Genomic DNA, 144,179 nt, shown 5'->3' on the forward strand with positions numbered 1-144,179 from the left:
GACCTCTTCAGGTATCAAAACATTAGTTTTTAATTAGGTTTTGTGATAGTGAATATTAACTGACATCAGGGGTGAAAGCTGACTTTCAGTGTTTTTGGTACCAAAAATCTTGGGTAATTTTTTAATGATAATGGTATCTGGACACAGACAAAAGGAAATTGAAGAGGAAAATAAAGCTTTTTAGCTAGTATACTGAGACCCATTCAGTTATAATTGATGGACATAAGATCTGCTAATCTCTTGTATTTATAGGGCTTTCCCATTCTAAAAAGGCTTATGTATGATGTAGTCTATATATAAATATATATGTACTCATTCACTTTATATAAACAATATACGTATGGGTTGCTAAAAATACTGTATATGTCTTAAGACAGTCTCACAACTTCAATGACTTAGATCACCTATTTTTAACTTTTTTCATCTTATGGCACACATCAACGAATTACTAAAATTCTGTGGCACACCAAAATATATTTTTTGCTGATTTGACAAAGAAAAATTGGTATAGTTTTGATTCATTCACACCAGAAGGCTATTGTGTTGGCTGTAGTAATTTTTTTTTATTTGACAATCTAAGGGAAAAGAGGTCAGTGTCCCTGATAAATACTTAGGTATTGCATGTTTTAAAAATTCTTGCAGTACACAGGTTGAAAAATCGCTGACTTAGACGATAGTTCCTTTTATTTCCCCAATAGTTCTCGGTGAAAATCAGTTTAAAAGAAATTTAATCATTGAGGCATTTAACAAAAAATGATAAACAAACATAACCTCTTTGGTGGTGAGTTTTTTGTAAAAAGATGATGTAAAATTCTGACTCTTTTCCTAGCTCTCAACTGCTGTCAGAAATAGCTTGTATTTTTGGTAAAATTCTGCCTAAAAGGTTTCCTGCTTCATTTCATTCATACTTTTATTGTGAAGGCTTAGTTTCACAAAATACAGGAAATGTCACATTAAAAGACTTCATTCAGCCTTTGCCAGTTTGGCTCAGCAGTGAAGAGTGTCAGCCCGCAGATTGAAGTGTCCTAGGTTCAATCCCTGTCCCCAGTCGGAGACATCCAATCGATATGTCTCTCACATTGATGTTTCTTTCTCCCTCCCTTCCTCCCTATTTGAAAAATAAATGGGAAAGCATCCTCAGGTGAGGATTAACAACAACAAAAAAGACTTCATTCACCCTGTAATGTCTTACATATATGAACATGTCCTGGCACATTATTTTTGTGCTCTAGTTAACTTTTTGAGGGGGAGAGAGTAGGACAAATATTTTTCTTACAGTTAAGGAAACATTGGAGCCTGTATATTCTGAGGAAGAAAATTTTATCAAGCATTATTCAGCTTATTCCCAGACACCCTAAATTCTAAATTACTGTGTTAATATTGTACTAGATGAGAGGCAGCCTAAATAACAGAGATGCGATTAATATACGAGCAATAAGGTACTTTTGTAGTAGTAACTTTTTTTTTTTTTTTATTCACCCGAGGACACTTTTTCCATTTTTTGTTCAGATAGAGTGGGAGGGAGGGAGAGAAGCATCGACATGAAAGGGACAGACACATCAAGTGGCTGCCACCCACATGACCAACCAGGGCCGGGGATAAACTGCAACTAACGTACGTGCCCTTAGCGGGAATCGAACCCCGGTTTCTCTGGACTGCAGGCTGATGCTCTAACCACAGAGCTAAACCAGCCAGGGCAGTAACTTATTTTTTTACTCTTTATTTTTATTTATTTATTTTTTAATCCTCATCCGAGGACATTTTTCCATTTTTTGTACAGACAGAGTGGGAGGGAGAGAGGAAGAGAGAGAGGGAAACATCGATGTGAAAGGGACACATCGAGTGGCTGCCACCCGCACGACCAACCAGGGCCGGGGACAAACTGCAACCGAGGTACATGCCCTTAGCGGGAACCAAACCCGGGTCTCTCCGGACCGCAGGTGGACGCTCTAACCGCTGAGCCAAACTGGCCAGGGCTACTCTTTAGAGTTAGTATTTATATCAAGTCTCTTAGTTCTGAAATTCTAAGCAAAACTTTCATTTGGTGTAATGGTAATATACTAATAAACCTGATGAGGAAATAAAAGGTTAAATTGCTAAACCAACCTCCTAAATTTGCTTTATTGCTAATAACTGAAATATGTTCTAAAAATTATAGGGCCAGCGAATAATCCAAAATAGCATTAACTCTTCTAAGCACAGCAATCTCTTCCACACCACTCAGTAAACTCTTTAGGTTGGAACCCCACAAATTTCATTATTAGGATAAAACATCTTATTGCACCTTTTCCTAGGCAGCTTGGTGGTTTTGGAATGATTCCCTTTTTAAGTTGATTTTCTTCCCCCCTGTTTTCAAGTGCTGTTCATAGGAAGGATACCAGTAGCCTGATAAGAAAATTACATGTTTTCAAAAGCTTTAACTTCTCTAAGTTACACTGAATCACTCTACCTGAAGTTTTCTTGGTACTCTGCTGGTTCGCTGTTCTTTTCTGACTACCCTGTTCTTAATTCTCTCTATACTTGTCTCCTTGATCTCATTTATATTCATAGTTTCCAATCACCTCTATGTGGACTCCTGTTTAATGTTGGGGCTTGATCAATCCCTGTTTTATGTGCAGTCTGCATTTCAGCTGTTTGCTGTACATGTTAGAGTGCTCTGTGCCATCAGAGATTATTGTCGTGTTAATTTACCACATCCAGCTAGCTACATTTGATCATTTACTGTTACTGAATAGGCCTAAAATATCCTCTCTATCCAAGTTCCACCCTACCCTTTAGGAAGTTTAGGTCTGGCTGAACTTCATATTTACAAATCTATTAAATCAGTGGTTCTCAACCTTCCTAATGCCGCAACCCTTTAATATAGTTCCTCATGTTGTGGTGACCCCCCAACCATAAAATTATTTTTGTTGCTACTTCATAACTGTAATTTTGCTACTGTTATGTCTTAGGCAGCCCCTGTGAAAGGGTCATTCGACCCCCAAAGGGGTCGTGATCCACAGGTTGAGAACCGCTGTATTAAATGGTTCCTAAAGACCAAATTTCTAAGTGGCATGTTTAATTATAATGGCTCTCCATATCTGTAGAGTCTACAACAGCAACGTCCAATAGAAATAAAATGTGAGCCACATAACGTAATTAAAAATTTTATAATTTGGCACCAGCTTGCCTTTTCTAGCCTTACCTTCCATTGATAATTTTCATAATTACACTGCTTGCCTTGCCTTTCTTTGTTTTCGTGCCTGGGTGTGTTAGAGTTCTACCCCACCCAAGCCAACCACTCAAACAAAAGTCCTCTTCAGCCAAAACAGTAAAGTTTCCTTGCTGTAGGTATATTAAAACTATCAACAAAGTATCCCTGAGGAACATGTGCAGTTGGAAGACCATGAAGATAAAAGTTCTGACTTTGGCTCTCCGATTACCTGAGTTTTCTTCCTTTATTGCTTGTTCTATAGATTTGTAACAAAGTCAAAACCCAAAATTTATCAACCTGCTTAAGATAACTTTAGGAGTAAAACCATGGTTTTAAGACACGGCACCTTTTCAAATCTGATATTTCTTTGCATTGTAACTGCAGGAAAAATGTTTAGAATCATTTAAGAATAATACATAATGTATTACCAACATTTGAAAACCCAGTACATGAAAAGGACTATTATATATTTTGTTAATCCTCACCTGAGCATATTTTTCCCCCATTGATTTTTTTTTTTTTTTTTTTTTACATAGAGAAGGGAGGGAGAGGTGGGAGAGAGACAGAGAGAGAGACATGGATGTGAGAGAGAGACACGTTGGCTGGTTGCTCCTACACACCTCCAACAGGAGCCGGGGATCAAATCTGCAACCTAGGTACGTGTCCTTGACCAGGAATCTAACCTGTTGACCCTTTGGTCTGCAGGCTGACACTCTACTGAGCCAAACCATCCAGGGTTTACAAAGGGATAATTGTTTTCTTAACTCAAGCCCTACAAAAATTGCCCCAATCCTGCCATCAGTATTTCTGTGAGTATTCTGGGATAAGCTTTCTACTTAAGTCTCAAGAGTTGAAAATGAGCTAATCTTTTTAATTATATGTTTTAAAACAAAAAACCAGCCCTGACCAGTGTGGCTCTGTTGACCCTAGCCCCAGGTACTGTGCACTGAGAGGCTGCAGGTTGGATTCCCAGTCAGGGCACATGCCTGGGTTGTGGGCTTGATCCCAAGTAGGGGGTGTGCAGGAGGAAGTAGATTGATGTTTCTCTCCTCCTCCTTTCAATATATAGAGGAAATTAGCCAATAAATTATTTTTGATAAAATTTCCAAAATTTTCTTATTCAAGATTTCTACTTGGATATACTATATTGAGTTTATTATAGTTGGAATCAGCTTACCAAAATAAGGAAAGTTACTTTTTAGTGAAAATAAACATTGATTTTAATTATTTGGTAACAACCTTACTAGAATTGGAACTGAAGTGCCAACATTAGTGATTTTCATAATTCTGAACCAAGCCAGTTGCATGGTGATTTATATGTAATATGTCAAAATGCTTTTGTTTTTATATTTTAGAGTATAGCCTACCAAGAGGTAAGAGGAAGGATTGCAAAGCCTTTCCAAAATATTTTCAGAAGTTACTGAAGTTAGGTGAAAGCTATATTTAAGCATCTGTATATAGATAGAATTTTTCTTTTTATGAAAGCCATGGTCTCTGTAGCTGACAAGAAATAAAGTGGAATGTTTTACTTAAAGAATAACTTTTAAAAGTAGATATCCCTGGCTGGTTTGGCTCAGCAGTTAGAGTGTCGGCCCGCAGACCAAAGAGTCGTGGATTCGATTCCAGTCAAGGGCATGTACCTCAGTTGTGGTTCTGTCCCCAGCCCTGGTCAGGGTCTTGTGGGAGGCAACCAATAGATGTCTTTCTCATATCAATGTTTCCCCCACCCTATCTGAAGATAAATGGAAAAGTATCCTCCGGTGAGGATTAAAAAAAAAAGTTGGTAAGATAAACATTGGCCATCTTATACAAGATAAATAGTGGTGTTAGATTATAAACGCCTTTCCAATCAATCTTCAATATTTATCTATAGGCATGTGAGTATCAGTTACTAAATCATTTACATTTTCTGCAGTTATGTCCAACTACCTATTTCCATGAAAGTGGTTTGAGAGGATGGTTATTCCACCATATCTTAGAAACAAGATGACAAACATTAAATGGTTAACATTTGGTGCTAAGAGCACCCAGAATTTCATGGTCAAAACAGCTTTTACCTATGGAGTATCTATTTGAGCCCCTGGTTATGTAAAATTGTAGTTCTTGCCCTGACTGGTTTGGCTCAGCAGTTAAGAGTGTTGGCTGAGGACCAAAGGGCCTCAGGTTTGATTCCCAATCAAGGGCACTTACCTGGGTTTTGGGTTCAATCTCCTGGCCCCCGTCATAGTCCTGCTGGAGGCAACCAATCGATGTCTCTCTCACACTGGTATCTCTCTTCCTCCTTCCCTCCCTTCCACTTTATCTAAAAATCAATGGAAAAATATCCTCTGAGGATTAACAGCAACAACAACAAATTGTAGTTTTTCAAATCTTCCCATTTGTGGTTTTACTTCATTGCCACAAAAGGGGAACGTATTAAATATGACAGTAATAACTGCATTTTGAACATCTTAGACTCCTATTCATAAAAATCTGTTGATGCTCTTCCTTGAGGTACATTATTTTCCATTGTAATGACTTCCTATTTTGAAGACCTAGGAAAGAAAGATTTCTTGAAGTAAAGGCGGCAGTTCAGTGGTTCCTTTAACAGGTGCTGTTTCCAGAAGTTGATACAGAGGAATAGGTTGTTGGGAGAAGAGGGTGTAATGAAATATAAAATTAAGACTGTTAAAATAACTAACACAAAAGGTAAAATATAAACCTCGATGCTTTGAGACCTAGAGGAGAAAAACGGTTTGGGAGTGTCAATCCTGTGATAGGAGAGCATGCTCCTAAATTAATAGGAGGCATCCCTGAGAAGTAGGGACTGAAATGGCATCTAGGGGTAGTGTGGATGTATTCATTTATCCTCTTCTTAATGCTCAGCCCACACAAATAATGGCCCTCAACAAATTGGTGTATATTCAGGGTCATCAGAGTAAAGTAGGCCTAATTACTGGTATTCAGGTATTCAACACCATCTTTTCATATTTCTCTACCAATATAAAAAGCAACTTGTATAATTTGCTGGTGGGGTGGAGGAAATCAGGTTTAATTACTTGAGAGCATTTTAAATAGTTAACATTGCCTAGTGCTGCATGATTTCTGAAAATTAAGTGAAAACAAAGAGATGTCTTTGCTCAAATTACTGTCTTCCTAGAGGTCTTTCCAGATCATCAGTTGAAAGTTCCCCTTTGCCATCACTTGTCATTTAAAAAAAGTATTACAACTCCGCTGGTGTGACTCAGTGGATTGAGTATTGTCCCAAGGACTGAGAGGTCCTGTTTTGATTCCAGGTCAGGGCACATGCCAGGGTTGTGGGCTTGATCCCCCGGGGCGGGGGGGGGGGGGGGGGAGGCACGCAGGAGGCGGCCAATCGATATTTCTATCTCTCCCTCTTTCTCTAAAAAAATCAATAAAAACATTACAAGAAACTGTTACAGTCCTTATATATAAACACACCCTCTATTATACATTCTTCATGTGTGCTGTCTCCTTTGGAGGTCAAAAAAATGCATCTAAATAATTGTGTGTGCCACCACCTTTAATACAGTGCCTTACACTTATTTGCTAATTTAATAAATATTCAATAAATATCCAGTAATGGAGATAGTGGATTGTAGTTTGGTGTTTGTGAGCCCTTAAGGTGAAAGCATTATCAACTATTTTTTACAATTTGAAAATACCCTTAGCACACATAATTGTAGCATTTATGAAAAATTTACATATTTAATTGTAATGATTCTCCACAACTAACATTAGTCTAAACTAGCACTGTCTAGTAGATAAAACATAATTTAACATGTATTCAAGTTTTAAAAATTGAGATAGTTTATATTCTTGTTTTCAAGCCTTCAAAATCTGGTGTATATTTTAGTTATAGTACATGTCTATTTAAGCTAGCCACATTTTGTTGTTGTTGTTAATCCTCATGCAAGGTTTTCCATTGGTTTTTAGAGTGGGAGGGAGAGAGAAACATTGATGTGACTGGTTGCCTTGTGCCCTTGACCCAGAAATGAACCTGAGATCCTTCAGTTTGTGGGCCAACTGGCCAGGGCCAAACTAGCCACATTTCAAACCTTCCGTAGCCAGATAATGGCCATTAGCTACTGTCTTGGACAGTGCAGGTCTAGAACTTCAGGGCAGTCAATGAAGCTCTATTTCTAAGGTAATAATTTATTACCTTATAATAAATTATAAGGTAATTTATAGCTTCGATTTCACATCATTGTCATTTTAGATTATAATCCAAATAAAGCTAATTGGTCTGGCTGGATTTTGTCATGTTCATAAATCCATAAAGTAAGATCTTTTTGTGTTAAGCATTGTACAGACATTTATAAGCACTTCCATCCAATATAATCTCTAGAATTTTGAAGTGGTATTTCTGTTTTAGAGTTGAGGATGCAGAAGTTGAAATAGATCAAGTTAACCTTGCTCAGTTAAATATTCTAGTAGAAAGTGGAGCTGGTTTTAGAACCAGGATTGATTGTGAATATCTCATATCCCCACTGAAGTTAAAAACTTTTAATAAAAGGTTTGAAGAAATTTAAGATCTGTGTGTGTGTGTTAAAGTGGATACTACATTAAAAGGTTAAAGAGAAAACATTTAGAAGCTAATACAAAATAATAATAATGTATATTGTAACTGAAAAAAAATTTAATGAAAAACTTCCCAAATGCAATAGTTTTTTTTTCCTAAAATATTTTTTATTGATTTTTTTTTAGAGAGAGAAACATCCATGTGAAAGAGATACATAGATCACCTGCCTCCTGCAAGTTCCCTACTGGGGATGGAGCCCCCAACCTGGGCCTGTGCTCTGACCTGGAATGGAACGGACCTCTCAGTCCATGGGTTAACACTCAAGCCACTGAGCCACACCAGCTGGGCACAATAAACTTTTTATTTCATTAAGTGATGTCTGTAGCAACACAAAAATTTCTTTTTCTTGCTTTAGGTGTAGATTTTAAAGAATTTCCTTATGGCAGAAATTTGTTTTTATTTTCAACCTTCCTGACCATAAGAGTATTATGAAAATTTTAATTGCCTATTGTTTAGTAGTTAGCTTATTCTAATTGCCTCTGCTAAGAAAATCTTATGGGAAAAAAGTCTTAGTTGATTGTAGTAAAGATGTCTAATATGAACAGAACAGAAAACATTTACCTTTAAAACGTTCTTGCTCCCAGTGAAAAGTTTAACAGTGATTTTAGAATAAGCCTTTAAGGAAGCAAAATTTTAAAAAAAAATTGGCAATATAACTTCTTGGAGAAGTTTAATAAAGTAGCTTACCCAATTATAAAGTATTCAAGTCCACAGTAGGTACTCGATACATGTAGATTAATTCAATATACACCTTTTATTTGTAATTCAGTATAACCCTAGCATGTTCATATAAATGAGGGTTTATAAATGATTCAAAGATACTAACAAAAGCTGCAAAAGTAAGATTTATAAATGTTTACATATGTATCTCAGAATATTAAAAATAGCACTAAGCTTCCCAATGATATTACATAGTAGTCTTTTAAGTGGTTTATAAGAAATGGTACAACATGAGTATATCTGATGTTAATTAAACAATACCTAATGATGAGGTGAAATGGATACTTTTATGTACCACTTTGGAATTGGTGGACCACTCTAGGAAGAAATTTGACAGTATGAATCGTGTTCTTACCCTTTGATCCAGCAATTGTATTGTTGTTGATCCTAAAGAAATTATTAGAAATATGTATAGATTGTGATCAAGGGCGGTAAAGTTATACTATTAATGAAATGAAATAATTAGCATTAATAGGATAGTTAAAGGTACATTCTGACGGAAAATAATGCATCATTAAAGATGATCCATGTATTCGGAATAATAACATGGAGAAATAACTGATGAAACTACACATATACCATGTTTTGTTTTGTTGTTTTTTAAAAAATCATTTCTGAGCATTTCTGTCTCGCACTTCGGAGGGTAAGATCCTAGGGAGGAGAAATGACAGGGCAGCATGCGCGCACCAGCTCTGGGGTTAGAAAGGCTTCAGGTCCCGGTGTCGCTGATTCTAAGCAAGTTCTTCTCCGCCTCAGAAATCTAGCAGTAAAATGAGAGACACCAGGGTACCTACATCCTGAGATGAATGTATGAAGGTTAAATAAAAGTGCTTAGAGCGCCGCCCAAATTTTACTACGATAAGGTCTTCCTGGATCAGAGTAGTGCAGCAATTAAAATTTAGTAAAGCAATAGCCCCACAAGACTCTACAAGGGGGCTTTAACCTAACTTGTCAACCCGCCTCATCCAAACACTTGGGTTTTGGTAGGCCCGCGGGCTGTCAGGAAGTGGGCTTTACCTCGCCCGGGAGCGCGCGAAAGATGCTCCCTCACGGGTTGCGGCCCAGTGGGTTTGACTCTTCCGTAACCCAGGGTTGTGCTACTTACCGCGGCTCACGCAAAACTAAGACTCAGAGGCGTCCCTCCCTTCTCCCGCCTGGGCTCCGCGCAAAGCTCGCACTTGTCCCCACCCCCGCGCTGAGCCAACCGTGAGGAGGGAGACTGGGGAGTGGCGGAGGCGCGACACTGCCTCCATCCCTCCGCGGGTTCGCGTCACAAAAGACTACAGTCCCTAGTGGCCTCGCGAGCTCGGGGTGTCCCGCAGGCAGGGCCCGGCAGCTGCGCCCGGCAGGGCGGGTAGTTTCTCCAGTGCTCCGGCACAAATCTCTCTCTCCTCAATACAGGCGGTTGCTGGGTGCTGCAACGTTACCCCGATTTCCGAGAAAGGCGGGTCGCGGGAAGAGCAGAATCCTCTGGGAGGCCGGCCCGTGGCTCTGGCCAGGAGGGCGGAGCGGCGAGACGCGCAGGAGTTCGCGCGGGGTGATGACCTCCGGCACGTCGTGCGGCCGTCCCCTTGGCCGGAGGCCGCGCACGCGCGGCGGGGGCCTTGGGCGGGGTTTTGGAGTCTGCAGCCTGCGGGCCGTCCGCCGGTCGGCTGCTGTGTGAGTCGGCCGGCGGGCCGGCAGCCGGGTGGGGCGGAGGCGCGGGAGGTTAATGGGAGTCGCCTGGACCTCGACCTCAGTCTGTAGCTCATCCTCAGCCACGCGGGTGGAGATGGTGCCCTGGGTGCGGACGGTGGGGGAGAAGCTGAAGCAGCGGCTGCGGCTGGACGTGGGACGCGAGATCTGCCGCCAGTACCCGCTCTTCTGCTTCCTGCTGCTCTGCCTCAGCGCCGCCTCCCTGCTCTTCAACAGGTAACGCCGCAGTGCGGAGCCAGTCAGGCGACAGGCTCTTCTCTCCAATACCGGGGCTGCAGGCCCGTGTGGACGCCGCCGGGCTGCGTAGCCGAGGGACTTGGGGCAGGCTGCGAGGCCTCTGGGGTGAGCGTCCTCGGGGAGCTGGGCAGAGCGTCGGAGCCCGGAAGTGCGGGCGGGGTTGGGTTTAAATGCCCCTTTCCTGGGGCCTGGTCTCCTAAGCCAGCCGGCCCCGATCCTTACCTTTTCACCCGTTTCTTAAAACCCGGTCCTCCATCATCGATCATTTTCGGAGGGGTGAAATCTGGCCGGATTAGAGACCGCACCGGGGCGGTCCAGTCAGCTGACCGGGGAGGGTTCCAGGTCCTGTCGCAGCCGCAGTTTTCGGCGGACTCGCCTGGCTCTCACCGCGCGCGCACACGCACAGATACACGCACACGGCCCTCCAGCGGGAGCGGCCCTGCAGCGTTATTGGGTAAGCGGGCGGTCACAAAGATGTGTTGAACCGAAGTCAGAAATCAAATCAGTACTCGTCTTAACACCTCTGGAATGCTGCTAAAGGGAAGACCGAGAGTTAAAATTGGTAAATTCTTTTGACGTTTTGAAATCGGAAGGTTCTGCCCCTGAAATAAACGTGTAGATTTCCATCACTTTGCTATTTCTACAAATGGTAGCGATGAAATAGGCCGCAGAGGAGAACTTTTTCTTTTAAATTATTTCCAGATTTGCTTTTGGTGGAAAGAAGTCTGAGACAGTTGTCAGCGACAACATCTGTATGATGTTTACTCTGTTTTAAACGTGCAACCTTACTCTTTATGGTTAATAAAGTTATATAGGTTTCAGGTGTGTGCAATTCTACAACACATCATCTGTGTATTATAATGTGTATTTACCACCGAAGTCAAGTCTCCTCCCATCACCATTTATTCCCCCCTTTACTCTCTTCTATCCCTACCCCACTTCCCTTTTCCTCTAGTAATCACCATGCTGTTGTCTGTCTGAGGTGATGTTTTTTGGGGGGGGTGGATGATGCTTAATATTTACCTTTTTCACCTAGCTCCCAACACCCTTCCCTTCTGACAGCTGTAAGTCTGTGCTCTACTTATTCTCCACCTATGAGTCAGTTTCTGTTTTGTTTGCTAGTTTATTTTGTTCATTAGATTCCACATATGAGTGAGATCATATTGGATTTGTCTTTCTCTGACTGGCTTATTTCACTTAGCATAATACTCTCCAGGTCCATCCATGCTGTCACAAAATGTAAGTTTTTCTTCTTTTTTATGGCCACGTAGTATTCTGTGGTATAAATGTACCACCGCTTTTTTTTTATCCACTCATGTACTAATGTGCACTTGGGCCGCTTCCAGATCTTGGCTATTGTAAATAATGCTGCAATGAACATGGGTGCATACATTCTTTTGAATTAGTGTTTCAGGCTTGTTTGAGGTGGAATTACTGGGTCATAAGGCAGTTTCATTTTTAATTTTTTGAGTTAACTTCACACTGCTTTCCACAGTGGCTGCACCAATCTGTATTCCCACCAGCAATGCAAAAGGCAACCTTACCCTTTGTCTAGAGGTAGTTTGATCATCAAGGATAGGAATGGGAAAGCAGTCACAAGGAATTTGGTAACTTAATTTTACCCTTAATTTTTCTTGTGACTGTTGAAGTTGGGTTTCTTCCCTAGCTGGTTTGCTTTCTTATTAGTTGATTCTGAGTTTATATAATAGGCTTTAATATCCGATGTTTTACTGGAAAATGTGCTTTGATTGCGATGGTAAAGTTGTCTGCAGGAGTATGAAAGAAGTGGAATCCTTAAACAGAGTACAAACTAATTATTAAGTGCTTACTTGCGTTTTTGTCATCTGGAAGGTATTCCAAGCTAGACTAACAGGTTTAGTATGAAAGACATGTAACTTTATAGGATTATTAAGTTTTGCCCAGGAATTCTTACCTATATCCTTTGGGAGTCAGGTCATTTTAGGTCTTCAGGATAGGACAACCATGAAGGAGCAAGTTGAACTAGATTTCTGAGATGTGTACTTAAACATAGTGTCCTATGTGTTGTTAAGAAGTTCTAGGATACTATCTGATTTGCGTACCATGTGATCTGTACCCCGTATATTTGTATTATGCAAAGAAAGAAGGAAATAATACTTGACTGCTGTCTCTGAGTGGTTGGGTTTATGATGGAAATTGCTTTTGCATGCATTTGTTTTTTTGTTCATCCTCACTCCAGGATATATATGTTTTTCCATTATTATTATTATTTTTAGATATAGTGGGAAAGGAGGGAGGAAGAGAGAGAGAAACATCGATGTGAGAGAGAGACATCGATTGGTCACCTCCCAAATGACCCTTACCTGGGGCGGGGATGGAATAGTCAACTCAGGTATGTGACCTTGACCAGGAATTGAACCTGCCATCCTTTGATCTGCAGGCCGATGCTCCAACCTCTGAGCCAAACCGGCCAGGCTTTGCATGCATTTTTAAAATATTTTCCATTTGTTGCTGTTGTAATTAGCAAAAGTAATTTTAAACACTAGTCTTGACTAAAGGAATGATTAGGTATCCTTTTTCTAGGAAAAAGCTTTTGGAAGGTACACAACAGTGCACGTAGTGTACTTCTCAATGTATTGTGTGATTTTCTTTAAAATATGTGTGTAGCCCAGCCTGTGTGGCTCAGTGGTTGAGCATTGACCCAAGCACCAAGAGGTCACTGGTTCGATTCCCGGTCAGGGCACATGCCCATGTTGTGGGCCCAGTCCCCAGTTGGGGGCATGCAGGAGGCAGCCAATTGATGTTCTCTCTCATTGATGTTTCTGTCTCTCTCTCTCTCTCCCTTCCTCTCTCTAGGATCAATAAAGAAAAAAAAAAGTGTGTATTCACATGTGCATTTGCACAAATATGCTTAGACCATTATTATACAAGAAAATATGGCCTCTTCTGCGAGTGGAAAAGTTCTCAGCACATCTATTCAGAAATTAAAAATATATATATATGTGTGTGTGTGTGTGTGTGTGTGTAATACTAAATAAATATTGGGGGCAAAACAATGGAAATAGAAAAATAGGAAGATATGCTCAATACCTACTTTCAATAAATGATTTTTAAAAATACTGAAAGTCACTAAAAGCTTATTGAAAGAAGGACTGGCTTATATTCCCTGTCCTTGAGCCACATGCCAACGGAGGCACATTCATTTTGAGACAATCTGTAGGCAAAAGATCATAAATGTCTAATAATATACATGACAAATATACCACTTAGGCACATGGTCCTGTTTGTAGACAACCTGTATTAATCTTCCATTTCAACTGTTTCATCATCAATAAGTGATTTTTATACAGGCATTTCGCCAGTTAGTTTTCAGAAATAACTTTAAGAGAAATTTTCTGTTTAAAATCTCTACTTGTTAATATGAAGATTTGAAGCTTTCCCTCTATATGGTTAAACTTAGAATAATACCCTTTTTTGAAAAATTCTTTCTCAATAGTTTTGAAACTTTAACTCCTAAAGATCTTTCAAGGTGTTAGTTAGCATATAAATTTTTCTTTTAATATGAATTAAATTATGAATTTTATCTGTGGAAAGATAAATGGATATAACCTTTGGACCATTGTAAGTGATTTGTTGGAAGAGTGGAGTAAACATACTGTATATATTTCAATTTATTTATGATCTCACCTTTATGGTATTGTTAGAAGAAATAAGGAGCACAGAAACAATTAGATAGATTTGTTTATTTGCAAATCATAGTTTTGAGTATTTGAATGTTAGAATAAGGAATATTTTAAGTTAATCCTAATAATAATGGTAATAATAATAATAGCCAACAATTTGTGAGTTCTTTGTTTTGGCCCAGGTTTTGTATTCAGTTTTCATTTATTATTATGGCAATTTATTGTTGTGGTTGAAAGTTTTGAATCTGAAGCTTGACTGTAAGAATTTGATTCTGACTCCTCTACTTACCAGTTATGACTTTGGATAAGTAATCTAACTTTTATCTGTCATAGTCTCCCTCTATATATAATGGGATAATACTAGTACTTACATTATATGGTTATTTTGATGATTAAGTAGATTAATACATGGAAAGTGCTTAGAATGGTGCTCAATACATAGAATGTCCTCTTATGAAATATTAGCAGTTATTTTTGTCTCATATATCCTCACAATACTGTGAGATAGGTACTATTATTAGCCTCAGGTTTTTGTGGGGTGTTTTTTTTTTTGAGATATACAGAAAAGTACATAACACACAATTGATTAGTTCTGTGAATTTTTATTTATTTAAAAACATTTTTTTTTCTTTATTGATTTTTAGAGAGAGAGGGAAGGAGAGGAAGAGAGAGAGAAACATCGATGAGAGAGAACATTGTTTGGCTGCTTCTAGCATGTCCCCCACTGGGGATCAGGCCCACAACCTGGGCATGTGCCCTCACTGGGAATCAAACTGGTGACTTCTTGGTGCATGGGTCGACACTCTACCGCTGAGTCACAACGGCTGCGCCCCCATCCAATTATTTTGAAGCAAATCCCACATGACATATTTTATCTGTAAACATTTCACATTTCATATTTCAGGCCTTGGCCAGTTAGCTCAGTGGTTGGAGCATTGGCATTTGGACCAGAGTTAAGGATTAGATTTCCAGTCAAGGGCACGTACTTCTGTTGTGGGTTGATCCTCAGCCCTGGTTGGGGGCACGCAGGAGGCAACCAATCAATGTCCTTCTCTCATATCGATGTTTCTATCTATCTTTCTCCCTCCTTCTCTCCCACTCTATCTAAAAAAATAAAAATAAAAAAAAATCAGTGGAAAAATATCCTTGGGTGAGGATTTAAAAAACAAAACAAAAACATTTCAGTATGTATCTCTAATAGATATTTTTTCCTGACATAACCATAGTACTATTTTACGTTAAAAAAACCCACTAAATTTCTTAACATAATGAGATATCCATTAAATGTTCATATTTCCCTGAATTTGTTAGAATTTTCCCCCCAACATTTTAAACATACAGGGATGTTGAAATTTACAATAGATGACTAATTATGTACTGTCTAGATTTTACCATTAACATTTTACTGTATTAACGTGTTTTATTATGTGTCTGTCTATCCATTACTTTGCAATGAATCTTATTTTTAAACAGCTTTTAAAGTTAATCAAATTAAAATCAAAATTTGATTTCTTTTCATCTGAAAGTTGCCTCCCCTCCCCACCCACCCCCTTTTAAAATTTTTATTTATTTATTTATTGTTAATACTTGAAGTATATTTTTTCCATTGTTTTTTTTTAGAGAGTGGAAGGGAGGGTCGGGGAGAGACACACACACACACACACACACACACATTGATGTAAGAGAGAAGAAACATCAATGCCTTGCTTCCGTACATAACCCAACTGAAACCTAGGTACATGCTCTTGACCTGGAATTGAACTGGAGACCCTTTGGTAGGTGGCCGATGCTCTAACCACTGAGGCACACTGGCCAGGTCCACCCCCACCCAATTAAATTAATTAATTTTGTTACAGATGTTTCTCCTTTTTACACCCCCCTCCACCCTTTTTAAACCTTGCAATTTATTTGTTGAAGAAACTGAATCATTTGTTCTGTGGAGTTTTCTACGGTCTGCCTTTTACTGATGTATTCCTATAGTATTTTTGAAGATGTTTCTTTCCCTCTGGGTTCTCTGTAAACTAGTAGTTAGGTCACGAGGCATCATTGTTTTGATTTTTTTCCGCTTTAGTCCATGATAGTGTAGATTTAAAGATACTGAACTATTTAAAAAATATGCTTATGATGTGTTATTTTATGATTTACTGTTCTTACTTAACTAATATTTTACTTAGCCCTGGCTGGTTTGGTTCAGCGGTTAGAGCGTTGGCCTGAGGTCCAGAGAGACCCGGGTTCAGTTCTCACTAAGGGCACGTACCTTGGTTGCAGTTTGTCCCTGGTCCTGTTGGGTCGTGCGAGAGGCAGCCACTTGATGTGTCCCTTTCACATCAGTGTTTCTCTCTTTCTCCTTCTCTCTCTCCCACTCTACCTGAACGAAAAATGAAAAAATGTCCTCGGGTGAGGATAAAAAAATATATATATTTTACTTAGTACTTTATTATCTATACTTATAAGTAAAATAAACCTAATGATTTTCTTATATTGTCTTTATCTGATTTGGGTATTAAAATGATATTATTCCTGCCCAGCCAGAGTAGCTTAGTTAGTTGGAACATCATCCCATGCACTTGAAGGGTTGCAGGTTTGATTCCCGGTCAGGGCATATACTTGGGTTGCGGGTTTGATCCCCAGTTGAGACATGTACAGAAGGCGAATTCCATTGATGTTTCTCTCTCACATTGATGTCTCTCTCTCTCTCAGCATGTCCTCCAGTGAGGATTAAAAAACTAAAAATAAAAAATAAAATTATATTAGTCCTTTTACATTAGCAGTCTTTTCTAACTTTTCTTTCTCAAAGCAGTCTGTATAAGATAGGGATTATCTGTTTCATGAAAGTTTGGTAGAAGCATTTGGGCCAGGGCTTTTTTTGCAGCCATGCCTCTGATGACGGTTTTATTTATTTATTTAAATTTTATTTCCTTTATTGATTCTATAGAGAGACAATAGAGAGAGAGAGAGAGAGAGATGGAAACATTGATGAGAGAGAACATTGACTGGCTGCCTCCTACATGCCCCACACTGGGAATTTGGCCCACAACCTGGGCATGTGCCCTGACCCGGAATTGAACTGGCAACCTCTTGGTGCATGGGTCAGTGCTCAACCACTGAGCCACACCAGCCAGGCTGATGACTGTTTTAATTCCTTTAATGGTAATTGGTCTATTCAAGTTACCTAGTTCTTTACTTACTAATTTCCAGCATTTTTTGTTGTTGTTGTTTTTAGAGTGGGAGGGAGGGAGGGAGGAGGCAGGAAGAGAGAGAGAGAAACGTCAAAGTGAGAGAGACACATCGCATGGCTGCCACCCACAAGACCCCAACCGAGGCCGGGGACAAACCTCAACCGAGGCATGTGCACTTAGCAGGAGCCGAACCTGGGACTCTCTCGTCCACAGGCCAACCCACCAACCACTGAGCCAAACTGGCCAGGGCTAATTTTTAGCATTTTTGTCTTTAAAAAATTTATGTCGTATAGGTTATTTGATTTATGAACATATAGTTATCTATAGTCTTACTCTTCATTTCAGTTAATAGCTATGATTATTTTTTCATTCTGTATTTTATATATTTGTGTCCTCTCTTTTTCTTTTATTCTTTGATCTGTCTTGCTAAAACTTTTGTCTTTTTTATTAACTTGAAAATATACAAGCATACATAGCAAACGAGAGTACAGGGAACCTCCAGGCACCCATCACTCAGCTTCAACAACCATCAATATTTTGCATATTAAAAAAAATCTGCCCAGTTGGTATGGCTCAGTGGTTGATGTTGACCCATGCACCAGGAGGTCACTGGTTCGGTTCCCGTCAGGGTACATACCCAGGTTGTGGGCCCAATCCCCAGGGGGCGGCGTGCAGAAGGCAGCCAATCAGTGTTTCTCTCTCTCCCCCGCTTCCTCTGTCTATCTAAAAATCAATAAAGAAAAAAAAAATCTAACCTTCCTTCTTTTTAAAAATCACTTCTAGCCCTGGCCGGTTTGGCTCAGCAGTTAGAGCGTCAGCCTGCGGTCCACAGAGACCCGGGTTCGGTTCCCGCTAAGGGCATGTACCTTGGCTGCAGTTTGTCCCCGGCCCTGGTTGGGTCGTGTGGGTGGCGGCCCTTTCACATCGATGTTTCTCTCTCTTCCTCTCTCTCCTTCCCGCTGTATCTGAGTAAAAAATGAAAAAATGTCCTCGGGTGAGGATGAAAAAAAAAAAAAAAGAAAAATCACTTCTATACAAAACCATAACCTTGCAATATTAACAATAGTTTGTTAACATAATTTAATAACTAGGCCATAATCAAATTTTCCTAACTCTAATTGTGTAAAAATGTGTAGTGAATTTGTTCTAATCAGGATTTAAACTAGAGTCACTCACTGTACGTAGTTGCTATATCTCTTAAACTTTAGTAAGTCTCTTATAATTTAGAATAAGAGTTGGCAGATAGTAGATATTTTAGGCTTTGTGGCCTACATGAGGTCTGTGTTCCATATTCTTTTTTTAAAAAACCCTTTAAAAATGTAAAAACCTATTTTAGCTTGAGGGCTGTACCAAAACAGGTGGCATTTAGACCACAAGCCATAGTTTGTCAACTTGATCTAGAACATTCCTCCACATTCCCCCTCACCTGCTCTTTTTTTTACCCATTACCATTGACTTGTTGAAGAAACGGTCATTTGTTCACACTCTGGATTTTGCTGATGGTTTTCTCATGGTGTCTTTTTTTAATTCTCATCTTCCTATTTTTTGTAGATAGGGTGTTAGATTTATAGGCTCAATTAGATTTAGATATTTTTAGTGAGGTACAAGAATACTTCAATGATGCTGCTTACATTCTCTCATCACATCAGGGGATTACTCCACATAAGATGGAGTAGCCTCACTTTTCATGGATTGAAGTAGTGATAGCTGATACCTTGCAAGGTAAGGTAGCAAACAAACTTTCTTTAAAAAAAATTATTTTTATTTTTATTGATTTTAGAGAGGGAACCACAACCTAGGTATGCATCCTGACTGGGAATTGAACCAGTGACCTTCTGGTGCATGAGATGACACTCAAACCAGTTGAGCTACACCAGCCAGGGACAAACAGATTTTCAAAAACCAAAACAACCATTCTGTTTTGTTTTACTAGTTATTTATTCCCTGAGCCAGTTACTTCATTAGAGATTACAACATGATTTTCTTATTCTTTTATTCCTTCTATAGTTTTAAATTTGCATTTTTAAAAATAGAATTGCTGCCCTGGCCAGTTTGGCTCAGCGGTTAGAGCGTCAGCCCGCGGTCCGGAGAGACCCGGGTTCGGTTCCCGCTAAGGGCACGTACTTCGGTTGCAGTTTGTCCCTGGCCCTGGTTGGTCGTGCGGGTGGCAGCCACTCGATGTGTCCCTTTCACATCGATGTTTCTCTCTCTCCCTCCCTCCCACTCTATCTGTACAAAAAATGGAAAAAATATCCTTGGGTGAGGATAAAATAAAATATATATATAGAATTGCTTTACTCCATGCAGTAGGTCTGTTTAGTTACAATGAAGTGCAACTCAAATTGGAAAAGTAGGATAAATGCTTACTGTTTTATCAGTGTTTAGAGTAATTGGTGACCTAGTAACTACAGTAGTATCTAGTTAGAGGCTTGCTTATTTTATTAATTCTTCCAAAGAACCAACTTATATTTTATTATCTGTTGTCTACTTTATTGATTTGTTCCTTTCTTTACTGTTTGTTTTTATGTGTTTGAATTTGCTGTCTCCCCCCTCCCCACCCCAACTTTCTGAATACTTAGCTTGTTGGGTTTCAGCATTTTTTTTTGGTCTCTGATTAATGTAGGGTTTCTCAACCTCAACACTATTGAATTTGGGTCAGACACTTCTTTGTTGTGGAGGGCTGTCCTGTTTGTTGTAGGATATTTAGCTGCAGCCTTGGCCTCTAGCTACTTGATGTCAGTAGTCCACAGCCTCCTGCCCTGCCCCTCCCAATTCCACTCCCCACAGTTGTGACAATAAAAAATGTCTCCATTTGTCCCCGGGGGGTAAAGTGACCCTTGGTTGAGACCCTTGGTTAATGCATTTAAAGCTATATATTTCACCCTGGTCAGTTTTGCTCAGTGGTTAGAGCGTCGATCTGCGGTCCAGAGAGTCCCGGGTTTGGTTCCCGTTAAGGGCACGTACCTCGGTTGCAGTTTGTCCCTGGCCCCAGTTGGGGTTGTGCGGGGGGCAGCCACTCGATGTGTCCCTTTCATGTCGATGTTTCTCTCTCTCTCTCTTTCCCTCCTTCCCTCTCTATCTGAACAAAAATGGAAAAATGTCCTCTGGTGAGGATAAAAAAAATAGTAAAAAAATTTAAAAATTAAGCAAGCAATAACTAAGGCATTGTTTAAAAGAGAAATATATAGCTTTATTTTTTTTTATTTTATATCCTCACCTGAGGACATTTTTTCCATTTTTTGTTCAGCTAGAGTGGGAGGGAGAGAGAGAGAGAGAGAGAAACATCGACGTGAAGGGGACACATCGAGTGGCTGCCCCCTGTACAACCCCAACCGGGGCCAGGGACAAACTGCAACCGAGGTACGTGCCTTTAGCGGGAACTGAACCTGGGACTCTCTGGACTGCAGGCCGATGCTCTAACCGCTGAGCAAAATGGCCAGGGCTTGCTTGCTTTAATTATAGCCCACACATATTGCATGTAATGTTTATTGTCATTCAGTCTAAATACAGGTCTACAATTTCTAATCTGTAATTTTGAAATCAAAGAAGCTCTGAAGAAGTAACTTTTTCCCTAAGTTTGGCACCAATTAATTACATTTAATGACAAAACTTGACCTGAACAGATATGAGACTCCTTACAGTATTTATTTGTGATTTTTTTCTTATTGTTCATGTTTTACTGCAGAAATATTAATATCTGATTATAGAGTATTGAGTCAGAACTCATTGGGGGTGTTATATATGAAATATGTACTATAAAACTTTAAGAATCCTAAAAAGTAAGAATTCTTAGACACATTTGTCTGGCTCAAAATGATGTTTGATAAGCAGCTGTGAACATGAATTTCATTATTTTCTCTGTGAATACCTCTATAACTTGAGTTAGTTTCTAGATATAAATTTATTGAGGTGACATAAGACAAAAACTCATAGACACATACAACAGTATGGTGGTTACCATAGTTTTTTTTTTTAAAGCTTGATGTCAGGTATGCTGTTTTGGTTAGAGTAAAGCTTTGTATAAAGGAATGGGAAGAAATAAGGGTATAAAGGGTGATTTGTGACCAGATTGAAAAGGACCATAAAAGTTTAAGGGATTTGTATTTTATTCTGCAGGTAACATTCAGCCATGTCTGTTTTTTGAGTAGGTGGTAACCCTGTTTATGTTTCAAGTGCTGAGTGAGGGAGCATTTATTAAGAGGTATGCAGTGGATGTTTCTTCACCTCCCTTTTTCTTCTCTGTGTGGACTGGTTTTATTCTCTTCTCACTACCTAGTGATTTGTGGACTGAAGAGCTAGCACCAAAGTTTTTATTTTGTGCATTTACTTGCAGTTAAACATAATGTGGTAATTTGAATTTGAACTGTATTGTTGGCAGCTGGTGTTTCATAAAATCATGGTAACTGAAATTTGTGCACATCAGAACTGTGCAGTGTGAGGGCTGCCTGATTGAAACACCTTAATGTGACTTACTGTATGACACTATGTCATCTGGCTTCTGCTTGTTTTTTTTTTAAATTCATCTCAGAACAGCTTCTTTCTTATAACTGTGCTCAGATTTTAGCATCCTTATTTCATTTGAATTCCCCTACCTGCTGTTTAGGCCTTCATTTCTATAACCATTATGTTCTTCCGTTGTTTTTCTTCTACTCACTCTTAGTTTTTCCATACTTTCTCTGAAAAAATGTCCTGTCCTTTCAGTTTTGGGCTGTGTATTCTGCCTGAGGTGTTCCCATATCATGCATATTTCTCTCTCATAATATAGAACACATGATTACACTGTATTACACTTACTTATTACACCTGCTACACAGTGTTTTCCATGCAAATAGCAACCATGGCACTGCTGTTTCCTACTATATCCCCAGGGTCTAGTACTGTGTAGAATAAAATAGGCACTCAGTAAAAATTTTTTATTTAATGAAAAATATCAGAATTTTAGTGGGTTATGAAGAGTACAATATCATTACAAGGTATTCTGGAAGAATGTAGTTATAGGCTACTTAAACTTGACAACTTAGGTACTAAATTATGAAATATCGAGAATTTATACTTTCTTATACTTTTTTTTTTATCCTCACCGAGGACATTTTTTTTCACATTTATCTTCAGGAGGGAGACAGGGAGGAAGAGAAAGAGAGAGAGAGAAACATCAATGTGGGAGAGACACATCAACTGGTTGTCATCTGCACAATCTCAACTGGGGCAGGGGACAAATTGCAACCAAAGTATGTGCCCTTAGTGGGAACCAAAGCCCAGACTCTCTGGTCTGAGGACTGATGCTCTAACCGCTGAGCCAAACTGGCCAGGGCATACTTTTCTTTTCTTTCTTTTTTTCTTTTTAAATCTTTATTGTTGAATGTATTACAGATGTTCCTCATTTTCCCCCCATTGACCTCCTCTTCCCCATTTCCGCCCCCGTCCTGCCTTTTCCCACACTGTTGCCTGTGTCCATTGGTTATGCATATAAATTCTTTGGTTTATTTCTTCCCACCCCCCAACTCCCTTCTCTTTGAGGTTTGTCAGTCTAGCAACCAATTTGTTCTTCTTAATCCCTTCACCTTTTTCACCCATTCTCCCAGCCCCCCTCCCATCTGACAACCAAGAAAATGTTCTCTGTCTCTATGAGAATGTTTCTGTTCTGCCTGTTTATTTTGTTTGTAGATTCCATTGTCGATAGATATGTATTCATTGCTATTTTGTTTGTTCATATATTTTATCTTTTTCTTCAAGAAGACCCTTCAACATATCATATAATAATGGTTTGGTAGTGATGAACTTTAACTTTTTCTTGTCTGGGAAACTCTTTATATGGCCGATTCTAAATGACAGCTTTGCAGGATAGAGTAATCTTAGTCGTAGGTTCTTGCTTTGCATCACTCTGAATATTTCTTGCCACTCCCTTCTGGCCTGCAAAGTTTCTTTTGAGAAATTAGCTGACAGTCTAATGGGAACTCCCTTGTAGGTAACTAACTGCTTTTCTCTTGCTGCTTTTAAGATTCTCTCTTTGTCTTGAACCTTTTGCATTTTGATGATGATGTGTCTTGGTGTGGGCCTCTCTGTGCTTCCTGGACTTGTATGTCTGTTTCCTTCACCAAGTTAGGGAAGTTTTCTGCCATTATTGTTTCAAATAGATTTTCGATTTCTTGTTCTCTCTCTTCTCCTTCTGGCACCCCCAAGATGTGAATGTTGGCACGCTTGAGGTTGTCCCAGAGGCTCCATAGACTATCCTCATTTTTTTGGATTCTTTTTTCTTTTTGCTGTTCTGATTGGGTGTTTTTTGCTTCCTTATATTCCAAATCGATGGTTTGCTTTTTGCTACTCTACTATTGAATCTGTGTAAATTATTCTTCATTTCAATTATTGCCTCCTTCATTTCTGACTGTGCATCCATCATTTCTTACTGGTCCTTTTTTATGCTCTTGAGGCCCTAAGTTCACTGAGGTTCTCACTAAGTTCATTGAGCATCCTTATTAGCAGTATTTTGAACTCAGCATCTGTTAGGTTGTTTATCTCCATTTTGCTTAGTTCTTTTCCTGGAGATTTTTTCTGTTCTTTCATTTGGGACCTGTTTCTTTGTCTCCTCATTTTGGCTGCCTCCCCGTGTTTCTGTGTATTACTTAACGAGAGGTATGGGGTTAGCTGAGACCAGATGCTGCTGGTTTGAAAGAATTTAGGAAAACCTGAAGCAGGATCCAAGACAGGCCAATCCTATAGTTAAACAACTGGCAACAGCTTGGGTGGGCCTGAAAGTTGGGTGGGGCGGGGCCTCAGGGAATCACCAGGGCAGGGCTACCAGTGTGAGCAAGGTTGCTTGAGTCCCAGATATGGCGACTTTCTGCTGCCCCAGGGAAGGGCGCACCAAAGGAACAAAGGCCTCTGACAGCACGTCTTTCCTGGAGAAAGCCCCCTCTCCAGCCCTCCCTCCAGTGCCAAACAACTCAGTTCTTCCCTGTATATCTCTGGCGCCCCTCGAGCTGCCTCCCTCCAAGCTTAGAGGGAATTGAGTCCTACAAGTCTGTGCGCGGGCCCTTTAAGAGGAGTTGCCTGGGGCTCCAGCCGCCTCAGCCTCCCTGAGCCTCAGTTCCCACTGGTTTTTCCAGCCAGAGGTTATGGGGACTTCTCTTTCTGGCACTGAAACCCTGAGCGGGGCTTCTGGTGTGGGACAGGGACCCCTCAGTCCTCAGAGAGGACCTTCCCAGCCGAGGTATCCTCCTGATTTCTATCTGCCACACATGGGTGTGGGACCAGCCCCTCCGCCCCCACCCCTCCTACCAGTCTGGATGTGGCTGCAGCTTTAATTCCGTAGTTGTAGGACTTCCATTCAGCTTAATTTCAGGCGGTTTTGAATGATGGTTATTCTGTAGTTTAGTTGTAACTTTGATGTGGTTGTGGGAGGATGCAATACCACGTTTACCTATGCTGCCATCTTGACCGGAAGTCCCCCATACTTTACTTTTTAAGCTTTGCCTCCATTTTATTTATTATTTTAAAATTTATTTTTAAATTCCAGCCGACAATATATTAGTTTTAGTAGTACAACATAGTGATTAGACATTTATATACCTTCCAAAATATAATTCTTTATACTTCAAGTGAAATGTTCTTTCGAAAGCATACAGTTTGTTATTCTTATAGCAAATAAATACATAACAAAAACATGATTGGAGAAATTGCTTCAGTCTGATATAGTAGGTGCTTAATAAATACTTGTTAAATCAATAAAGGGACAACTTAGTGTTATACTTTTTTTGGGTTCTAATAATTATTTTCATTTATTTTTAAGGTATCTTCATATTTTAATGATCTTCTGGTCATTTGTTGCCGGAGTTGTCACATTCTACTGCTCATTAGGACCTGATTCTCTCTTACCAAATATATTCTTCACTATAAAATACAAACCCAAGGTAAAATTTGTGTTCTTATTTTTAAAAGTCAGAACGTATGATCCTGTGCTGTTTGATATTTTTATTGAAAGCATGTTAAAGCAGTAATTACTTTAAAAAATACATCTGCTAGCCCTGGTCAGTTTGGCTCAGCGGTTAGAGCGTCGGCCTGCGGTCCAGAGAGACCCGGGTTCGGTTCCCGCTAAGGGCATGTACCTCGGTTGCAGTTTGTCCCCGGCCCTGGTCGGTCGTGCGGGTGGCAGCCACTCGATGTGATCCTTTCACGTCGATGTTTCTCTCTCTCTCTCTGTTCCTCTCTCTCCCTCCCACTCTACCTGAACAAAAAATGGAAAAATGTCCTCGGGTGAGGAAAAAAAAAAAAATACATTTGCTACTTAATGGAAGACATCAGAACATTTTTCAAAGTGAAATTTACATGTATATATATAGTTTTTTGTTGAAAGTATTATAGATGTCTCCCTTTTTTCCCCATGGACCCCCTCCTTCCTGCTCCCACATATGTATATTTTTTTAAAGTCTACACTTCTAGGAGAAGCTATAAAAAGAAAATACAAAATTCTCAGTGAGTTGGGATCTACGATTTTATAGTGTCCTCTAACTGCATATTAACTATGAGGATAATAAATTAAAACAAACATTCTCAAAGTTGTTTGTACAGTATCATCACCTAGGGAATCTTTAAAAATAAAGATTTCTGGGCCCTGTATATTTTGATCAAATAGTTCTATAATAGTCTTGTAATCATTACTTGTTTAAAAAACTTTCCAGGTGATTCTGTTAATTTCCTAAATGTCTCTTTGTTCCATAGAAACAAACAGAAATAATTAGGCAGTTTGCTTAACCAAAATAATTTATATTTCTGAAATTTGGCAAAGGTCTTAGTGTATTGAATCTGTCTCTGATAGGCAAAATTCCTAGTGTGCAGATTAGGATTTATTGAGATATCTTGAAATCTTACTTGATGATTCTTCAAGTTGATGCAGTTCTTCATCTCACGTTTATTGCTATTTCTACTCAGAGGAAACATAGCTGAAAGTGGTGCTCTGTAACCTTACTAGTTATCACATATTCCTCATTGAATTTATAGAAAATAGGTTTTTCTTATACTTTTGAAGTAGAGTATTATTTTTAAATATAGATTTTTTTTTTAATAAGTGAACATAGCAATTGACTTGAATTTTAACTTTGGAAATTTGGCTTAGATATTATAAAGGTGTTTTTTCCATGTTGTCTGTTTAGCAAATAATATTTATTACGAAGAATGGTTTTAAGTGTTAAAGCAGACAATAATAATAATAATAAAAGGCCTCTGAATTCATACATTAACAAGCTTTGGAAAAATTGATTCTCTTTAATAAAGATGATATGTAAAGTAAAGACAAATTTCCATCTTCCTTTCCCCCAATTTCCCTTTTTTAGCAGTTTGGACTTCAAGAATTATTTCCTCAAGGTCGTAGCTGTGCTGTTTGTGGTAAAGTCAAGTGTAAACGACATAGGTAAGTTAAAATTTTTATTTGTTGGTCCTTCAAGTTACATTTTGGATTTCAAGTGATTTATTTGTATGATTTTCTTTAGGCCTTCCTTGCTACTTGAAAACTACCAGCCATGGCTAGACATGAAAATTTCTTCCAAGGTCGATGCATCTCTCTCAGAGGTAACTGATTTAATTAACATTGCCAAATGTACTCAAGAAGAAAATATTAAATACTTATGTAAAATTTAATTATGGAGCATCTTAATATATGCTACTTAATCAGTTCTTGGCTAGGTAGTTGATTATTATGAATTATGCGACTTGAATGGTAGCTAAAAATGTTTTGGGACCCCATGTCTAATTTAAATGGGCATTTTAGTCAAAGGAAGTACTGTTTTACTTAGTTATTGCTTCACTCCTATAAACACAGTCATTTTTATGATAGGGCAATAGACATAACCAATTGCAATTTCAAAAGGAAGGACCTAAGTTTGTACAAGGAACAAATCTATATCTTACTGAATTATAACTTCAGTTTTGACACTAACTTGCAAGGAGCAGAGAATGGGATACTTTTCACTTTTTCTGCATCATGTGGGAATAGAAAGCATGTTCTCTTATCTTTGTTCCACTCATTTTATATGTACCTTCTGGGTAACATTATATATTTTAGTTATTTCTTTTAAAGACTTCTCCATTGATCTGAGGAAGCAGTCAAGTCCTTAAAGGCAGGTAATGGGGTCTCATTTGTTCCCAGCACCAAGTGCAGGGCCAGATACATTGTTGGTAGCTGAATTAAATTGAATGGTAATTAGTTGAAGAATAGCATTAGACATCTGAATCCTGCCTAATTATCCTTTTTTCCAGTTTCTTTTTCTGTGGTTGAAAATCTGCTGCATAAATGCCAAACTCCTGGTGTGTGTGTGTGTGTGTGTGTGTGTTTTTTTTTCCTTCTGTAAGGTCTTTTAAAAAAAATTAAATTGATCAAGGTGACATTGGTTAATAAAATTGTACAGGTTTTCAGGAGTATAGTTATAGAATAATGTACATCATCTATATATTGCATTGTGTGTTCACTACTCAAAGTCAGATATATTTTCAAAATCATATATTTGACATTCTCTACCCTTTATTACCTTTCCCCATCCTCCTTTCCCTCTGGTAACCACCATACTGTTGTCTATGTCTATAAGGTTTTATTTGTTGGTTCATTTGTTGCTTTCAGTTTTATATCCCACATATGAGTGAAATCATATGATTCTGGACTTTTTCTACTATAAGGTCTTTTTCATCTTTAAAATTCCCTGATTTAAGGCTGTGCTGTCCAATATGGTAGCCATCAGCCACATATGGCTACCAATAAACACTTAAAATGTGTTGAGATGTACTGGATGTGTAAAATATATAAGGGATTTTGAGGACTTAGTAAGGAAATCGGAACATGAAATATGCTATTAAATATTGTATATTCCAAGACATTATGTTTAATTAATATTTGACTAAGGTGGCAAGAGCATACAGTGGAGTAAAGACAGCCTTTTTAATCAACGGTGCTAGGTAAATTGGACAGCTACATGCAAAAAAATGAAACTAAACCACCAACTTATACCATACACAGGAATAAACTCAAAATGGATAAAAGACTTAAATGTGACTCATGAAACCATGAAAATCCTAGAAGAAAATGTAGGTAACAACATTTCAGACATCACACGCAGTAGAATTTTCACTGATACAATGCCTATGGCAAGAGAAACAAGGGAAAAAAATTAATAAATGTGACTACATCAAACTAAAAAGCTTCTGCACACAAAAATAAAAATAGCATCAAAATAAAAAGGGAACCTACTATATGGAAGAGCATAATTACCAACGGTACATCAGATAAGGGGTTAATTTCCAAAATATATAGAGTACTCTTACAACTCAACAAAAGGAAGACAAAGAATTCAATTAAAAAATGGGCAGAGCCCTGGCTGTTTTTGCTCAGTGGTTAGAGAGTCGGCCTGTTGACCAGAGGGTCCCAGGTTCAGTTCTGGCCAAGGGCACGTACCTTGGTTGTGGTTAGTCCCCAGCCCCAGTTGGGGTCGTGCGGGTAGCAACCAGTCGATATGTCTCACATCAGTGTTTCTCTCTCTCTCCCACTCTCTCTCTCTCCCCCTCCCTCCCTCACTCCCCCTCCCACTCTGTCTGAAGATAAATGTAAAAGTATCCTCAGGTGAGGATTAAAAAGCAAAATGGGCAGAGCCTGGCTGGTATGGCTCAGTGGTTGAGCATCGACCCATACACCAAGAGGTCACCAGTTCGATTCCTGGTCAGGGCACATGCCCAGATGTGGGCCCGATCACCAGTGGGGACATGCAGGAGGCAGCCAATTGATGTTCTGTCTCATCGATGTTTCTATCTCTCCCTCTCCCTTCCTCTCTCTCTCAAATCAATAAAGAAAAAAAAAATGGGTAGGGGACCTAAATAGTCACCTCTCCAAGCAAGACATACAAATGGCCAAGAGACATACGAAAAAATACTCAATGTCACTAATCATGAGAGAGATGCAAATTAAAATGACTATGAGGTATCACCTCACACCTCTCAGAATGGCTGCCATCAACAAATCATCAAGCAACAAGTGCTTGTGAGGGTGTGGAGAAAAGTGGACCCTAGTACACTGATGGTGGGAATGTAGGCTGGTGGAAAACAATATGGTGTCTTTGCAAAAAATTAAAAATTAATCTGTCATTTGACCTAGTGATCCCACTTCTAGGAATATATCCTAAGAAGCCTGAAACACCAATCAGAAAGAATATTTGTGCCCCTATGTTTATAGCAGCACTATTTATAATTGCTAAGATCTGTAAACAGTCCAAGTGTCCAACAATGGATGAGTGGATAAAAAAGATGTGGTACATATACACAATGGAGTACTATGCAGCTGTAAGAAAGAACAATCTCTTATCCTTTGAGATGACATGGAGGGACCTGGATAGTATTATGCTAAGTGAAATAAGCGCCATTCAGAGAAAGACAAATATCACATCATCTCACTTATTTGAGGAATATAATGAACAAAATAAGCTGATGAACAAAATAGACCCAGAGACATAGAAGTAAGGGACAGACTGACAAACCTCGGAAGAGGGGGGTGGGGGGAGGGATGAGATAAACCAAAGAATTCAGTATGCATCTATGCATAACCAGTGGACATAGACAGCAATGCAGGGGAGTGGGGATGAGGAGGAGGGTGTCAGTGGGGGGAAAAGGAGAAATATTTGTCATAAAAATAAATAAATATTTTATATTACATGTTGATAAAATTTGGGTATATTGGGTAAAATAAAATATATCATTAAGTTAATTTTACCTGTTTCATTTTTAAAATGTAGGTACTAGAAGATTTAAAATTACATATGTGGCTCACATTATTAAATTTCTATTGGAGATTGCTGATTTGAAGTCTGTTGAAGACAAAACCTCTAGCAAGAGTATTTTTTGTGTCTTTGAGACTTCATTTATTTCTTTAATAATAATAATAATAAAAGAAACTTAGCAAAGCTCTTCACCTTGTGTCTGGTACTTACTGGTGTTCAAAAAATAACTAGCTCCAAATTTAAAAACATGTTTTGAGGTGTTGCTATATAGGCAGGTGCTGAACTAGGGCCCAGGAATGAAAAGAGAAATAAGGTATTGTTCCTTTCTTCTAGGAACTTCAATCTTGGGGAGGGGGGTACACGTATAAACAGGTAATTACAATATAATGTAATGCAAGGAATAATGGAACAAATGTATAAGGTATATTATTAGTACGGAGGAAGAAGTTTATAAACTGTTGAGAGGGGTGTCAGGAAGTATAAGTGGAAATTTGCCAGACTGATAGTGTGGGAAAGGGTATTTCAGGGTTTGGGGAAGAGCTTTTGAAAGGAAAGAGGGCCTTTGAAACAAGGTATAATAATGTTCAGTAAGCTGGAGGGTAGAATTTGAAGCAGGATATGGACAATGAGAGAGAATCTTCTAGTAGCTAATATTTATTGATCACTTCCTATATATTAGGCACTGTGCTAATCACTGGACTTGTATTTATGTAATCACACTACCTATGAAGTAGGTGCTGTTCATAGAAGATTTAACCCAAACTGAGGTTTAGCTAGTTTAAATAATTTTCTGAAGTTTCAGAGCATGTTGATAGCAGAACTAAGTTTAAAACTCAGGTCTGGCTTAGTTCTTTACCAGTATTTATAAAACCATTTAGAAATCAGATCATCAGAAAATTTAAAGGGCCATGCTGAAGAAGTTTAATTGATCATGGAAGCCAGTGACTTTCAACTGTGTAACTAGAATTTTCAGATGTGACTCACAGAATGCAGTGGGAGGTGAAAAGGAAATAAATGCTTACAATTGTTGGTATGCAGTTTTCTCCTGCCCCTTCAAAATCAGCACAGCTCCACTTTTCTTACTTTGATATATTGTGGTTTGATATATTGAGGGTTTCATGCAAGAGAGTGATGTGGTCAAATACATGCAGTTTTAGATCACTTTGGGAACTCTATGGAGGATGGGGATGGGAGCTAGCTTGTAAAGAGGGAGACTAGTTTAGAGGCTTTAGTTACAATATAGGTGTGAGATGATGAGGACCTGAAAAGTGGGGCTGTAGAAATAGGATGTAAAATCAGTTGGATTTGGTGTTTGGTCTTACTGGATATGGGGGATAAAGTAAGACCAAATGTTTAATGGTGAATTTCCTAATATCTGTGTCTTATCTCTGTTTATATCTCAGCTGAAATTACTAATGTTTAGTTTTTGTAATAAAAAATCCAAATCCTGTTGTCTTAATGTTTAGAGAATCCACAATCTTCATTGTCAAAGAAGGTATATAGTCAGATTAGATACCTTGTTTCATTCCTTTCCTGCTGCTTTTTAAAGTTACTGCCCACTGCTGCAAGTCCTTTTAAAAATTAAAACATACTGCTACACCAGGCTAAAAAAAATGGAATGTTTAATATACAGCATTTATTTTGTTACTTTTTCACATATAATTTAAACAGCTAAAATTTTCACAAAGTAAACTTATCTATATAACCAGCATCCAGATGAAGAAACAAAACACCGTCAGCAACTCAGAAGTTCCCTTACTTCTAGTGCAGTGGTTCTCAACTTTCCTAATGCCGCAGCCCTTTAATAGTTTCTCATGTTGTGGTGACCCCCAACTATAAAATTATTTTTGTTGCTGGCTTCATAACTGTAATTTTGCTACCATTATATTTTAGGTGACCCCCGTGAAAGTGTCATTCGACCCCCACAGGGGTCACGACCCACAGGTTGAGAACTACTGTCCTAGTCACTAATGTCCCTTCAAAACAAAACAAAACAAAAAAGGAATCATTGACACCCAGTTTTTGACTCCTTTAAAAGCTGGGTCAAACAAGTCTTTTTTTTTTTTTAATGTTTTTATTGATTTTAGAGAGAGAGGAAGGGAGAGGAGAGAGAAACATCAATTGACTGCCTCCTGCACACTCCATACTGGGGATCAAGCCCACAACCCAGGCATGTGCCCTGACCTCTTGGTGTGTGGTATGACACTCAGCTAATGGAGCCACACAGAGCCGGGCCAAACAAATCTTATCTACTTGTTTCTTCATTTTATTCTGGGAGTACTGACTTACAGAGAGAGTTAAGAATACAAAATAGTAGCTTATTATCTTCCTTTTTTCCAAAGAACTTTCTTGGTTCATTCAGTGAAACTTCAGATACAGGAACTATTTAAAGGATTTTTTATGTTGTTTGTTTGTCTTGTTTTTATTGGAATATTTAGAAATGTATATGCCATTCTAATAGTAATTTTTCTTTTTTATGGAGTTTTATGGTTTTCAAAATGTTTTCTCGTGTGTTCTCTTTGATTGTTACAACCACCATGTAAGGTAGATTATGTATTTTGTCATGTTAATAATTGGGCTAATAAATTTGGTTCTCAGTAATATTATATATTACTTAGTAGTAGTTTATTTTCCCAGAATTACTTAATTTTTTTTAAAACATCATTTTTATGCAGATTCTTATTTTTACTGCAGGTTCTTGAATTAGTGTTGGAAAACTTTGTTTATCCGTGGTACAGGTATGTTCTTTCTATAAAGCTTTTTCTCTTCAGTACAGTGAATACCATTAAGTGAAGTGTGCTAATGATGTGTTTTAGTGTAGGGGAAAGAGAGAGAAACATCTATGAGAGAAAGACATGTTGATTGGTTGCCTCCCGAATGCGCCCTGACTGAAGCGGGGAATCAAACCTGCAATCCAAGTATGTGCCTTTGACAGGGAATCCAACTCAAGACTCTTCAGTCCTCGGGCCAATCCTCAAGACCCTTAACAGTCCTCTAACTATTAAGCCACGCCAGCCAGGGCCAACTACTACCATTTTTAATTAGAAAAATTTAAATATACTGAATCAATATAAAATTAGAGTAGATGTCATTAAATATTACATTTATAAGCCATATAGATATAAGTGCTAAAATATTTAATTAAATTTAAAAAAAAAAGAAAAAAGCCCAGCCAGTGTGGCTCACTGGTTGAGCGTCGACCCATGCACCAAATGGTCACCGGTTCGATTCCCAGTCAGGGCACATGCCCAGGTTGTGGGCCTGATCCCTATTAGGTGGTCATGCAGGAAGCAGCCTATCAATGTGCTCTCTCATCAATGTTTCTATCTCTCTCTCCCTCTCCCTTCCCCTCTCTGAAAAATCAAGAAAGAAAAAAAAATTTTTAATTAAATAAGCATTTGATGCTTATGTAAGAAAACATGTATTTATTAAATGATATAACTTGGATTTATAATTCTCAAGCTATATATATTTTTAGATCTAGAGTATTTTCTATATTCTGCAAGGTATAGGGCACAAGGTACATCTATAGCAGATAAGAAAAACAAAGTTACTTTGAAAAATATCTTAGTATTCTAGGAGAGTTCTCTTTAAATTATCTTTCAATTTAATAAAACATCTGAATATAAATTTTTCTTCTAAACATACAATATTTCAAATATAAAAAGTGCACACAAAATATTAAATCTTTCTTTGATTAGGGAAGTGTCCTAATTCTCCTAGGCATCTCAGGACCTCAGGAAAATGAAAAGTAGCTCCTCAGAAGAAGGTTGTCAAATTTTCTGTTTAAAAACATTTGAATTTCAGTTTCTTCTTTTTCAAATAAAACACTTTTTTAAAAACATTTGGAATTAGTTTATATTATTAATCTATAAATATTTAAACTGATTTAAAATTGTATATTAATTTAATTCAGTTGCTTCTCCAAAATTATTCTTTATTTGTTTCATATAATTTTTTTTTGATGCTTAGAAAATGATCCTGGCATTGTGAAAATATGGCTATGTGTATATGGATGTCTACAGGGAAGTATATACAACAATTCAGTTAATAGTGATTGTCTTGCCCTGGCCAGTTTGGCTCAGCGGTTGAGCATTGGCCTGCGGACCAGAGAGTCTCCCAGGCTTGGTTCCTGCTAGGGGCACGTACCAAAAAAAAAATAGTGATTGTCTTGGTACTGCAATTATGGGAGGTTTTTATTTTCTTCTATATATATTTGTATTTTATTCTGTAATGTAATGTACTATTTGTTAAGAAACAAAAGAAAAATAGTATAAATAAATGGAATAAAACAGGAAGCTCTAGACTTTCCTTGGTTTCTAGAAAGTGAAACCATGTTTTTCTCTGGTCTTAAATGCTTGTTTTTCTCCTCAATTGAAGGGATGTAACAGATGATGAATCCTTTGTTGATGAACTGAGAATTACACTACGGTTTTTTGCATCTGTCTTAATTCGAAGGATTCATAAGGTATATGTTTATAATGAGAAATTTGGGAATTTGAGGCCTTACAATTACTAAAGAGAGTTTTAAAAATCTTATATTTACTTTATCCTATACTGTGTATATTTGTTTTTTTTTCACTTTTTTAGATTAAAAGATGGATGGTTCACTTTTGATTCATTGATCAGTTTTACTTTAATGCTTGAATATCTTGATTTGTGGAGTTAGAAATGAAAAGACAACCATAGGAAAAACAGTCATGTTCCAGTTTGATGAATTTAATGTGTAAATGGTAATGCTCATGATCTGCTTTTTTTTTTAAATAATTTTTTTTTTTTTACTGATTTTTAGAGAGAGAGGAAGGAAGAGGGAAAGAGAGATAGAAACATCAATGAGAGAGAACATTGATTGGCCATCTCCTGCATGGCCGCCACTGGGGAACAGGCCCACAACCTGGGCATGTGCCCTGACTGGGAATTAAACTGCACACCTCTTGGTGCGTGGGTTGACGCCCAACCAGTGAGCCACACCAGCTGGGCATGATTTACTTTTTAAAAAAGTGTTTGAGCCATATTTTGTATATGTTTGGGTTGACCCATGTACCAAGAGGTCGCCATATACTGGTTCGGTTCTCAGTCAGGGCACATGCCCACATTGTGGGACAAATCCCTAATAGGGGGCATGCAGGAGGTGGCTAATTGATGTTCTCTCTAATCGATGTTCCCATCTCTCTCTCAACAATAAAGAAAAAAAAAAGAACACAATGTTAATTTGCAACAAAGCATACTGCTAGCAAAAGTAACCCCTCTTGTTGAACGTGTTTGATTTTATATAGCCAAAAGATATATGTAAACTGCTCTGGGTAGTATTAGTAAATAAATCACTAAAGATTGGGAATTTACAATCTATCATGCTTATTAGATTTATAAGTCTGCGAGTTTTCCCTCTTTCTTAATTTGGAATTTAAAAAGAATTGAAGAGTTAACACAAAACACTATTGTGATGCAGTTTTCTCATCATGCTTTTGATAAAGGGAAAATATAATGTGTTGAGTTTTGTGGTGGAAGATAAGTCTGTCAAATGTCAAAGTCCAATAAACATGGCTTTTGGTAATTTACTTTATTTGCCATTTATTTTTAGTTACTTTATTTTTTTGTTTTATGTGGGCTCATATAGGCCCTCAACCCTCTCTCACTAACCTACCATAGTCACTAGTTTCCAGTCTTTATATTGAAAAATATCTATGGGGAATAATTTATCTTGTAAGCTGAATGAAAATGTTCATTTTCAGGTAACCTTAATAAACACAAGTTTTTTTGTTTTGTTTTTTTTTTTAATCCTCACCCGAGGATATTTTTCCATTTTTTGTACAGATAGAGTGGGAGGGAAAGAGAGAGAGAGAAACATCGACGTGAAGGGACACATCAAGTGGCTGCCACCCGCACGACCAACCAGGGCCGGGACAAACTGCAACCGAAGTACGTGCCCTTAGCGGGAACCGAACCCGGGTCTCTCCGGACCGCAGGCCGACGCTCTAACCGCTGAGCCAAACCAGCCAGGGCATAAACACAAGTTTATAGCCTCAGAGGGATAATAAGTTCCTTGAGATTTTTTTTTCCTTGAATGCATTTAAAACACATTAAAGAAATAAGTCATGAATAAAAATATTTTGTGAGAAAAATTTAGTATATGGGGCATGCATATTAAGATATTTACATTACTGTGGTAAGAAAAATTCTCTAAAGTTACAGTTAGTATGATCTAAGAATATAAAATGCTTTTAAATTAAGTTTTCGAAAGATTCCAAATAACACCTCTGATTTTTAAGACCATATGTTGCAGTGTCTTAAATATATATAGCATTCCTGCCTTGTAACTTAGTGATAATTATTTTAAAAGTTTTATTTTAATGTTGAATTTTTCTAGGTGGATATTCCATCTATTATAACCAAGAAACTATTAAAAGCAGCAATGAAACATATAGAAGTGATAGTTAAAGCCAGTCAGAAAGGTAATACAGTTTTTTATTACAAAATTATAGTGATTTTGTTTTTATATATCAATTTTTCACCTTAAATATCTAAGTATGAATACTGATATATTCACAAATGCTATGAAAGTATTCTTTTAAACTGAAATCTTTTAAAATAGTTTGTTAGTCATATAAATGATTAAAAACTCAAGAATCTATGAAAATTAAAATACAGTTAACTTCTGGATATAGTGTTGATTACTCTCATGTTTTATTAAATGATTGTCTGTTGCCTTTATTACTTTCTCTGAGGTATATCTCACATCTCTTCTCCCGTTCTCCTTAATGCTTTCACAGTTTTTACCTAGCCTATATACTCTCCATCCTATATACTGCATATCCTTTATACTGCTGTTGTGTTGATTTCAAAATTCTTATATGTCACCTCTCTACTAAACAAAAATTAATGACTGCTGTAGAGTCTAAACTGTATATTTAAATCCTTTTCTGTCTGGTCAAATATTTTGATCTACTTTTGTCTTTCACTGTATATTATGCTTTAGCCAGGATGACCTATTTGCAGTTTCTCATGTGTGTCTTGGCTTTTACACTGTCATGATGTGCACATAGCATATGTTTAGCAATTTTTTTTCCTGATTGAACGAATGAAATCTTCTTCATTTAGGACTTTTCTTGCTCTTAAATCAAGCTGAAAAATGTGTGTTTTTTTTTTTTAATTAAAATAGTTTCATGCTATATACTTGGTTTTTTGCCAAACTAATTTTCTTTGTATTTGCATTTGGTATTTGTCAATGTTTTCCCAGTATGTTCTGCAGAATACTATTCTATATAAGATGACCATGTAGAAGAGGTTTCATAGTCATATTTTCTTTTAATTATTACATATTGTATTCCTCTTCTGGAAATTCCCAGTAAGTACTAGAATACCAAAATCTCTGAGTAGTTCTGGAGCAAAGAAATAGCTTTAACTTTGTTTAACCCAGCACATCCCAATCTCATATGTGCATGAAACCAATTTTCCTTCCTCATGATGTCAAGAGTATAGTCAGAGTACGTTTGGAGAAATTATGTCCTAGGCAGAGTTGAAATTAAAGTAAGTTATTAGTTTATTTGTTCTTTGGTATAAATCATTTCTCAGGTATGAGAAGCATTTCAAATTATATATTTAAACATGTTTTCTGTGTTCATCTTACAGTGTTATAACAAGTAATAGTTTTACTTCAACATAGTTAAAAACTAGAAGAGTTTGAATATGTGTAATTGTTAAATAAAAATTAACTTTTAAAATCATTGTCCTGTTACTGGCAAAAACACAGTAGAAGATAGTAACTTTGTTGTAGCCATTTTGTTAATGTTACTTTACTGTTAAAGAACATAGGAAATATGTGATTTTTTTTTATTAGTAGTAAACTTTATTTTTAATTTTTTTAATCCTCACTGGAGGACTTTTTGCTTTTATTTTCAGATAGAGTGGGAGGGAGAGAGAGGGGAAGAGAGATAGAAAAACATTGATGTGAGAGAGACACATCAACTGGTTGCCACTGATACAACCCCAACTGGGGCCGGGGACTAACTGCAACTGAGGTACATGCCCTTAGCGGGAATTGAACCCAGGACTCTCTGGTCTGCAGGCCAGTGCTCTAACTGCTAAGCCAAACTGGCCAGGGTATAAACTTTATTTTTAGAGAAGTTTTAAGTTTACAGATAAATTGAGCAGAAAGTATAGAGCGTTCCCATATACGTCCTCCATTCCCCTATTATTAATATCTTGCCTTAGTTGCTATATTTGTTACAATTGATATACTATAACAATACAGTATTATTAACTGAAGTCCATAGTTTTCATTAGGGTTTGCTGTTTTTTTAAATTGATTTGAGAGAGAGACAGACAGACAGACAGACATCAATTTGTTGTTGTTCCACTTACTTACGCATTCATTGGTTGATTCTTATATGTGCTCTGACCTGGGATTGAACCTGCAACCTTGGTGTGTTGGGATAATGCTCTAACCAACTGAGCTACTGGGCCAGGGCTGGGTTTGCTCTTTTTATTGTACATTCTATGGGTTTTGACAAATGCATAATGCCATTTATCCACCATTGTAATGTACTGAATAGTTTCACTGTCAAAAAATCCTGTGTTTCACCTATTCGTCCCTCCTCTCTTTGTGAAGCCCTGGCAATCACTGATCTTTTTACTGCCTCTTCAGTTTTGCCTTTTCCAGAATGTCATGTAGTTGGAATCATATGGTAGCCTTTTCAGACTTGCTTCTTTTATTTAGAAATATGCATTTAAGGTTCCTTCATGTCTTTTCATTACTTGATAGTCCATTTCTTTTTATTGTTCATATTCCATTGTATAGATGTACCACATTTTGTTTATCCATTCATCTAGTGAAGGACATCTTGGTTGCTTCCAAATTTTGACAGTTATGAATAAAGTTATAAACATTTGTGTGAAGGTTTTCATATGGGAAAATTTTTTTTTTTTTTCTTTTTGTTAATCTTCACTGGAGAATATTTTTTCCATTGATTTTTAGAGAGAGTGGAACGGGAGAGGGAAAGAGAGGAGAGAGACACACATATCAATTGATTGCTTCCACATGAACTCTGACCAGGGCCAGGGATTGAACTGCATCACAGCCCAGGTAACATGCCCTGGACCGGGAATTGAACCTGTGACCTTCCGGTGCGTGGGCTGATGCTTCAGCCACTGAGCTATGATGGCCAGGGCTGGGAAAAGTTTTTTAAAATAGTTTTTATTTTGTTCTAAAGATAAACACTTTTTTTTTTTTTAATCCTCACCCGAGGACACTTTTGCACTTTTTGTTCAGACAGAGCGGGAGGGAGAGAGAGGAAGAGAGAGAGAGAGAAACATCGACGTGAAGGGACACATCGAGTGGTTGCCACCCGCACGACCAACCAGGGCCGGGGACAAACTGCAACCGAGGCACGTGCCCTTAACGGGAACCGAACCCGGGTCTCTCTGTACCGCAGGCCGACGCTCTAACCGCTGAGCCAAACCGGCCAGGGCTAAAGATAAACACTTTTAACTCAGACTATAAGTAAATGGAGTCATCTTTTTATTTTTAGTTGAATGGATCGATTTAATAAAATCCCCAAGTTATTTTGTCTCTATGACAATGTTTTATATTTATAGACAGACCAGTTTGACTGAAATTTATTGTTGAGTCTTTGCAAGATAGGAGATGCTAATTTGCTGCTATTCATGTAAAAAATAGTCAGCAATTATTGTTTTTTTTTTTTATAAGAGAGAAAGTAAGAGAGGGATACATCGATTGGCTGCCTCCTGCATGCCCCCCCCCCCCCACTGGGGATTGAGCCTGAAACCCGAGCATGTGCCTCAGCCGGGAATTGAACCGGAACCTCTCGGTCCGTGGGATAAACGCTCAATCCTCTGAGCCATACCGGCTGGGCAAAAAACGGTCCTCAATTTAAAAAATTACCATTAAATGCTAGATTGAATTCATTAATAACATTGTAATTAATGAAACTCATATGCACTGTTTTTTATTTTATTTTTTGGTATGTGCCCCTAGTGGGAACCGAACCCAGGACTCTCTGGTCCACAGGCAGACGCTCCAACCACTGAGCCAAACCGGCCAGGGCTGCACTGTTATCCTATCTAAAGGTCCTGGTATTCTAAATATGACAGTAAATTAGATAAAATTGCAAAAAGGATTTTCAGATGTTTGATTTTTCATTTTCTTTTTTTTTTTTTTTATCCTCACCAGAGGACACTTTTCCATTTTTTGTTCAGGTAGAGTGGGAGGGAGAGAGAGGAACAGAGAGAGAGAGAAACATCGATGTGAAAGGAACACATCGAGTGGCTGCCACCCGCACAACTGACCAGGGCCGGGGACAAACTGCAACCGAGGTATGCGCCCTTAGCGGGAACCGAACCCGGGTCTCTCAGGACCGCAGGCCGACGCTCTAACCGCTGAACCAAACCAGCCAGGGCTGATTTTTCATTTCTTTAATGCATGACTTTGTTCTCTAAATTCTTTGGCCTCATAGTTGGTGACTAACTGGTTAGACAGTAGATATACTGGTGACTAAGGGGGATTAATTTATGCCCTGTTTTTCAGCATCTATATTTTGCCTATAGTCCCAATCAGGGTTTTTCCTTTCTATATTCTTTTTTTTTTTTTTTTTTAATTTTTATTTTTTTATCCTCACCCGAGGACATTTTTTTCATTTTTTGTTCAGATAGAGCTGGAGGGAGAGAGAGGAAGAGAGAGAGAAACATCGACGTGAAAGGGACACATCGAGTGGTTGCCACCCGCATGACCCAACCAGGGCCGGGGACAAACTGCAACCGAGGTACATGCCCTTAGCGGGAACCGAACCCGGGTCTCTCTGGACCGCAGGCCGACGCTCTAACCGCTGAGCCAAACTGGCCAGGGCTCTATATTCTTTTTATCTTTTGCCTCATTTCTTTATTTTCTTACTACTTAGGACTATAGAAATCTCTCATGTCTGACAAATATTGAATAAATTCCAATCTAGTGATTTAATTTATGTATTATATGTGAATGCTTAATCACACCAGATGTTATAATTGCTTATACATTTTGAATGACAACTTTTCAGTGTTAATAACTAGTTAATACCTATTTACTGATATGGAAACTGAGGCTCTAGCATTTGATCAAGATTATATCAGTAAAAAAGTTGAACTGAGATTTAGCATAGCTTAGTCTTCTTTCATTTTTATCCTCACCAGAGGACATTTTTCCATTTTTTTGTTCAGATAGAGTGGGAGGGGGAGAGAGGGAGAGAAGAGAGAAACATTGTCGTGAAAGGGACACATCGAGTGGCTGCCACCCGCACGATCCAACCAGGGCTGGGGACAAACTGCAACTGAGATACGTGCCCTTAGCAGGAACTGAACCTGGGTCTCTCCGGATTGCAGGCCAATGCTCTAACTGCTGAGCCAAACCGGCCAGGGCTAGCTTAGTCTTCTTTTAAATCCCTACACATAACATACATTTTTAAAAGACCAGAACTCCAAATTCTTGGGGAAACATGCTTGGCAAATATTTGCATAATTATAAAATAAAATTATGTCTTGCTGAGCCAGAGTGGCTCCGTTGGTTGAGCGTTGTCCTATGCACCAAAGGTTGCTGGTTTGATTCCCAGTCGGCACCTACCTGGGTTGTGGGTTTGATCCAGTTGGGGAGTGTAGGGAAGGCAGCCGATTGATGTTTCTCTCTCTCTCTCTCTCTTCCTTTCTCTTTCTCTAAGCATGTCCTCAGGTGAAGATAAAAAAAAAAAGCATGTCTTGTAAAAATTACTTCCAACTTTGATACTCCTCCTTTTGTACCTCTCCCATAAATAGCCTTCATTTATCTTATTAGTACTCACATTATTAAAATGTATATGTTGGTTTTTTTGGTAAATGTGCTAGCATTCTCTTTCATTAAAAATAGAAGTAGCTCGGCCAGTGTGGCTCAGTGGTTGAGCATTGACCCATGCACCAAGAGGTCGTCGGTTCAATTCCCAGTCAGGGCACATGCCCAGGTTGTGGGCCAAATCCTCAGTGTGGGGGCATGCAGGAGGCGGCCAGTTGATATTCTCTCTCATTAATATTTCTCTCTCTCTCCCTTTCCCTTCCTCTCTCTATAAAATCAATAAAGAAAACAAAACAAAACAAAAAACAGAAGTAAGTAGTCAAAAATGAATTCTGTGCATTAGGGTTAAGATTTCCTTCACAGACTCCATGATTTTAAAACATGACTCAAAATGCAGACGGGGAAATATGACTTATTTTTCTCTTAGGCTTTTGAGGGCTGTAAAAAGGAGTAGCAATACTATTACTTTTAAGATTTAAGCTATTAGTTTAGTGGTTGACCATTTAAGAAAACTTTCTGTTAATATAGCTTTTATCATCAGTTAATATTTATTGAGTAATTTATCTGTTCATTGGGTTCTACCTTACACAGTTCTATAACTTTTGTGTCCTTATACCCTGGGCATAAGATACAGAATTTGACCAAGGAAGCCATTTCTTTTCTTTCTCTTTTCTTTTCTTTTCTTTTCTTTTCTTTTCTTTTCTTTCTTTTCTTTTCTTTTCTTTTCTTTTCTTTTCTTTCTTTTCTTTTCTTTTCTTTTCTTTTCTTTTCTTTTCTTTCTTTTCTTTCTTTTCTTTTCTTTCTTTTCTCTCCCTTTCTTCCTTTCTCTCTCTCTCCCCTCCTTCTCCCTTCCTTCCTTCCTCCCTTCCTCCTTCCTCCCTTCCGCCCCTTCCTCCCCTTCCTTCCCCTTTCTTTCTCTTCTTTTCTTTTTTTTTTTCTTTTGTATCCTCACCTGAGGATATTTTTCCATTAGTTTTTTTTTAGATAGGGTGGGAAAGAGGGAGGGAGAGAGAGAGTAAAACATCGATGTGTGAGAGACGCATCAATTGGTTGCCTCCTGCACAACCCTGACTGGGGCCAGGGATCAAACCCAGAACTGAGGTACAGGCCCTTGACTGGGAAATGAACCCAAGACTCTCATCCGTGGACTGATGCTCTAACTGTTGAGCCAAACCAGCCAGGGCAAGGAAGCCATTTTTTTTTTCCACATCTTTATTGTTGGATTGTAAAATGTATTACAGATATTCCACATTTTTCCCCCATTGACCCCCTCCTCCCCACTCCCGCCCCCCTCCCACCTTTTCCCAAACTATTGTCCGTGTCCATTGGTTATGCATATAAGTTCTTTGGTTTATTTCTTCCCACCCCCCCAACCCCTTTCCCTTTGAGGTTTGTCAGTCTAGCAATGAATTTGTGCTTCTTAATCCCTTCACCTTTTTCATCCATTCCCCCAACCCCTTTCCCAACTGGCAACCAACAAAATGTTCTCTGTATCTATGAGAATGTTCCTGTTCTTCCTGTTCATTTTGTTTGTAGATTCCATTGTTGATAGATATGTATTCATTGCCATTTTGTTTGTTCATACATTTTATCTTTTTCTTTAAAAAGACCATCATTTCATATAATAACGGTTTGGTAGTGATGAACTCCTTTAACTTTTTCTTGTCTGGGAAAGTTTTTATATGTCCATCGATTCTAAATGACAGCTTTGCAGGATAGAGTAATTTTGGTTGTAGGTTCTTGGTTTTCATCACTCTGAATATTTCTTGCCACTCCCTTCTGGCCTGCAAAGTTTCTTTTGAGAAATCAGCTGACAGCCTAATGGGAACTCCCTTGTAGGTAACTAGCTGCCTTTCTCTTGCTGCTTTTAGGATTCTCTCTTTGTCTTGAACCTTTTGCATTTTGATGATGATGTGTCTTGGTGTGGGCCTCTTGTGGTTCATCTTGTTTGGGACTCTCTGTGCTTCCTGGACTTGTATGTCTGTTTCCTTCACCAAGTTAGGAAAGTTTTCTGCCATTATTGTTTCAAACAGGTTTTCGATTTCTTGTTCTCTCTCTTCTCCTTCCGGCACCCCCAAGATGCGAATGTTGGCACGCTTGAAGTTGTCCCAGAGGCTCCTTACACTATCCTCATTTTTTTGGATTCTTTTTTCTTTTTGCTGTTCTGGTTGGGCGTTTTTTGCTTCCTTATATTCCAAATCAATGGTTTGCTCCTTGGATTTACGTACTCTATTATTGAAGCTATGTAAATTATTCTTTATTTCAGTTAAAGCCTCCTTCGTTTCTAACTGTGCAGCGATCATTTCTGACTGGTACTTTTTTATGCTCTTGAGGCCCTCACTGAGTTCATTGAGCATCCTTATAAGCAGTATTTTGAACTCAGCATCTGTTAGGTTGCTTATCTCCATTTCGCTTAGTTCTTTTATTGGGGTTTTGTTCTGTTCTTTCATTTGGGACCTGTTTCTTTGTATCCTCATTTTTGCTGCCTCCCTGTGTTTGTTTCTGTGTATTACTTAATGAGAGGTATGGGGCTCGCTGAGACCCGATGCTGCTCGTTTGAAAGAATTTAGGAAAAACCTGAAGCAGAATCCAAGACAGGCCAATCCTATGGTTAAGCAAGTAGCAACAGCTTGGGTGGGCTTGAAAGTTGTGTGGGGCGGGGTGGGGCGGGGCCTCAGGGAGTCAGCAGGGCGGGGCTACCAGTGTGACTCAGGTTGCTGGAGTCCCAGATATGGCGACTGTCTGCCGCCCCAGGGAAGGGCTCACCAAAGGAACAAAGGCCTCTTATAGCACGTCTTTCCTGGAGAAGCCCCCTCTCCAGCCCTCGCTCCAGTGCCAAACAGCTCAGTTCTTCCCTGTATTTCTCTGGTGCCCCTCGAGCTGCCTCCCCTCCGAGCTTAGAGGGAGAGAGTCCGACCAGTCCATGCGCGGGCCCTTTAGCGAGCTGCCTGTGGCTCCAGCCAGGTCAGCTTCCCTGAGCCTCAGTTTCTGCTGGTTTTTCCAGCCAGAAGTTATGGGGACTTCTCTTCCTGGCACTGGAAACCTGAGCGGTGCACCTGGTGTGGGACGGGGACCCCTCAGTCCTCAGGAAGGACCTTCCCAGCCGCGGGAGCCTCCCGATTTTTATCCCAGCCCGTCGCGGCGCCGCCACACCGCTGCCGCCACCCCTCGCGCCGCCGCCCCTCCTACCGGTCTGGATGTAGCTGCTTTTTTTTTATTTTTTTTTATTAATTCCGTAGTTGTAGGACTTCCATTCAACTTGATTTCAGGCGGTTTTGGATGATGGTTGTTCTGTAGTTTTGTTGTAACTTGGATGTGGTTGTGGGAGAACGCGATACTGTGTTTCCCTACGCCGCCATCTTGACCGGAAGTGGAAGCCATTTTTATATCGTAATTGCTTTAAGGGTTACCTGAATGATTTTGATGTTAAAGCAGAGAAAGTAAGAATATTAAGAAGGTTTTATTGTGTGTGTGTTTGCAGAGTATGTACATTTGATAACTAAAGATTTGTGTATGCTGGGAAATGTTTTATTTCCTTTTTTTTTTTTTTTTTTTTTTTAACATTTTGCTTTTGTTTACTATGATTTGTAAAGTAGTGACATGAGTTCAAATTCTTGTTTGTCAACGGGGTAAGAGTTTTTATTTTAATTGCAAAATTTAAACACTTCCAACCAAGCCCTGGCCTGTTTGGCTCAGTAGTTAAGAGAGAATTGGCCTGCGGACCAGAGTCGCAGGTTCAATTCTATTCAAGGGTACTTACATTGGTTGCGGTTCGGTCCCCGGCCCTTGTTGGGGTTGTGTGGGAGGCAACCAGTCGATGTCTCTCTCTCACATCAATATTTCTCTCTCCCCCCCCCCCACTCTGTCTGAAGATAAATGGAAAAATATCCTTGGTTGAGGATTTAAAAACAAAAAACTTCCAGCCAAGAGGAAAATTACTTTTTTTATATTCTGTTTGCAAAAAATTTTCTGGTGGAATATATAGTGGAAAGAAAGGAGGGCCAAGGAAAGGAATGACTATGTTAAATTATTTTTGTATTTGTTAGTAGAAATGGCTGAAGTTATTTAATGTTGCTTAACTTATTTCAATATTTATTTTTTAATTTGTATTTATAGTGGAAAATACAGAATTTTTACAGCAAGCAGCTTTAGAAGAATATGGTCCAGAGCTTCATGTGGCCTTGAGAAGTCGAAGAGATGAATTACACTATTTAAGGAAACTTACTGAACTACTTTTTCCTTATGTTTTACCTCCTAAAGCAACAGACTGCAGGTATAAATAGACTGCAAAATGTCATAGCAGTATTTGCAACCATGCCATATGAATATTGCTATTCTTGATCCTAGTAGGAGTACACTGAAACTTGAGGTTAGCCTGTGATGTGAATATTTTATTTAAAAAATATAATTTATTAAGTCTTAAAATGCCATTTTAGGTGTTGTATATTTGTGATATGTGATGTTGCTTAGAATTTTTTTTTTGGAAATGGATCCTGGGAAATCAGAGACAAATATGAATAAAATTAATTTTCTTATTTGAAATCATTATACTTTGTTACTTCCTTGGTGTTCCTATTTATTTATTTTATTAATTATTTCTTTTTTATTGAATTTATTGGGGGTGATATTTAGTTAACAAAATTATATAGGTTTCAGGCGTACAATTTTATAATACATCATTTGTAGAGTGTACTGTGTGTTCACTACTCCAGGCCAAGTCTCCTTCCATCACCATTTATCCCCTCTATACTCTCTTCTACCTCCTCCCACCTTTTTCCCAATGCTAATCTTAATGTTGTTGTCTGTGTTTACTGAACTACTTTTTCCTTATGTTTTGCCTCCTAAAGCAACAAAAAAGGTTGTTTTTTTAAAAAAACTTAATCCCTTCACCTATTTCACTCATCCCCAAAACCCCGCATCCCTCTAACAGTTGTCAGTCTGTTCTCTATGAATCTGTTTCTATTTTGTTTGTTAGTTTATTTTGTTCATTAGATTCCACATATGAATGAAAGCGTATGATATTTGTCTTTTTTTTTTAAAAAAAGATGTATTTTATTATTATTTTTAATCCTCAACCCAGGATATCTTTCCATTGATTTTTTAAGATAGAATGAGAGTGAAGGAGGGAGACAGAGAGAGAGAAACATCAATGTGAGAGAGACACATTGATTGGTTCCTTCCTGCATAACCCCGATTAAGGCCAGGGATCAAATCTATAACCCAGGTACATGCCCTTGACTGTTATTGAACCTGTAACCCTTCAGTTCACAGGCTGATGCTCCATCCACTGAGCCAAACCGGCCAGGGCAAGTATTTGTCTTTTTCTGACTGGCTTTTTTTAACTTAGCATAATGCTCGCTAGGTCCATCCATGCTGTTGCAAAGGATAAGGTTTCATTCTTTTTTACAACTGAGTAGTATTCCATTGTGTAAATACACCACAGTATTTTTATTCACTCATCCACTGATTGATTAATAATAAGCCACATTTGGGCTTATTCCAAATGTTGGCCATTGTGAATACCACTGAAGTGAACATAAGGGGTGCATATATTCTTTCAAATTCCTGTTTTGGGTTTTTTTGGAAAAATTCTCAGAACTGGAATTATTGGGTCAAAAGGCAGTTCCATTTTTAATTTTTTGTGTTAACTCCATACTGCTTTCCACAGTGGCTGTACCAATCTGCAGTCCCATCAACAGTGCACGAGGGTTCCTTTCTCTCCATGTTCTCTCCAACACTTGTTTATTGATTTATTGAAGATAGCCAGTCTGACATGTGTGAGGTGGTATCTCATTGTGGTTTAAATTTGCATTTCTCTGATCATTAGTGATATTGAGCATCTTTTTATGTCTCTTGTCCCTCTGTATGTCCTCTTGGAAGAAGTGTCTGTTACAGTCCTTTGCCCATTTATTATTACTATTGTTATTAATTTTTAAAAATGTATTTTTATTGATGTTAGAGAAGAAGGAAGTGAGGGGGGAGAGAGAGAGAAACATTGATGTGAGTGGGAAATATCAATCAGGTGTTTCCTGTACTCAACCCAACTGGACCGAACCTGAAATTTGGGCATGTGCCCTGATTGGGAATTGAACAAGTCACCTTTTGGTGCATGGGATGACGCTGAGCCAAATGAGCCACACCCACCAGGGACTTGGACTATTTTTTAATTGGATTGCTTGTTTTTTCTGGTGTTGAGTTTTATAAGTTCTTTATAAATTTTGGATATTAACCCCTTATCAGATGTATCATTGGCAAATGTGTTCTCTCATCCAGTGGGTTGTCTACATTTTGTTGATGGTTTCCTTTGCTGTGCAAAAACTTAAAAAAAAATTTTTTTGTTATTGATTTTTAGAGACAGAGGAAGGGAAAGGGAGAGAGAGAGAGAAACATTGATGAATGAGAACATCGATTGGCTGCCTCCTGCACGCCCCCACTGGAGATTGGCCCCCAACCTGGGCATGTGCCCTGACTGGGAATCAAACTGGTGACCTCTTGGTGCATGGGTCGATGTTCAATCACTGAGCCACACCGGCCAGGCTGTGCAAAAACTTTTTAGTTTGATGTAGTGTCATTTGTATATTATTCTTGTTTTCCCCTTGCCCAAGGCGATAATCAGAAAAAAATATTGCTGTGAGAAATGTTCAATAAAATGTTTTTTATTGATTTTTTTTAGAGAGAGAGATAGAAATATCAATCAGGTACCTCCTGCCCGACTCCTTCTGGGGATCGAGCCTATAGTCCAGGCATGTGCAATGACTAGGAATCGAACCAGGACCTCTCAGTCCATGGGACTATGCTCAATCCACTGAGCCACACCAACCGGGCTGGTATTCCTTTTTGAAGATATGTTTCTCACTGGCAGAAACAATTTGAACAAACTGTATAGACAAATTTGAGTTTTAAGCTATCCACCTGGGAAGAATACTTAGATGTAATTTGGTGCACTCTCTGTTGTTCTGGCAGGAATATGTGTAGATTATTCTATAAATTACATCATTATTCTTACCCAATTAATCCCTAAAGGAGAAACGATAGCATATATTTTTCCTGATGTACTTTATACTTTTTTTTTTATCCTCACCTGAGGACATTTTTTTCTTTTTTGGTATTTTGTTCAGATAGAGTGGGAGGGAGAGAGAGAGAGAAACATCGACGTGAAAGGGACACATTGAGTGGTTGCCACCCATATGACCCAACCAGGGCCAGGGACAAACCGCAACCAAGGTATGTGCCCTTAGCAGGAACTGAACCCAGGTCTCTGGACCACAGGCTGACACTCCAACCGCTGAGCCAAACCGGCCAGGGCTCCTGATGTACTTTAAATATTATTTTATTTTATTTAAAATTTTCATTTAAAAAATTAAAAATATTATTCTAATTTTAATTAAAATATTTTTATTTTAAACAAATTAATTTGTAATATTGCTCTAAATATTATAATTACAAAATAATTATACTTATTTTTACTATGTTTTATTGATTTTTAGAGAGTTAGGGAGAGTGAGAAAGAGAGAGAGAGAAACATTGGTAAGAGAGAAACATGGATCGGCCGTTTCCTACATGCCCACAAACTGGGCATGTGCCCTGACCAGGAATCAAACCGGTGACCTCATGGTGCATGTAGACTCTCAACCACTGAACCACACTGACCGAGCTATATTATACTATTAAACATATTAGTTTTAAGCATTACTTAAAAATATATATTGAACATTTAAAATATTCTAAGGTGGGAAGTGTTTTCTAATGCTCACTTAAGTCCTTTTTGCTAAGGAAATGTTTTTTTTTCTCTTAAATAGTATTTTTTAGCCAATTAAGGATTCCAAGTGTGGTCTGTAAACCAGTAGCATGAGCATTATTTGGGGGCCTGTTAGAAATGCAGAATCTTGGGACACACTTCAGACCCGCTGAATCATAGTTTGCATTTTAACAAGATTCCCAGGTAAGAACTGATGTAAATCACTAACTGTATTCACCGTTGTTTCTTTTTCCAGATCCTTGACCTTACTTTTAAGAGAGATCCTCTCTGGTTCAGTGTTTCTTCCTTCTTTGGATTTCCTAGCTGATCCAGTAAGATTTAATTTTTTTTATTTTTTATTGTGGTTTAAATTTATCATCTTAAATGTTATTATATATATAGTAGTGGTATTAAGTACATTCATAATGTTGAGCAATCATCACTACTGCCCATCTCCACACTCTTTTCATCTTACAAAACTGAAACTCTATACCCATTAAACAATAATTCTTCATTCCTCCATCCACCCAGTTCCTGGCAGCCCCATACTACTTCCTGTTTCTGTCAATTGACAACTTCATGTATTTCATATAAGTGGAATCATGCAGTATTTATCTTTTTGTGATTGGCTGATTTCACTTAGCATAATGTCCTCCAGGGTCATCCATGTTGTACCATAAATCTAAGTTTTCTTCCTTTTCAAGGCTGAGTAATAGTCCATTGTAGATTTATAAAACATTTTGCTTATTCATCCATTCCTTGTTATACACTTGAGTTGCTTTTACTTTTGATCTAGTATGATTTTGAAGAAACAGGAGTATTTTATAAACATTTTAAATGCCATCGTCAGAATAACTTTTCTTTGCCCATTTTCACAAAAGGTGAGATATCATGCATTATAGATTTTTTAGAAGTCCCTCTGTATTACATGAGTACACATGCTTTGCCATTGTTTCATTTGTTTCTTAATTTTCTACATGTTTTCATAATATGATAAAAGCTATGAGAATTCTGGACAGAATATGGTAATGGAATTATTCTGATCTGTGTTTATGATTTTTTATTAGGATACTGTGAATCATTTGCTTATCATCTTTATAGTTGACAGTCCAGTGAGTACTTAACATATTAAAAAACACTTCACATGGCATTGAATTTTGATTCATATCTGTCATATCAATGACAATTTTAATGAATTAATTAATTCTCTTTCTTTAAAGCCTGAAAAAGCAACTGAACCACCTTCCCCTTTGGTTCCATTTTTGCAAAAATTTGCAGAACCTAGAAATAAAAAGCCATCTGTAAGTATTTTCAACAATAACTTATATTTCTTTTGATATAAACAATTTTATCATGTATTTATATAGCCTTAACTGATTCTTCCTCTCATATTGTATCTAGGTGCTGAAATTAGAACTAAAGCAAATCAGAGAGCAGCAAGATCTCTTATTTCGTTTTATGAACTTTCTGAAACAAGAAGGAGCAGTGCATGTCTTGCAAATTTGTCTGACTGTGGGTGAGGCTTACCTGTGTACTTTACTAAACTCATTTTTAAGTTTTTTAATATATTTGAATATTGAGATCAGATCTGATGTTGTAGCTGTTATCTATCATGGTACTAAATTTTATTTACTAGATATTCTAAGGGCACCTATGAGTTCTTTCAAGTGTTTACTCTTTCTAGACTGGGACATTGTCTATAACTGACTTAAACCAAATCCTATTAGCAGAAAAAACTACTAAAAACTAAGTATAATGAACCAAAGAACTTAGTATGCATAACCAGTGGACACAGACAATAGTATGGTGAAGGTGGGAGGGTGCAGCGGCAGTGGGGAGGAGGAGGTCAATGGGGGAAAAAGGGGGAGACATCTGAAATACTTTCAACAGTAAAGATAAATTTTAAAAAAGGAAAATATACCCATTCATTAGCCCATATGAATAGCACTCTGTCATAGTTTTTGTTAAGGATTATTTTGATTAAATAATCAGATATAAAAATAATTTATTTTGATTTTAAGCTCTATAACATCTTGAATTATTGGATTTATGAGACACTTAATGGACTGTAAAAGGATTATTTTTAAGGTGTCTCATTTCTTTTTTAAATGTCATTTAAAAAATTTAATTATAATTTACATATGAAACTCATAGAACTTAAATGAACAGTTGGATCAGTTTAGATGAATCTATACATCTGGATAACCTGTACCTTTATCAAGATATACAGCATTTTTTATCACCCCAGAAAGTTTCTTTAGAGCCACTCCCAAATGATCCACCCCTGCTCCTGTACTTGCCAAAGCAATCACTGGCCTTATTTTTCTCACCACAGATTCGTTTTGCCTGTACAATTTCCTTATATAAATGGAATCACATAGTATGCACTTTTTTTTATTGTTGACACTATTACAGATGTCCCCCAGCTCCTCCCTCCCCTGTTACCTACCTCCACTCAGCCCCCGTTCCCCCCCATCTGGCCATCACCACACTCTTGTCTGTGTCCATGGGCTATGTGTATATGGTCTTTGGCTAATATTTTCACATTCTTTCATCCAGCCTCCCACCCCCATTTCCCTCCCCTCTGACAGCTGTCAGTCTGTTCTACGTATCCATACCTCTGATTCTGTTTTGTTCATCAGTTTATTTTGTTCATTGATGCCACATATAAATGAGATCATACGGTATTTGTCTTTGTCTGGTTTTTTTGCTTAGTGTAATAATCTCCAGGTCCATCCATGCTGTTGCAAAAGGTAACAGTTCCTTCTTTTTTACAGCCACATAGTATTCCATTATGAAAATGTCTCACAGTTTTTTATCCACTTCTCTACTGATGGGCACTTGGCCTATTTCTAGATCTTGGCTATTGTAAATAACGCTGCTATGAACAGAGGGGTGCATATATTCTTTCTGATTGGTATTTCAGGATTCCTGGTATATATTCCCAGAATTGAGATTGCTGAGTCAAAATGCAGTTCCATTTTTAATTTTTTGAGTAAACTCCACACTATTTTCCACAGTGGCTGCACCCTTTTGCATTCTCACCAACAGTGTATGAGGGCTCCTTTTTCTCCACATCCTCGCTAACACTTGTTTGTTGATTTATTGATGGGAGCCATTCTAGCAGGTATGAGGTGATATCTCATTGTGATTTTAATTTGCATCTTGCTTATGATTAGTGACATTGAGCATCTTTTTATATATCTATTGTCCATCTGTATATCCTTTTTGGAGAAGTGTCTGTTCAGGTCCTTTGCCCATTTTTTAATTTGATTTAATTTTATATTTAATTTTATTTTACTTCTTAACTCATCTTTATTGTTGAATGTATTACAGATGTTCCCCCCTTTTTCCCCATTGAGCCTCTCCTCCCCAATTCCATCCCCCTCCAACCTTCCCCACGCTATTGTCAGTGTCCATTGGTTATGCATATATGCATAGAAGTTCTTTGGTTTATCTCATCCCGCCTTCCCTCCCTCCTTCCTTTGAGGTTCATCAGTATAACAACCAATTTGTACTTCTTAATTCCTTCATCTTTTTCACCCATCCTCCCAGCCCCCACTCATCTGGCAAGCAACAAAAAGTTCTCAGTATCTATGAGTCTGTTTCTGTTCTGCTTGCTCATTTTGTTTGTAGATTCAATTGTTGATAGATATGTATTAATTGCCATTTTATTGTTTATATATTTTTTGTTCTTCTCCTTTAAGAAGACCCTTCAATATTTCATATAATACTGGTTTGTTTGGTGGTGATGAACTTCTTTAGCTTTTTCTTGTCTGGGAAATTCTTGATATGTCCATCGATTCTAAATAATAGCTTTGCAGAATAGAGTAATCTTGGTTGTAGGTTGTTGCTTTTCGTCACCTTGAATATCTCTTGCCACTCATTTCTGGCCTGCAAAGTTTCTTTTGAGAAATCAGCCAACAGTTTTATGGGAGCTCCTTTGTAGGTAATGGACTGCTTTTCTCTTGCTGATTTTAAGATTCCCTCTTTGTATTTAACCTTTGGCATTTTGATGATGATGTGTCTTGGTGTAGTCCTCTTTGGGTTCATCTTGTTTGGGACTGTCTGTGCTTCCTAGACTTGTATGTCTGTTTCCTTCACCAAAGTAGAGAATTTTTCTGTCATTATTGTTTTAAATAGGTTTTCAATTCCTTGTTCTCTCTCTTCTCCTTCTGGCACCCCTATGATACAAATGTTGGCATGTCAGTAGTTGTCCCAGGGGCTCATTACACTATCCTCATTTTTTTGGATTCTTTTTTCTTTTTGCTGTTCTGATTGGGTGTTTTTTGCTTCCTCATATTCCAAATCAGTGTTTTTTTTCTTGGCTTTACCTACTCTACTATTGATTCCCTGTAAATTATTCTTTTTTTAAAAGATTTTTTCTTTATTGATTTTAGAGAGAGAGGAAGTGAGAAGGAGAGAGAGATAGAAACATCGATGAGAGAGAACATTGATTGGTCACCTCCTGCATGCCCCCCACAGAGGATTTGGCCCACAACCTGGGCATGTGCCCTGACTGGGAATCAAACCGGTGGCCTCTTGGTGCATGGGTCGACGCTCAACCACTGAGCCACACCAGCCAGGCCCTGTAAATTATTTGTTATTTTATTTAGTGCATCCTTTGTTTCTGACTGGTCCTTTTTTATGTTGTTGATGTTCTCACTAAATTCCTTGGAGGTCTCCTTAAGTTCCTTGAAGGTCTCACTAAATCCCTTGAATGAGCAACCTTATGACCTGTTTTCTGAACTCTGCATTGGCTTGATTGCTTATTTCCATTTTCTTTAATTCTTTTCCTGGAGTTTTGTCCTTTTCTTTCATTTGGGACATGTTTCTTTGTCCCCTCATTTCTATGTATTAGGTAGAGTTGCTATGTCTCGTAGGGTTTGTAGGGTGGCCTGTTGTTGTAGGTGTCCTGTAGGATGCAGTGGCACAGCCTCCCTGATCGCCCCAGCTGGGCCCTCGAGGTGCACCCCTCATGTGGACTGTACACACTTCTGTTGTTATTGAGTCTTGATTGCTGTTGGTATGTCAATGGGAGGGATTTACTCAGGCTGATCAGCAGCAAGCACTGACTGTGCCCACTGACCTCTGGCCTCTGACTACCTTGGAGGATCAGCTGTGTAGGGGCTCACCACACAGAGCAGGACTTACTTCAGCAGGGCTCTGGTACCCACTGAGTCCACTAATTGAGTGTGTCACTTGCAGAGGTGGTTGGGTGGTGATGTTTCAATGTCGTCTGGAGCTGTCCACTGGGTGTGCTGGCTCTGGGGCAAGGTCACCCACTGCCTGTGTTCTATCCGGGACCACCAGGCTTAAGCTACAGAGTGATTCGCAGATGGTTCTTCTTGTGCTGGGCTTGGAGGTGTCCAGGAAAAGCCAAGTTGTGAACCAAGGCTGGCTGTTTCCAGTGCCAGGCCTGGGGCCATTTAACAAGAAGTATGGGGCTCGCTGTGACCAGATGCTGCTTATTTGAGAGATTTTAGGAAACTCGGAAGCAGAATCCAAGACAGGTTAATCCTATGGTAAAGTATTTGGAAACAGCTTGGGTAGGCCCAAAAGTTGGATGGGGCTGGGCCTCAGGGAATCACCAGGGCGGAGCAAACAGTGTGAACCTGGTTGCTGGAGTCCCAGGTTGCTGGCAGTCTGCCGCCCCAGGGAAGGGCTCACCAAAGGAACATCAGCCTCTGCCAGCACATATATGTCCAGGAGAAAACCACCTCTCCAGCCCTCGTCCTGAGGCCAAACAGCTCAGCTCTTCCCTGTATGTCTCTGGCACTCCTCAAACTGCCTCTACTTCAAGCTTACAGGGAGCAGGTCCTCCGAGTAAGTCTTTGCCTGGGCCCTTTAAGAGGAACTGCCTGGGGCTCCAGCAGCCTTAGTCTTCCTCAGCCTCAGTTTCCGCTGGTTTTTCCAGCCTGAAGTTATGGAGACTTCTCTTCCTGGCACTGGAGCCCTGAGCTGGGCGCCTGGTGTGGGACAGGGACCCCTCATTCCTCAGGGAGGACCTTCCCAGCTGAAGTATTCTGATTTTTATCCGCCACACGTGGGTGAGGGACCAGCCAATCTACACCTCCATCCCTCCTACTGGTCTTGATGTGGCTGCTTCTGCTGCTTTAATTTCATAGTTGTAGAACTTTCATTCAGCTTGATGTCAGGCAGTTTTGAATGATGGTTGCTATAGTTTAGTTGTAATTTTGATGTGGTTGTGGGAGGAGGCGAATACTGCGTTTACCTATGCTGCCATCTTGACCAGAAGTCTCTCCTGTTTTTTTGTTTTTTTTAATCCTCACCCGAGGACATTTTTCCATTCAGACAGAGCGGGAGGGAGAGAGAGGAAGAGAGAGAAACATTGACGTGAAAGGGACACATTGAGTGGCTGCCACCCTCACAATCCAACCAGGGCTGGGGACAAACTGCAACCGCAGTACATGCCCTTAGCGAGAACCGAACCCGGGTCTCTCTGGACCGCAGGCCGACCCTCTAACTGCTGAGCCAAACTGGCCAGGGCCTGTTTTTTTTTTTTTTTTTTTCTTTTTTTAACTCCTTCTTTTCTTCTCTGTGTTTCAGTTTGGATAATTAAGAATTAAGAGATAAACTTTATATCAATACCTCTTGTAATGAAAAAAAAAAAGACAGTCTATATTTTGGCTATTCAAATGCTGTTATCTGTATTATCTGTCATTTTAGAAAAAAAGATTTATTTGTTCAGATTCTTCACTCTATCATAGTCTGTAATCTTCATGGTGGAAGGAAATATTGTTTAAAAACTGGACTGGAACTTGGAAAACCCTTAGTTTTCATTGTTATTTAGTGAATCAGATTTTAAAATATTAAAGACACTTCATACAAGAAATTAATGCAGTATGTTCTTTAAGGAAAATTTTAGATAAAAATTAAAATAAAAGAAGTTTAGAAATTTACTATTCTAAATTCTAGAGACTATTACTATGTAAGTACTTATATATTTTATTTATTTATTTATTTATTTATTTATTTTATCCTCACCCGAGGATATTTTTCCATTTTTTGTATAGATAGAGTGGGAGGGAGAGAGAGGAAGAGAGAGAGAGAGAGAGAGAAACATCGATGTGAAGGGACACATCGAGTGGCTGCCACTCGCACGACCAACCAGGGCCGGGGACAAACTGCAACCGAAGTATGTGCCCTTAGCGGGAACTGAACCTGGGTCTCTCCGGACCGCAGGCCGACGCTCTAACCACTGAGCCAAACTGGCCAGGGCTATATATTTTATTTTAGTGTATACAACATTTGAGTTTTTCTTTCATTTGAATTGTGATTTTACTCCCAATAAAGTCTTTTCAAAAGCTTAAAATGATGAATAGTTTGTTTATAATTGCTGCTTTTAATATTGACTACAATTAGACTGGGAACATGAAGTTTTCATGAATAGTTGTATATTAAAATAATTTACTTTTTCTTTCTTTTTTCTAATTTGTTAGAGGAATTCAATGATAGAATTTTGCGACCAGAACTATCAAATGATGAAATGCTGTCTCTTCATGCGGAGTTGCAGAAGATTTATAAAACATATTGTTTGGATGAAAGTATTGACAAAATTCGATTTGATCCCTTCATTGTAGAAGAGATTCAAAAAAGTAAGTCAAAGATGATGACAAGAATAAATTCTGTAGCTTTTTACAGTTTCCAGAGTTTTCTCATATTTTATTTATTATTGCCAACATCTGTGTGAGATACACAGGCAGCCATTATCCTACTTTACTAACTAGATTGAAAGCTTTGATGAAGAAACTTATTCATAGTTCACGTAACTAATACTGCTAGAACTGGAGCTTGGTTGTTCTATTTTCTCATTTTAGTGTGATTTCTATACCTTACAGTGGGTTTTCCAAAAAACATGTTTTCATGCTATTTAACTGTCATGAATTTTATTTTGTTGTTAATCCTCTCCTGAGGATATTTTTTTCCATTGATTTTTAGAGAGACGGGAAGGGAGGAAGGAAGGAAAGAAGAGAGAGAGAGCGAGAGACATGTTGATTGGTTGCCTCCCAAAGTCACCCAGACTGGGGCCAGGGGATTGAACCTGCAACCCTTGACCAAGGAATCCATCCTGAGACCCTTCGTTGTGCAGGCTGACACTCTAACCACTGAGCAACACCAGCCAGGGTGTAACTGTCATGAATTGTAAACTAATATATAATGTATTTATGCTATTCATAAATAATTTTTACAATATATTGTTTTAAAATAGTTGCTGAAGGCCCCTATATAGATGTTGTAAAACTTCAAACTATGAGATGTCTTTTTGAAGCATATGAACATGTACTTTCTCTGTTGGAGAATGTGTTTACTCCTATGTTCTGCCACAGTGATGAGGTAAGTTAAAATAATTAATCTTGTTTGAGGATTTTTCTATAAAACTTATTAGTGGCTTTGCCATCATTAGATGAGTGGTTCAGATAACAAAATAAACAAAAATAAAGATATGATTAATTAAGAAAATGAATAGCCTTCCTTACTACATAACTTAATGGAAATTAGAAGTTAATTGTAAAAATAATTCCATTGTATATTTATATGACTAGGTAGATTGTGACCAAATTTATCTACCTGACTTGCCAAATGCCCGAGTGACTTGGTGGTTTTTCAGTGAACTAGAAACCCCATTCTTGTATATACATTATTTATAGAGTTGTAGAAATCAAATGGCCTATCTCTATTTGCAATATTTAATCCTTACTCTATTTAACTGTGGTTATATTCACTTGATTTAAATAACGTTTTCTGATCTCTTATCCTTTGAGACAACATGGAGGGACCTGGAGAGTGTTATGCTTAGCAAAATAAGTCAATTAGAGAAAGAAAAATACCACATGATCTCACTTATTTGTGGAATTTAATGAACATAATAAGCTGATGAACAAAGTAGACCCAGAGACATTGAAAGAAGTAGGGTTCAGACTGACAAATCTGAGGAGGGGGTTGGGGAGAGGGAAGAGATAAACCAAAGATCTTAATATGCATAACCAAAGAACATAGTCAACAATGCGGGGGGGGGGGGGGCAGGATGGGAAGGAGGGTGTCTATGGGGGGAAAAGGAGAAATATCTGTAATAAAAATAAATAAATAAATAACGTTTTTTTCATACTGGAAAGTAGTATGGTAAAGTAGCATATTTCAGTATTAAATATTAGTTTAATAAATCACAATTATTTTTGAAGTATTTCAGACAACTTTTAAGAGGTGCAGAATCACCAGCACGCAATTCAAAATTCAACAGGTAGGTATATTTAATCATATGTATGGGTTTTTTTTTTTGGTACTTGCTGATGCTAATCATTCTATGATAGCATCATTGTCTTTATTAGCTGTTTTTCTGTATGTGGTTCTATTACTACATAAGGAGACATTTTACTAAGGAACTGTAGAGCTGTACTACATTCAGTAAGAAAGTGCCTGAAATTCTTTTAGAAAACTTTAGCAAGGTACACACCATTGTCTTGTTAATCTCATGGTTAATACATGTTAGTGTTTGGTTACCTGCTTTATTGGTGAATATGGACTGCATGCATAAATTAAATCCACAGATAACTCAATTTTAGACAGTCATTCCCTCACCCTCTGCCACCAGGGAGTACTTTTTATAAGAATACTTACTGGTTATAAAAGTAGAGGGATTTCTGTCTTTCCCTTCTGGCTCTCTAGAAATGTAAGTGTGCAGTTAAATGACCTAAAGAAAGGTAACAGAAGAGAGATGCTTTATCTATTTATAAACAAAATAATGTCTTGATTTTACTTAAATTGTATTCTGTACAAAAGTGACAAGATCAAATTCATAAATCTATATGATATTCACGTTGCTCAACACCTTCCAGTTTGTCTTAGCAAGGATCTAATAAATATATAAATAAATTGGAAATGTGGTACAAAGAGAAAGTAGATATAAAATGGAGTAGTTTTATAGATAGATAGTACAAAGAAAAATGTGAAAATCTTAGCCATGGGGAGAATATGTATATTGCATTATTTTTTTTTTACATAGCCAAGGGTTGTAGAAATACTGAATTTTTAAAATGTCGAATATTAATTCTTACATATTGACTCAATACAAGTAGTATACATGTAATAACTTTTCTGAAAAATATCTTTATGATTCTTTGTAAAAATATTACTTTTTTTCCTAAGAATTTATATATTACAACCATGAAACATTGACTTTATTTAACAGAAATCTTATCCATGCTATTTAAAATAGCATTCTTTTTAAAAATCTGTATTGTTAAAAAAAAAAAAAAAAAAAAAAAGCCCTGTCCAGTTTGGCTCAGCAGTTGGAGCATCAGCCTGCGGACCAGAAAGTCCCAGGTTCAGTTCCTGCTAGGGGCACATACCAAAAAAATAAAATAATAAAACATAAAATAAAATCTTTATTGTTTAGAGTATTACAGATGTTCCCCTCCCTTTTCCCCCATAACCCCCCCCCCACACACACACACACCCCCAGCTCCCACCCCACTCCAGTTCTTCACTACCCTATTGTCTTTGCTCATGGGCGGTGCATACATGCCTGTAAGTCCTTGGTAATCCCCCCCTGTCATACCCCTCACCCCTTCCCTCTGAGATTCCTCAGTGTGTTCCATGTTTCCATGCCTCTGATTCTATTTCATCCATGAAATAGCATTCTTTTTTTTTTATCCTCATCTGAAGATATTTTTCTATTTATCTTTAGGCAGAGAGAGAGGGAGAGAAAGGGAGAGAGAGAGAGAGAAACATCAGCATGAGAGGGACTCATTGACTGCTTGCCTTCCTCACGACCCCAACCAGGGCCAGGGATAAACCGCAACCAAGGTACATGCCCTTGGCTGGAATAGAACCTGGCACTCACTGGTCCGAGGGCCGATGCTCTACTGCTGAGCCAAACCGGCCAGGGCTGAAACAGCATTCTTTACCCAACCCATGGCCTCTTCTTTCATTTGAATACTTTTTCAAACCTTTTATCAAATTTCCCAGCATCACTTGAGAAGCAGGTGAAATTTCTCTCTGTCTATAGATTTAGGATGTTTGGAGTCTGTTCTTGGATGTTAAGCTTAATGAAACTCTTATATAGGACCATTTGAGGTGAAGTAGTTTTTGATTTTATAATCCCACTGAGTCGCTAAGTCTAAGTCAGTGTCTTAACTTTAGAGATGGAAAGCTTTCTTTGCTGCTTTGAGAACACCTAGTTGTCTTCAACATATCAATACACTAATTTTACTAGCTTTAAAATATAAAATAAGCAAGAAGAAAATAATTGGTTCTTTACATTCTGAGTACTGATTATGGTTTTTTCAAATACAGTAAGTTTTTCTTGATAATGATCTGATTCTAATATTAACTATCAGTCTTACTGAGACTCTGCTTAATGATTTATTTACCTATCATATGGAATAAGTAAAAAACTTTCTCTACATTCTTCCATTGAAAATTTAGAGTAGCCTTGCTAATTTGCTGTTAAATGACTTAAAATGTGTAAACTATTCATATATTTTGTCTACATTCTGTTTAATTGTATTTTAAAAGTAAAATTTTAATGTATATCGTTGTATTCTATATTCAGCCCACAACTTAAAAAATATTTAGAGATCTCTTGTTAACTTTGCTTCTTAGCTTAAAACATAATTTTTCATAATGTGCAAACTAAAAACGTATGAAGCATGCATAATTATATGTAATATGGACATGGATTTCATGCTGGAAGATATAGGTTTGTTTTCTGTGCCAAATTTTTGGTGGTTTAGTCTCTGCATACTTTCCATTGCGTCAAACTAATGTAATGCCTAAATGAGGTAAAAAAAAAATACAGAATTATTATCTGACATACTAAGTGTTTATGAACAACTTTTTAATGATCTAGAATTCATATACCCCATCCCCCCAAACAGAGCTTGTACTTTTTCTTTTCTTTTTTTTTAATGATTTTTCTTTATTGATTTTAGACAGGAAGGAAGAGGGGGAGAGAGATGGAAACATCAATGAGAGAGAACATTGATTGACCGCCTCCTGCATGCCCCGCCCCCCCACCAGGGATTTGGCCCACAACCTGGGCATGTGCCCTGACCGGGAATTGAACCGGCGACATCTTGGTGCATGGGTCGATGCTCAACCACTGAGCCTCACCTGGGCTGCACTTTTTCTTTTATCATGTTATTCATAAGAATTTCTTGCCTTTGCAAAGATGAATGCTGTCCACCTTTTTACAATTTTAAAGCTTTTAAGTTTTGTTTTATATTATAAAGTGAAACCTCTTTAATATATGGGCTTTCTCTCTCCTTTCCTTATATAATTTCACATACCTGTTATTGCAGAAGTAGCCTAAGTTTGGATGATTTTCGGTAAGTCTTGAGACAGCATGTGACTCTTTTCTGTATATATTATTTAAGTCCAGAAAGTACACACCGAAACTAACCAAAGTACAACTAAAAAAGAAAATAATGGAACACTGTACTATTACTGCATTTATATCAACTAATTTGGATGTCTTTTAAAAATTAACCTCTGCTTTAATTATAGATATCCTCTGTTTGAAATAGCAGTATATTATATCATCGTAAAATAAAAATGTCAGTATGAAAATAAAACGATAAAGCCATTATCTATCTTTTCAAGGTTATTAACTCTTTGTTGTTATTGTTGATTTTGCTAAATTACTTTCAGAATTATTTGTGTTGAAAAAATTTTTTTAAAGCAAGAAGTGTAATATTTCTCTATTTCTGGGCACAATCATAAGTGAGGTATTTTAGAAATAGGTCATATTTCAAAAAGTCCAATTATTTTATAATCTATCTAAATCGTAGATGTTTAGATTTTAATAACATTTTTTTCAACATTTTTATATATACTTTTGGAAACATTTCTATCAGAGAATTGTGTTTACAGTTTTGGATTCTTAAAAGCACTTATTGTATGCTTGCTTAAATAAAAATAATCTTTTCATTTAAATACTCTTTTTATTACTTAATACTTAATTTATTAGAGTTTTTCCAGTTTAAAATTAGTTTGATTTGCTTCTTGGACATCTATAACATGCCCATGTTATATACCTGGTATAGTTAAAGCTTGATCAGTTTACTTCTGTTTCTGCAATTGCTTTATTATTTTAGTAAAATTTGCTTGTAGAAACAATAGCTGTCCATTAAGCATTCAAAACAAACTCTCTTGGATTTAAAAACAGTCATTTTTATTTGTATATCTGTTGTAAAGACAGTAGTACGTAGTGAGCACAAGTTTTAAATTAGATAAAATTTATGTTATATTTTTAATTGTTGAAACATGGAGCAGTAGGCTGTAATGGAGAAAATTTGGCTTTTTTTTTTTTTCCTGTGGTTGTTTTTCAGTTATATCTGCTTTTAGAAATTTACTTTTAAAAAACTACAAAGGCAATATATATTGGTTCATTATAGTTAATAGTAATATATATATATGGCTCTATTTATTTTTATCCTTATACTCATTACTAACTCTTACTTTTGGTACTTTATCTTTTATTTATATTACTTTGAAGTTAAGTAAGATGAATTTTATACTGCATTTTTCTTTTGGTTATTACTATGATTATAATGTTGAATTTTGCATAAACATTTTCAGTTATAGAGGATAGAATTTTTTTTGTTAAGTTCTGTCTAAAATGAACTGATAAGGTCATAGTTTTATATATTTTTTCTTTTACACTATATTATTTTAGCAGTACAGTTCTATATGGATATTCTGCTTTGAACTTTGTCTTACCACATTTAAAAAAATCTATTTCAAAATATTTATGGCAGTAAGGACTATGTACCACTAGGGGGCTCTCATCTTTTCAACATTTTAGTTTAGTTTAAGTAAAATAGGTAAATTTCAAATATTTGTTAATAAATTTTTTCATTTCCTTATCTCCCCATTTTAAAATTTTAAAACCTTTGCTTTGAGATGTTGAGAGACAATCTGTGACTAACAACTCAAAAAGTTATGTTAGCTATAACTTCACAACTATTTTTCTTTATTATTGTTTACAGTAAACTAGACTGTTGAGATAATATGCTTGTGATTGATACATTTTTGTTTAATATTTAGGAGCTCACAGAAAAGAGGAGAATCATTTGGAATCAGCAGAATAGGTAGCAAAATTAAAGGAGTATTCAAGAGCACCACAATGGAGGGAGCTATGTTACCTAATTATGGTTTAGCTGAAGGTGAAGATGATTTTGTAAGTAAATATTCTTTAATTTAATATATGTATAACTTCAGACTTACAGTTTTATAAAAAATTGAATATGCTTACTTTTATTTTCCCTCTTCTTTATCTTACTTATTTCAGACTTCCTTTATATTACCCACTCTTTTATTAGTATATTTTCATGGTACTAATCTAAATTTTGAAATTCCTGAGCACTAAGTTACTGCTTACTAAAGCCAGAATGGTTTCTGTTAAACCGAGTCAAACAATTTACCATATTTTGGTTAGGCTTTTACTTCATATCCTGATCTTATTTCTTTCTGACCATATGGTCCAGACATACGGAGTTGTTCATAGATGTCCTAAACTTTTGCTACTCAAACTGAGATGTGTGGATCAACTGCATCAGCGTTACCTTAGAAGCTTGTTATAAATACAGAATCTCAGGCTTTATCCTAGACCTACTGAATCATAATTTGCTTTTTAATAGGATCCCCTGTTGATTTATGCAGATCATATCCACTATGCTGTCTTATTTCTCTATATTTTTGCACATACTGTTCTTTTTTTTTTTTTTTTTTTTATTCTCACCCGAGGACGTTTTTTTGTTGTTGCTTTTATCTTCAGATAGAGAGGGAGAAAGAGAGAAACATCGATGTGAGGGAGACACATCGAGTGATTGCCACCCACATGACCCCAACCAGGGCTGGGGACAAACTGCTACCAAGGTATGTGCCCTTAGTGGGAACCGAACCTGGGACTCTGTTCCATGGGCTGACGCTCTAACCGTTGAGCAAACCTGGCCAGGGCCTGTTTTTTGTTGTTGTTGTTAATTTATTTTTATTATATGTGTCTTTTTTTTTTCATCTATTGTTACCCTCCTCCCTGATCCTGTCTTGCCACAAGACCCCCACCTTGCCCTGCCTTCACCACACTGTTGTCTGTGTCCATTGGTTATGCATATGTACATATAAGTTCTTTGGTTTATCTCTTCCCTCCCCCGCACCCCTTCCCTCTAAGGTTTGTCAGTCTGTTCCCTACTTTTAGTTGCACATGCTGTTCTTGAAATGCCCACCCCATAAACCCTTACCTAAGATCTCAAGTAGAATTGAGCATTTCTTCCTTTGTGTTCCTATTAGATCATATGTTGAAGCATGTACTATATTGTACTTGAAATTATGTTTATGATTGTCTCCCCTACCCCTTAGTGAGCTCCATAAAAGCAAATACTATCCTATTTGTACTTTTTATTTGTTTAACAAATCTTTATTGATCCTGAATCCTCAATTTGCCTTTTAGTGACTTTGAGAACTGGAGATAAAAAGATGATTAAGACATAGATTTTGCCCCTAAGAAATCCACTAATCTGGGTATAAAAGGAATGAATAGTAGTGAGTAAATTGGTACTAAGATAAGAGATGGAGGACAGAAGAGTAAATGAACCCATTTTTCTTCTTTAAAAAAAATTTTTTTTAATGTTTTTACTGAGTTTTAGAGAGAGAGGAAGGGAGGAGAGAAACATAGAAACATTCGATGAGAGAGAAACATCAGTTGGCTGCCTCTTGCATGTCCTCCACTGGGGTTTGAGCCCACAACCCAGGCATGTGCCCTGACCGGGAATTGAACCAGCAACCTCTTGGTGTATTGGCCGATGCTTAATCCACTGAACCATACTGGCTGGGCTCATTTTTCTTCTTTACTCCTTCCTTTTTACCTCTTTCTTATTGCATTGATGAATTATTTAGGAGATTCACTGCTTCTTCATAAAATAAAGGGAAGAAAATCTTATTTAATCCTTTTTTCCTTTTCAGAACATCTAGGTACAGTATTTTTTTTTTTCTCTTTAAGCCTTGTTTTTACTTAGAATTGTGGGTAGAATAAAGACAATAGACCAGAGGAAAGAGTCTTTTTCCAAAATATTTGTTTTAAAATTTTTAATCATATTATAATCTTAATTTTTAAATACTATAGAAAGTGGAAAAAAATTAAAATACCACCCATAAGCCTACCACCCTATAATCACTTCTGTTGGCATTTTTGTGATCTTATTTTTATTAAAAAAAACTTTTTTTATTGATTTTTTTTTTTTTTTTTTTTTTTATCCTCACCCGAGGACATTTTTTGATATTTTGTTCAGATAGAGTGGGAGGGAGGAAGGGAAGGAGAGAGAGAGAGAGAGACATCAATGTGAAAGGGACACATTGAGTGGCTGCCACCCACACGACCCAGCCAGGGCCGGGGACAAACTGCAACCGAGGTATGCGCCCTTAGCGGGAACCAAACCCGGGTCTCTCCGGACCGCAGGCCGACGCTCTAACCACTGAGCCAAACCGGCTAGGGCTGATTTTTTTTTTTTATAGAGAGAGGAAGGGAGAGAGAGATAGAAACATGTGTGAGAGAATCATCGATTGGCTACCTCCTGCACGCCCCCTACTGGGGATTGAGCCTGCAACTCGGCATATTCTCTAACTGGGAATCTAACCAGGATGTCTTAGTCCATGGGACGACACAATCCACTGAGCCACACCGGCCAGGTGGTGATTTTCTTTTTTAAAAAATATCTATCCCTTCTACCTCCATTGATTAGGAGATATGTATAGAGTTTGTTATCCTGCTCTCTCCCCATTTAATACAATAACAAAAACATTTCCTCTGTCACTGTGAACTTCTCAACACTTAATTTTTGTGGGGAAAGATGTACTTTTTATGTTTTGTTTTTCCTGATTACTTGAAACACAAACTGTATTTTGCTTTAGGAATAGAGGGTATCTTTAAAAAATCTGAGAGAGTTCTCTGTTGTAGTGGCACAAGGAAGAAGGAAATACTTGATTGGAACCAAAGATAATAATAATGGAAAGTAGGAGAAGAAGGCAAAGTAATCTCTAATGCTCTGAAAAGAAAGGAAGGGGTGGCCCTGGTCACGCTTAACGGTCAGTTGAGCGTCGTCCTGTGCACCGAAAGGTCACTGGTTCAATTTCCCAGTCGGGGCACATGCCCAGGTTGTGGGTTCTGGCCCCCGTTAGGGTGTGTGTATGGGAAACAGTTCATTGATGTTTCTTTCTTTTCCTCTCCCTTCCTCTGTCTAAAATAAATAAGTATTTTTTTTAAAGTAAAAAAGGAAGTAAGGGGTGGATAGTGTATTGACCCAGACCGAGATAGTGTCACTTAGGATTTAGAGGGCACTTTACTAGTTCTAAGCTGTGGGACCTCATGGAATCTTTTTCATCTTGTTTAGGAAGTTTAGGAGAAAGGTAAATTGACAGGACTAAAGTGGTTTGTGATCCAAAATTGGGACCTGAGAGGCATTTTCTTTTAGAAACCTTGATATGATCATTTAGTGGCAGTGCCTCCTTGCTTTGTGACCTTGGGTGAATTGCTTAAACTTTATTGTGATTTAGTTTTCTTTCATGTGAAATGGGGATAATAGTGTCTAGCTTAAAGGGGTATTGTGAGTATTAAACAAGTGATACATATGAAACACTTAGAACAGTGCCTAGCATTTTATAAGCACTGTAACCGCTATATAGTATTATAGTATCAGTTCTCATAACTATGTGAATATAAATTAGAGATTAAATTGGCATATGTATGCCAGCCTGGGAACCAAAGTTCACTATATAAGATTGGGTCTGTCTGAAATGCATTTCTGTCCAAGTTCAAAACTGATTTACAAATAAATTTCTGAAATGTAATATGACGATTGGTATGTTGGCAGTTATCTCTATGTAGAAAATTTTAATAATGAGGAACATTAGTATTTCTCAAGGAAATAGGGGGACATCTCCTTGCCTTTTATCCTCTGCTTCTCTTTTTTGCCCCATCCTTTTTTTTAGAGGAAACGTGTTTGAAAATAAAAAAGTACTTGGATTTTCTTTTTATAAAATTTTGGTTTACAATATTTACTTATTTTCAAAGAACATTAAAGGAAGCCCTGAAAATTCTTAGGAACATGTTGCTCTAAAGATTTTTTATTATACTTTTTGATATAAATACCATTTAAATGGTAACAATAATTATAGGAAGATAATTTCTACTGTCCCATCTTATCAGAAGGTACTCAGAATGCTGGTGCAGACCACTGCCTGTTAGCATGTTTTGTGTAGAAAATGTTTCCTGAATGCAATGAGAGAAAGTGGAATACATTGTCCCTTCTGTCATGGAAATGTGACTAGAAGAGAAAGAGCATGTTCTGAACAGGCCTTAGACCTTGAAAATACCATGAGGAGCTACCTGCAGATGCTGTGCAAAACACATTAAATTCTGTTGCATGAGACATCATTAAAAATCTTGTAAGAAATATAAAGATGAATATGCAATTTCTGCTGTCATTCCAAACTTTCAGACCTCTCAAGATTCAGTAGGGAACATCTATATCTCATAACATAGAAAGTTATCAAGAGAATACAAGTTCTTCTGGGGATCCCACCTTTAGGTGTCAAGAATCAAATTTTACCAGACAGCATTTACTGGATCACTGTAACAGTAATCACCTATTTCAGATAGTTCCTGTGATTTGTCCTATTTGTCTGTCTATTCCCAGGTTACTAGACATTTTGTTAGTCATCTAAATCAAAGACATCAGTTTGATTTTGGAGAATTTGTGAATCTTCAGGTAGACAAGTAAACCCAATATCAAACTGCTATTGAAGAATCCTTTAAAGTAGACATCTGAAGGTTGTACACATCTGTGCATCTTTGTACCTGCAAGTGCCATCTTTAAGGAGAAAACTACATGAAGTCACCATTTTAGTAACCTGATGTGTATATTAATAAAAGTAATTCAGTCTAAAAATAAATAAATAAATAAGTAAATGATAAAACTTTGTCTTTCAGTGATGTTTTTTATGTTGCTAAGAATTTTGTTCTTATTTTGCATTTTAGATTGAGTTTGTGGTACTTTTTATTTAAGAAATTCCCCTTTTTTACTTTTAGCTTGTTAAACAAATTTTCTATTATTATTAAAAAAATGTTTTTTCTTCATTGTTTAGAGAGAGAGGAAGGAGAGAGAGAAAGGGACATGGAAACATCAATGAAAGAGAACATTGATTGGCCGCCTCCTACATGCCCCCACTGGGGATTTGGCCCTCAACCTGGGCATGTGCCCTGACTGGGAATCAAACCGGTGACCTCTTGGTGCATGGATGGATGTTCAACCAGTTAGCCACACTGGCTGGGCAAATTTTCTATTATTTTATGGTACATTTTAACTTCTCAGAAGCTAAATCCACGAACAAAAACACAATTGTAATAATCATTGAAAATGCTGCCCCTGTTCCAAGCAGTGGAGTGGAACACATACATTTTTCTTTTTCTTTCAGGTTTATAAAAAGATAGTCTTGTCTCAAAAAAGGCAAAACCTAACACCTATTATGTCTTTATAGTTTCATGTTTTTAGGCCTTAAAGATTTTCGTTTTCAACAGAGCATTAAGAAGTCTTAAGATCACTAATGGTCTTATTAGGGATTATGGGAAGCCATGTTAAGACAAGAACAGAAAAAGGAATAATTGCTAAGGGACTGGATGGGGAGGAAAAAAATTACTTAAAAGAGAGGTGGCTACCAGGTATGGGAAGAGAGTAGACCTGAGAGTGAAGGTAGGGTGCTAGAATTCTGGGGAAAAAATGATCTTCACTACTTGTTTGGTCTGACTAGGCTATTTAGACTTTTCTTAAGTGCTACAACCTTTGACTTGTCTTAAAAAGTGTGTCATCTGTAATATTTTGTCCCCTTTAACATGAATCAGCAATATCTAGGTGACCAGTTGTAGATAAAATGTGCCAATTCAGAGGCTCTCTTTCAATTGAATGAGGTAGAGACAGTTTTTTCTTTCTTTCTGTGTGTATATTTTGAGAACATGTTTATTTTTTAAAATAATTGTTTTTCAGGTATTGTTTTAAAAAATATTATTTTAAACATTTAATTTTGCTAACATTTTAGAAACCAGGAGATTAAAAAACAATGTTAATTTTATGGAGGTGGGTCCCTTTCAGATCTCTTTTGTAATTATATATTATTCATTGCTACAGTGAACACTTGTGCCTTTTTCCCAGTTTAAAAGATTTATTTGGTGTAACTTATTAGAATAAATTCCCAGAAATGGAATTACTTGTTTGAACCTGTTTTATGGCTCTTTATAAATACAATATCAAAACACTTTTTAGAAGGGTTATACCAGTGTATTCAGTAACCAGCAATATGTATCATAGATTCAGTTTATATGTGCATTCTCCATCAGTGGCTGTTAATATTTATAAAATTTTATATCCCTAAAAGAAAAAATATTAGTACATTTTTATTTTTTATTACCAAAGTTAAATATTTTCTATATTTGTGTATTTTAAATATCTTTTCCAGTAATCTGAAGTATCTATTTTCTATTGAATTTTTGCTTATAGATGATGTAACAAAACGTGGAGTTAATGCTGGTAACTTGTTAATTTTATTTATCTATATATTTTCAGTAGAAAATTTGATATAATCTAATTTCAAAAGTATTAAAAAATTACATAATTTATACGGACATATTACTTTATAGTTATCTCAGATCTGAAGGTCCTGGAAGTATTACATTTTTCCTGGTGATTTTTTTCCAGATCGAAGAAGGTATAGTTGTAATGGAAGATGATTCTCCAGTGGAAGCTGTGAGCACACCTAATACTCCCCGAAACCTTGCTGCCTGGAAAATTAGCATTCCATATGTAGACTTTTTTGAAGATCCCTCCTCTGAAAGGAAGGAGAAAAAGGAAAGGATACCTGTATTTTGTATTGATGTTGAAAGGAATGATAGAAGAGCAGGTAGGAAGCTTTATGAGTAACTTTCTTAAAAGATTCTGGTTAGTCTGTATTTATCAGAAATGATAAACATTTTATCTTAACTATTGAATATGACTACATATCCAAAAGATAATTGCCCAGAACAGAAAATTAAATGAAAGCTTAGTTTTTCTAGGATATCTCTATTACCAGTTAATTAATTTGTTCGATTAACAAGATGCCTGCATGACACCTAACAGTCTAACAAGGCATTTTATATAATGTTCTTTCAATAGTTTTGCTCCCCTCATGAGTTATTATACTTAATTTGCGGTTATTAATGCATATAGCTCTACATCAGATATTATACCAATTTAATTGAGACAGCATTTCTCCTCCATTGTTGTCAGCCAATTAGAGTTAATAAAAATATAATCAAACACAACTTTACAAGTTTTCTTCATGTTTTGCTATCTTGTTTTTTTTGGTTGTTTTAGAGGAGGACTGTAATAGTGATGGGGGTAAGTAGCATCCATAAGGAAGTTAAACAGTTCCTACCCTAGGCTTTGTCTAAGAGGTGGGGCAGTTTGTATAAGCAAAAACACATCAAAGCATCAAAGCTGTGTATATTTTGAGAATAGTGAGCAGAAAGATAAAGTTGAGCTCAGGAAGAGAGAACTACCTGTGATGAAAGAAGGAAAAAAGTGGCAGTGTCAGGAAATGGTTAAGAAAGGAGAGTGACTAAGGAATAGTGTGAAGGTCAGTGCTAATAATTTCCCTTTCAAAAAATATTAGGTTTTTTAATTTTTTCAGAAGCCAATCCTATTTCAAGAACATAAAACATAGGAATGAGGAAAGAAGAATTCTCAGAATAGCTAGTTATGATTTTTCCTGTTGTAGCTAATACCAGGCAGTTCTGAGTCACTGCTACTTGATTTTGTTGTAGTTACCTTTCAGCCTTGCTAGTTCCTGTTCTATCTCGACATTCTAATAGGTGTACAGACAAATCATTGTCAGTATTATAGTCTGATTTCAAACATAGTTTTGTTTGCATATTTTGTCTGCTGTTTTTACTGACTGGCATTTTAAGTGTTGGAAAGAACAGAAAATAAAGACCTTGGTTAACTGCTGGGTTCAGTTCCTTCCTGTGCCTAGTACTTAAAATCTGGCTTTGTTTCTCAGGAAATTATTTAAAACTTTTGACTATTCAGCTATAAATCCCTATCAATATAAATTTATGTGAACATGTAGTAGCTTTCATCTCCTTTTGAAAGACTCGTGTGATATACTCTTGAATATTTTGGGAATATACATGCTTTTGTCTTTGTCTTTTGGACAACCATTGTTCAGTTTTGTTCTTTATTTTAAAAACTTTGGCTTAATAATTTAACCATAAAACCAGTACCAAAAACATCTTAAAACTTGTGTTCTAAGCATAATTTTGTCAGCAGTGCAATATGTAGACTTTTACAATCAATGTAGTATGTGCTTCTTAGGAAGCCATGGCCTATGAGGGGGAAAAAGTGTATCATTTAAATACTGCATCGATTTTATATCTGTAGCAAAAGAGCAATTTCAAGATTTTTAAAACCAAAACTAAATATAATATATAGCTCTTTTAAGACCAGTGATGAAGAAAAATAGAATTTGTTTTATAGGTTGTGACCATAGCAGGTTTTTTTTTCCTGAATACAGGTGGTGTTTTGAGTTGCTGTGGTTTTAGTTGACTTGATCCATGGCATTTCAAAATCAATGCTAGAATGACATGAGATGCTGCACATTTAACATTTTTGGGGTGTTTACTTTGTGCTTTGTACTGTACAAAATTGCCTTAGGGGATTACTTTATGGAATAGGCACAATTATTTTTATTCTAAGGAAATTAAGGCACAGTGAGGTTATTTGTTCAAGTTTACATACATGGTGAGACAAAAGTAGATTTACAGTTATGAGTACATGAAAGCTTATTCTTGTATTATTTATTTATTTATTCAAAGATCTTTTTATTGATTTTTAGAGAGAAGAGAGGAAAGGAGAAAGAGAAACATGGACGTGAACCAAACATCTATTGGCTGCCTCCTGCATGGCCCCCACTGGGGATCCAGCCCCCAACCAGGCCTGTGCCCTGATCAGAAATCGAACCTATAACCCTTTGGTGCACAGGACGATGCCCAATCAACTGAGCCACACTAGTCAGGGCATTATTATACTTTATTAATAATTGTACTATATTTTATTTTATTTATTTTTTTCTTTTTTTCTTTTCTTTTCTTTTTTATTTTTTATCTGTTTTTTCTTTTGTACTATATTTTATACGTACCACTGTAAACCTACTTTTATTTCATCTTGTAATTAGTAAATGGGGGAATTAGAATTGGATTAGTCAGGTTGATCTTACTCTTTTTTTTAAAATAAATATTTTAAATGTTTTCATTGATTCTTTTTTTAGAAAGAAAGGAAGGGAGAGAGAGATAGAAACATCAATGTGAAAGAGAAACATCTATCAGCTGCCTCCTGCACACCACTGGGGATTGAATTCACAACCGGGGCACGTGCCCTGACCAGGAATGGAACCAGGACTTCTCAGTCCATGGAATGCTCAATCCACTAAGCCACACTGGCCAGGCCCAACTTACTCTTTAAACCATTAGTTCTTGTTAACCAATTTGGTATCCACTGTCCACATATGGCAATTAAAATTAAGTTATATTAAAATTTCAGTTCTTTACTTATGCTAGGTACATTGTAAGTGATCAGTAGTAGCTAATAACTACTATATTAGTGCAGATAATATAGGACATTTATAAAATTTGCTGAAAATTTTATTGGATAATGCTGTTTTATACTGTATTAGATTAGGACAATTAGTAAATATTTGAGATACCAAAAATTTCACAAATATTTTATGAAATACATCATTTTTGTGAAATTAAAAAAAAATAATAATTTTTTGAAGTTGCTGTCAGCCCTATGATTCTGTTGTAGAAAAATGTATATATTATTGAGATAAGGTGAAATTTATCAGTCTTTGAAATAATTTAAAATTAAAATATGGGATAAAATATGTTAATGTGATGCCAAGAAATAATAAATTAAGACAGGAATAATTTCTAGCTCTGTATACTTCATGTTTTAAATACTGCATTCTTTTAATGGTAGGTTATAAAATTATTTATTACTCAGTGTATATTTATTCAATTTACAGTTGGGCATGAGCCTGAACATTGGTCTGTCTATAGAAGATATCTTGAATTCTATGTACTTGAATCAAAACTAACTGAATTTCATGGTATGTTGTGTTTTCATATAAAACATTATAAATCTTACCTTTCTTGAAAGCTGTTGAACTGGATTAATTTTTTTATTTTAATTAATAATAACAAGGAAATGTAACAGTGACACTTGTGTACACTGCTTTTGATAATACGAACATACTGTCTTTGATCTTATTTCTGCTTGTTTATATTTTAAAAAAATTTAAATGCACATCTATTGCTTTTTAAATAATAATATTAAAATGTAAAATATAGCTATTTTAAACCTTTTATGAAAGGTTCTCTTTCCAATTTAATTTTTATCTTGATGTAGTGGATAATTTAAACCAGGCATTTCAGAATTACTCTTACTTTATCATCTTTCTTGGTAGACATGTTTACTGTGCATCATGGCAAATGTTTTAATTTAGCTCAGTTTTAGATATGGAAATCAAACCTGTGGATGAATATTTCTTTTGAGGATAGATCAATCGGTAAAGGAGAGCACTTTTTCTTTTTAGTTCTTCTCACCTCTCGATCTCACCTATCTATCCACTTACATTAATTAATATCAAACATATAGTTATGAAATATTTCCAGTCATTTTGTATGTAGGTTGGTGGGTTTGCTTTATGTATTCTTTTATTGTAGAAAAGCTCTGTGGATTGTCTCCTGATTCAAATTCAGGTTGGTTCTAAATTGAGAAGGGCAGGGAACATTCTTTACCCTACTGTAAGAGCAAATTTCATGATAAAGAGATTATACTAAGATAAAAAGTACAAGGTCCCATGCCATACTATTTGCCTAAATTTTGATGCTATACTTGTATTTACATGATTTTCTCTTTGTCTCTGTCAGTCTTATGCAATGCTATCCTTGTCTTGTTCTTTCTCTGAGAACTTTTCCTTTGATTTATAGTTGAGAGAAGATAAATTATTTATCTCCATACTTTAGGAGACCAATGCCTTATCCATTAGGCTACTGGGTATCTCCATACTTTAAAATCCCAGATTAACCAAAGTTGGTTGGATTCCCAACAATATTTTTTCCTTTTTGGTACTAAAATTTTCCAAGTCAGCGCTGTTGGAGAAAGTACATGTATGGTTTTAAAATTTTGTTTTTACACTTATATGGCATTGGCAATGTACTTTTTTTCCACGAGAGAGTAGGTACTTCTTTAGTCAGATTTTGTCTAATAAAATCCCACTGATTTCATAATAATCTCATGATAATTTTTTTGAAGCTTTTTTCACTAGTACGGAAGGTTAAATATATCAGTGTTAGGAAGGAGTAGTGATATTTTAGATAACAGTAGATGCAAGTTCTTTGGTCTGAACTTCTGTGCTCTATGGTTTTGTCAAGATTATTTAAAGGATAATGACACATCTCTGCAAGGTAGCTTTGTGAATATGAATTTGTTATAGTAAATTATAAATTAGGTTTTTAAAGTAGTAGCAGAATATAATAATAACTTTCATATATATTAATTTCAGGCACATTTCCTGATGCCCAGCTTCCTTCCAAGAGGATAATTGGCCCCAAAAATTATGAGTTCTTAAAGTCAAAGAGAGAAGAGTTTCAGGAATATCTACAGGTATAGCACCATCTTAATTCAGAATATTGCTTGCTAATCATAGCATTCTCTAATTTGTCTTTTTTCCCCCTCTAGTATGTATATACTTTGCTTTACAAATACCCATCGACATCTATTTCTAAAATTATTTTATTAAAAATATTTTATGTAAAGATGAATTATTGTCAAGAGTAGACATTTAAAAAAAATTGATGCCCTGGTCGGTTTGGCTCAGAGCTTAGAGCATTGACCTGAGGACCAAATAGTTGCTGGTTCGATTCCCTATCAAGGGCATGTATCTGGGTTGCAGGTTCAATCCCCGGCCCCCATTGAGGTCATGTGGTAGGCAGCTAGTCAGTGTGTCTCTCTCACATCGATGTTTCTCTCTCTCTTCCCCTCTCCCTTTCCACACTCTAAAAAAAAAAAAAAATCAATTGAGAAATATCCTTTGGGGAGGAGTAACAAAAATTTTTTCTTTTTAATTAAAGAAATTGATAACTAATGGAATACCAGATATTTTCTTAGGAAAGAAAGTCTTATGTCGGCTTAGTTTTGATGTGGGATGTTAAAGATAGAAACAAAAACTTTGATGTAAAAGATTTAAGTACATTCTAAGAATACTGAGTAGTTTTTGTTATTTTTGTCTTATTCTTTGATTTTGTGTTCAGCACTTTATGAACTTCTGAATCCTCCCTCCTGTTTTATTCCTTAGTTCTTTTACTTTTTCAATTTGAAGGTGTTTTTCCAATATCTTGGGATTTCCTGACTCTCTACCATTTACCACTTGGAAGTGAATTCCATTTTTCTCATTGAGTGATCATTGTGTTATATACATAATGCAGCTGGTATGTTTTTTCATTGTTGGTACAAAATCAGCTTAAAAGTTACTTACTTGAGACTTCTGTAAACTTAATGACCATCTTTCTTTAATCAAGTGCATAAGACCACAGTGGACACTTTTATTTTTTAAAACTTTTTTTTTATTTATTTGGACATGCAATTTTGTCATTTTTGTTAAGTGTTAACTCAGTTAAATTTGGTTATAAGTACATAATAAAATAAAAATACTCCACAGTATAAAGAGGTATTTACATTTTATAACCTGTATTTGTATTTTTTTATTTTTTTAGATAGAGAGGAAGGGAAAGGGGAAGAGAGAGAGAAACATCAATGAGAGGGAAACATTGATTGGCTGCCTCCTGCACACTCCATACTGGGGATCAAGCCCACAACCTAGGCATGTGCCCTAACTGGGAATTTAACCAGCAGCCTCTTGGTGCATGGGTTGATCAGCTCAGTCCACTGAGCAACACTGGCTGGGCTATTTCCTGTATTCGAACTGTTTAATACTTTAATTCAGAAAGTATTTTTATATAATTATTTTGGTGGTGTGAAAGTTGAAACATGAATTAACTGTTAACTATTACAAGGATATTTGCACACAACACACAGTAGTGTTAACCTTTGTCTTTGTTGATATCATTTGCCCATTATTTGAACCGACTTAAGTTTTTCTAAGAACTAATGTACCTCATTCTAGAAGAAATATTTTTCTGGTAAGATGGAGTTAAAAGTTGCAGTGCTGGTATTTTGTTTATATATAGAGTGGAGCAAAAGTAGGTTTACAGTTCTATGGAAAATAATACAGCAATTAATAAATAAGAATATAAGAATAAACTGTTTCATGTACTCACAACTCTAAACCTACTTTTGCCCCACCTGTAGATTTCTGCTCATAAAGTTTTTTTTTATGTTTTATTTTTTATCCTCACCTGAGGACACTTTTGCATTCATCTTCAGATAAAGCGGGAGGGAGAGAGGGGAGAAGGGAGAGAAACATCGATGTGAAAGAGACCCATCGAGTGGTTGCCACCCACACGACCCCAACCGGGGCCGGGGACAAACTGCAACTGAGGTACATGCCCTTAGCAGGAAACAAACCTGGGACTTTCTGGTCGACACTGTAACCACTGAGCTAAACCGGCCAGGGCTGATCATAAAGTTTTGTAACAGTTTTGTAGTTAGAAAACTGAATATTAGGTATGACGGGGTTAATTTTGGCTTTAAAAATTCTTGTAAGAAAATAGTGTTACAGGAAGACCAGACAGATTTTTGAAGTGATTTCACATTTAGTTTGTGCTAAATTCTTTGTCAACTTATTTTAATTATCAGGATAGATGTATAATATAATAATACTTGTTTTATGGTTGAGAAATTGAGAAATGATAATTAGCTAATGTTTAATCTTCCTGTGTATTAGGTAAGTGCTAAATTCTTTATATATCAACAATATAAAGTAGGTAGGATTATTTTTATTTTATGCATGAGGAAACTGACTCTTAGGCAGTTTAGGAACTTTTCTAGGGATACCTAGCTAAAGATCCAGAATTTAAACCCATTCATGTTTGACTGTAGAGGCTGAGGGCTTATCTGCTATGTGATACTATTCTTTCTATAAGTATATATTTTTAAATTATTCTAACTATGAAATAGCTTTTAAGGATTCAAAATTGTTTTCTTGGTTTTAAAAATTCTTTTAAAATAGTTTTGAACACTCTCCTGGATTTTTAAACTTTTTTCTTCATTGATTCATTCAAGAAACTTCTGCAGCATCCAGAACTGAGTAATAGTCAACTTCTGGCAGATTTTCTGTCCCCCAATGGTGGAGAAACACAATTTCTTGATAAGATACTACCAGATGTAAATCTTGGTAAGTCAAATTGGAGAATTATACATAAGAGGATAAACTGAAAAGAATCAGCATTTTCAGATTAATTTAGAAAAATAGTTTATATAATGAAGCCATGTGTCAAACTCTATAAAGGACTTCTTATACACTATTAGTAGGAATATCAATTAAAAAACCACTTGATAGAACAGTTTGCTATAAAGTTAAATGACCCAGCAGTTCCTCTCTGAGATACATACCCTGTATGAGAAGCATATATTCATATATAAGAATGTTCATAGTAGCAATGTTTATAATAGCCAAAACTGGAAATAAAATAAATGTTCATCAGCAATAGAATGGACAGATAAATTGTAGATTCATAAAATGAATACCTATAGCAATGAATACCTATACCATGTAGCTTCTTGCAACCATGTCGTAATCTTAAAAACATGTTGAAAGAAGCAACACACAAAAGAAATATACAGCATGATTTATATAAAATTAAAAACAGGCCAAGCTAATAAACCTGGAAAATTTTGAATAAAATTGTTAAAGATTATAATGGAAGAAGAGCAATATATATATATAATATATATATATATATTTTTTTTAATCCTCACCTAAGGATATTTTTACATTCATCTTCAGATAGAGTGAGAGGGAGGAAGAGAGAGAGAAACATTCATGTGAAAGAGACACATCGGTTGGTTGCCACCCAGACAACCCCAACTGGGTCCAGGAACGAACCGCAATCAAGGTATGTGCCCTTGGCTGGAATCAAACCCGGGACTCTTTACTCCACAGGCCACACTATTACCGCTGAGCCAAACCAGCCAGGGCAGAGAAGCAGTATTTCTAAATATATTTTACATCATGTAATCTTTTTTTTTTTTATCCTCACCCGAGGACATTTTTCCTTTTTTTTTTGTTCAGATAGAGTGGGAGGGAGGGAGAGGAAGAGAGAGAGAGAGAGAGAGAAACATCGACGTGAAAGGGACACATCGAGTGGCTGCCACCCGCATGACCAACCAAGGCCGGGGACAAACCGCAACCGAAGTACATGCCCTTAGCGGGAACCGAACCCGGGTCTCTCTGGACCACAGGCTGATGCTCCAACCGCTGAGCCAAACCGGCCAGGGCTACATCATGTAATCTTAAGTCTATATAGACCAAAATGAATGAGTTAACTATTACAAGTAGGCATTTGGCTTTTATCTGTAGCACTCCAAATTAATATATTTAGTTGAGCCAAAATATTTGGCATGTGTGTATGGAGGTCTTATTGGGGGAAAATTTGAGGACATTTTATATTTGCTTATAGGAAACAGAATTGGGTAGGCCTGGTTACAGAAGGTTTGACTGAAGGAGAAGAAATGTTCAGTGACCCAGGTTTCTATTTAAACAACTGGATCAATGCTGTTACTTGCTGAGATAGGGAATAAAATAAGAGCAGTTCTGAACTTGTTGAATTTTATAAAATTTTGTTGAAGTTTTATAAGCAGGAGAGGCCAGGAGATAGACAAGGAGCAGTGATTTGACTGTTGTTTGAAATCAGATTGAGCAAGTCATTTGGCTCAGGAAGAGCATGTACTTAGAAAGTTTAGAATGAAGCCCTGTAGTTTAAGGACTTTTGGAAATTCTAATGAGGGAAGAGTGATTTATGGGAGTACCAAAGAGAAATAGCCTGATTGGATGGTTGGGTGGTTGTTGTTTCTATTATTATGTCTCTTGCTATTGCCATAAATCTACTTTTTTTTAAAAACTGATCTGAAAGAAATGTAAGTGGTATTTATCAGTTTTGACTAATTTTTACAGTGACTTTTAAATGCTTGAGAAAATCTTAAGAAGTTTGATATTTTATAACAAGGGAACTTAGAGATAAAATCAAGAAGAGATTTTGGTTAAACAGGATTAGAATATATATTCTTAACCTAGAATATAGAATCTAAACCTAAATAGCCTATTTAAATGTAGCAATTTTAACACTTATTTTTCTTTTGACCAACTTGTGTATACTTTTAGATATCTTTATATATTCACCATTGTTTAAAATCTTTTGAAAACATTTTTCATGGAAAATTTTAAATATACACAGAAGTAGAGAAATATGAATAATGAACTCCTTACTCTATTTCAACAGTTGTAAACACTTGGCTTGTTCTATCTCTTCCCCGCCTCCTACCCCACTGGATTATTTTTAAATAAATTCCAAATGTTTTATCTATAAATAGTTAAATATACCATAGTTATTATAAATTTATGTTAAGTGTGAAATGGGCAATTATAAATATTTCTTATTGTTTTACTTTTCATTTGGCTGTTTAGTATTTAAAATTACCTAGTGAAATATTCATATAAGCAATTACAAAGTATGTCTTCCTAAAATTAATTATTTTACTTTTAATTGCAGGGAAAATTATAAAATCTGTTCCTGGAAAACTAATGAAAGAGGTAAAGAACTAATTATGTGTATTCTATAAAATGATAGTTGAAAGCATATTTAAATAATAAATTTTAATTGGTTATGTGATACTGAAAATCATTCTTAATTTTTGATTTTCATACTATGATCTCTGTATTGTACCACCAGAAAGGTCAGCACTTGGAACCTTTCATCATGAATTTTATTAATTCTTGTGAATCTCCAAAGCCTAAACCATGTAAACCAGAACTGACCATTCTCAGCCCTACTTCAGAAAACAACAAGAAGGTACCGAACATTACCTTAAGGAATTGCCATAAATTTGAAGTTGTCTTACTTGAGATGACTTTTCCATTATACAGAGAATCCTGTGTTAATGAAATGGATGGGACTTTTAATTTTCTTTATATGGAAATCAGTTGTACAGTATAAGGAGGGTATTTTAAATAGTTGCTTTGTTCTTTGCTTTAAAGGGTTAAAGGTTTCTTTAGAATAATTAGATAATGTATTTGCAGACTTTTGCCATTTCTGTATTTGAGGGATTTCTGAGGTTATAAATCACCAACTTCCAATAATCAAGGAATTACTTGCTATAATGTATTTATGTTTATTTGATGGTAACTGATTTTAATGGTTTATAAAGTATTTTATCTATTCATGAAACAGGTATTTTATTGTGTGCCTACTATTGAGTGTCAGACACTGGGCATATATATTCCCCGTCTGCAAGAAGTTCAGTTTAGTGCCACAGTAGTGCTCAGCCTCAAGAGCTATGTGAGCTCCAAGGACAGTTTTCCTCTCCCCGCAACACCTTCATTTTTGTAATTACTATAACTTTATTGTTGGTAAATAGAAATACAGTTGATTTTTGTGTATTGATTTTTTTAATTCGATAATTTTTCTATACTTATATTAATTTTAATAATATATTTATTGTTTTAGATTTACAAACTTACCTGCAAATGATGGCAGGTTTTGTTTCATTTATGGGTAGACCAGCTATATAAAGGGAATGATTTCAGTGTTTCACCATTAATAGCTTTCTTCATAGATACCCTTTATGAGATTAAGGAACTTTACATTCATGTTTATGGGTGGACTTTCTTATTCTATCCTTGTCAGGTTTTGGTATCGATATTATATTAATATTTTTCTTTTGGCTGGAAGAGTTTTTGGAGATAACTAGTTTTTTAAATAATTGATAAAATTTGTTGGTAAAATTATCTAGGTCTTGAGTTTTGTTTGTAGGAAGATTTTCTTTACAACCATATTTAATTTCTTTAATGATTATAATCTCCAGGTTTATTATTTTATAAATCACTTTTTGATAGGTTATATATTTTTTTAACAAATTTTCCATTTTATCTAAATTTGAAAATCTTTTGGCCTAAAGTTGTCAGTAATATTCTCATTTTATTTTCTCTGACATCATTAGTTATGTTCCCGTTTGTTTTTGTCTTCTTTTTCTAATCAGTTAAAAAAGATTTTTTTAGTAATGTTTTTATTGATTTTTTTAGAAAGAGAGGAAGGGAGAGAGAGACAGAAACATTGATATGAGACAGAAATATTGGGCTGCCTCCTGCATGCTCTCCACTGGGGATTGAGCTCGCAACCCAGCCATGTGCCCTGACTGGGAATCGAACTAGTACCTCCCAGTCCATGGGATGATGCACAATCCACAATGCCACAATGCCTGGGTTTTTTTTTTTTTGGTTTTTTTTTTATCATTTTTGCTAAAGGTTTTGTCCTTTTTTGGGGGGCGGGGGCTTTGTTGATCTTTTCTATCAAACTTGTAAAAATTCTTTAATTTCTGCTATTTGATTATTGTTTTTAAGAATAGATGCTTTTTGCGTATCTTGGGGGTAAGCAAGTTTAAGAGTTAGTTGTAATTCCTCATTCATAATTCTTCGTATCTTGTTTTTTCACATTAATCAAAAGTTCCTTCTGGGCTTTGGCTGTTATTGTATAGATAAACTTTACTTAAAGCTTAATGTTCACTTATGAACACCCTTTAATTAAATAGTGATTTATAATTTTTAAATCATCTTTGTTTTAAAATTAACTATCATTAATACCCTTATACATCTCTACATGTTCATTTGCTCCTTTTGGTGTAAAGAAACAAAAGGACTCTTTATAGACAGTGAATTCTGAAATGAATATAGACTTTTTTGTAATATTCTGGGAGGAACTTTTTTTTTTTAATTCAAATTTGGATATAAGTGTGGAGTTTTAGAGGCAGATCTTAACCTGATGCTCTGTTTCGATTGGAAAAAATTGAAATATCTTTGCTCTGTGTTACTTTAGCTGTAGTGATTATTATCAGCAGCTGTAATAAACTACATGCTCCTTATTATTTTAACTTTTACTTTAGCTTTTCAATGACTTGTTTAAGAATAATGCAAACCGTGCTGAGAATATAGAAAGAAAGCAAAATCAGAATTATTTTATGGAGATGATGACTGTAGAAGGAGTTTATGATTACCTGATGTACGTAGGTAAGATTGACATAGTTACTATTAAAATCTGTTTTTCATTCATGTGTCATATTTCTTTTGTGATGCAAATTAATAGTCTTAAGCACTGCCCTGTTTTAACTTTTTTAAAAATTGAAAATACTTCTTTTATAAGAATTTAATACAATTGACCTTGAACATATAAAAGTTTACTAGTGTTTACAAATAAAATATTGACCATTTGTGTTTTTATATTTGAAAATGTACAAATACATATTTTTCATAAACAACGTATTCCATGTGATCCTTCAGGACGAGTGGTTTTCCAGGTTCCTGACTGGCTTCATCATTTCTTAATGGGAACTCGAATCCTCTTTAAAAACACCCTGGAAATGTATACTGACTACTATCTTCACTGTAAACTACAACAGTTATTTCAGGAGCACCGTTTGGTCTCACTTATAACACTTCTCAGAGGTTTGCATTTTCTCATGTGTTTGTTTCATGTTTTTCTATGAAAAAATAAATACTTTGTGCATAATAGGTGAAAATTTCAGCAAATATTTATTTTTCTCTTTCTAGATGCTGTATTCTGTGAAAACACTGAACCTCGTTCTCTTCAAGACAAGCAAAAACGCGCAAAACAGACTTTTGAAGAAATGATGAATTATATCCCAGGTGTAATATTTAAGAAGTAGTTTAATATATATTAACACCACTTTGAGGTCACAGTGTATAGTAATTATTGAAGCTAATTTTTACTGTGTGTTTTCATTTTAGAAATAGTTATAAGGGCCAATTAAAATTAACTCAGTTAAATAAAATTTGGCTTTATGGTGATCAGACGAAGACTTTAAGACAAGGCTATTTCTACGCACACAAATAGACAGATTCTTTTAAGAATAACTTATAATAAGAGTAGTCAAAGTGACATGTTTGTGGGACAGTTGGAATCCTGCTGTCCACTCTACCATGAGGAGAGCTATACTAGTGTGTATGACTAAAAGATCAAAATTCATTCCAAATTTATTGAGTACCTTCCATGTGCTAGGCACTATGCAGAGTGCAAGGGATAAAAAAGTGTACTTGGATAGCTTAAGTCTAATAGGAAGACAGACACGCAGTTAAAAGATACATGTGATAATAGAGTCATGTTCAAGTCACAGAGCATCTCAAAGGAGGAGGATAATCATCTCTCCCATAAAGGGGGGAGGCCCAGGTACTAAGTAAATGAATATAGTAACCACTTACAGAGATAGGAAATACAAGGAAAAAATGTCGGGAGTGGGGAGAGCGTCAAAGCAGGAGAGGCTTAGTTTAGGACATTTTGATTGTGAAGTGACTATACATTTTCAGGAGGAAATATCTAGTAGTAAGCATTTAGCTGTCCAGGTTTGGAAACTGGAGGAATGATGGTACAGGATAGAGATACAGGAGTCACATATGAATGGATAATAATGCCTAGGGAGAAGATATAGGGTAAGAATTAAAGAGGGCTTAGGACTGTACCTTACAGAATTCTCATCATTGAAAAATTAGTCCTAGAATAGTAGTTCTGCTGCTCTGTGTGAAGACAAGTTAAATCCCTGATCTGAATGTAAAAGTGAATGAAAGCTATTTTTGAGTAAGTCTTCTGTAGGCAAATGATGAAAAATTTTTTTACCCGTTTTATTTATTTATTTATTTATAATTTATTTTTGTTACAGGTGTTTCTCTCCCCCCACCCACATTGACACCCTCTTCTCAATCTTGCCCCCCCCCAGCATTATTGTGTATGTCCTTGTTTACATGTACATGAGTATAAGTTCTCTGATTTATCTCTTCCCTTCCCCCACATCCACCTCTTCTGAGGTTTGTCTGGCGGTTAGGATTCCTGGTTTTCACCCAGGTGGCCTGGGTTTTACTCCTGGTATGGGAAGTTCAAGTTTTTGTGCTTCCTTCGATAGCTCAGCTGGTAGAGCGGAGGACTGTAGTCATTTTACCTGTTTTATAATATGAATAGCATTTACAGTTTTAACAGTCTTGGTTTTGATATTTAGGAACAACAGGGAAAGCCAGTGAATGTAGTAATCTGTTATTTTGTTGAGGCACAAATCTGAATCACATCTACTTTAAGACTTTTGTTTGGGAAGGAGTAATTTAGTTAGTAAGTTTAGCATGTCATTCTGTTATCTTTTACTCCTCATTTCTTAGTGACTCCTAAAGGATCTGAAAGGATCACTTATTTTTGTCCATTATGCTTCATGCATATTAATTGGGAAATTCTATGTAGTATTGGTGAATTAGAAGATTCAAAAAGGTCCATATTGGGTTCCATAACTTGAAAATATCAAGGTTCTACTATTGCATATTATAAATTAAATTTGGCCTTTATCTCTTAGGGTTAGATTTACCTCATAGAAGCAAACATAAAATGAGAATTTTCTATGAACAACATTAAAAGTTTCATGATGATTGGGGGAAGGGATAAATATTTGAGCACCTTGTTATGAATGATTTTGCTTGTTTGGGGGAAAACATTCAGCAGAGATTTTAATAAGGACTGACTCTTTTTTGTTTGTTTGTTTTTTAAGGAAGGGGGTGGGGGGGAGAAAGAGATCTATTGGTTGCATCCCACTCGTGCCCCAATCAGGGCTGGAGGTTTAATCTGCAACCCAGGTACACGTGCCCTTGCCTGGGAATCGATCCCGAGACCCTTTGATCCTTGGGCTGATGTTCTAATCACTGAGCCACACTGGCCAGGGCATGGACTGACTCTTTTTGGTAACAAGTGATACATGATACTTTCTCGACCCTAAATTAGTGTTTAAACATTTCCTAAAAGGTTTGTTCTGTGAGATGGCTAATAGTAATTATGCAAATAGTACAGAAACAAAGTAGTCACCATCATTTAAGAAAGTCTATGTTAAAGGTTCACTTAAACTTTTCTGATATTAAGATATTCAAATATGAAAATACAGAGAGTAAAAATATATGAGCCATTCTCTTTTTACTGTGCAGAAATAGCTGTGTGCACCAGTTGGTGTTAATCCTCACAGACATTTTTCTTTGCATTTCTATGCATGTGTGTACAAATGTACAGATGTAATTTTAGGATTTTATTTTGTTTGTTTTCCCTGAATGGGATAATACAGTATGTATTATTTTCCAACTATTTTTTATTCCTTAGTAGTATAGGCAGATTTCTTTACTGCAACATTTTGTATGCTTGCAGTGTGCTTTGTGTATTGTGAATCGCCAAAAAGAGGATACCTGATACTGCATTTCTGAACTTGACCACAGAACCCTTGCAGAAACCTTGATTTATAGTTTTTGCATAATATCCGGGAAACAGGGTGGAGATTTTCTTTTAGGATTCATTTAATGATGAGTCACTTTATAATATAAAATTGTTTTACATATGGCTTTCTTGTTTAGATGTGATTGTTAAGTGTATTGGTGAAGAAGCCAAGTATGAAAGCATCAGGCTTCTGTTTGATGGCTTACAGCAGCCAGTTCTCAACAAACAGGTAAATTTCATTAAAGCAGGTTGACTTGAGTTAGCTAGGTTTGGTGAATGACACAGTAAGGGGTCTGGTATATTATTAACTGTGAAGCAACACTATACTAAATTGAGGCAGTGTAATTCAAACATTCAAATAGAAAAAAAGTGTGTTTTATTTGTGTTACTTTTTTTAAGTGATTACTTTTTTCTTTATCATATGAATTGTTTTGATTTAAAATAGACATTGTAGAAAATTTAGAACACACAGAAAATTCATGAAATAAAGGATAAATTTAAAAATTATGTATTTTATCTTTTAGCTAACATAGAATAGCAACAATTAATATTTTTATGTTTAGAGACTGTACATATCTGTTGAGATCTTAATACAGTTACAATTTTGTATTCTGCTTGTCTCTTTAAAATTTTTGTTGCATATAAAATAACTAACATAACATGAATTGTGAGGCATAATAATAAAATGTCTACATTTAAACACATGAGTATCTAACATTCATCTTTAGAGCATTATCGATACTCTAAAGCTACTTTTGTGCTTGTTTTATATTGTCAGTTTTATTCCCTGCCTTCCCGTTTAGAAGTAACCACACTCCTGAATTTTGTGTTGATCATTTTTATGGGTTTCTTTGTCTAATGCCTTAAAAAAAATTTTTTTTTGGTGCTTTAGCTGACTTATGTTTTATTGGACATTGTGATACAAGAACTGTTTCCAGAGCTCAATAAGGTAACTGAAAAGCAGAAATTTTATTCTTTATGTTTTTAATCATATGCTGACATTTATTTTAATAGGGACTTAAAAATTAAGCAAATTCTTGTGACTGTGATCCTTTTAAAAATTAACAACCTTAACAAATGGCTCTTTATATCTTTTTTATTTAACATGCTCAAACATAGAATAGATTTTGGGGTCAGGAACTGAGTAGCCTCTGCCTTGACTTCATCCCTTCCTAATTAAAAGCAGAAAGGGACATTGTACCCTGTAGAGTCTTTCCAGAGGAAGGTGTGAGGTTAAGTCCTAACATAGAATGAGCTAAGTTCTCTAGGCTGTCATTTGCAACACTGAATGCTGTGTAAGTCAGACTTGAGTGTTTTTGAAGCAACTGAATTTATATTAACCCAAGAGCACAAAATGAATTTTAAAATAAGATGCTAATATTATTATATTGACTCTTGAGGATTTTGAGGTTTGAGCAAAGATTTAAGTCATAGATTTTACTTTTCTGACCAATCCCTTTGGTCAGATGAAATAACTGCTTTTCACAGTTGTGGTAGGGCATGACGTGCCAGTTTCATAGAGTAGAAGAATTCAGATTTGGACTATTTACCTATTAATTATAAGCTTCCATTATAGTAATACTATATGTATATTAAAACAGAGCGGCAGTTATGGACATTTTATGTTGAATTTACATGGGAATCAGTACAGAAAATCAACTCTCTGCTTGAGACTTTATAAGGTGTCCCTATACCTTGCCATTTTTCTCATCTCTAAAACATAAACATTATCTGAGGCATATGCCAGCTAATTTCTTGTGGTTTAATTTATTTATCTCTATATCTATCTATCTATCTATCTATCTATCTATCTATCTATCTATCATCTATCAATCTATCATCTATCTACCTAATTTATATTAAAATTCTACCTAAGATACATATATCTATGTCTTAGGTAGAATTTTATTTATTTATTTTTATCCTCACCAGAGGATATTTTTCCATTTTTTGTTCAGATAGAATAGGAGGGAGAGAGAGGAAGAGAGAGAGAGACAGAAACATCGACGTGAAAGGGACACATCGAGTGGTTGCCATCCGCACGACCAACCAGGGCCAGGGACAAACTGCAACAGAGGTACATGCCCTTAGCGGGAACCGAACCCAGGTCTCTCTGGACCACAGGCCAATGCTCTAACCACTGAGCCAAACCGGCCAGGGCTAGGTCAAATTTTAATACACTGGAACTGTTAGGCAATTCATAAATGAACCTTATTTTATTGTCTTCTATTAACTAGATTTATTTTTACTCTAGGTACAAAAGGAAGTTACCTCTGTGACCTCCTGGATATAAACACTTGGATTTTGGATAGAATAACCAGTTGAAATTTCTGCTGTGCTAACAACATAATATATATATATAATGATTTTTCTTTTACTTTTGTATATTCTTGTATATATCATGTAATTCTGTGTCTGAGATTTTGATTTTTTTTGTTTTAATAAAGACTAAAACAAATTTAATTATGATTAAAAGTGAGTTTCATAGCCTTTCATTTCACACCTGTTATCTAAATTTTATTAGAATATATGTCACTTGTTATTGCTATTTTTAAAGAGATGATTCATAATCCCCTTAGGGCAAATGGATAATGCTGACAAACTTTGTATTGTATCCTTTTGAAAATAATTATGGTTAATGTGGAGAAATAGGAATAAAATCCTATTTATTTTATTATTTAGTGTTAATACATTTTAGGATATTTATTTCCCCTTTTTCTTTATTTTCTACATAATTAACTGTGTATCTATAAAGAAGACATCCTTTATGAGTTTTTCAAAACAAATAAGGAACTTCTTGATTTGTTGGATGATTGACAGGTTATAGCCCTTTTAAGTGTGAAAACTGAGTACTTACAGATACTGTAATTGTGTGGTTGCAACTACATTTCACTGAATGTATGTAACTATATTCCAAAAGCTTATAAGTATAAGCAAGTAGATTTTTAGTTTATGTTGTCAGTTGTCTCTCCAAAAGAAAAATATGGAATCCACTATATTCCTTGAGGAAAGTTAATTTAAATGATTATTTTTAGAATTCTACTTAAAATTTCTTCCCATTCTATGCTTTTCTTCTTGAAACCAATTTGTCTTTCAAGAGTGAGCATTTTGTGTTTGGTTATTTGTTGCAGTGTTCATTCAGAATATATTTATTGAGTTTCAGCTATGTATTAGGCACTAGACTGGGTTATATGGGAACTCTAAAATACAGTAGTCATTTAGGTATTACAGATTTTTAAAAAGGTTTTGTCTGTAGTTCAATTAAATATATATTTTTTTATTGATTGATTTTTTTTAGAGATATACAGAAACATTGACTTATTCCACTTATTTATGCATTAATTAGTTCTTTTTTTAAAATGTGTTTTAATAGACTTTTTAGAGAGAGAGGAAGGGAGAGAGAGAGAGAAACATCAGTGTGAGAGAAGCATCCATTGGCTGCCTCCTGCATGCCCCCCACTGGGGATGGAGCCTGCAACCCAGGCATGTGCCCTGACCAGGAATCGAACCGAGACCTCTCAGTCCATTGGACGATGCTCAATCCACTAAACCTCACTGGGCAGGCCATTGGTTAATTCTTGTGTGTACACTAACCGGGGATTGAACCCACATCCTTGGCATATTGGGATGATGCTCTAACCAACTGAGCTACCCAGCCAGGGTCCTATTCTGTTTTTAATTGCTTGAAAATTGTAGAATATGTATGAGTTTCTGAGCATTAGTACTTTAATATTAAGCCTTAAACATTTAGTAATTTCTCAGGGACAGGTAGAAAATCAACCAGGCTACCTCTTCACATTTAAATGCTTAACATTTTGAACATTATTATTTAAAATGTCACTGTGAACTGGACAAATAAAATGTATTATAGCCCTTTTTATGACATCCTCACCTACTCGCCTCTAAATTGTGATAATCTGTTTATTTAGATGGCAAAAAAGTTATGAGTGTGTAAATCTACTTGGGCTGCCATTACAAAATACCATAGACTGTCAGTAGCTTAAATAATAGAATTTTATTTTTACAGTTCTGGAGATTGGGAAGTCCAAGATCAGGGTGCCAGCATGGTTTGTGTGCTTACATGGCTTCTGTGTGCCAGCGCATAGGGAGAGAAAGAAAAAAGGTCTGTCTTCCTCTTGTTCTTCCCCTTCCCCTCCCCTTTCTCCTGTTTTCTTCCTCCTTCTCTCCTTCCCTTTCTCCCAGCTCCTCCTTCCACCAATCCTGTTGGATTTTGGCTCCACCCTTATTACCTCATTGAACTTTAATTACTTCAGATGTAGTCCTTTGGGGTTTAAGGTTTCAACATTTGAGTTTTAGGAGGATACAATTCAATCCATAGCAGTTGGTGAGCTCTAAAGAAAGTGTGATGTATAAAAGTGTACACATATAAAATTATCATTCCCATTTATAAAAGAGAAAGGAGCTAGATGCAGTGTCTGGTGACCCGACATTTTATATACATTATTACATTTTATCATCCATCGAAGTAGCTGTGAGATGGTACTATTCCTACTTTATAGGGGAGGATATTGACGACAGAGAGGTCAAGTTAGAATTCAGGCTTTCTGGATCCCTTTAAAAAGTGTGCTCCCCTGGTGTATTTCAAATATATTACTTTGCAGGTTCCTTTCTATCCATCTTTATATAGTGTTCTCTACTGCATGAAACTTCACATTTTGAAATGTGTTTATAGAAACAACTATCAGTGTTTCTGGTTGGGGGAGTAAAGTGAAATTAAACATGGAAAACACTTTGAAATTTATAAGGGACTTAGATTGTGTTATAAGTATAATCATTTAGTTATAGATATCAGAAGATTCTGAGAAATAGTTGAAAGCAAACACTTAAATTATTATTGACTTACTAAAAACAATTAGATTTTACAATAGAATATAAACAAGTCTGTTTATAGCAGACTGTATAATGCTATATAAACAAGTTGTAATTTCAGATATAGTAAACAGAATAAAAATGACTGAATGAATGAGCAAATGAAAAAGTTACTAGTCCACTATACAGTGTATGTCTCTTTTATGTATTTAGGAATATCTTTAGCAGTGCGGGGTACACAGAGGAGAAACCTTTAAGCTGAGGCCTACGGGCCCCTAGAACATTGTTAAATCCAGTGAAAAATTGTGTTTTTATTTCACTATTTTTTGTTGTTAATTTGATATTTATGATTTTTTCTGTAAAATTATATTAAAGTATTGTTTTACTTGAGGTGGTGGATGTGGCTGTATTCCAACAAAACCTTACTTTCATCAAGCAGTGGCAGGCAGGATTTGGCCCTCAGGCTGTATGTAGTTTGCTAGTCCCTTATGTAGAGCAAAAAGGGGGAGAGAAAAGGGATACTGTTAGAAAAATGGTAACCACCTTCGTATTAGGGAGTAGGGGAAGGAGGCTACAAACTTTAATCTTTGGAGAAAGGCAGCCATCCTTCTTGGGGAAGAGTCCTTTAGTCTTCTGGTTTTAGAAGGGTTAGAATAGAGAAGAGTCAAGCCTGGCTGGTTTGGCTCAGCGGTTAGAGTGTTGGCCTGTGAATGGAAGAGTTGCGGGTTTGATTCTGGTCACGGGCATGCACCTTGGTTGCAGTTCAATCCCTGGCCCTGGTCAAGATCGTACGGGAGGTAACTAATTGATGTCTGTTTTTCACATGGATGTTTCTCTCTCCCTTCTCCCCTTCCACTCTATCTGAAAAAAAATAATAATAAATGGAAAAATGTCCTCAGGTGAGGAGTTAAAAAAAAAAAAGAAGAGTCAAACTGCTTTGCACAATGAAAAGTTTTATTATTTTTTTAAAGGTAGAGAAATTATTTTCTTTGTTTTCTTTGGAGGAGATGATGCTGGAGAAAAGGACTTTGTGGCTTTTCATCTGAGTGAGGAGGATTGCACAGATGTACAAGAGGGAATTATATACAATTCATGCAATTCACCAGATGTGTATTGAGTGCTCACTATGTGCCAGTATTAGATGCTAGGGATATATTTGTGCATTTATAAGCCTACATTCAAACTGAACAAATAAAGAAATAAATAGTATGTTAGAAATTAAGTGTTCAGAGAAAAACTGAGAAAGTTCATAGAGTGGTATGGGTAGAGGGTTGCAATTTTAAATAGTGTAGACTGGGACATTGAAGAAAATACCTGAAAGAGGTGAGAAATCAGGACATGCAAATCTTTGTGGGGGAGGGGTGGAAATAGCAAGGGCAAAGGTTTCAATTGGAGGGTGACTTGTAGGAACAAGAGCAAGATCAGTGTAGCTAGACGTGAGTGAGGTGAGATAGTGTCAGAGAAGCAGTGGGAAGCTGGACCACAGAGGGCCACTGTGATGATAACTGCCACTTTGACTTAGAGTGTGATGGAAAGAATGAGCAGGTGAGTGACATGATCTTACTTATACTGCTATAGAATCACAGTGGCTACTGTATTGAGATGTTGAAAATAGGCTAATGCCTATCCTTGGGTCAATAACTCAGACCAAGATGATCAGACACTAATTGTGAGGCCTAGGTTATATGCTTTCACCTAGGGCTAGGAGATTGGTTCTGTAATTAACTCTTTCACCAGAACTACCTGGGATAGGAGAGGTATAGTGTCTCCCAAAGAATAGAGGCTCTTTCCAGGAGTGGAAAGAGATGCTGGATAGACATACAATCATGGATTTGTTTTTAGATGTTAATTAGCTGTGTCTTCTACTCAGCTGTGAATAGTCTATAACTGCAGAGATGGGTCCTACTCATTCCTGTATCACCTAAGTGTAGCCCAGCACCACCTGGTACTAAGAAGGTGTCAGTTCAGAGACTTGATGCAGAGGGTGTGCCCAAGTAAGTTGAGGTGGAATGTACATGTGGGTGTTAAGAGGCAAGGATGTGGCCTGTGATCTTGGTACCTCACCATCTGTAGGAGTGTTGTCAGAGTAAATACATATTAAAGACCTCAGGGCACATGTCTTTATCCATGACCCTGGACCAGGGCTGCAGGTAAGGTGATCATGTCAGCTAACCTTAGGATACTGGAGATTCCTAAATCATATAAATCGGCATTTCAGGAGGAGGAGGAGGAAGCAGGGATGTTGGAGAGAAAGGGAAGGGGCTATTGTAGATGTATAACCGCTGAGCAGTTACAAGGGAGCACAAAAACTGATGTTGATTTATTTTTTCAAATAACCACAAAAACAAAAGTTATACTGAATGCAGCCAAACGATTGAATAATTAGAAGTTAAGTGTATAGGAGATGTATCTGTGTGGACACAGATAAAAATAAGTGTAGGATGGCAGGTGAACTGAGCACTTGAGGGGTCTGTTGAATTGCACCAAGTGCTCAAAGTTGTTTTAATTTTCTGTATTGATGAAAACTTTTATGATATTTACACGCTCATCTAATAAATAGATTAATGATCTTTTATAAATGATGTGAGTTTGTGTTAATTTTTACAATTCACTAATATTTCTAATAGTTACACATTCTTCCTGTTAGGTACCTCTGGCATTAAGCCAATGGCTGGTATCTAGTGAGATTAGCAGCTGTCTCAGCTCTCGTATCAAATGCACTAGTGTCTCTTGATTCATTTTGAAGGGGATGAGTAGTAATTTAGTACAGTGAATAAAATTTAAGTACTGCAGTTTCTGTGTGATTTATTTTTTCTCTTCACACTTGAAATGTGAATTATATTGGCTTCCATGTTAGCCTTATAGTGCTACTCTTGAGAGTCACTTGCCCTGTTGTGGGCCTTCATGAACGGGATGGGGAAGGGTAGAGTTAAGCAGTAATCAGATACTCAAGGAGTCAGCAGCCTACTTATCTGTGGTATAGTTCTAGAGAACAGTCATTACTGAGGTTACATTACTAGTTTGTATATTGTGACATACTCTACAGTAGTGTCTGGGACCTCTGATTTTATAGTTTCATCTTTTCACTTTTTTACTCAAAGATAGATATTCAATCAGGAATAAGGCAAGGCTACGTGAAAAGAACTTAACTATTCATACATCTCTTGTAGATGAGCAGGAATGATGTGATAAGCATGACACAAAAGTTGTGATCACAAAATCAGTTTTGTACTGTGGTAAGTTAGTAAAATTTTCAGGAACACTGTATTGATGCTAATATATAAAGTTAATATGTTGTGATTTTACCAGTAAAATAAAACTTGTTTATTCTTTAAATGTATAGATTTCCTTACTTCATCTATAGGGTATAGGTCTGAAAAAAATCAATATCAAATTAAAAACTTGAAGCTCAATGAGAAATTTGATGAGCCATATATATAAAGTAATATCAAATATCTTAGGGGGTTATTTCATTACTAATATGCTTACAAATTATTTAATGATTATCTTATCCCCCCAAAAAGGTGGTAATTTTATTTATGATGTTTTAGGCTTTCATAAAAATCTTGATATCACACATGTGAATGAACATTGTTGGAGAGTAACTTAAGAACTCAGTGCAGTTTTCAGGACTGACTTAGAAGGTAGTGTTTTTGTTTTTAACATTATTTCATATATATTTATTGTACTTGAAAATTCTCAGAGTTTTCATAGGTGCCATTTCTGATTTTTGATTGTCCAGAATTGGAACATCTCTATTTGGAGGACTTCCAAGATTATTTGGAGAAAAGGCATTGATTTCACTATGGAAGTCAAAAGGCTGGAGTTAAATTCTCACTCAGCCTCTGTTTTTATGAAAAACAGTTTGCACTCAGCTTGTTAGATGCTCCCTTCAGAATGGAGGCATGAACACAGTCAGGCCCTGTGGGTGTAGCGACAGCGGAGGTGAGTGAGTCCAGCAGACCTGGGTTGTAGGAAGGCTGTTTCTGTGGCAGGATTTTGGCCATGCCTCACTTTCCTTGCTTGTTCTCCATTTTCTAGGTTTGGCTCTTTAAAACAATGTTTTTATTAACTTTTTAGAGAGAAAGGCAAGGAAAGAGAGATAGAAACAATGTGAGAGAGAAACATCAGTTGGCTGCCTCCTGCACTCCCCTTACATGTGTCTTGACCAGTAATGGAACCGGGACCTCTCAGTTCATGGGACAATGCTCAGTCCACTGAGCCACACTGGCCAGGCTCTCCATGCTTCTTGATCATTCTGAGAACTAGCTTATATCCTGATATATCTATGCTTACAGACATTTTGTTTGTTTTGTAACCAAGAACCCTAATGAACAATGAGCCTGTTTTTTCCATAGTTGCTTTTAATATGCCAGCCATCCTCATCATGGGTCAGAATTAAATTGTTTTTATACCTTAACTAGCTTATTTGTTGACTAACTTATTTGCTAACTTTCATGAAATATTTTATTCAGGTTCTTAAAGGTCTCAGTATTACTCAACAGAGATTTGAGAACTCCCAGTTTGTTTTAAAAGCTTCTCTTTTTGACGGCATTCTCTTTTTGACTGGTTCCTTTTGATTTGCTGTAGCTCTATTTTATCATTACATTAGATTAAGTATAACCTTTCATTTACAAAATAATATAGGACACAGAGGAGCTGGTTGCCTCAGGGCTGCCCCAGCTGGTTATGTAGATCATGCCAGGGGACTCTTATGGGTTGATTCCTGTCTTGAAAATATGTTAAGATAGGGTATGTGGTAAAACAGCTACAATCAATAAAAGCTACACAAGATAGTAAGACTCCCCCCACCCCCCACCAGATTGATGGCTTAAAAGTGGCAGAGATCTGCTCAATCCAACATGGTAACTAATTTCACCTCAGAGTAACCCCAGCCTCCTTATATGCTCATTGTAATACATTAGCATGCAAAACAACACACCTCGAGCTGCTTGATCAGAAACTGAAGCCCTATAAGGACACAAAATGGCCCAGGGAGTTCTTTCCCAGAAAGAGCCTAAATAATCCTCCCCCTTATTGAATTCCCCACCCCCAATTAAGTCAACCTCAATAAAGGAAGCCAATTCTGATAAAGGGGGCTGCTCTGTCTGTGGAATAGCTCATTCTCTCTGTCCGACTGCTTCCTTAATAAACTCATTTTTACTTTAAACTCTGTGCTGGCTTGCATTTGAATTCTTTCCTGAATGAAGCCAAGAACCCCCAGTGGGTTGTGGATTGGGTTGTTGACCCTTGGGTTCCTGGACCCCAAAATGCCTGCATCACTCTGGCAGGAACTCAGACCTAAACCCCAGTACCTGTGAATGTTGCCTTATTTGGAAACAGAGGTTTTATTGATGATTCAAATGAAATTATTAGAGTGGACCTAATTTAATGACTATCCTTATAAAAAGGAGGACATTTAAATAGACACAGAATCAGACATGTACAGAGAGAAAAGGACATGAAAGGACATGGGAAGAATACCATCTACAAGGCAAGGAATGCCTGCCCTGGCCAGTTTGGCTCAGCGGTTGGAGCGTCGACCTGCGGTCCAGAGAGACCCGGGTTTGGTTCCTGCTAAGGGCATGTACCTCGGTTGCAGTTTGTCCCCGGCCCTGGTTGGTCGTGCAGGTGGCAGCCACTCGATGTGTCCCTTTCACATCAATGTTTCCCTCTCTCTCTCTTTCTCTCTCTCCCTCCCACTCTTTCTGTACAAAAAATGGAAAAAAAAATGTCCTCGGGTGAGGATAAAAAAAGGCAAGGAATGCCTGAGGTTACTCTAAGCTAGGAGAGAGGCCTGCAACCAGTTTCTCCTCAAGCCCTTAGAAGGGACCAACCCTGCCAACTTGATATCTGACTTCAAACCTCCAGAATGGAGATAAATTGCTGCTTTTTAAACCACCCAGTTTGTGGCACTTTGTTACAGTAGCCTCATGAAATGAATCAGGGGCCTTTCCTAATTTTGGAAAGCCTAGCCATATGCACCCATGGAACTGCATCCTGCCTGAGGGAGCTACTTTCCTAATGGACAGCTGTTAGCAGCCCAAGCTTTCTTCCAGGGAACCCACCTCTGTTACAAACTGCTGAAGGAGACTGTGCCACCACGTGGATTTAATGTGTCTCAATGTTCAGTCTTGTGTCATCTGTGTGCTTAAAGATTCTTAGATGCACAACCAGTTCAGATACATTAATTAAAATCCCCAACACTAACTTGGATATTTAAAAAAAATTTTTTTCCCTTTATTGATCTTGGAGAGAGAGGAAAGGAGAGGGAGAGAGAGATAGGAACATCAATGAGAGAGAACATTGACTGGCCGCCTCCTGCATGCCGCTCACTGGGGATTGGGCCCATAACCTGGGCATGTGCCCTGACCAGGAATCAAACTGGTGACCTCTTGGTGCGTGGGTTGATGCTCAACCACTAAGCTACACCGGCCAGGTGGACATTTTTATTTTTAGGAAACACCCTCCAAACAGTTTCTACATCAGATTCTGTATATGAAAGCCAGAAAACTTAGTAGTCTTACTTAAAATATTCTTGACTTACTCTTCTCGCTTTCCTAAAAATTACATACATTTTTCTTTCCATTTTGGGGGTGAGAAGGGATGGATAGGGAGGGTTATCAGACAGCAAGTAGCCTATGTTCAAGGGAAATGATATCAGTGATAAATTGTCAGAGTTTTCCTTCAGTCATATTTTCTTGGGTTATAGGTGTTCATGTGAGAGAAGAAAACTGCCAAAGACAAAGAGCATATCTTCAATTTTATGGTTTGGAATCTGCATTTGCACAGTGTTTGAGGTAATTTCTTATACGACTACACAATACATGCACACATATTTAGAAAATATAAAAATGTCCTTTAAAGTTTGCATTCCATTAGAATCTATCCTATTTTACTAGGCCAAGCATAAAAAATATACCCCAAATATACCTCTAATTTTCTCTACAATCTTATTGACATTATTTATAGCTAATGCATATATACATAGAACTGAGGATATTTCACTGCAGCAAAATTTATACAGAGGTTATGAAATTTAAAAGTATATTTTTTATTGAGTACTTAATATTTGTAAACATTAAGAAACAAACATATTCCCTATCCAAACCTCTAGCTGTGATTTGCTCACTGTTTTTTAAATTTTAAGTTTTTATTATGCATACATATATTTGGAAATATGTATATATCAAATGTACAGCTCAATGGATTTCACGTGCTGAACTAGCCTGAGTGACCAATGACCAGACATAGACATGGACTATTGCAGCACCCTAGAAAATCCTTCCATACTCCCTGTGGTCCACACAAGTTTCTGTTTGGTTTTATTTTGTGGTCAATGTAGGTGCTCCTGTTTTAGGTGCTATTTATTTAAGGTGAAGGTTTCCATTTCTCATTGGATCATGCAATGCTGAGCAGGTTCACATGTTCCCACAACCACCTTAAGCAAGTATTTGCCCTTTGGGCACAAATCATCTCTTCATTGGGTATTCCCTGAGCACCCACTCAGAGGGGCTCACTCCCAGGTTGGAGTTCTCACATCTAGACTTGAGAATGATTTAGCGATTGTTCAGATTTGGAGGCAGAGCTGACTTCAAACTTCTGTTGTACACTGTTTTTAAAAATCAACCCTTGTCTCCCCTCTCGGTTTTCCATAACTGGGGGAGGGAGTGTGTGTGTGTGTGTGTTTGTGGTGCCACTAGAATAAGCACAGTGCTGGCACCTGCTGGGGAGGGACAGGTGCAGGTTTAAATTACACCTTGTTTTAGAAGGCTCTCTTCTCATGACACCTTAAAGTTAAGAAGAAAGGAAAGATCATAGAGCAGAACTAATGGGATATCATACATTATTAACAGTAGATGCCATGTGTCAGGCACTGTGCTGCTACTCTAAGGAAATATCTATTTAACAAATCTATGTTCTTTAGCTCTTTCTCTTCTATGATGAAAATTGGTCCTGGGTGCCCTGTCCTTCCCGTCCCTTTCTCCTTGCCCCTTGATGTGGCCTGTCCCATTATCTGCTGTGTCATTTGTTTCTTGACTCATCAAAAGAACACAGGTGGCACAAGAAAGAAGACCACCCTGTGTTTAGTCCATTAAACTTGCTACAACAGCAGGAGCTAAAGAGGAAAAAAATAGAGACCAGGTATACAGCAGAGACTTGTCATCGTGAGCTTGGGGCTATTGATAATTATGAAGAGAGGAGACCATTAAGTATCATTCTGAACAGTTTAAAATGTGCATATGTAAACTAAAGATGGTTGGCCTTCCTCTCTTAGGGCTCATTTTAAATTCTTGTCCTGTGTGTTCACTAAGTTGTCGATCCTGAGTGATGATGTCGGTGTCTTCACTTGGGGTCCTCCAAGCTCAGCTTCCAGGAGCCTGTGAGGATGGTCTGTGCCTTTACAAAGAAGTTCCTAAAAGGCAGGCTTGCATCTCATCTGAGAAAAAAAATGCAGGTTCACACATTGATGGCAAAGGAGAGTTTTTGGCTATTGGTACAAAACAATGATAGTTGCCAAAATTGAGAGAAATATTAGAGAAAAGTTTCCACGGTAGCAACTTCCTGCAGAAAACGTGATCCGACCTTCAACTGGTGTATAAATTACTTTCATTTTTGAGATATAGCGAGAAACCACGTTGATATCCTGGTCACCTAGAAAAATATGGACATTATTTTAATTACAGAAAATATATCAATTAACAGTAAGAGAGGGGGTGCTCAATGTATTTTTCTAGAGTCATTTGTAATTTTGATTGGGAAGATATTCCTTTCATCAGCAGAGATAAAGTGTAACAGAAGAGGAGTGGTGATCATAAGTGCAAAGAATTTGGTTGCTTTTGCGTGTTCTAGGCATGAAGGTGCCCATTGTTCAATACTAGATAACTACAGGACAGAGTCGCCTCAGCTTGAGATGACTCAAGAAAGAAATTGTTGACATCATTGCCTTTAAATCATTCCAGAACAAGGGCCTTAGGGAACTGAGTTAAAAGAAATTAGTTGAGACATACAGTGGCTTCCTGTTGCTTATCTGCTCCAGGATCATTTTCACATAGTTGCTGGAGAGGCAATGAAGACTTCATTTCCAAAAGAGGAGAGCTGATAAAGAAATACTAATTGCCTATTGCAACAATCCCATAGGAACCTGACAACATTTTATTTTAAAAATACTACTCTCTAAATCATATATCTCATAAGGGGTTAATAGTAAAAATATATATAGAACTCAAACAACTCAGTAGAAAAAATCTGATTAAGATTGGGCGGCGATTTGAATAGACATTTTCCCAAAGAATATGCACAGAACAGGCACAAGAAAAGATGCTCAACATCACTAATTATTACAGAAATGCAAAGAAATAAAAAAAAAAAAAACTACAATGAGATATCACCTCACACCTATTAGAATGGCTATCATCAAAAAGACAAGAAGTGCCCTGGCCGGTTTGGCTCAGCGGTTAGAGCGTTGGCTTTCGGTCCAGAGAGACTTGGGTTCGGTTCCCACTAAGGGCATGTCCCCAGCCCGGATTGGGTCCTGCGGGTGAAAACCACTCAATGTGTCCCTTTCACATCGATGTTTCTCTCTCTCTCTCTCTCCCCCTCCCACTCTATCTGAACAAAATATGGAAAAATGTCCTTGGGTGAGGATTAAAAAAAAAAGACAAGAAGTAAGTGTTGGTGAGGATGTGGAAAAGGGGAGCCTTGTAGCATTATTGGTAGGAATATAAACTGGCAAACCCCTATGGAAAATCTTATGGAGGTTCTTCAAAAAATTAAAAATGGAACTACCATATGGTCCAGCAATTCCACTTTGAGTACTTATCCAAAAAAGTGAAAACACTAATTAGAAAAATATGCACCTCCATGTACATTGCAGCATCATTTGCAATCGTCAAGATAAAGAAGTAACCTAAGTATCCATCAATGGATGAATGGATAAAGAAATTGTGACATGTGTATATACAGGGTGGAACAAAAGAAGGTTTATAGTTGTTTGTATGCACAATAATACAATAATAAGTAATAATACAAGGACAAACTGTTTCAAAGCATACTCACAACTACAAACCTACTTTTGCCTCACTCTGCGTATATGCACTATCTAGCCATAAAAATCAAAATAAAATCATGCTATTTGGGACAACACAGATGGATCTTGAGGGCATTATGCTGTGTTAAATAAGTGAAAAAAGAAAAATACTGTATAATTTCACTTATATGTAGAATTCAACAACAACAGAACCAACCTAACAGATACTGAGAACAGATTGGTGGTTGTCAGAGGCAAGGGGGTGAGGGGTTGGGAGAAATGAGTGAAAGAGATCAAAAGGAACAAGCTTCCAGTGATAAAATAAGTCTTGGGAATGTCAGGTACAGTATGGTGACTCTACTGCATTGCTACAAGAGTAGATCTTAAAAATCCTCATTACAAGAAAAATATTTTTTTGTAACTGAGTGGGGATGCATGTTAACTAGACTTATTGTGGTGATTTCACAGAGTATACACAGATCAAATTATTATGTTGTACATCTGAAACTAATGTTATATGTCAGTAAAATCTCAATTTAAAAATCACTCTAATACTTGAATAAAGAACTCCTCTGTGGTTCTCACCTCTGGGGATACATTAGAATCAGTGGAAGAGACTTTTCTCCCAACCTAATTAAATTAGAATCTCTTAAAAGTTGGGGCCAAGCCCAGCTGGTGTGGTTCAGTGGACTGAGCATTATCCCATGAACTGAGAGGTCCCATTTTGATTCCCCATCAAGGTATATGCCTGGGTTTCGGGCTCGGACCCCAGTGTGCAGGTGGCAGCCAATAGATGTTTCTTTCTCACATGTATGTTTCTATTTCTCTGTCTTTTCCTCTCTCTCTAGAAAATCAATAAAAACAAATTTTTTAAAAAGTTGGGGCCATGGTATTGGTATTTAATTTAAAATGCTCCCCCAGTGATTCTAATGTATAGTCAGCGTTGAGAACCCCTAGGGCCAAGGCTTCCTCAGGTTCTGTGTGAGTCCCTTCTCTCCAACACCCATCAGTCTGCGCTTAGTGCTGCACAGCCATCAGCCTCTTTGTTTCGTGGGGAGTTGATGGCTGTGGGCTAAAGGGAACACATTTTAAAGCTTGTGTCATGGAATGGACAGAAGTAGCTGGTGCCTTTTTCCCCAGGAAGGGCTGCCTCCTTTGCCTTGACTCTGCTGTCATGCTCCTTGGAACAAGCAGCTAGAATGGCCGGTCTACCGTGGTAAGGCTGAGGAGGAAGCTGGCTGAGCTCCATCCTAAAGATTCAGGGAAGCTATGCATGTGTCTTGCATGGACACTGATTTCTGCCCAGGAGAAGAGGAAGGGGTAGTATATTTTCTCAGTGGGCTTCATGCACAGGATGTGATTCTCAAAAGGCCTTTTAAAAGGCTGGTGTCTAATGGCCCTAAAAGTGGACAAAAATATATACTGGATCAAGTGTGGTTCCCATAACTTGCTCCAGCTACTCATTGTGTTGAAAGGGCGGAGTCATATCCCATGAACCCCTTTTAGAAAGTTGAGATAATTTACTCTGATGATTTTTCATGTCCAACCTACAGTTCTCGAGGTATGTTTTCTTTTCTGTAAGTGCAAAACTCATTTTTCACAGTTTAAGTAGCTGCTTATGTGTACATAAAAGAGTGTTAAAACATTTTTGATTTAAAAATGCATTTTCCCTGGGCTTGGATGGCTGGAAATGTGTGTTGGGAAGGGACAGGCACGTGTTCACCCCCCAGTGCGGTCTGCTGCATTCCCACAGACAGCGCGGGAGCCGGCCACGGGCGCCAGGAGCTCCCGTCTTCGCACCAGTACTGTTGTTCTTGCGAACCTTTGGGACACGGAGAGCAACAGGCACTTGTGCTGACCTGAGTTATGTTGTAATGCTTCTTCTCTTATCATCTGGTAGCCATCTCCACCACTGACCAGGAAGCTCGGGAGGATCACCTTATATTCCTCATCTGTTCTGAGAGGCTCATAACTGGGCACTCGACACCGGGTGCAAAGAACATCTAGTTTGACCACTCTGTCCCCAGGTTTTCGGGAAAGATCATACACCACATGAATTCCTAGAAAAGAAATGAGTCTGTATGTTTTCACTGGATCCAAAGGGAACGTCCTGTTTTCTAAGAAAAAGATTTTTGCCAAAACCGGGAATTGGGGCACTGGGCTTGGTTTTCATTTTGAGCTTGTGTGACATTTCAGCAAGGGAGGGAGGTGACACTGCAGCTGCCCCGCCCTGGTGAGGCGGAGGCCTTCCGGAAGGTCTGAGAACTGCTGGGAGAAAGATTGGCTGGGGCTTGGAACAGGCGAGGAGTGACTCTGTGGGGAGAAGCCACATTTTTTAAAAATCCCCGATGAGTTGGTCCAGCCACCCGGTTCAGCGGCTTCCGAAAATGAGAAATAAATAAGAGGGTGCAGGACATTAGCTGCGATTTTGAAGAAAGACTACAAAATGGTATACTATGGACTTGGGCGACTTGCACAAAACATACAACTGCCCAGCACCATGCTGGAGCATCAAAACCTGCTGGTTCCTCCACTTTCTCCTGGAAAAATGTAGAGCGTGTGTGTTACCCCACAGGCAGCAGGCCCAGGTCCCACCACCCTCTGTAGCCCCTCAACCCCAACAGTGTTCTGCAGAGGGAGGACTCCACAGAGCAATCACACCCACTGAGTAGGGGCCCACCAGCTATAGTAAAAAACAAAAAACAAAACAAAAAAACGAGGCCAGAATGTGGTTTTAGGGTCAAATTAGACTATTGATGTAAAGGTTAATTCACTGGACCGTGGAATTACTGACAAAAGCATTCAGAAGTCCTTGACAATTTCTGAAGCATTTATTTTCTTCTGATTTTTCACTGGAAGTTGTGAGACGACCACGGCAGGCTCTCTGCATTCAGAGGGGCTGAGGACTCGCCTAAGTCGCAGGGGAACCAGAACCACTGTAGGGTGAGCCCAGTGCTGGAGTCCTACCAGAACAAATGTTCTGCCCAATTTGAACCCCTTTGCTTCAGTAATCGCGTGTGTCTACGCAGTAGGCTGTCCCTCCCAGAAATCATCCGCGTTAACAGCCGATTGGACACTGCACGCCTTTGGAACCTCGGCATGGTTCCAGGCGGCTGTGGCTAGAACACAGGAGGGGTGTTTTGATCTTACAGAGGGTATTGAAGGTTTAAACAACCACGATTTTAATAGAAACAACTTCAAGGCAGCTGACCTGCTTGGAGTTTGGAGGGCCAGCTCCTGTCCAGGGCCCATCTGACATCCAAACACTGCTCATTGCCAGGGCCTGGGGGCTTTGCCACTGAGCAGAACTTAGTGGTCCAGGAGTCCATGTCCATTGAAAGACTATGCACTAGCGTTGGCGTGTGGAAAAGCTGAACAAGCCTGGTCACAGCGGTCTTGGTGAAGAGAGAGCTAAGCCAACCAGCAGAAAATCCCACCTCACCTGGGAGCGTGACTTACCGCCCACCTGCAGGAACTCTCCGGTGGACTGGCCGTAGCGGTGCACACTATGTTCAAAGGCCTTCTTCAGGGTGGAGCCTTTTAATGTAACCAGGTCAAAGGTGCCTCCAAAGGGTAACACAGCAGCCAGGCTCTCCCACGTAATCGTGCCTGAGGGTAGTCACAGATGAGGCAAGAAGGGAAATACCTTGAGAACAAGCTTACTCCCAGGCCAGTTTTCCTTAGGACTGGCAGAGGAGGTGAGGGGGATGAGGGGCCGTGGCAGGCGGGAGCCGTGTCTCCATGGTTGCTGACACTTAGGGAGGGAATAGATTCAAGGGGCCTTTGGCGGTGCCCTCCACTACTGAGCAAGATGGCAGGAGCATATAAAGGGCTGCGGCTCCCAAGTCACCTGTGTTTGCCCTGGATCTCCTGACTCGAGGCTGGATTTCAGTGAGTGTTAAGCATTGCTTAGGTCCTCCAGACAGGCAGTATTTTCCTGCGCCCTCTCCCTGATGGAAACAACAAGATGACCTTGTACCCAGCCAGTTACACCAAAACGGACTGGTTTTGACTGTATATCAGGGAGGACAGCCGGGGTGTCCTGAGTGGCAGTCTAGTTGGTTTATTTCAGCATATAATATAATCCTGGGTTTCTGTAAATGCACTAAAAGAATTTAATCCAGTGGTACGTTTTCCGGCACAGAAGACGATTTTGACTTTCTCTTTCTAGATATCATGGTAGAGGCTGTCAATATTTTGCATCAACCAGCAACAATTCCTATTTAACTTTGTGAGTCAGAAGTTTATGTGTGTGCCCTCTGGGCTAGGCCCTGACTTGAGTAGCAGTTAACTCAAGCCGAAGGGACTGACACTGGGTACGTGGCTGGCAGCAGAGTTCCGCAGAGGCTGCCCGTGGACACGGTCAGAACGCTGAGCGAGGACCCTGAGCCTGGGAGCATACCGTTGTTTCCCTCGTCAATGGGAGACCGAATGCCACCGCCATTTAAAATGCACATGGACACGTGGTTCCAGGACATTTCATCCAAGTGTTTAAGGTTGTTGTTAATCTGAAACAGTAACATGAATTTACATTAGTTACTCTGGGTCTTCTTCCTTAGGATCAGCTTCAGGAATTTGGTTGGCTCTAATGAGGAAGTAAAGTTGCTCTGCCCTGCTCCTGTGTCCCGAGATCTCTCAAGTTCAATTAGAATGAGTTTTATACTCTAAGCAGCAAAAATGAGATATGGTGATTAGTCCCATGCTCTGAGCCCCTTCTCCTAAGACCCCGTGCCTCAGCGGGCCTCAGCAAAAACCGGCTCTGTGTATGGATGGGGTCTCCAAGCAGACTGGCTGCTCCTGCAATTTGGAAGGCCCAGAGACAGCCCCCCAAAACTGGAGAGAATTGGTTGCATTCTTACCTTTCTTTTACAAAATATATGTTTAGTTATAAGAAATAAAATGAATACATTCTTATTTGAAAAAAAAAAATAGTGCAAAACTAAAAGTTTTCTTACACCTGCCCCAGTCTCTAATGGAGAGATAAACACTCCTTGCAGCCTGGGGTGTTTCCTTTGGGACCTGTAGCTACTTCTCTTGCAGCATTGGTCTTACCTTGGGAAGCATGAACATTGTCATTCACTTATTGAGTGTGGCTATGTCCCAGGCCCCGAGCAGAGCGCAGGCCAAGAAATGACCCCCTGGGTGTGGACTTTGAGTCTGATCTGGGAGACCTTGGCTCAACATAGCCCCAGAGGGCTGCCATAGCAGTCTGCCCACAGACAGGTGGACAGAGGGTGCTTTTCATGGGTGATCTTGCTCAGCCACAGGACTTATTATTATCACTATAACTTGTGTTGTCACTCTCAGCTTGTGACAAAGTTTCCATTCACAGGAGGCCTAGTTCTCTGGAGCTAGAGGGCAGACCAGGGAAATACAGTCTGGCCAAGTTAGGCCCGAGCAGTTGTGTTTTATCTACTATGCCTACATCTTCAGAGGAGTAGAGTTTGTGTGTTCAGATCATCTTACAGGAAAAGCAATACCCCAAATTCAGACATCCCCAAATGAACACCTTACAATAAAGGCTTCATTTTCTGCAAATCAAAGTGATGGTCAGCTGGTCTAATTCATGCACCTTCCCGAGGTGCTCAGTATGAATCCATGCCAAGCTTTTGTCTGGGCACTACTTTTCTTTACATGCTTGATTCTATAACTATCAGGCGGTACTCCTTGCATCTTCTCTTTCCTCCCTTGTTCCTTCCCCTGCTGCCCCTCCCCGGGCCCAGGCCCCGCATCCTGTGCACCACTCACCATAGCATCACAGATCAGGTTGCCCATGTTGCATTCTCTGAAGCGGCATGACTGAGAGGAGCCGTTCAGGTAGACAATTGTCTTCCCCAGTTCCTGGGAAGAATAGTTATCTAACTTTACCCGCCATTTGTTAATGTCTGCTTTTATGTTTGGATCTAGAAGAAAGCAAAATAAATAAATAAATGACCAAATAATCAGTCTGTCGTTACAGTCAATCTCACATTGGCCTAAATGTCGAAGAAGGAATCAAACTATCTGTGTAAGTATACATTTCTTTACTGTATTTATGGACAGTTTGGTTTGGACAAGGAACTTTCCTGAGGAGCCTCTATTCTGGAATGAATCTTAACTTGAAGACATGCCGAGTATCTGAACATCAATTCATCACATCTGTATGAGTACCTGTTGGCCCACCTGGGATAGCACTGGTAGTGCTGGTGGGCAATGAAAGGCCCAAGGGCAAGTACAAAGGGCCTGCTGAGGTTCTGCTGTCTGTGTGGTGCCAGCCCTGCCCTCTGGCTATTGAGAGATCTGTGTTGTGACCATCACCCCTCAGGGCACTGTGGCCCCTCACCGCCCATCCTCCCTAATCGGATCATGCTAAGCAGTGAATGGCAGGTGAAGAGACATGTAGGAGTGTGTTCATGTTTACTATGTGAAAATGGATGACATAAAATGTATTTTTACTCCCAGTCCCAGACCAAAAAGGCAGAAAGACACTCCCTCATTTGACAAATACAGAAACTGAAGCACACGGACTCGGCGATGCGCCCCAGGCACTGCCGCTGGGGGTGGGCCAGGGTTGGAGCCCTGCTCGGCCCATTCGAACCCCTTGCCCATGCCAGGGCAAAGCTGGAAAGGCACAAGAGGCAGGGACAGTGTCTGAGGCTAAAAGGACTTGAGAAGTGAATGGAAACTTGTGGCAAATGGGTGTGTTTTAAATCTCTTTATCCCTGAAAATGATAAACTCAGGGAGAAGCCCAATTCTTCAAAAGTATTATAGTCTTGTCCTGACATATTCACAAAAAAAGGGAGGAAAAAAATCAGCCACCTAATTTTGGGATTAGTGGAACATTGCCCTGAATTTCACGTACCTTCAGGAATGCTGCTGTTGAGAAGAATGGGATTTCCATGTGAGGTGATGACATTTCCTTTTGCATCAAACTCAACCTTCAAATAGCCTAAGTATTTGCCAAAAGCATAGGCCTGGACCACAGGAACCTTCCGTCCGTCATCGGAGGTGACTATGAATGGGTAGTTCCCAGCCGGCACCTCTTTGGAAGGTGGGTTGCCTAAAATAAAAGGGCCAAAGCTGATCAAGTCAGCCCTTGTACTCAGCTGGCTGCAGGCCAACAGGCCACTGGCCAGAGGACAGTGGATTCTGAATTGATGACTTGCCAGCCGCTGCTCTACAGAGCTGGTCTTTCAGAACCCCGCCGGAGCATCTGCCCGTGTATCTGAACGCCCCTTGGCACGCAGATCCTTCCACTGTGGACTTAGCAGGCACTCACGAAGCTCTTCCCGAGTCCACGGCACAGCGCCTGCTGCTGTGGGGCGCAAAGAGGCGACACTGCTACTAGCCACTCCACTGTACTTCAGTTTCCTCACCTGTACAATGGGTGCAATGGTCCTGTTTCACAGGGCTGCTGAGAGGATTACATGTCTAAACTCCCCAGCACAGTGCCTGGGGCATGGTAGGTGCTCGATAAATGTGTATTTCCTTCGCTTGTGAGGTGATGGCAACTTCTAGAAACACTAGACACACCCTCCAGAGCTTAGAACATGGACAGAAATGACAAAGGGCTGTCTTCAGGTTTTGCTGCTAAATCCTGTGTCCCTCAAGTGACTTTTGGAAGAGCCACATTCACCCTGCTGGCTGACCAGCATGCACTCTACCCACCTGTCAGACCTCACATGGTGGTTCTGCTGACTTCTGTCTCAAAGGGGACCCCTGGGGAGCGTGTCAGAGCCACTCATCACCCAGAGGCCACCCCACCGCTGCCCCAACCCCCCACTCCCCACTGCCCTCCTGTTCCCCCACTGCCTCCCTACCCCCTGCTGCCCCCCCACCACTGCCTCCTCACCCCACCACTGCCTGCAGGAGGGTGGGGAGCCCGGGCACACGGAGCCTGGGCCCTGGCCTTGCACACGTGGCACGTTTCAGTTCTGCGACCGCACCGCTCTTTCCGTCTCGCAACAGTTCATGTCCTACTTCAGAGACAATGACCTAGTTTAGGTTTTTTGATAGAACAGATACCCTTGACCCACTACTGCTTCTATCACTTCCCTCACCACAGCCACGAGCAGTTCTTCCTATCAGATGTTAAGAGGGCTCAGGGAACTTTAGCCCTTTTGCTGACTCACACGGCCCAGTTAGGAGTCGGCCAACAGCAAGGCCCGGGGCTATATCTCATTTAATCCTCCAAGAATCTCATGAGGCAGGTCCTAGTATTATCCCCAATTTAGAGACTAGAAGACTGACTGTCATAGGCACATGGCCAAGGTCACACAGCTGGTACGTGAAGGAGGGCACACTGAAAAGCGGGGCTGTGAGGCACCGGGGCTTCTGTTCTCTGCACACCCAGCACAATCTGCCATGTGCTGTTCCTGTACAGCCTGCAGGAGCTGGTTGCCAAGGGCCACTCACCATGCCAGGTGCAAGCCCAGGGTGGCACCTTGGTGCCCTAGCTGTTTCTGGGCTTCTCTTTACTCTGAGAACAAGCTGCAGTTAGCAGCTCACTTCTGTGCCAAGAGCACCCTCCAGCTCCACAACCACAGAGCAGAGGAGCAGCAAGTGCCAGCACTTCCCAAGCAGGAAGGAGCTGCTGCCAACCTTACTTTCCATTCTCTTGCTCCCTCTGGAAAAAGAAAAGAAAAAGAAAATGGTCTCGGAACTTTATTCTTACAAAAGCACCTGACTGGAGATGCAATGCAGGCCTTGTCCCATCCCCATTTGCAGTGAAGAGCTTTATGGGCTATGGCAGTTGTAGGTGACCTGAAGCATGGCACAGGAGCAGGGAAGATTAACATTCTCATCATCGTCTTTCTGTTGTGTTGGTCCTCCTTTGGGCAAGTCTAGAATCTGCTTTTTTACTTCAGGGGACCAGGGGGTGTGGCAGCCCCTTCCCACCTTCTCAGCTGGGTAAGGGTTACAGTAGATGGTTCTCTGATCCCCGAGAAGCTTGGGGAGGTGCAGTTCCAAATATACCCACAAGGTGGCGCTGAACACACGTCCAGGAGGAAACAGCATTAAAGTAGTTTCAGAGAGGAAGTCTGGCAGTTTCCTGGGAACCCAGAAGGACAGGCCTGACTTTTTTTAGCCTGTATTTTTCTGCCTTCCATAGACATATCTGAACTTGAACAGAATATAAAAATTAGAAATCTGACGATCAGTCAGATACCTCATGAGATCGGTAGCACTCTACAAATAGAAGCTACGGATAATCCCACCTCCCATCTGACAGGGATCTTTCTCCAGTACTGACAGTCTGCGATGTCCTTTTCTTAGAACAAAAGTCGTGTCATCTGTGTCTTAAATAAACTTCATCAGGTACTGGGAAAATTATCTCCCATTCGGCTCATTTCTGCCTCCTCCATAGCCGAGCCCTCTCTGCTCCCCTTCAATTTGGTAACCCCAGAAATCCACAGATAGAGAAAAAAACCCAGGCTTCACATTTTCCACACCATTCTGCCAAAGATGCTCACGCCCAAAGCATGCTCTCCACACGGAGCCACACATCTGTCTTTAGAAGCCCAGCTTGTCCTCCTGGCTGGAGAGAACCTATTCACCAGAACTCCATTCCAGCCATCGAGCAAAAAATAATCTGGGAGCCAAACCTGGAGAAGCTGTGAAGACGTGGGCACATATTTAGAGTTGGCAAATGGGGCATTTCCTAGCACAAAGTGGGTGTCTGACAGACCCTAGCAGGGAAGGCCCTGCCCTGGGCGCCCTGGCCACCAGCAGCCCCTCAGGAATGTGATGGTTCCAAGGCCAGAAGGGGCTGAGAGGGTGGATCACGTGGTGACAGAGGTGTCAGGTGACATGGTTTTCAATTGGATGAATACATTATAGAATTTAAAAAAATTCTCACTCGAGGACATGCTTATTGATTTCAGAGAGAGAGAGAGAGAGAGAAACATCAATCGGTTGCCCTTCTAGTACTCAAACCCACAACCTGGGTCCGTGCCTTGACCAAGTATTGAACCTGAAACCTTTTGGTGTACAGGATGATGTTCCAACCAACTGAGCTACACCAGCCAGGGCGAATTACAGAATATTTTAATACAATCCATACTATGGCTTTTTTTCCCTTTTTGTTGAATTTATTGGGGTGACTCTGGTTAACAAAATTATATAGGTCTCAGGTGCACGATTCCACAACACATAATCTGCCTGCTTTGTTTTAATGTTTATGGGAATCAGTTTAAGAACATCCAAACTTCCTATAAAGGACTGGATACAAATAATTGGTAATTAGCATATTTCACAACATTGCTTCACAGGGCTTGAATCTTTCTTTTAAATTACTTGGAAGTTGTCTGGCTGGTGTGGCTCAGTGGTTGAGCGTCGACCTATGCACCAAGAGGTCACCAGTTTGATTCCCAGTCAGGACCCATACCCAGGTTGCGGGCCCGATCCCCAGTGGGGGTCATGCAGGAGGCAGCCAATTGATGTTCGCTTTCATCAATGTTTCTGTCTCTGTCTGCCTCTTATTTTCTCTCTCTCGAAAATCAATAAAGGAAAAAAAAATTACTTGGAAGTGCTGGCTTCCCCCAGACACTTGTATCTGTGTTCTCCTCTACTTCTCCTCGGGTAAGGCCAGTCTTGGTCACCATTATGTTATGTCTGGGCTACTGCCTGGTCTCTCTCTGTACAGCTCGTCCCCCTCTTTCTAATCCAGTTTCCACACAGCAGCCTGGGTGATCTTCCTGAAACGTGAATATGATCACGTGTGCCCCGGTGTGAGATATTTCCTCCTGGCCTTAGGCAAAACGTGACAATTTTTGGCATGACTCTCATAAACGATTACACGTATGTGATGTGACTCTCTCTTACTTTGCCAGCTTCACCTAGACCAGGGGTGGGGAATCTTTTTTTCTGACAAGGGCCATTTGGATATTTATAACATCATTTGTGGGCCATATAAAATTATCAACTTAAAAATCAGCCTGCTATATTTGGTCAAACACTTAATTAACTCACCCCCAATGTGATGGCTGGAACTGCTTCTCTCTGGTGAGGCTGTGATGTCAGCTGGTACTGATGATGTTGCTACTCACAACTGCTTTCCTAGGTTTGCATTAGTCAGTCTGGAGCGCGGTCCACTCTTTGCGATGGTAAGTTTTGAAATGAACTCCTCGCAGCAGTTCGTTGTTCTGGACACATGCATATTCAAGGCACATCTCCTCAAAGTGGGAAGTTCATCATTGCTTATGTACATTTATAGAACTCAAGCAGTGGGAGGTTGTACCTAGCTTTCAGCTCATCATCGCCTTTCAGCTGAATAGTTTCGTGTTGGAGGTCATCAGGCACATCAGCTGGTTCCACACTGAACGGTGTAGCAAAGATGTTCAATTCTATTTGTTTTCTTTTCATATTCTTGAATCTTTCATTAAATGCCTCAGTTAGTTTCACACACTCATCAGCATATTCAAGTGTCCTAGAAGGCTTCTGTCCTTCCAGAGTGCACCGTGTTATTCCTTTTGAATTACACTTTCCACAGTCTTAATTGAGCTTCACATGATTTCATGTTTGAAAGCAGGGAGCTGAGAAGCAGGTTGGGGCTCTGCAGCTTGATGTTTAGCTCTGAGAGGTACTTGGTCATGTCCACAATGAACACTAAATCACACAGCCACTTGCTATAATTGAGTTCCCTCACATGTTTTCCCTTCATCTCCATGAACTACTTGACTTCATCCTGCAGTTTGTAAAACCTCATGAGCATGTTCCTGAGACTCAGTCACCACATTTCACAGTGATAAACAACATTACCGTGCTCAGAGTCAAGATCGTTCAGTAACTCCTTAAACTGGTGGCTGTCAAACCCTCTGCTTTTGACAAAATTTATGCATGACACTACTGTTGACATCACACTGTTGAGCTGCAAAGGCTGTGCACAGAGGCTTTCTTGGTGTATGATGCAGTGGCATAGAATTAAATCACTTGGATTAAGACTATAAGATGATTCGGTTCTTTCTTTTTGTGAGCCAACCATGGCTGGAACTCCATCTGTAGTAAGGCCACTTAACTTTTCAAATGTTAGCTCAAGTTTTTTTTTCTCCTTTATTTTTCTTTATTAATTTTAGATAGAAAGGAAAAAAGAGGGAGAGATAAAAACATCAATGAGAAAGAACATTGACTGGCCACCTCCTGCATGCCCCCCATTGGGGATTGGCCCCCAACCTGGGCGTGTGCCCTGACTGGGAATCAAACTGGAGACCTCTTGGTGCATGGGTCGATGCTCAAACACTGAGCCACACCAGCTGGGCAGCTCAAGTTTTTTCATTGATAAAACAAGTCTCTCAAACAAGTCCTCACCTCTGGTTGTGTCATGCATGGCTTCCAGTGACAGCAGTTCCTCTCGTGTGTCAAACTCTGCAGTTATCTTATGAACGAAAATGGCCAGTTGGGCAGTATTTGTTATTTCCATTGACTTGTCACAAGCCAGAGAGAAAATTGGAAGTCTCCTGCAGAATCCTTCAGTATCTTGTGCTAAGTCAGTAATCCGATCTGAGACGGTTCTCAGACACACTAACACTGAAACAATTTTACTCTGTCTGGTGCTAACAACTCCGCAGCAGCCACCACGCACTCTTCGACAGACTCTCCTCTACGTGAGGCCTCAGCTTCTTTGGGATGAGCTCACTCACTACTTAACTTGTCTGTATAATGTTGTCTCTGTTACAACGAGGCCTAGGGACAGTGGCTTATGATTCCAAACTCTGCTGAAGAGCATTGATTTTATCCAGATGCATTGGGCCTCCCAACTCATTGAGTTTAGCATGTTTCGAGCTGTAATGATGCTCCAGATTGGCTTTTTCCATCACTGCTAACTCATCGTCACAAACTAGGCACATACGTTTGCCTTTGACTTCAACAAAAATATAATCATTTGTCTATTTCTCTTGGAAAGATTGACACTCTGCATCAAATTTTCTTTTCTTTGCCATTTGTAGGATGTCACATTAACTTAAGTTTTAGTAACTATCCAGTGTGTGTGTCACCAGTGACACGATTATTTTGCTTTGATTGGTGTTCTAATCCTGCACTTTGGATTTGGAACATATTGACTCTTGAAGTCTTTTCTGTGTACTGTAATTTCCCTAACCTTTATCTGATTTTCAGTTTTTGAGAGCATTGTTGATCGTAGACATGTGGATAGAGGTTGAATTGGAGTTATCGTCTGTGTCAACAAAGAAGTTGACAACATCGCTGTCAATCATCAGAGGCAAGGTCATCAACATGGAGAGTGGAATCATCTCATCGCATCTCGTCTCATCATCACCAGATCACTGTAGTTTCTCCACAGTGTGTTAACACTTCTGCAACGTGTACACTCCCAGCCTACCTGGCACGGACTGTCCTCTGAGTCACCACAATACAGGCAGACGGGTCCTGGCAGCTGACGAGAAGCATGTGTCTGTCCCATCATGTACTTGTATGTGTCCTGTCTATCCCGTAATGGATGCCCTTTGCTTGTCCCTCAAAATTTACATTATTATTATGACTCACTTAATCTAAATTTATGTTGCTGCGACTAAAGCTCCTAGATTTATTGAATTTTGAGTCCTGCCTGCAGTTGCCTTGGCAGGGCCAGACCAAATGATTTCGCGGGCAGACCTTCCCCACCCCTGTTCTAGAGCGTCGCCCTGCACCCCAGCAGTCTCAGCAACTTTCGTTCCCAGACCACACCCCTCCACAGCCTTGGAGTAAAGAGACCTGGAGCTGAAGATCTACATGTGAATTCCATCATTTTCCTTCAGTTTTGTTAGCTCTAACTTCCATATTACTGCCCCAAACCTCTTAAATCGTTTACTTTCATATTGATGCCCCAAGTCTCTTATCGTTTAACCTTGCCCTAAGCCTCTCATTCCAGGAAACCAAACCCATCACTCCAGTCAGGAGGAACGGAATGATGGAACCACCCTAACCCACCCAACACTGCAAATGGTCCCTCGTCCCTCGACAAGAATAACAAGTTTCAGGAGAACCCAGCCCCGACCAATCAAGGACGACCATGACTCCGGCTGAATGACCACCCACCCCAGCCCTAAGTTTAAAAATCCTTAGTCTGGACGAGCTGGTTGCTATTTTCTCCTTAGAGGTAGCTCGGCATGTCTTTCCCTCAATAAACCTGCCCTCTTCTGGTTACTCAGCACCGCTTCGTTCTTACAAGTTTATTCATCTGTAAAATGAAGAAAATAACAATACCTGGCTGGGTTGTTGGGAGGATTAAAGAATTAATGCAACAAGTGAAGCCTGACTTAGGTAACTGCTCAATAAAGATTAGAGATAATTATGTATCAAGTTAATTCTTGAATGTCTTTTAGAGCTTAGCCCAAATGTCTTTTCCTCAGGAGAACACTCTGATGACCCCCAGACTTGGTCAGATCCTTCTATACAGGGTGTGGCAAAAGTAGGTTTACAGTTGTTCGTATGGAAAGTACTAATTAATAAATAATAATACAAGAATAAACTCTGTTTCGTGTACTCACAACTGGAAACCTATTTTTACCCCACCCTGAATATGCTCTGACAACATCTTGTACTTCTCCCTTCAGATGTTTTGCAATTATACATCAGGGATTCAGAAGGAGTCACCCCATGACATGCCTCTGTGGCATGTGGATTATTTTGAGCTAGAGGCAACTGAGACTCTCTGGGTTTAAGAGAAACTTCTGCCCCACCCCTAACCACCTAGAAGAATTCAAATTAGGGGCCCTGCCCATAATAAGAGATTATCAGAGATAACATCTACTAACCTATCTATAGGGCAGGGCACACTTTTTTTTTTTTTTAATCCTCACCTGAGGACATTTTTCCATTTTTTGTTCAGATAGAGTGGGAGGGAGAGAAAGAGAGAGAGAGAGAAACATCAACGTGAAAGGGACACATCGAGTGGTTGCCACCCGCACGACCCAACCAGGGCTGGGGACAAACCACAACCGAGGTACGTGCCCTTAGCGGGAACTGAACCCGGGTCTCTCCAGACCGCAGGCCAATGCTCCAACCGCTGAGCCAAACTGGCCAGGGCAGGGCACACTTCTAATTACTGAGCATCTGCTCTTCTCATCATCCTGAGAATGACCTTCCTCCCTCAAGGTGCCTTACCTCATCCTTGGCTCAGAATGTCATGTATACCCATGTTTCCTCTCTGTCTCTGAACCTCTCATGTATGTGGGGTCTCTGAAACTCTCATGAATGTGGGGTTTCCATGGGTATGTATGCTAGTTAAATTTGGTTATTTTTTCTTGTTAATCTGTCCTATGTAGATTTAATAATTAGACTAGTTGAAAGAATCTTGAAGATAAGAGGAAAGTTTCTTTCCCTACATGATAAGATTGATTTGCATACATTACCAAGAATCTGATCAAGGTCAGTGTGGAGAATAGACTATTCTATGATGTAACCACTGCTGGGGATCCAGGCCAGAAGAGACTGTGTCCTGAAAATCCCATTATAGACAGTCTGACCCCTCTCTGGTGCCCCACACATGCAGGTTTCTGCATAGGCTGTTACCTTCCTCCAGGCAAGTATGCAAGTCACCTTCTCCTGATCTGGAGCAGGTCACACCCTGGGGTTCTTACCCATCCTCCATGTTGCACTGAGGATAGCCACATTATCTTGCCACCACTCAAGCCGTGTCTCCCTCGTATGTAAGTGCCCTTAATAAACTGGTTATAATGCTGGAGTTGTCCACCCCTTCCTCTGGTCTCTCAGCCACAGGACATTTTACTTAACAGTCAGTATCTCTTTCAAGACAATAAGTTCCATGAGCGCAAGGGATGCTGTGTCTCTGGAGTTTGTCTAGTAGGTGGTTGATAACTGTTGAGTGACTAAGCTTAAGTAATTCAGCCAACACTTTTCCGTAGACCAGACACGATTTCTATGCTTTCCCTGTGGTGGAATCCATTTCTAGAGAGGAGCAATGCCTGTGTGCTCACCCCAACTCTCCTCAATTTCAATTTCCTCAACTAATGGGCTCCTTGGGCTCCCATAGCCAAACAGGAGCTGGGAGTCAAGAGGATGGATTTTAGTGCTAGCTCAGTTTCAAATTGGTTTCATGACCTTGGGAAAGACATTGAGCTCCTGGGGTCTAAATGCATTTCCTAAATTTATAAAATTAGAGATTGTAAAAGACAAACACATGACCTTGCCCCCTGGATTTTAAGGGAATGGCAAGAACTGTCTGCTAATAGATAACCACTACATTGTATAGATAACCATTGCTTTGTGTACACAGAAACTGCTTATTCTCTCTGCTTCTGTACATGCTTGCTTGCTCGCATACCCTTAACCCAAATTCCTTAACAGGGGCTAAGACAACTATATAAGCAGCCCCTCTCCCCCGCCCCGAGCTCGGGGCTGCTCTCTCCTCTGTGTAGGATGGGACAGTCGCGATGCGACTAATAAAGCTCTCTTAATTTGAACCCAGTTCAGAGTCTGAGTCTGGTCTGTCTCCTTGGTCTACAACAAGATGTGATTAGTGGTTAAACCAAAAGTGGTTTTACTGCTTTTTTCTTAAGCCCTGAGCATGTTTTGCACACAGGGGATTTTGTGGCAATAAGAGCCGTAAAGCAGGCTGCTCGGGTTGTGAAGCGTGAGGTAGAGTCCAGCTTTAGGTTCCCACCAGGGGTGGCACTCTTTGGGGTGCAATGTGGAGACTGCTGGCTAAGGTGCCCTTTGTGCCCTCCAGCAAGGCCAGCTCTGTGTTCCCTACCTCTGGTACAGGAACAGCTGCAGGTGCCCAGGGCTCCCTCCCATCTTCACAGCAGAGGTAAGAGGTGGCTGGCAACCAGAGAGCTGAGTCACAGTCTCCCTGGCCATCTCTGTACCCACCACGATGCACCCACGGACAGGTTTCCTACAGAGAACTCAAGGGGCCATGTAATATTTTCCATATCTAGACTGTGTTCCTCTTTTGTGCACATGCTTCAATTTACTGCTCATATTTTTGCTCTTGGATATTCAGTGACAACTGGGAAGTCTAAAAAAGATTAATTATGGTACCCAGAATGGTAACCAGGGATGATGGTTTAGAGAGCCAATTTTAAAAAAAATTTATTGGGGTACAGGTTTCAATGTACAACTCAATAAAACATCATCTGCACACTGCATCAGGCACCCGTCGCCCTAGGCAAAGTCTCTTTCTGTCCCAATTTCCCCCCTTGCCCACCTCCACCTACCCCCTTTCTCTCTGGCTATCACCACACTGTTTTCTGTGTCTATGTGTTATGTATATATGTTTTTTTGCTTAATCATTCTTTCATCTAGTCCCCCAAACCGCCTCCCCTCTGACAGCTGTCAGTCTGTTCCAAGTATCCATGCCTCTTTTTCCATTTTGTTGATCAGTTTATTTTACTCATTAGATTCCTTATATAAGTGAGATCATATGGTATTTGTCTTTCTCTGACTGGCTTATTTCACTTAGCATGGTAATCTCTAGGTCTACCCATGCTGTTGCAGAAGGTAAGATTCTCTTCTTTTTTATGGCGGCGTAGTATTCCATTGTGTAAATGTACCGCAGCTTTTTTATACACTCATATACTGATGGGCACTTGGGCTGCTTCCAGATCTTGGCTATTGCAAATAATGCTGCTATGAACATAGGGGTGCATATGTTCTTCTGAATTAGTGTTTTGGGTTTCTTAGGATATAGTCCCAGAAGTGAGATTGCTGGGTCAAGAGGTAGTTCCATTTGTAATTTTTTTGAAGAAACTCCATACTCTTTTCCACAGTGGCTGTACCAGTTTGCATTTCCACCAACATGCATGAGGGCTCCCTTTTCTCCACATCCTCACCAGCACTTGTTGTTTGTTGATTTATTGATGATGGCTATCTGACAAGCATGAGGTGATAGTTCATTGTGGTTTTAATTTGTATCTTTCTGGTAATTAGTGATGGTGAGCATCTTTTCATATATCTGTTGTCCATCTGAATGCCCTCTTTGGAGAAATGTCTATTCAGGTCCTTTGCCCATCTTTAAATTGGGTTGTTTGTTTTTCTGGTGTTGAGTTGTATGAGTTCTTTATATATTTTGGAAATTAACCCCTTATCAGATATGTCATTGGCAAATAATTTCTCTCATTCAGTGTCCCCTTTTCACTTTGTTGATGGTTTCTAGTGCTGTGCAAAAGCATTTTAGTTTGATATAGTCCTGTTTGTTTATTTTTTTCCTTTGTTTCCCTTTACTGAGCAGATATATCGACAAAAATACTGCTTTGAAAGATGTCTGAGATTTTGCTGCCTATGGTTTCACTACCTACATTTAAATCTTTTATCCGTTTTGAGTTTATTCTTGTGTATGGTGTAAGTTGGTGGTCTAATTATATTTTTTTGCATGTAGCTGTCCAATTTTCCCAACACCACTTATTGAAGAGGCTGTCTTTACCTCATTGCATGCTCTTGCCACCTTTGTTAAATAACGTGAGTTTATTTTTGGGCTTTCTATTCTGTCCCATTGATCTATGTGCCTGTTCTTATGCCAGTGACAGGTGTTTTGATTACTATGTCCTTGTAGTATAGTTTGATATCGGGGAGTGTGGTACTCCAACTTTGTTCTTCTTTCTAAAGATTGCTGAGGCTATTGGAGGTCTTCACAGCTGATTCCCACAAATCATTCCTTTCAGTCATGTTGGTGAGCAAGGAAGTGTGCAGTCCACAGTTTAAATAAGCTTATCAAAGAGAACCTGGGGATCATCTTGTATGGAAGACCCAAGCTCTGCTTCTAAATCCTGACAGAGTATTGATAAATTCCCTTATAGATGAGCACAAATTTAGGCCTGGGGGAAATTTTTAAACTGAGGACAAGAGAATTGAACTAGACACAATTAGGCTGTTTGGGATAAAGCACTGCATTCCTGGTTTCTTACCTTTTAAAAAAATATTATTTATTTAATTTAGAGAGAGAAGAAGGGAGAAGGAGAGAGAGAGAGAGAGAGAGAGAGAGAGAGAGAAATATTGATGTGAGAGTGATACATCAATGGGCTGCCTCCTGCACACCCCCTACTGGGAATCAAGCCAGCAACCCAGGCATGTGCCCTAACTGGGAATTGAACCAGCAACATTTTGGTGCACAGGACAATGCCCAACCAACGGAGTCATACCAGCCAAGGTTGGATTCTTATCTTTTAAATGCAACAGGATACATTTAGTCATTTGTGTGTTTACTTTAAATTGTCGAATTGAGTATATATCTTTTTTTTTTAAATTTAACAAAAACATTTATAGTAGTCCAAGTTGTTAAAGTAACCAAATTGGCCCCCGAGATGCACTCATTCATGCTAAGCCCCACATCAGCAAACAAGAACTGATCTATATTTCTATGCTCAGCTCTCTCAGAAAAGGAAGACCTGGGCCAACCAATCAGTGCTTGCCTGCTCAGCACAAGCCAGCTGACCCCTTTGCTCTGTAGAAGGAAAGTAGCCCTTCTTTAGTCAATCAGCAAAGACCCAGTGTAACTTCCTTGTCCCTGCCCACTTTGGTCTATAAAGCTCTCTGGCCTTGTATAGCTCTTTAGAGATCTTTTTTATGTGCTTATATGGGATGCTGCCTGATTCATAAATCAATGAATGAAAGCCTACTAGATCAGTAGGTTTTTTGTAGAAAATTTTCTTGTAATAAAGTTTAGAATCAATGGTTAAATTTGTAGGGTTTAAAGAGGTTTAGAATTCTTTTTTAATAAAAGTAGAGTTTGCCTGGCCAGTGTGGCTCACTGGTTGAGCCTCAAACCATGCACCAAGAGGTCATCCAAGTTAGGACACATGCCCAGGTTGTGGGCCCAATCCCCAGTGGGGGACACGCAGGAGGTGGACAGTTGATGTTCTCTCTCATCGATGTTTCTATCTCTCTCTCTCCTTTCCCTTCCTCTTTTTCTAAAAATTAATAAAGAAAAAAAATAAAACTAAAGTTAGCATGACAAGATTTGGCAAATGCAGAAGAACAAAATGGTTTATTGTCCCACCAACCTACGGCAACATTTTTAAAATTTAATACATATAGCAATGAGGGGGAAGTGGGTGGCAGAATCCGTTCAGGGAGAAACTATTTTCTGTTTCATAAAACACCTGAGAGAAGGCAAGGGTCCTAGTGTCCCTGTTTCTTTCCTCTTCCCCAAGGCACGGGGCAGCAGACCTGTCTGGGAAGACAGGCTCCCCAACATGGAGCAGGTTAGGGGGAGGTGGAGAAGGTGCAGGCAGAGAGCACTTACTTAACTAAAAATAGTGGCAGAAAGGTTGAGTTTTGGGTGGCCTTGGACAAAGGGGTGGGGACAGGAGTAAAGAAAAGAGCAGGGAAGTGGGAGGTGGGTGGAGACAGGGAGGTGGTGTGGGCGGAGGAAGACAGTCACCAGTGCACCTGCCCGTGGTGGCCTTGGTGGAGGCTTAGGAGACGGGTTCATTCTCGGTTTCAGGCTATGCTGTGTGGTGGCCAGCTCCCCTGTGGTGACTGCGAATGAAGAGAGATAATGCCCTGTGTGGATGGAGTTCGGGTAGATCAAAGTGAAAGATTAGTTTTTCATATTTGGATAGAAAAAAAAATGGTTTGAAAGAATCAAGACTAGAAGTGACTGAGAAAGCAACAGAAATAAACGTTGGAATCAACAGAACCATGACATATATATAGGATCTCCAAGAAATGATCAGATTTCGGGAGGAGGGTGTAAGAAAAGCCCCAGTGTTTCCTAAGTTCTGTGTGATAAAGAGACTTTTTGTTTGTTAAAGGGAGAAGCAATCCCATAAGTTAGATTGAAGATCTGTGACTCTCATAAAGTTACAGTCTGGATAATAAGTTTTTACACAGTTATAAAAATTATTTTGTGTACTCTTTTTTTTTTTTTTTCCATTTACTATTGCATGTGTTTTCCCATGTTGCAGCATAACAGAGAACTGACATATTTGTCTTGGATTTACCATGCTCCAGGGACAAGTTCTATTCATATATTCCCTCATTTAATCCCTACAACACTCTCTGAGGTAGTTGTATTATTGTAACCATTTTTTAAATTGATTTTTTAGATAGAGAGGAAGGGAGAGATAGAAACATTGATCAGCTGCCTCCTGCATGCCCCCTACTGGGGATTGAGCCCACAACCCCGGCATGTGCCCTGACCGGGAATCAAACTGGGACCTCTCAGTCCATAGGACAACGTTCAATCCACTGAGCCACACCAGTCAGGTACTGTAACCATTTTTTAAAATAACAGGTGGCTCAGTTGGTTGGAATGTCGTCCCCAAAACAAAAGGTTGTTGGTTTGATTCCCAGTTGGGGCACATATCTCAGTTGTGGATTCAATTCTTGGGGCACACACGGGAGGCAATGGATTAATGTTTCTCTTACTCAAAGCCTGTCTGTCTGTCGCTCTCTCTGTTTCTAAAAATATCAATGAAAACATATCCTCTGGTGATAAAACAAAACAAAAATGTACTGAGGCCCAGAGTGGCTCAGTATTTTGTCCCGGTCAGATAGCCAGTAGTGACCAACCCCGGGAGGAAAAGGAGTTGTCAGAGTTCAAAGCCCTTTCACAGCCCCACACAGGTAGGAGGGTGGAAAAAATGAGGCCTTCCTCAGAAGACCAGCAGGCAGCAAAATTGAGGCAACACAAACTACGGTTTGGGGAAGGCACTGCACTTCGTGGTGGGATTGGGTTTATGATTACACAAGAGCTGGCCATCAGTTTCCTATAGCTCAACCCTGTTCATTCACGTTGACTTCATTTTATAGTAGCACTTATTAAGTTTTGGGTTTGGCCAGCCCCACTTTATCTTGGAAAACAGTTTCATGGGACATAGCTAAAACTGACCAGTGTTATGTGGCTGCAAAATTCACTAACCAGAGGCTTTGCTCCACGAAGTAAGCTGTTGCTGAGGCTGGGATATGGCTAGAAGTTGACTGAAAGGCCCCGAGTGAAGGGCCGACCCCTGAAATGGGTAAGTTTCTGTGCCACCAAGGCATCATCTTTGAAGCTGTGAGCCACACACCTGCCCTTTGGCTGCTTCTCTCAGCCGATGGAATAAGCCACAGCCCACAGCGGTCCTCACTGATGCCTGAAGGAACAGATCTTTGTCAGAGTGTCTCCTTGTCCTGTGGATGTGGGAAATAAGACCATTTTCTTTTTCTAAAAGACAAGATCATCTCGACTACAAGAGTGAAAGTTAAAGGAGAGATGAACAGTGATTGTGAACAAAGTCTTTCTCCCTCCCTCGCTTACCCTGCTGAGGCAGGGAGGGGCCCATTCCTTTGTGCCTGGAACTGGCCACTGGCTCTAGCGGGAAGAACCAGCCTTGGGTGTTTTTGGTCTGCCTTACTTATATCTGCATTGTAAATGGCATTTACTTTGAGAACAAAATTCTGTGCTCATTAAACTCATTTATGTTCTCTATGTCAATGAAAGGTTTGAATTTCATATTCAACCAATGGGTGTTGAAATCCAGAAGCAATGAAAAGTAGGTGCTTGGTAAAGAGACTGATCAAATAAAGAAATCTTGCTTTTAAAGGAGCTGCATCTGTTGACAGTCATTCAACAATCCTGGGCACCTGCCTTCCGTGTGGCAGTCACAGACAAGGTCAAGCCTGTAAGGGACACTCCCAGGCTAATGAGGAAGAAGTGAGGCCCGCTGACCTGGGAAGAAAGAGGAGTTGGTGAGACTGAGGTTTCAGTAAGGCGGAAAGCGGCCAGCTCATGACAGGACAAGGCGTGAGGAAGCTTTAAGGCTACGAGGCTGCGATGAGGGAGGTGGGTCGTGGTGTTTGAAGATGGAGCAATTCTGGATGACGACATGAGCAAGTCTCATCCTGAGACCCTAGAAACGAAGGCACTCCAAAGGAGTGGAGGAGACAGTCACAGGGACCAAGGGGCTCTCAACCTTGAGTACTGGATTGGTCATCCACATGGACACTCAGCCCGGTGAAAGCAGGAGCTGGAGTGGACAGGAAGAAAGGAAGTTGGGTGCTAAATTCTCAGTTATGCTGGGGAGTGGCGTGGAGGCCATTAGGTGGTGGTGATAGGGAGGGCCAGGGTGCTGTAGGCAGGAGGTGTGAGCCTCAAAGAAATAAGAGGTAAAATTAAATTCATTGCAGTAACCTCAATAAGTTATAGAGTGTTCCACCACAACATGTTTTATTTCCCCAAATTTTGGAGAGTAAGCAATCAGGCTCTTCATGTGGATGACTTTCTAGGGAACAGGATGTTAGAATGGAAAGGATCACAGATGCACCATACCTAACCCCATTATTCTACAGCTAGAGAAACTGATGTCTACACTCACCCAAGGCCACAGTCAGCCAGACTGGCTGACTGGCTTGTATAATCCAAAAGTAAGTTAAAATAGTGGGAGGCAAACACAGAGACAGCATCTTAGGAGTTTGTCTGCCTTCAAGGGCTGGCACAGAACCGAGTCCCCTGGAGCACCTGCTGCCATTTTCAATGTGCTCTCACTTACTACTTTTTTCTCCAAAGGAAACAACATAAATTTAATTCCGTCAGAGAAGACATATGCATACTAGCCCTGGTCCTGGCAGTCTGAACACTTTGTAAACCTGGTGGGGAGAAGCTCCATCCTCTCGGTTCAGACATGACAGGTGATATGACGGCATGGGCACAGTGGTTGTAATCAAAAGCACCAAGAATGATGTTCAACATTGGGAGAGGAGCTGTTTCTGTACTGTTTTTGTCATTACTCATTTAAAACTGAAGTTTAAAATTTTTTATTATTTTATTTTTTAAAACTAAACTTATTGGGATGACATTGGCTATTAATATTACATAAGTTTCAAATGTACAATTCTAGAATACATCATCTTGTATATTGCATTGTGTGCTCACCACCCAAAGTCTAGTCTTCTTTCGTCACCATATATTTGACCCCTTAGCTTATGGGGTCAAATGGATACTTTCAGGCTTCAACTTAACCCCACACTAAAACTGAGTTTTCAAAAATATGAGCCAGCTACAACACAATAAAATTAATTTAACAGTTGGTAACCAGCATTTTAAAAATTAAGTAATAAAATATAAAAAATATTGGGTGCAGTCCAGATGCTTTGTGAAATTCTCTTTCAGGTGTGTGTGTGGCAGGTACCTACCATGTATGGGCTGTAATGATTATCAGCAAGACTTAAAATCCGAGAGATGTATTCTTTTTAACTGCATTTTTATTAACTAATAATATTTCACTTTAACTTAACTTTATGCTAATTCAATTCAATGCAATGAAGGTGGGTTTTTGTTTTGTTTTAAGCCTGGAAAAATATATTTAAACAAGCAAGTATGCCTCACCCCTTATTGTGTCCAGGAATTATCTTATTACTTCTATTAGCTCACTCCTCAAAATGATGAGTGTCCAAATAGAATATTTTCACAAGAACAGGTTTGATCCTGCTAAGAAGTCAGGGAATGTGAAATAGATTATTAAGACTCTAGAAGCAGTTTTTTTTTGTTTTGTTTTGTTTTTTTCAGAGACTGTAACTATCTACTTCAAGATCTATGGACAAACAAATTATGTTTTTTACCCACACATCTTCCTTTCATCTAGTCATTCATCATTAACCACATTCAACTAAGCATAGGCACATACTATTTTGCAGGACTTCATTGGCTGGAACAAAGGGACAAGAATAAAAGGTCAGGCTGCAGAATTAATGGAAAGCCAGGCATAGCCACACACCCTTTTCAGATGCAGCAGGGCACACTAACTGATGGCCACACATCAAGGCTGTGGATGACCAGTGGTGCTGTGAGAGGGCCTTGATTAAGGTAATGTAAACATAAGCCCTGAGGAACCTGGGAGTGACTTCAGCATCTGAACAGAGGGGCTGGAGTCCTGTGGAACCACAAACCGGCTCCCCAGCATAGAGTGGCAGAACAGGGAAAGATGTCCTCATAACACCTGGCTGAGAAAATCACCAAAGCAGAGGTTTTGTCCAGCAGGGAGAGACACAGGGAACATCAGCACTTCCCTGAAGGGCCAGTGCACTAAATTATAGCTACAGCCACTCACTTTGGGCTCCAGCAGAAGGAGGTCAGTCTGGACTGGAACTGTGTGAGGAGACTTAGGGGTTCATGGCACTGGTGCGAGAGCTGGGAAGGAGGCCATCAAGAACTCTATGCTGAGTCACTCCCCCACAAGACAGTAGCCATCTCCCTTAAAAGAGCCCCTTCCCAGAGTGGCTTTAACCCAGGGGAGAAGCAACTTTCCTTCCCTTGGGAATTTAATACCACCGGATCCTGAGAAGTGCAACCTGAGGCTCATTAACAGCCAGAGACTACCTGTCAGCCAGTAGGCAGAGAAGATCCTCTGAAAGCTTTGTGCTTTGGACCTTGCTCTCAGTGTTGGGGGTCCTGGCTCTGGGGACTGAGTTATGAAGGCTAAGGCCTGCATCCCTGTGTGAGCCAATAACTCACAGTACAAAAACCATTTTCTTCTCCAAGCAACTTTAGCCCAGGGGAAAAAATTGCCCCACCCACTGGAAATCCTCTTACCCTGGCCACCTGTGAAATTTTTTTTATTCAGCTGAGGGCCACAACCTGAGGCTTATTAAGTAACTGAGACTAATAGCCTTCAGGCAAAAGCTCTGGGATAATTGAATCTTTCCTTAGCCTGAAACTCTATTTAGGAAAGTAAGACTAGACATTGGTGTTTAGTGTGGTCTCTTCCCAGCAGAGGGAGCCACAATCAGCAGAACACTGAAACTCACAGGAAAAATTTGTCAGGCTCCAAACCCTGCTGAGACAGCCAAAATAGTGAAACAAAGAAACATCCCAAAAGAAAGAACAAGAGAATTCTACAGAAGAAGGGATAAATGAAATGGAGTTAAGCAACTTATCAGAGGTAGAGTTCAGAGTAATGATTATGAGGAAGCTCAACAGCATGAGTAAAGATATAGAAACAATGAAAATCAACCAATTGGAAATTAAAACCCACCAAGTGCATCATTTCAAGTGCATAAAAGAAATGGCAAAACTCTTATTCTCCGGAGCATTTAAAATCTTGCTCCCTGGCATATGTCCTTAGTTTGGCTCCAATAAATTCTTACAGAAATTCTCTACAGTTTTGAATCTTACATTGACAAAGGGAGGGAGAAAGAGGGTTAATGGAGAGAGGGGGAGAGAGCATGAGAGAGGGAGAAGAGGTGAGAGACAGAAGAGGGAGAGGGAGGAGGGAACGAGAGGAGGAGAGGAGAGCTTGAACTCTCTAGAGGGCTGTGGTGTGGTTCCAGCTCCTGCTACCTGTGAACCTACAAATCAAGTCCTGTCACTTTCAGCTGTGAAGGCCTTATTTACACTGTTTATGCTTCAACATTTTTATATGACATGTAGCTTTTTGATATAAACTGACTTTTGGTTGGGGCTCAGTATTCTTTTTGTTTTATATATATCTATACATGTGTTTTATATATATTTACAATATACATAAATGGAATTGACATAATCATGAAAACAATAAATTATTCTTGTAGTGTCTCTTTGAATAAGATTTGTATATGTTACCTTTCAATGTGTATTACATATATATTATATATTATATAATTTCTATAATATGTTAAATAGTAGTAAAGATAATAACAGTTGCAAAGGCAAAAGAAACTAAGATATATAGACATCCTGGCTGGTATAATCCTTTAGAAAAAATTACCTGTGTAAAGAAATGTGTTGGAGTGTCCTCCCACCACGACGTCCACGCCCTTCACTTTCTGAGCGATGAGTTTATCCATTTCAAACCCAGAATGCCCCAGTGCAATAATTTTGTTCACATTTAGAGTTGTTAGCTTATCTACTTGAAGTTGCAATGCAGTGATTTCATCTTCAAATACTAAATCTTTTCCTGGAGGGAACAAAACAAATAAAATGGATATTTATTAACAATACTTTTTATGATACTACTTACTGTACACACTAACATGCCAATTGAAAACACCTTAATCTGCTAAAGCTCTTAAATGACTAAGGCCAACACGTATTTTTAAATTAAATATAAAATCACTAAAAAGTCATCCTCCACTCCCCCCATAAGGTTATGATTCTCAGTTACATTCACTTAATGCTGCATTAGTTAAGGTTGTGGATTATATTCTGTTGCTCAAATTCAAGTTCAAATGATGAGGAGGCTTCACACCTGTAAGCTATTTTTTTCTCTTCTTTTTTTGTATTTAGACTTCTATTATACCAATGCAGAAAATGCCTGGGCACAATAAGCATAAAGTACAAAACAGATGAATAATTCTAAGACTTTGTTTGCAAGTTCAGGATAATCAGTCTTAAACTTATAACTCTGTCAGCAACTTGAATGCCAGTCTTAACATGCCAGCTGACAACTCTGCTCTGTTCACTTGCTAAGGTCAGCGTGAGAGCGTCACTGAGCTCCGCAGTGGACAGGGTCCTGTCTGACTGTTGCTGCGCTGGGAGTGTGCACATGCTCACTGGCTGCCTACTCTCCACACAGTGTAACAGACCATTGCTCCTCGGCACTGGCTGGCGAGTATGGATATGACTGCACAGTCTGGGCGTTCTGTGGGCTGCAAACATGTGCTGCTAAGTGTGGCAAGACCACCAGTCTCTGTCTCTATAGCCAAGTCTCAGCAAGCCTTGAGGTCTTTGGCTTTCATTTGCACAGAGAACAAACACAGACAGATACATTGCCCTGAAGTCATGTCCAGCACTTGGTCACAAGGGAGTCCTCCAGATTATCTAGACTCCTGTATGCAAAATTTCTGAGAATAATCACTCTAATGAAATTGCCAAAACATGAATAATATCTGGTAAAGAACTTTCAAAACCTAGGATCCTGAAAGCTCCAGTTCAAAAAAGTATTCATCCCTTCAAAGACCGACAAGACTAAAACACATCCCTTGGGATGGGAGCAGCCTGAGACTATCAGGCAGGCCTTCTGGTGGAGCCACATTCTTCTTAGAAGAGCATTTCTAAAACATTTCAAAGGCCAGTGACTTGTACACCACCCTCTGGCTCCACAATGACCTCAACAACAGCTGTTAACTCTGTGTCACTCAGTGTGCAAAGGCTCGGGCACCTGTGAACCAGCTGTCTACCTGCCGCCTCCCTCAGTGGAGAGCAGCCAAGCCCCATGCTGGCCCTGCCCCAAGTGGCTGCAGACCCTCTCCCCTCAGGAACAGCCATGCTACTCAGGGTCAGGTACAGCTGACCTTTCTATTGTTTCCAATGGTCTGGACCTATTTTAACAAAAATAAATATATTGTTTTTCTAAATGCTAAATAATTATATCTCCTCTATCAGTTAATTCTTTTAAAAATGTTTTACGTTTACTGAATTTATTGGGGTGACATTGTTTAATAAAATTATATAGGTTTCAGGTGTACAATTCTATAATACATAACGCAATATATTGTATTGTGTGTTCACTACCCATATACATTTTCATCACCATTTAGTCCCTCTTTATTCTACCTCTCCCTTCCCCTCTTTCTCTCTGGTAATCATCATACTGTTGTTGGTTCTATGTGTTTTGTTTTATTTTTGTTTAATCCTCTCACCTTTTTCACCCAGCCCCATTCCCCTCTGACAGCTGTCAGTCTGTTCTCTGTATCTATGAGTCTGTTTCTGTCTTGTTTGTTAATTAATTTTGTTCATTACTTTCCACATATAAGTGAAATAATATAGTAATTATCTTTCTCTGACTGGCTTACTTAACATAATACTCTTCCATGCTGTCACAAAAGATTTCCTTTTTTATACCTGAGTAGTATTCCACTGTGTAAATGTACCAAAGCTTTTTTATCCTCTCATCTACTGATGTGCACTTGGGTTGTTTCCAAATTTTGGCTATTGTAAATAATGCTGCTATGAACATAAGGGTGCATATATTCTTCGAAATTCATGTTTCAAGTTTCTTTGGATATATTCCCAGAAGCAGAATCATGGGTCATAGGGCAGTTCCATTTTCATTTATTTATTTTTCTAATATAAACTGCTGAAAGCAGTTTTCATTTAATTTTTATGTATGTATTTATTTTAAACCCTCACCCAAGGATATTTTTCCGCTTATTTTCAAACAGAGTGGGAGGGAGAAAGAGAGAAGAGAGAGAGAGAGAGTGAAAGAGAGAAACATTGACGTGAGTGAGACACGTCGACTGGTTACTTCCTGCAGGACCCCAACCAGGGCTGGGGACCAAACTGCAACTGAGGAACGTGCCCTTGACCGGAATTGAACCTGTGAATTTATGGTCTGCGGGCCAACGCTCTAACTGCTAAGCCAAACCAGCCAGGCATGCACTTCCATCTTTAACTTTTTGAGGAAACTCCACACTGTTTTCCACAGTGGCTGCATCAACCTGCATTCCCACCAACAGTGCAGAAGGGGTCCCTTTTCCTCACCAGCACTTGTTTGATGACTTATTGATGATAGCCATTCTGACAGGTGTGAGTATCAGTCAATTCTTGATGAAAATCCTTATTTCTCTAGCTCCTAGTTTCCCCTTTCTCTTAAAATATGGAAAAAAATTAATTTGGATAATTTAGAAAAAAACATAATTTCTCACTAATAGTGTTTTGGTGAAAGTGTTTCTTTTCATGAAAGTGGCTCAGAAATGTTTCTTGAATGGTCTTAAGGTTATATATGAATGTTTGTGCATAAATGTGTAGATGTAACAGATATATATATAGTAATGTATATATGGATATATATATATCATCAGACCATTCAAGAATATATACACATTTCCCAGAAAGCCATATACAATAAAGCCATTAAAACTACAAGACATGAATAAGGCAGAAGGAGGAAGGAGAGTTAACTAGACATGTAATAATCATACTAAAAAAGGAAAGATAAGGTAAACTGAGGCGGAACCCTGGCTCTGAGCACTCTGACTTCATAGGAAGAAGGGCAATGATTATGTGGCTTCCATTCTCCAGTAACTAACTCTGAACATTCAGCCCTGCATTTAAATGGACTTCTCTTTCAATTCTGAATGCACTGTATTTAACAAAGATACTGTCAACTAAAAGTCACTGAGCAGAAGAGCAAATGTCTTTAAGAAGTAACTTAGAACAAGGTGGAGCCACCAGACTGGTTTTATCAATGTCATCCTAAGTACACCATTTGCCCAATACCACACGTTGTCCCTCCTTCTATCTACAGTCCTTAAAAATAATGTTAAACTCTAATTTGCTGCATCTATTTTAAAGCAAGGGGTGCTATAAAAGTAGGGGATAAAAAATACCTGGATTTGAGAGCAAAGGAGTTTCTTTTGAGGTGTATCCAACAATTCCCACCATTTCACCACCAACAGAAAGGTTTTTATATGGCAAATAAAGATTTGCTATTTGAGATGCTAGCGGCCCCTTTGCTTTAATGTTTGCACTCAGAATTGGAAATTTGGCCTCTTTGAGGAGTGGATCAATCAGACCTTCTACACCGTTATCAAACTCATGATTTCCCAGTGCCTAGTAGAAAAAGAAAAGAGAAGAAGAATTAGATAATATGAAATGTCCAATAAAAGCACACGTTAAAGAATATGACATTAGCCCGTGGCTCCCAAGCCTGGCCGGGCTCCAGGAGGCCAATCACAGGGCGTCTGTCCTCCTCACACCTGGAGTTTACTCAGTGGTCCTGGAGTTGGGCCCAGGGGCACCCAGGTCATCAGGCTAGCTTGGTGACTGCTCCCTGGGACCCGTACCATCTACTGTACTGAAGGTGGCATCGGCACAAGAATCACCCGGAAAGCTGGCTAGATGTCCGGGTTCTGCTGCCCCAGATCGGGGCCAGGGTCTGCACTCGCCAGGTGCTGCCAGGCCTTTCACCTTCTGTTTTCTCTCAGAAACCCACATTTCAAGCCACCAACCCAGTCGTTCCAGCCGCTCTCTGCCAGCGAGAACCATTGAAATCAACGGGACTTTAGCACAAGGTGAATGGAAAAGTCCTGTTGACAGGGACCAGAGGCTTCTCCTTCTCACATCTCCACATCTCCTTGGTCATGATTTCACAACTGTTTCTTTTCGAGGACTTCATGGTCCTAATTCTTCTGGGGATATGAAGATCCCCAAAGGCAAGCAGGAGAAAGCACTCTCCGCATTTTACAGGGTGGCCCTAGTTTCTTCCTTCTGTGCCCTCGGGCCACCCTGTTTCATTCCCAGTAGTCTCCTGTCTGAGAAAGAACAGGTGACATGATTGTGCGCACCACTGCCGTGTTTCTGGACCCGCTCTGAGCACAGGGCTTTGGAAGAGCTGGGGTGGTTTAATGCAACACTTGCCTCCTGCCTTCTTTGCTCTCTCTCATTCCCTACTGCTCTGGGAGTACCTACAAGTACAAAACAACCATTTTGACATCTGGAAGCTTCCCCCAGAATAACATTGACAAACACAACATGCCAGCCGCCTCCCTTGAAAAGCCTGCACCCCTTTCTCCATTGGCCTCCTGGAATTAGTCCATCTCTTCTAGGTACCTGGTTGTTTTGCAAACTTAGCATTTAAACCAGTGAGTCTCAAACTTTCTAAACACCACACCTGATTTTCCTTCACTCTGTAGGTCATCTGGGAACAGGCCTGGAAGTGCTGATTGGTAACCCCTCGATCTAAATTAGCACCTTGTATTCTCTTCATGGGGTCCTGCCACCTCCATCCCCTCCAGCGGTAGCCTTTCACCTGCCACACAGGCGCTCGCTGAGTATCTGCTCCAACAGTTGTGTATTGTGACCTGAGGTGTTTACATCTACACAGAGGAAGCAACACAATGTCTTCACATCCCCACCTACCTGTCTCCCCAGTTAAACTCAGAATTTCTGAATCTGCTTTCCCCCCATCTCTGAGTATCTACTCATTTTTACCTCTTCCTCTTACCTAATTACTTCCCTCTTAAAAGCTGACCTAGTCTTATCTCCCAGTCTTGGGTAACTGTTTTTTCTCTTCTATTCTGAGAACATCATGGTTTCTTCCTATGGTGAAATACCTTTGTTATGAGATTGCAGTAACTATCTTGCATAACTGTCCAGTCTTTTAAATGTATGTTTCTATAGTTCTTCATGAAAGACTAGCCAATGTGTCAGCCACCTTACCATTAACCAAGCAGCATCATATGGCTGGAATTCAGCAGTAGTTGATGTTACAGTTTTTCATTTATTCCACCTTGGCCCAAGCTGCCACCACCTACCCAGTCAATGAAGCCAGAAACCCTGGAGCAACAAAATCCTTCCCACTCCCTCCCTCTACTTCCCTTCCACTGCATCCCTCCTGTCCACCTAAATGCTCGGTTCCTGTCCACCCATTGCTGCTGCCTGGCGCAGTCCTCGGCTCTCTCTCTGGACTACTGAGACAGCTTCCTAACCCAGCCACTCCCATCTCTAAACCATCCTGCACATTGCTGCCAGAGCAATCCTGAAATGGAAATCTAATCTTATCAATCTTAACCTTAAGGTCCTATAGGGGATCTCCATTCCCTTTGTGATAAAAATTCAACATCTTGAGCACTTTGAACCACAAGGCTCTTTGAGATCTGGTCTATCCTCCCCTCCAGCCTCATTTCTGACACCCACCCCCTAATGTGTGAGGCAACCAGGCAGGGCTGGCTCCTCCCCTCACAAGCAGTGACCTGGGCACATTGAGAAACCATAGCTCCCTCTGGGAGGGCACTGAATCAACAAAACAAACGTTGTAATAAAAATGAGCCAACATTGCCCTGGCCGGTTTGGCTCAGGGGTTAGAGTGTCGGCCCACGGTCCAGAGAGACCCGGGTTCGGTTCCTGTTAAGGGCACGTACCTCGGTTGCAGTTTTTCCTTGGTCCCAGTTGGGGTTGTGTGGGTGGCAACCAGTTGATGTGTCTCTCTCAAATCAATGTCTCTCTCTCTCTCTCTCTCTCTTCCTCCCTCTCTCTCTCTTGTTCTATCTGAAGATGAATGAAAAAATGTCCTTGGGTGAGGATAAAAAAAAGAGCCAGCATTGAGCACTTGTGACACACCCCATCACTCACAGTGATTTCGGTTAGAAAGCCTGGTTTCCTGTTGAGAAATTGGTATCAAAACCATACTCGTATTACAGATAAGAAAAACAGATCTGGTGGCATTACATGGATTGTTCAAGGTTGCACAATTAGTAAGTGGTGGGCTGGGGATAGAGCCCCTTTTGTGGGACTCCAACCTTCTCAAGCTCGATGCTTGGGTGTAGAGGGCATTGTATAAAGCCTCATATATAGTGAGCACTCAAAATCAAATCCGAACTGCTTGCCGTTTTTCATTCTCTCACTTATCTTTGTCCCTTTGCACATGGCAAGTGATTAGTGACGGGTCGGTACAAAGTGAGGTGGGACACAATGTCGTTTTTCTATGCCATGCCTTTACTACCTTATTCAACTATGGCTTCAGCTTCTGAAGTCTGATATTGCTTCTAAACGACAGACTTCCCAAGAACCCTTTGTTGTGTTCCCTGTCTGAGTTAGATGTCCTTCCTCTGCCCTGATGGTCACCTCTCTGCATCCCTAGCAGACACTGCACCTGCCCAAATGCCCAGCATAGTCCCTGGAGCAGAACAGGAATATACCATCAAATGAATAAACAAACAGAAGTATCTCTAACAACTTTCTTCCTTCCATACACTGCTACTTTTTCCTATAAAAATTCATGCAGAAACCAATGGACATGGACAACAAAGCCGGAGACAGGGTGGGGTGGGGGGGATGGGGAGGAGGATGTCAATGGAGTAAAAAAGGAGAAACATCTGTAACAAAAAAATATATATATAATAATAAAAAATTTCAGCAGAAAATTCCTTTGTAAATACTCATTTTCTTTAGAAATTCATGTTTTCATTTTCCCACTGTGACTCTCCCTTCTTCGTTTCACTTCCTTGGCACATATTAGAACCTCATTATTCCGAAGCTCTTCAGGAGGACCATGCCCCTCCCCTGAGCTCACCAGGCTCCCACCACACTGCTGATGTACCGCAGGAGCTCAAGAAAGGTGTTGAAGAACTTGAACAATAAAAGATAGAATATAACAGGGCAGATCATTGTTCCATGTTCTTTTGCATCTTACAGAGCATTTGTAGCACAAACATAAGAGCATTTAAAAATCCATCCAAAATTGGTTTTGATACCAATTTCTCAGGAGGAAACCAGGCTTTCTAACCGAAATCACTGTGAGTGATGGGGTGTGTCACAAGTGCTCAATGCTGGCAGCAGGCAGGACCAGAAGAGGGTGAGTGTGTGAGAGAGTGAGCGAGTGTGTGAGAGAGTGTGAGTGGACGCGAAGGTGGACGACCAAACCCAAGCAGTGCAGAGACGTGGAGCAGAATGTTCCTGTGCTATGGACAGGAGTAGCCGGCTACTGTGGTAAGTGGCCCTTCATGGCGCTCTTCTCTGTGCCTCGAGGGTCTCACCATTTTGGAAGATCCTGGGTCTTCCCTGGGAGGAGGCAGTGGGAGTGGCTAGGGCCCAGCAACGAGCCCACCAGCGCACCTGGCACCATTGGACCAGTGAACACTCTGTGTCCACACAGGCCAGTGCACAGTAGTGGAGCTGTCAAGGTGCTGGTGTTGGAAGCCTCAGACAGCCCAGAGCCCAGCACCATTCCCCATAGTAGCAGCCCGATCAGAATCAAGATATAACCCCAGCAACAGAGGCTAGGGAGCAGACATCCATCTCCAGGCAACAGAAGCACAGACCAGCAGCTGAGACCCATCCCCAAAAACTACAACAAAAACTGAGCAGGAGTAGAACCCCATGGGGCAGCAGCACTCCCCAACCATCAGCGGTGGGACCTGGGGCTCCGCAGAGGCCTGTGCGTCCAGTAGTTCACAAAAGCAGTGGGAAGCTTGAGCCCTAGAGAGACTGGTGCTATCAAGCTGCCCGCCTGCGGGACATGCAGGATGTGGGGGCACCAGAGAGGCCTGAGCGACCCAGCAGGGGATGTGCAATCCAGTTACTCCTGGGACCTGTGGGGTGCTGAAGCACCAGAAAGGCCTGTGAGACCCAGCAGGGACTGCATGATGTAGTTACTCACGGGGCCTGTGGCATGCTGAAGCACCTGAGAGGCCTGTGCAACCCAGCAAGGACTGTGCCATCCACTTACCCGTGGGACCTTCAGGGTGCTAATGCACCAGAGAGGCCTGTGAGACCCAGCAGCCCATAACATAGGCATAGAGCCAGGTCCCCAAAGGGACTGTGCAATCCAGTTACCCACAGGAGCTATAGGGTGCTGGGGCACCAGGAAGGCCTGTGCAACCCAGCTGTGCACAAGATAGGCATAGAGGATGTGAAAATGGAGGCGGAGTGAATAGAAGCTATGCAGAGGATGTCCTAGGACCAAACGAGAATTACAACTAAAATAAAGACAAATCCTTGGAGAAAAGCAATAGGACAGGACCATATAACCAGGGACATTGGTAGGATCTGCGGAGGCGCCAGAGGGTGGTGAGCTGGGAGCCCATGGACAGCGGCAGTCTTAGCTGTGAGCAGTGCCCTTGGGGAATAAAGACCAAGCCTGCTCCACAGTGCAGAGAGCCTGAACAGAGCACTAAAATAGCCACAGCCACTAACCTGGGGGCTACAGTAAAGGGAGAGCAGACTGGGCTGGAACTCTGTGGGGACACCTGGGACTTGGAGGGCTCAGAATTTTTGCTGAGTTGTGGCCAAAAAGGACGGTGGCCAGTGTGCTCCTTCCCCAAGCAGTGGGGAAAAGCAGCAGCCCTGCTCCCAGGAATTCAGCTTTTCCCAGGTGAGGCAAAGAAATACAAATTGAGGATCATTAACAACCAGCATCTATCCCAACCTCTGGAAATCCTCTTATGCAGAACACAGGGCTACAGTCGAAGGCACTGAGTAACTGAGACTACTAGCCACCAGGAAAAAGCTAGAGAATAACCGAACCTTTCCTGGGCTTGTAAATCTACCCAGAAAAGTAAGACTTGACAGTGGTGTTTAACGTGGCCCACCCAGGCTCTCCCAAACCCAGGAGAGGGAGCCACAAACAGCAGAACACCAAGACCCAGAAGGAAAATTTGGCAGGCTCCAAAGCCCACTGAGATAGCCAAAATGGTGAAACAAAGAAACAAATCCCAAAAGGGAGAACAAGAGAACTCTATCAAAAGTGAGATAAATGAAAAGCAGTTAAGCAAATTATCAGAGCTAGAGTTCAGAGCCATGATCTTGAGGAAGCTCAACAGCATGAGTAAGGACATCAGCACCAGGAGTAAAGATATAAAAACACTGAAAACCAACCAAGTGGAAATGAAGAATGACATAGCAGAAATTAAGAACACATTGGAAGGAATAAACAGCAGAGTAGAGGAAACTGAAGACCAGATCAGTGAATTAGAAGACAGGGTAGAGAAAATCAACCAATCAGAAAACCAAAAGGAAAAAACAATAAAAAAATAGAGAGACAGCTTAAGAGAACTGTAGGACAACTGGAAACGTAGTAACATTCACATCATAGGAGTCCCCGAAGAGGAAGAAATTGGGCAAGGATTACAGAATATATTTGAAGAAATAGTGACAGAAATCTTTCCTAATTTGGTGAAGGAAAAAGGCATTCAAGTTCAAGAAGCACAGAGAGCCCCAAGTAAGAAGAACCCAAACAGGCCCACACCAAGACACATAGTAATTAAAATGCCAAAAATTAAAGACAAGGAGAGAATCCTAAAGGCAGCAAGAGATAAGCAATAGGTTACCTACAAAGGAAACCCCATAAGTCTCTCAGCTGACTTCTCAACAGAAACACTATAGGCCAAAAGGGAGTGGCATGAAGTAATCAGGTCATGAACAACAAGAATCTGAATCCAAGACTACTCTATTCAGCAAGGCTATCATTCAAAATAGAAGGTCAAATAAAGAGCTTCCCAAACAAAAAAAGCCTAAGGGAATATGTTAACACCAAACCAGCACTGCAAGATATGCTAAAAAGAGTGCTGTAATTAGTAGGAGAAATAGGAAGAAAAATAGAACCACACTAAACAAAAATGGCAATAAATAAGTACATATCAATTATCACCTTAAATGTAAATGGTTTGAATGCTCTGATAAAAACACACAGAGTAACTGACTGAATAAGACAGCATGACTCACATATATGTTGTTTACAAGAGACCCACCTCCCAACAAAAGACTCACATAGGCTGGAAGTGAAGGGATGGACAAAAATCTTTCAAGCAAACGAAAAGCAAAAAAAAGCTGGGGTAGCAATACTCATCTCTGATAAAGTAGATTTCAAAATGAAGGCCATAACTAGAGACAAAAAAGGCCACTACATAATATTGAAAAGATCTATCCAATAGGAAGATAGGAAGATATAACCTTGGTAAACATATATGCACACAATTTAGGAGCAACAACATATATTAAAAATCTTTTGGAGGACTTCAAAGGAGAAATTAACAGCAATACAATCATAGCAAGGAACTTCAACACCCCGTTGACATCTCTGGATAGATCTTCTAGACAAAAAATTAACAAGGAAACACAGACTCTAAATGAAGTACTAGATCAAATGGATTTAATAAATATCTACAAAGAATTACACCCCAACAACGCAGAATTTACATTTTTCTCAAGAGCACATGGGACATTCTCAAAGATAGACCACATGATAAGACACAAACTAAGACTCTACAAGTTCAAGAAGATTGAAATATCAAGCATCTTCTCAGATCACAATGGCATGCAACTACAAATCAATTGCAACAAGAACATGCAAAGACAATTGAAAACATGGAGGCTAAATAGCATGTTATTGACAATGAATGGCTTACCGAGGAGATCAAGGAAGAAGTTAAAAACTTCCTGGAAACCAATGAAAATGAACACACAACACAAAATCTATGGGATGCAGCGAAAGCAGTTCTGAGAGGGAAGTTCATAGCACTACAGGCCTACCTCAAGAAGCAAGAAATATTTGTAATCAACTATCTAACCTCACAACTTAAAGAACTAGAAAGCAAACAGAAAGAAAACCCCAGAGCAAGTAGAAGGAAGGAAATAGTAAAGATCAGAGCAGAAATAAATGGCATGAATTCAAAGGATCAATGAAACAGAGAGCTGGTTCTTTGAAAAGATAAACAAGACTGATGGACCCTTAGCTAGACTCACCAAGAAACATAGAGAGAGAACCCAAATACACAAAATCAGAAGTGAAAGAGGAGAAATAATAACTGACACCACAGAAATACAAAGGATTGTTAACAGATATTATGAACAATTATACGGCAACAATTTTGAAAATCTAAGCAAAATGGACAAATTTCTAGAAACACATAGTCTCCCAAAACTGAACCAGGAAGAGATAAAACACTTGAACAGACCAATAACAACTAAGGAAATTGAAGATGTAACCAAGACTCTCCCAGCAAACAAAAGCCCGGTCCTGGATGGCTTCACAGGGGAGTTTTACCGAACATTGAAAAAAGAATTGCCCTGGTCGGTTTGGCTCAGCGGTTAGAGCATCGGCCTGCGGTCCGGAGAGACCCGGGTTCGGTTCCCGCTAACGGCATGTGCCTCGGTTGCAGTTTGTCCCCGGCCCTGGTTGGTTGTGCGGGTGGCGACCACTCGATGTGTCCCCTTCACATCGATGTTTCTCTCTCTCTCTGTTCCTCTCTCTCTCTCCCACTCTATCTGAACAAAGAATGGAAAAATGTCCTCGGGTGAGGATGATAAAAAAAAAAAAAAAGAAAAAAGAACTAACACCCATTCTCCTCAAACTATTTCAAAAATTTCAAGAAGAAGAAAGACTTTCAAACTTGTTTTATAAGGCCAGCATGATTCTAATTCCAAAACCAGAAAAAGACATTACAAAGAAAGAAAACTACAGGCCAATATCCCTGATGAACATAGATGCTGAACAAAATACTAGCAAATCAAATCCAGCAATACATCAAAGAAATTATTCACCATGACCAAGTGGGATTCATCCCAGGGATGCAAGGATGGTACAATATTCACAAATCAATAAATGTGGTACACCATATAAACAAAATGAAAGATAAAAATCATATGATCATATCAATAGACGTTGAAAAGCATTAGACAAAATCCAGCACCCATTTCTGATAAAATGCTCAGCCATCTGGGAATAGAGGGATCATATCTCGACATAATAAAGGCCATATATGAAAGACCTACAGCCAACATCATACTCAATGGGCAAAAAATAAAAGCATTTTCCTTAAGAACAGGAACAAGACAAGGATGCCCACTTTTGCCACTCTTATTTAACATAGTACTGGAAGTCTTAGCCACAGCAATCAGACAGGAAGAAAAAATTAAAGGGATCCAAATGGGAAAGGAGGAAGTGAAACTGTCATTATTCGCAGATGACATAATACTATACATAGAAAACCCCAAAAACTACATAAAAAATTACTAGACTTAATTAATGAATTTGGCAAAGTAGCAGGATACAAAATTAAAATCAAGAAATTGATGGCATTCTTATACACCAATGATGAACTCACAAAAAGAGAAACTAAAAGAAAACAATTTCATTTACCATTGCAGCAAAAAATTAAGATATCTAAGAATAAACTTAACCAATGAAATAAAGGACCTCTTTGCAGAAAACTACAGGTCATTGAAAAAAAAATAGAGGAAGATATAAAAAAGTGGAAGCACATACCTTGTTCATAGATTGGAAGAATTAACATCATTAAAATGTCTATACTACCCAAAGCAATCTATAGATTCAATGCAATTCCCATCAAAATACCAACAACATACTTCACAGAATTAGAACAAATACTTCAAAAATTCATATGGAACCAAAAAAGACCTCAAATAGCCACAGCAATCTTGAAAAAAAAGAACAAAGCGGGAGGGACCACATTACCAGATTTCAGGTTATACTACAAAGACACTGTAATCAAAACAGCCTGGTACTGGCACAAGAACAGGCATATATACCAGTGGAACAGAACAGAGAACCCAGAAATGGACCCAAGGCAATATACTCAATTAATATTTAACAATGTGGCAAGAGCATACAGTGGAGTAAAGACAGCCTCTTTAATAAATGGTGTTGGGAAATTTGGACAGCTACATGGAAAAAATGAAACTAGACCATCAACTTATACCATACACAAGAATAAACTCAAAATGGATAAAAGACTTAAATGTGACTCATGAATCCATAAAAATACTAGAAGAAAATGTAGGCAACAAAATTTCAGACATCATATGCAGCAGAATTTTCACTGGTACATCACCTAAGGCAACAGAAACAAAGGAGGAAATGAACACATGGGACTACATCAAACTCAAAAGCTTCTGTACAGCAAAAGATACAATCATCAAAATGGAAAGGCAACCCACTGTATGAGAGAGCATAATTGCCAATGATATATCAGATAAGGAGTTAATTTCCAATATATAGAGAGTGCTCATACAACTCAACAAAAGGAAAACAAAGAGCCCAATTAAAAACTGGGCAAAGGAACTAAATAGACACCTCTCCAAACAGGACATACAAATGGCTAAGAGACATATGAAGAAATGCTCAACATCACTAATCATCAGAGAGATGAAATTAAAACAACAATGAGGTATCACCTCACACCTGTCAGAATTGCCGCCATCAACAAATCATCAAACAAGTGTTGGTGAGGGTGTGGAGAAAAGGGGACTCTAGTACACTGCTGGTGGGAATGCAGACTGGTGCAGCCACTATAGAAAACATTATGGTGTTACCTCAAAAATTAAAAATTAAACTTCCATTTGACCCAGTGATCCCACTTGTAGGAATATACCCTAAGAAGCCTGAAACACCAATCAGAAAAAATATATGTACCCCCATGTTCGTAGCAGCACTATTTATAATAGCTAAGATCTGGAAACAGCCCAAATGTCCATCAGTAGACGAATGGATAAAAAAGCAGTGATACATATACACAATGGAATACTATGCAGCTGTAAGAAAGAAAGATCTCTTATCCTTTGAGATGACATGGAGAGATCTGGAAAGTATTATCCTAAGTAAAACAAGCCAAACAGAGAAAGACAAGTATCTTATGGTCTGACTTATTTGTGGAATATAATGACCATAACAGTTAAAGGAATGGTGTAGTCCCAGAGATGTGGAAGTGGGGTACAGACTGACAATCACTAGAAGAGGGGGTGGTGGGGGAGAGATAAACCACAGAACTTATATGCATGTATGCATGAACAATGGACTTGGACAACAAAGCTGGGGACAAGGCGGGGAGGGAGGGGGAAGGGCTAATCAGTGGGGAAAAAGGAGAAACATCTGTAACTAAAATAAATAAATAAATTAATTAATAAAAAATCAAAAACAAACAAACAAATCTATTCTGCAGTATTACCTGGCTCTTTTTTGAGCCCTGTGAAAACTGCCCTAAATTTGTGCTTGCCAATTTTCTGCTGCTTTGCCCACAGCTTCCCTCATGCCTTTAACCACTAATCCAGATCTGATCTAAACTGCTACTTGCCACTTTTTGCTGTAATCCTCATGTCAGGCAAATGGTTTCTCTGATCTTAAATCATATTTTTATGTTCTCCCATTCTTGTTTCTAGTTTTTTTTTTTTTTTTGCTTTCTAAACATTTTATTTCTACTGTGAGGTTCATTTGTTCACTAACCCTACTCATTCACTAATTCTAGCCCATAGTAACCCTGTATATTTTTACTACAAACCCTACATTTCACTGCCCTACCTCTTCCTCTGTCCACGGCAGATGCCAATATACCTTTCTGTCATTTAAGGGAGTTGAGCCTAGTAAATGACCTTCTTCACTACCTCCAAGTAATTTCTTTACTCAGACAAATTTTCAGGCAATTATGAGGTGATCACATCTCTAATCATTTATTTCCATTGCACTGTATGCTAAAAAGAATTTAACTTAACATTCGATTATCATCTTTTGGATAGCAGAATCATAGAAATATGATGTGACCCAGCTCCTCACCCTTACTGCTGCCTTCAAGCAGGAGAAGCCTAAACGACTACTAAGCAAACCCCAAACCTGATGATTTTGTATAAAAGAAACTTTCTCCACTCTCCAGCTAGCCCAGCCCAGGATATTGGATCACCCAGACACCTGAGAGGCTGCCTGCTGTTTAAAGTTAAAAACAAATGAAATCACACGAGAGAGAGGAGATTTGCTTCTTCTGTGACTCAAAATCCCATTGCTGCCAAATGAACGCTGAGGAATACAGTCTGATGTTTTTTAGCACCTTCTGCGGTATTTGTCAATATTTACATTTGATGTGGATAGTTTGTGAAAGTACAGCGATGTTGGAGAAACTTTCTGTTGACTAAGGATAAATACCAGAGGGTTTGTATGAATCGGCAATGGAACAATGAAGATATTCTAAGACTTCTGACTCCAAATTTCTTGTTTATTTATTTATTGTTTATCCTCACCCAAGGATATTTTCCATTGATTTTTAGATATAGTGAGAGGGAGGGAGAGAGGAAGGGAGAGGAAGAGAGAGAGAGAGAGAGAGAGAGAGAGAGAGAGAGAGAGAGAGAAACATCAATGTGAGAGACACATTGATTGGTTGCCTCCCACATGACTCCAACCAGGGCTGGGCGTCCAACCTGTAACTCAGGTACATGTCCTTGACCGGAAATTGAACCCCTGACACTGTGATCTGTGGGCTGACATTCTAACTGCTGAGCCCAACTAGCCAGGGCCAAATTTCTTGTTTTGATTATTAGAAATACCCTGCCATTAAGAGGAAAAACTTGTGTCTAAACTTTGGTTTGAAATTCTCATAAATTCTGGACACAGGCCAAAATCTACCTTTTTTTTTTAGGGGATATGCAATTTCCTTATTTAGATAAATTTTCAGATAACTATGAGGTGATCACATCTCTAATCATTTATATCCAATGCATTGTACCCCAACAAGAATTTAACCTAATATTCAGTTATCATCTTTTGGATACCAAATTAAATTAAAGGTACCTCATATCCACCCAAACTGTAGTGCAAACAAATGCATGATGCCATAATGCCACTCTCCCCCAACCTGCAGTATCTCCAACACCAGAATCATAGGAATATAATGTCCATGGCAGATGCTAATGCGTTGATTGAGTCAGCCTTTCCCACTGAGTTTGGACTGAGCCTCAGAGTCATGCTTATCCTGCCCCTGCAGGGAGTTACTGTCAATCAACTAGACACTGACACTTGAGATGAAAGAGTTTTTCATGCTTACGCTATGATCATAATTTTACGTGTGGAATCTCTTTAATGACTTTTAGCAACAGTAAAATATGTCCTCAGTGAGTAACAAATGC

The 144,179-nt window shown here is 38.9% G+C and overlaps 2 protein-coding genes and 1 pseudogene across 13 annotated transcripts in view; 2 read left to right on the top strand and 1 right to left on the bottom strand.

The window, feature by feature from the left end:
- The first annotated feature begins 8,970 nt into the window (after positions 1-8,970).
- Positions 8,971-88,539, top strand: SNX14 (sorting nexin 14). 12 transcript variants are annotated; one of them, XM_036248220.1, is made up of 30 exons: positions 8,971-8,981; positions 10,426-10,433; positions 25,051-25,175; positions 26,595-26,671; positions 26,751-26,829; positions 32,709-32,752; positions 34,395-34,482; positions 36,382-36,466; positions 45,940-46,096; positions 49,818-49,893; positions 50,629-50,673; positions 50,782-50,862; positions 50,963-51,077; positions 57,025-57,180; positions 57,795-57,919; positions 58,765-58,823; positions 61,885-61,911; positions 63,632-63,764; positions 70,327-70,528; positions 73,691-73,774; positions 75,233-75,333; positions 77,911-78,022; positions 80,397-80,437; positions 80,577-80,696; positions 82,783-82,906; positions 83,177-83,341; positions 83,447-83,542; positions 86,282-86,373; positions 87,037-87,093; positions 88,399-88,508. In XM_036248220.1, the coding sequence occupies exons 3-30, from the start codon at positions 25,071-25,073 to the stop codon at positions 88,435-88,437; spliced, it is 2,685 nt and encodes an 894-aa protein (XP_036104113.1). In that variant the 5' UTR covers positions 8,971-8,981; positions 10,426-10,433; positions 25,051-25,070; the 3' UTR covers positions 88,438-88,508. The 12 variants fall into 12 exon arrangements, with proteins under 12 accessions (XP_036104113.1, XP_036104108.1, XP_036104110.1 ...); XM_036248215.1 differs by lacking the exons at positions 8,971-8,981; positions 10,426-10,433 and adding an exon at positions 10,173-10,406 and having other exon boundaries at positions 25,055-25,175; positions 26,598-26,671; positions 88,399-88,515; XM_036248214.1 differs by lacking the exons at positions 8,971-8,981; positions 10,426-10,433 and adding an exon at positions 10,177-10,406 and having other exon boundaries at positions 25,055-25,175; positions 88,399-88,509.
- Positions 65,153-68,406, top strand: LOC118621255 (annotated as a pseudogene).
- A 9,192-nt stretch (positions 88,540-97,731) lies between the features above and the next one.
- Positions 97,732-144,179, bottom strand: part of NT5E (5'-nucleotidase ecto) — a 59,087-nt gene continuing 12,639 nt past the window's right edge. The window contains exons 2-9 of the mRNA XM_036248590.1: positions 131,165-131,387; positions 127,603-127,791; positions 107,847-108,044; positions 106,753-106,907; positions 105,407-105,512; positions 104,464-104,613; positions 102,864-103,064; positions 97,732-99,629 (exon numbers count right to left, since the gene is read on the bottom strand). Of these exons, the coding sequence (XP_036104483.1) occupies positions 99,466-99,629; positions 102,864-103,064; positions 104,464-104,613; positions 105,407-105,512; positions 106,753-106,907; positions 107,847-108,044; positions 127,603-127,791; positions 131,165-131,387 (1,386 nt within the window). The 3' untranslated portion in view covers positions 97,732-99,465. The remainder of the gene's footprint in view (positions 99,630-102,863; positions 103,065-104,463; positions 104,614-105,406; positions 105,513-106,752; positions 106,908-107,846; positions 108,045-127,602; positions 127,792-131,164; positions 131,388-144,179) is intronic.

This window comes from Molossus molossus, unplaced genomic scaffold (genome assembly GCF_014108415.1).
Source record: "Molossus molossus isolate mMolMol1 unplaced genomic scaffold, mMolMol1.p scaffold_m16_p_8, whole genome shotgun sequence".
NCBI classification, from domain to species: domain Eukaryota; kingdom Metazoa; phylum Chordata; class Mammalia; order Chiroptera; family Molossidae; genus Molossus; species Molossus molossus.

Coding starts and splice junctions, on each gene's coding strand:
- SNX14 (XM_036248214.1), top strand. CDS start 10,207: ATGGGAGTCGCCTGGACCTCGACCTCAGTCTGTAGCTCATCCTCAGCC. Junction 32,753..34,394: donor TTTGTTTATCCGTGGTACAG/GTATGTTCTTTC, acceptor CCTCAATTGAAG/GGATGTAACAGATGATGAAT. Junction 57,181..57,794: donor TGTAGAAGAGATTCAAAAAA/GTAAGTCAAAGA, acceptor GTTTTAAAATAG/TTGCTGAAGGCCCCTATATA.